A 144,179-nucleotide genomic window follows, 5' to 3' on the forward strand; every position below is an offset into this window, starting at 1 on the left:
TAAAAATTCTGTTCTTGAAGACTTTGTAACTTGTACAAATATGTATTCACAATTAGACGGTATATTAAAGCTGTAGGTGCACATTCTTATAACTATTGATCACATATAAGCAGTAGTAGCACTAGAATAGTGGCTCTTATTGATGCCTGTAAGTGTCATTCATTTTGAATTTGTTAGTGGTGAGGAGACATTGCCCTGTCCACGGTGGAGCACCTTGTTCTAAAATCACCACTACCACTAGTCAGGATGCTGTTTTTGTGCACCAGAAAGAGACCACTGAGGAGAGGAAAATGGCTCTGAGCACTATGAGACGTAACTTCTGAGGTCATCTGTCCCCTAGAACTTAGAACTACTTAAACCTAACTAACCTAAGGACATCACACACATCCATGCCCGAGGCAGGATTCAAACCTGCGACCGTAGCAGTCTAGCGGTTCCAGGCTGTAGCACCTAGAACCGCTCGGCCACTCCGGCCAGCTGAGGAGAGGAAGTGAGACGCCAATTATATTGATGTCACCAATGACGTAGTGTGCAACAGCCCTTTCTGAACGTAGGAACTGGATTTGGACATGTCTCCAGCACCTGATGTGGCACAAGATCACACTAAAAATCAACTACAAAATTATGAGTAACATTTTGGCCAAAAGAAATTGGCCCCCGAGGCAGGCTGTGACTCAGTATCTCCACTGTACAGTAAGGAGCAATCTATCCTCTTCCTAATACTGTCATTAATCTAGACTGAATTTTCCAGAATCAACTACAGCATGTTGTGGCACCTTAAATGGAAGTGTTAAAGAAACTCTCCCAGGCGCTTTTAATTTTATATCTGAAACAGTAAAATTTCTCAGTTCCTGTGATAAGGAAAGAATTTTAATTCCATCCTCCACATGCGAAAGGACTTTACATGCTTGAGTAGCTGTTGAAGTGTTACCCTCTACAGGTGCATAGGAATAATCTTGGGAACAATAATCAACTGTCACTTTGGAAAATTCAAACACTTCCTCAGTCATTTTCTGAGTGGATTCAGGTAGTATTTTTCTCAACAGTTTATATCATGAAGCTAAAGGAGTGTCAGGCTTTCCTGAACGTTGTTTTATTTTATTTGAAGTTAACATTATTTCATTATTAATACTTAGCTAATTGTTCATACAAATGTGTTATTTCAAATACCAAACATAGGAAAATATCTTCATTCCCAAATCTTATTACACTATTTTTATGCATAGTATCCTCAGACGACTCCATACACTGGATTTTCACAACTATCTTGCTTTTTTTGATTGTCCTCCTTCACCCCACACTGACTTGTTAACATTCTATCTGACTGTTTTAAACAAGAGGACTGCATCCTTAAAGTAGTGTGTCAATGTGAAACCCACTTATCATCATCATAATCATCATCAAACTCACATTATTACTATTCTTCCACACTAAGAAGCCTCAGTCAGTGCTTCTTATTTGGGGAAAATTGTTTTTCTATTTTTTGCGGCCTCCTTGCACCCACTTTCCATTTGCAGCTGACAATAAATGGACCAGAGAAATTTGCAGAGATTGTTGTTTGGTTTATGGTCCTCACTGTCAGTGATAAACTAACACAGAGATCTGAAAGTGCGAGTACTAAAAACATCGAAAATTTTGAAGGGTGTTATAGTGATGTGCACATAAGGAGGCAGGTGGAGAGGCAATGCACAGAGTCAAGAGGTAGTGCACCGCATAGCATGATGCTCCAGCCAGTAGTGCCAGTCTGCGTTGGCTGCCTGTAGGATGTGTACTGGGATGCACATAGCATATTTAGCATTGATTTTCATGTTAGCTAATGTGATGAGGTTACTTAGCCACTATAGTGTTCATTATGGATGGCATAAATGAAACATGACAAGTACTACACTAAGAAGTGACAAGCTTATCGATGTTACTAAGTGACAATACTGTGGCACAAAACCCAGACACAGTTGAAGGATGCCTATGTAATAGCTTCCACGTGCAACAAAAATTTGATTTTCAATATATCACGTAAATGTAAAAAGTTAACGTATTCTAATCATTAATAGGAATAATTTTATGTGAAATGTTCAATGCAGTATGACAAGTATTACAGTTATAAACTGAGTATATGCCTCGAGGCAACGTAACTTACTGTGCACAAATACCCTGACTATATTCATCCAGTATTTGAGAATGACAGCACTTGGTGACTTGCAAAAAACTTTACACACAATTTCAAATCATTGTGGAAATTTTTCTTGTTGACACCTCCGCCCCCCCCCCCCCCCACCCTCCTGGGCCCATAAATGACAAAAGGAAAAAGTTCATTCCTTACTACATTTTCGTTGTTCATAGCATAAAATTTCAACAGCAGGCATCATTACTAAGTTTATCTGCAACACATTTTGCATACAGTATCCACATATATCACTGAATGTACCTGCAAAATTGTGTAATTGTATGACAAATGATTACAGGTGGTATGACAAACAGTGAGATGCATGAAAAATTAGCTTTTTCTTAAAACAGAGCAGAAATGACCTAAAACATACTCATCCAGTGTCAACAAACTTTAAATATAATTTCAAATATTTTATTGCTTACATGTTTAACGTCAAACATTTAACACATTAACTCATTTGTAAAGTAATCAGAAATTTGAAGCTGTCTTATACAGGGCAGTTTGATTCATTTTACTCTCTGTGTGTGTGTGTGTGTGTGTGTGTGTGTGTGTGTGTGTGTGTGTGTGTGTGAGAGAGAGAGAGAGAGAGAGAGAGAGAGAGAGAGAGAGAGAGAGACAGGGGAAAGGAATCTCCATGCACAGAATGCATTGCGTTGCCGACTTTTCACGTGGAAACCACTATAGCCATGGGACATGGGGGGCAAACAAAACATGCCATTACCAGTTTTATAAAGCCTTTGTGTTGCTGCAGCTCTATTATGGTTGCGTGACGTGTGGGCTGTTCCATATTTTTAGTGTATATTATCCTTTGTCACTGCAATGTTGTACTCTGCATAATACTAGTCGGCAGTTGCAGCCTATGTAAATGTGCACTACAGAGATAAAAGTCACCACATACCACAAAAGCAATAGGTGTGATGTCAAAATATGCATCTGATTGTAAGTAGAAACAGACACAATGCATGAATACTATAATATTTGTTTCTGCCAGAGCAGAAAATAAGCAATTTCTTGTTAGTTAACATTGGTTGTGTGCCACTACAGCATTACCACATTGTGTGTCAACTGTCCCTTGCTCAACGCATTGATTGCTGCATGAATAGCGATGGGTGTTCTGCTGCCACGCCAGGCACAGGGTATTAGACATCAGAGTCTGCTGTGGCTGCCTGTTGCCAGAAAGCAGTCAATGCTTTGGAGCTATCTCAAAGAGGAAGCAGGACAAAACAATATTTCCTGCTACAGTCAGTGTAGTCAAACAGTCTGTGAGTAGGGCTTAAAATATCAGTTTTTACATGCTGCTTGTTCCAGGTGTCTCAGCTGCATACATCAACATGGCACAACTGCAACAGCATACAATTTCCGCACAACATCAAGAGTTTTGACTGTAGGAACTCAGTTACAAGGTGTGAATAGTCAGCTAACAAGTAATTTTATTGGACTATAAAAATCTATTTTATTTGTTTTCTGCAATACATTATGTGACTTGTTTCACTATAAGAAATTCTACACTGTTTTAAAATATGTTATTAAAAATCAAAATGTTGTGATGTAACACAGATAATCAATCATTTTAATAAACTGAAAACCATGGTGAATGATAAAGAGGAAACTAGAAGTATTTCAAGTATCAAAATCATTTAGATGTTAAAGAAATGACCAAACAATACATTACAAGTGTAATAAACTACTGGTACTTAATAATCATATTTTTTGCTGGAAGGATGTGGTAACTTACTTATGTGCTGTCATATCCACATTGCAACAGCTGTGACAAACCATCAATCTGCAGTACTATTGAGTTTCCTGTATACACTGCCTAACTGTGTGTTCTTGGACCTACAGCTTTGTGTGTAAGATAGTACTAATCACAATCCTGTGGCTTTCCTCAGAATGCTGGCAAATGAAAGTAAATATAGCAATATTTTGAAGATACTCTTCATGGTAAGGAAACCAGAACTAATGCACATACATTTAGCCATAAGAGCAGCAATGAAATTTACTACAGGACAGTACATTGTATGTGTTGTAAGAGAACACTAGTTGTGAACCACATCTTGTCTGAAGACCAACTTTTGTACACACACAACTGCAAAAACCATTCTTTGGACTGAAGTGACCACACCACCACCACCTACGAGATCTGTTCATTCCACCATCATTGTATTATTTGGATAAACAATTTTACATATCAGTTTATGCCAATAAAGGTCACTGGATGTATCCAGTCTTCGAAATTATTCCATCAAATGGTATGTCCTATATGTCTGAAATGCTGTCTTTCTGCAAATAATGGTGCAGAAAATGATTACAAAGGACTATTTTGTTAATGGAAATTGAACAATGAAGTATGAGAATGTACAAGCTTGATTTGGTGTGGAAGATGCACAATTTCTGAGCAATGGGTTGCAGTTGTACGCCCTATCATCAAGTGATACAAGGATAATGTAGCTTTTTCCACCAATGGAGAAATAGCACAGTTACTGACATCATCATCATTCAACCATATAGGGATAAGTAAACCTAAATCTTTCCAGTTGCCCTGTACAGTATGTAAATTGAAAATCTAGTTGGGAAAAATAACTTCATATTTCAGGAAAGTTCTAGCTTTCCCCCAGAGACTTAGAGAACAAGTGAATAATGGTAAATTTTCCGATCACCTGACATAGTAATAGTAGTAGCAATGGTTTATTTAATTGAACCATTTGCCCAGACAAAATTGTAACTAACATTTTTGACAAAAGTGAGTTAGAATTGGAATAACATTGTATATGACACTATATATCTGCTGATTAAACTGTTTCCACTGCAAATTATTTTTATTATTGTTTCCACTGCAGATTATTTTAATTATAATTGCTGAACTGTGAAATTCTTTGTTGCAGTGTACTTCACTATGAGTGAATGCACTGTGGGTTGAATAAGAAACAAAGTTAACATTTGTGTGTGGAAGGACAATAAACACAAGGTGCTAGGGGATAGTGGACACCCTTACACATCGAGGGGAAATGGTCCTGTTCTTGGAAAACTGCTACATAAGGGGGTGAGTGGAACACCGTAACTGCTACTTGAAATGAGAAAATGTTTTTATAATTTGTGTAGCCAAAAAGGTGTATATGTTGTATATTTGTAGAGTTTTATAACAATAATGGAAATTCTTGGATGGAGCAATATATAAAATACTCACCTATAGTAGATCAATGCATGGAGCACAAAAACACACAACAGCATTCACACTACCTTTCGAGCACTAGCTCTTTTTCCAGGAATAGTATGCACATTCACACACACACACAATCACACAGACACCCAAACACCTACTCCTCTGGCCACGACAAGACTGACTGAACTAAAAACAGATGTAACCCATCCGAGCATTTTCCCTCTACCTCTCCTCCCCCCTTTTCAACCCCTCTCCCTTCCCACTCTTTCTCCCTCTTCATCTTTCTCTCCTTTTCCTCCTCCCCTTTCTTCCCCCTTCAGTCATCCCTCACCTCTTCCTACATCTCTTTTTGCTGTACCCTCTATCCTCTCTTCATCGTGTGTGGGCAGGAAATCATCTGTCCACAGACCTGCCTCTTTCCTGCTACTCCCTCCCCACTTCCATTAGCTCAGGCAACTGCTTTCAGTAATGAAGTATCAATAAATTAGTCTTGCTGTGGCCTTGGGAGTGTGTGTGTGTGTGTGTGTGTTTTTGCATGTATGTGAACTATTGCTAGAAAAAGAGCTTGGGCTCAAAAACTGGTGTGAATGCTGTTTTCAGTTGTGTGTTTCTGTGCTCCATGTAACTTGAGATGAGGGATATTCTACCCACCTCCCCCCACCTTACAAAACATCCTTGTCCATCCCCATTCCAACCCCCAATCCTGCACCCCTTGGGTGCTATGATACAATTACTGCACAGCATTATATGTGGGTATGACAAGTAACTGACTGTCTAATTAATGGCCACTACCAAACTGTGGCAAATGCCAATTTGACCATGCAGTTGCTGACCAAGCTGCACACCACAATACAAATGGTTCCAACAGCTGCTTCACTACATGAGCCATTTGGATAACCTCTCACAGCACAAGTTTCTCTGAACTATGCAGATAGGAATTGCCTCTTCAACACATTCTGCACTCTTTCAATCCCCCTGGCCTAAACCTCCACTAACCTGTACCCACTGCCTCACCTTGCCTTTTCCATACTCTCTTCTGTCCATACTACCCCTTCTCCCTTCTCTGTCCAGACAATGCACTGCCTTGTCCCATCATTTGCTCCCCGCTCCCCCCCCCCCCCCCCCCCCACCGTGCATGCTCCCACACCATCTACTCTCCCTCCTTTTCAACCCCTCCCCCCTCTTCTCCCTATTTATCTTCACCTTTCTCTCCTCTCCCCTTTCTGCCCCTCAGTTTCTTCCACTGCCTCCTCCTCCCTACTTTTTTTTAATTGTGCCCTCTATAACAGGGCCAGCCACGGCATGCCAAACTTCATGCGGGCGAAGTGTACATGCCATGGCTCTACCTATATCAACGTTGCTTGGTCCTTCTTGGAAGTACTTGGTACAGTGTGACATTTCATTTAGCAATGCAGTGTGATATTTTTCGGTCAGCATAACTCTCTTCAGTTCAGCAGGATTGTGATATCAGCAGTGTTTACTCTTCACTATTTGTTCATTTTTCACAGGTCCAGTGGATGTTTGCACAAAAAGAGGAAATCTAGCACTCTATCATCACAAGCTTATAAAAAAACAATGGGAAAGACAAAAGAGAGGGATGAAATTCTCAATATATATTATGCAATTGCATAAGCAACAGGTATTGCAAATTTGCTAGGAAAAAATATTACAATGCAGAAAGAATATAAAAATTTAGTTGACAATAAAACAGCAAAGAATTGCAACGATTGACAGATGGGATCTAATGTTCAAGTACATCAAGAAGCACTTTGTCCTAAATTTGCAGGCATGCAGCATGTGAAGATATCAGTGATATAAATAGTTAAATTTCTGATTTGCAAGCATTATTCCACTGTCAGTTGCAACTGTTTTCGATGGAGTTAAGCGAAGAATATGAAGACTGTATATATTACTGCAAACTACATTGGTTAAGTCAAGAGTCAAACCTGGAACAATTTTTCGATATAAAACTCACTATTGTTGAATTTATGTAGGAAAGAGAAGTCAGGAACAAAAATTATAACATCTGGAATGGAGTGCAGATCTTGCATTTTAAGAGCAGACTTCACTGCACACTGCCCACAGTAAGGCACTGCAAGGTGAGGGACAATTATTTTCTGATTTGATGAGGAGGCATTCAGAAAGAAAATCACATTAAACAAATGCAGTCCACTTCCCTAAGCTCACTGCTGTTAAAGAAAATGCGAGGTTTCAAGAATTCACAGAGGCCTCGGAAGAATTAAAAAAGCAGTTTTCTAAAAGTTTTGAGGATACTGCCAATCTTACATCAATTTTCGAGACCATTCGCTGTTTCAGTTGAAAGCGCCCTTGTGATGTGCACATGTAATTGTCTGATCTGCAAGGAAATTCCTATTTTAACAACAAATTCATTTATGTCAAAACTGTTGAGGATGTCTACATTGTTTTCCTCAGGTAGAGTTTCCATGTCTCCATAATGAGGTAGCGAAAGTGCTTTGATCAACTTATTTGTGTGAAAGACCTTTTTTTGATTATGAAACTAAATAAGTCAAGGCTACATGGCAACCTGAGTGCAAAAATGTGTGAAATTGTCTGCATCTGCCAGTACGCCGACAGTTTGTACCAGACCAAAAATTATGTCTTCAGTGCACCAAATAATTAAATAGTACTGAAAATTTGTTTTGTTTGTGATCCATGCTGCTGAGAAATCTGAAATATAAAACCAAGTTGTATGCAGTGCAACTGCACTGCTATTTAAATATGGCATGTTCACAGTTTCCTTCTCCTGTTCAGACAGTATGGCATGGCAGCGGGGAAATGTGCAGCGAAGCCGAGTGCTATGGCGCTCATGCCAGGGCATGTCCCATGAGCCAGAATCTTGGCCGCCCCTGCTGTATACTTTGTTTATCTTGTTGCATGGCCTTATGTCATCTGTAACATACTGACCTCTTTCACACTACCACCTCATCCTGTTTTTCCCTACCCCTCCACACTTCCATCTAACAGCCCAGGTAACTGCTTTCAATAGTCAAGTATTAATAGTCTTGTCATGGCATGTGAGTGTGTATTTGGGTGTCTGCGAGACTGTGTGTACTATTGCTAGAAAAGTACTACAGTAGGACTCAAAAGCTAGTGTGAACGCTGTTTTCTGCTGCGTGTTTCTGTACTCCACGTGTCAGTCCGATGTAGATGACTGGTTTCCTTTCCCTTATTTTACATATTTATAGAGCACTAATATAGTAGTGTGACATGTAATTGAAACTGCAATGTTCTGAACATAATTCCTATTTTGCAGAGTTTTATCAGCAAATAGTAAGGTGCAGCTCATTTTGGAGATTTTGCGCACCTGATTTTGACAAGCAAACACATTTTTGGGCTACACAGTGCACTGAGGTAGCTGATCTGAAGAGATGTACAACAGAAGAGAAAACATTTTGTTGCCATTGTTCACTGATATACATTTGATTTACCTTTAGAAACCAGTAGACGTACACATTTGTCAAAAGACACTATGTAATGTTTTGCTCATTACATTTTGCGAAGTGCAAATTTTGATTGACAAATTAAAGAACAATTCAACCCTCGAAGACAAAAAAGAAGAGCATTCGAACAGCTTAAACACAATCACGGATCATGACAGAGGTTTTGGTGAAGAAACACACTGAATCACTTTCAAAGTAAGAGAGCCACTACTCGAAGGATAAAACTGTTAGTTGGTATTTAAATTCAGCTCTGAGCCTGCACAAAATGTATGTCCTTTTCCAGAATAAGTTTCCTAAACTAAATATCAGTGAAAACATGTAAAGAGATATTTTCAGAAATGATTTTAAATTAAAATTGTGCGCGCCAGAGTCGGACAATATTTTTATTAAAATTTTGCCAAATGATTTAAAAAGCTGAAATGGAAAGTGCAATTCACCACATAACGGCTGAAGCAGCATACAAGACGCTTGCAGCTGCTACTGGAAAAGCAAAACAACAGGAAGTAATGTGACTTTGTGTGACGATCTTCAGTAGCAATTCTTCTGCCCACAGTTGAATCAATTCTTTTGCATTTTATCAACATCAGTACTGTTTTCACAATGTGGCAATATGTAATATTGGTAATAACACTGATTTCATGTCGTTATGACAAGTAAACATTGTGAGGACATGCGCAGCACACACACCTTCATGCAACCTGAAGTATGTTCTTGCACATTTCGATCCGTTCAATGATGGTGAGTTTCAGAATATGATAATCTGGTCTGATCACTGCTTTGGGCAGAACAACTGACAGAAAATTTCCTTTTCCAAAACTGATCAGCTGTAAATATTTCACTAGACAGGAAATTCGTCATTGTGTGGCATATTTTCCTACCATGTGATAGGGATTATATCCTTACAGAGAAGAACAAAGAATCTTTTTGTGTGTATTACCAAAATGACTGATTCAAGTAACTACCAATGCCAAGGACAATGGATTTCGAGTCTGCAAGGTGTAACCAGAGGATTTCAGGGATCTTAGTGCACTAGACCAAGGGTTGCATAGAGGCTCATTCAAAATAACTGAGTATACCTGACAATAAATTTCATGACAACCCTACTACTGTAAGGGAAGAAAAAGTCATAACACCCTACAACCATGATGTGGTCAGATCAATGCAAAGAAGCCGAGAGGTACTGGGTAGGATCTTAGTGCACTAGACCAAGGGTTGCATAGAGGCTCATTCAAAATAACTGAGTATACCTGACAATAAATTTCATGACAACCCTACTACTGTAAGGGAAGAAAAAGTCATAACACCCTACAACCATGATGTGGTCAGATCAATGCAAAGAAGCCGAGAGGTACTGGGTAAAGAAATCTGCCGTCAGCTAACGTTTCATTTTTCCCTACCTTGTGTGATAAACTTTTGCCAAGCAAAAGTGACAAGGAGAAAGATTTAACTGACACATGTTAGAATTTCTATCCACAACTATCAAGTGAATGATGGATTTGTCAAGTCTGTCTGGTGAAACCCATTGATTGAGGACTGAAAATGTAATACTGACTACATGTTTAAAGTAATAGCACAGAGAATAGTGTCAAATTTTTCAGTATTTTGTACCGCTGCTTGAGCAGATCTTTATTGCAATAAACATTATGTGATTTTAACCCATGTTGTTATCTTTTCTCAAAATAAGCTTTCAATTTCTGCAACAAGCAACACAGAAAAACGAGTGCACTGCAACAGTGCAACATTGCAACTGCATGAATGCAATGTTGTTCACCCAGGAAAATTGAAATATAATTTTTTTTTTCAAAAATAACATAAGGAATTGTGTAACAACTGTTACAAAAATATGCAGAATGATGTTTTTCCTCATATACACTGCCAGCATCAATAAAGCCCAAATAGATAGGCATGAAACAGCTGCTTTTCTTTTTTAGTTACAACACTGTTTAGCCGAATGATTCAATGACTCTATATGGCCATTCTTGCTTTTACTGAACTGCAAAGCTAGCTGTTGTCTTGACAACATCTTTGATTCTGGTTCAGTGTAAAAGTCATTTTATGAGGTGCTAGTTTAGAGTTTTTTGTGATGTGCATGATCTGGTCATAAATTATGTGAAGTTATCACCATTCAGATTGATTTTTACTGAAGTAAAAATAGCAACAGCCACTGTTCATAATTCTGGAAAGTGTCCATTCTAACATATTGTTCCACACAATATGTGTCATTCCATCAGAAGACATCAGACTCCCAAAAACAACACTGGATTTTCAATAAATTTTGCTGAATACTGCTGGAAGGCTATCATCGCAGGCCACTAAAACAAACCATGCTCTCCTTATGCACAAGACAGGAGCACAAGAAGATTTTAATCTTCCCTGGCTTTGAACATCATTCACTTTTAGATACACAAGTGGTCGGGAGATGAGAAGATGCTGGCAAAAAGCATTAGTCCATTTATTCAGACTGAACTAACAAAACTATCTGTTACTGGATTTACATGATGATCACCACAATTGTGTGTGGAACATCTAACTCAGCTCTTCGTCTGTCAAACTTCTGGGTTACCTTATTCAGTGCAGATGTAAGCAAGGGTTAGATGGCCCGTTTTCACAGCTGGTGGACTAGGACTGTAAGAGTGTATCTAAGGCAAAAACACAAATTTTTCTCTCTTATCATAATTCCTGTGTTGAAGTACCACACAATGATGCATTGCCAACAATTAGATGTCAAACACCTTGTGTTTTTGTTTTCAGGGTGTGATGAGAGAATTCTCTGCAACATTAAGCACACTGCCATCATTACTGAAAATAGTAGTTCTAGAAACCAAGGGAAAAAAGTTAATGTCTGACACTTGTTCAGTTGCACCACTAGAGACAACAGTAGCCATGCTGGTCACAGCTAGGAAAAGGTACTTAAGGAAACATCCCAGCTTTTGCCTGGAGATGTTTAAGAAACGTATAGAAAAAGCAAATTGAGATATAGAATTACTAGCTATCACTTTCAATCAAGTGGCCAAAATTCAGTACTGTTGATACGCACATGTAAAAATACATGATACTACCTTGGCTTTTGGAACTAACAGCTTCTACCTTGGGAAAAGTGGGGAGCGGGATAGATTGGCAAAGGTTAAAAAGGAAGAGCAGGTCACTCAGACCCCACAATGAGAAGGACCCGCCTGTTGTGAGGATCAGAGGAGACATTTTATCTGTCAGGAATGAACTATTAATTCCACAATCTGGGGCAGTATCACATATCTAGGTGTTTCCATATGTCCCTATCAGCAGTTTCAAAATTTCACAACCTGAATGTAAGTTCTGGCTAACAATTCTGTCTCATAGTTTTATAATTTTTTCTAGTGCATTTTCCTCTCAATATACAAAAGTAAACTGGATCTGAAATGCACATTTTCTGAATATGAATTTTTATATACAGGTATTGGACAAAAATATAGAAACACCATGAAAAATATATGCTTGAATATAAATGCACTTTCTAGCCAAGCCTGGAGATTGCACTGTTGTATTTGGCCATGAACAGCACCTGTGCAATGTCCTCAACACATTGCATCAGTTGTGGTCAGAGCAGTATTCTATGTAGTTGTGAGTGCATTATCTCAGAGCTATGTAAATTTTAACGTGCATAAACTGTTGGTGCTTGTATGGTGGGTGCTTCGTAACCAAGGCAGTCTAAATATTTCATGTTTCAAGAGGCATCATATTGTTGATTTATAACACATACAGGGAAATCGGAAAAACATCATCCAATAAGTCACAATGTGGATGAGTGTGTGTTGAGTGGTCATGACAAATTGTCATTGAGGAGGATTGTGATGACAAATAAAACAACAGCTGCAAAAGTCACTACAGAACTGAAGGTCACACTCATAAACCCTGTCAACACCAAAACAAAACAAAGTGAGCTCCATAAGCAGAGAATTGCAAGGAGCACTGGAATTCCAAAACCACTCGTAAGTGATGCAAATGCCCGTAACAGGGACCTTTGGGCTGAAGCCATAAAACCTGGACCCTGGAGAAATGGAAGAAAGCCACTTTGTCAGATAAATCTTGTTTCATACAGTTTCCAACTTATGGTGGGGTTTATGACCCAAGAAAGGAACATGATGCATGGGTTGGTGATGATTTGGGCAACCATACAATGGTATTTCATGCCCTTGAGACAATATTTGTTCCCCAACAGAGATGATGTTTCAAGACGACAGGGCCACTGTTCACACAGCTCACATTGTCATGGACTGGTTTTGTTAGCACAAGGATGAATTGTTGCAATTCTTCTGTCCATCACAGTCAGCAGTACTCAACATTACTGAGCATTTGTGGTCTACTTAAAAGAGAAGGGTGAGCGATTACTATCCATCTCTATAATTATTTTCTAAACTTGCTATTATTTTGCAAGTGGAATGGTATACGATTCCCTTGAAACCCATACAGGACCTGTATTTATCCATTCTGTTGTTTTGAATGCCAATTGGTTTCCTATAACAGCATGTTAGGCACAGGAATGTGTTATGGTATTCCATATTTTTGTCCACCCCCTGTATATATCTAGTCACTTATCCATAAAGCGCAAGAACACCACCACAGTTGAACACAGTAGTGTTGCACAGGTACAACAAGAATCTGCTTACAAACTGTAGAGGTGTGGTGCTATCATCTTTTGTTTCCTGGTTAGCAGCAGCAGAAGTGCAGCTTATCTGGAACACTTACTTATAATTATCCAAAACTTCTTTCGCTATCAAACAATGCCTGTTTGATGTTTATAATTATATCTTATAGTGATCAACACAACAGTCTCTTGTCTTCAAATTCTGGCCACTATTGGTTTAATTCAATACAAGACAGTGAGAACCACAGCACAACCAAACATTATGTTATTAGGTTTGTGTATTTTACTGCTGCCATGAAAAATTTACTGACAAATAGTAACACAAGAACAGAAATGGTACATTTATCCTCCTATTACTACTAAGTTTAATGGGTAGTTCAACAGTACACTCAGTTCCATGCCTCGCTCTTCAAGATGAGATTTCAGGTGCAGATAGCTCAATGGAATGAGAACTTTATCAGTAATTTTATTTTCTGTTATAGAAATGAGCAATGTTCCAAAGTATTAGTGACAGGTGACAAACAACTACTGAGCTATTGGCATTTGTTTTTCTTTTCAGAACTGTTAACAGGCTTTGTTACTTTCCCACAGAGAAATTTTTGTAATGGGTAATATGCAAAATATTAATTGCCTCATTTGGAAAAAGTAGGGCTGGAGAAAGACAAAAAAGAAAAGCAACAAAAAAAAGTACTTAAAAAGTAAAAATTTGTATATTAGAACTACACACAAAGCAATGTAAAATATTACACAGTCATATTGGTGACCACAACAGTAACGGTCATGTTTAAACTTCATAGAAGGTATAACAAGAGTGAAAACATTTTGTAATGTCTCAGTCTACTATTGTATCTTCTGGAACAACTTTTGCTACTTTTCTCCATTCCTTTACAAAAGTTTTTGGGCACTGCATCTGCGTCCAGCTGATAGGTACCATCTCAATACCTGTTCCAAATATAGAAAACACATATTAAATTCAGTTTCTGAATATTGGAATGCTATGTGCAACCAATGCGCTGCATGAATTTATAGAACTGCATCAACATACAGCGATTGCACAGACTAAATTCCACAACAGCAGCCACAGTGACTACAATTATTTTATTTAACTGCATTAGTGAACACACCTGTATTCAAATTTATCATGAGCAATGGATTTTTGAATGCTGTTCAAAATGTAGCAATCATGTGTCCACAACATAGAATAAAATGTCTCAACTTACTGACAATATATTATAAACTTGGTTAGTTTCTTGAGATTGCCCAAAAAGCCAATAAACTGTCTCAGTTACTCTCAAACCAAATTGCACATTATGGAAAAATTTATAATCCTTCTGGCATAGACACAGATCAGGCCTGCTGAACTACAATGGGGGAGATAGGTATGTTTTGTTTAAGAAGACAACTTAAGGGCTCTCCAGACAATAACATATACTGTTACACACTTAGATAAAAAAAAAAAAAAAAAAAAAAAAAGAGAGAGAGAGAGAAGAAGAAGAAGAAGAAAAAAGATATCAAGACTTGAAAGTATGTGCTTCAAGCTTGCAGAACCTTTCCAGCTAATTCTTCAGCAAGAGAAAGAACCAGACAAAGAAGAAGCATCTAATACACAGTTTGAAGTAACTTTACTCTCCTGCTTAAACTAAAGAGCTTTCCCATAAAATTTAATATCAACTATATGCCTCTCTCTCAATAAATGAATAGCTTAAAATGTCAGAAAAGCTTAAGATTTTACAACAGATTATTCCATCAGACTCTGTGCCAGATATGTTCTAGATTTCCCAGTTTCAATAATTGATAAGCAAGGCTATAGTTTGTGTTTTAATTATCCCACAAACTTCCACACAAGAGCAGGCAGACAGAACAATTAAACTTGCAACAGCTGTAAATTTTAATGGGACAAACATTAGCAACAGAATGCCAATAATAGGCTTTTCTCTCATAAACAAAGAAAAATGGAAGGTAGGGTATGAAATGACAATGTAATTCTAGTGTAGAAGGAAGTCAGAAAAGTCATGGCAGAGGGGGAGAGGGTGAGGGTGAGGGTGAGGGTGAAGGTGAGGGGTGAGGGAATTCTCTTGGTCAGAAGCTTGCTAAATGTAACATTCAGTTTTTATCATACAGAACACTTGATATCTCAATATGGAGTTCATGGTCACTATTTGTCATTTCTGGATCTTCAGTATTGCATTTCGCACCTAACTTCTCACCGAACTCAAACCTTCATATGGATGTCTGCCCTATTCCGAATGGTTTCCGAGATAGAACACATTTAATTAACTTTTGTACGTTTTTCTTGAATAACTCAAAAACCGGACCCTCCAGTGAAAATGTGTCACAGTACAAAATTAAACTATATTAAATTTCTGACAAAAAAGGCCCTATTTATTTTTTCTCTAGCACTAATGGTTTGTGCGAAGAGAGTGCGAGAATGTTGAAAAACTCGCTTGACGTGAATGCCCTATAGCTTACGTAGTTTTTGTAGTCCAATTTGGGGTAGCCTCTTGAGGTAGCAAGTTGAAACGAACAGTTTGATATGGGACACGTGGTCTATCAAGTAGGGAAACTACCTCAAATTGGCCTACAAAAATTACGTAAGCTACAGTGCATGCGCGTCGTGCGAGTTTTTCAACATTCTCGAGCTCTCTTTGCACAAACCATTAGTTCTAGAGAAAAAAAATGAACATGACCTTTTTTGTATGAAATTTAATATAGTTTAATTTTGTACTGTGACACATTTTTGCTGGAGGGTGCGGTTTTCGAGTTATTCAAGAAAAACGTACAAAAGTGATATTAAATGTGTTCTATCTCGAAACCATTTGGAATAGGGTATACGTTCATATGACGATTTTTTTGTTCAGAATCACTAATACTATTGCCCCTCGAAGCATGTACCTTTCCTCCTGACTCACTCTGCATGTCCTTTTTTTCCAGGTGTATTGTGGGAAGTACTTACCAGCTTCACTATGAGCTATCACAACTCCAAGTTCATTTTCAGCAGTTGACAGTTGATACGAGTGAATGTCTGTCATTGGTAGCTGCAGGAGTAATTAATCAAGGAAAACTTGTGCTCAACTCTATAGAATAACAAACATGCAATGCAGGTATAAAATAGTCTTACACTAACATATCAAACATAAATAGAACACTATAATTAATTGAACAGAGGAAAACAGGCTTATTTAAGAAACAAGTTTAACAGCTAACCATTTTTACATAATCACCCTTTTCTCAGACTTCCTTAAACTATTATAGGGCACTGTTTATTTACATATTTAAAACAAAAAAGTATAACAAGTCCCAAAAACAGTGTGAGGATACAGAATTTCTGTGGGATTCAATCAAAGATTTTTTTTGCTTGAGCGTCAGAAGTGCAAGTTTTCTGTACACCCCTCATCTGCAAATCGGTAAATATGTTGTTACTTAATAGAGGTTAGAGCAATGTTCCGCAACTGGTGTGCCACGGCACACTGATGTGCCGCCACAAGGTGTGGGTGTGATGCGAGCATTTACATATTATTGTCATAAAATGAGGGATTTTGATTGCAGACAAACTGTGAATTTTATGCTGTTAAAGAAATTAAATGTAATTTATTTACTTGACTTTAAGTAATAAGGTTATTGTATATTCTTTAATAATTTAACCCATGCTACTAATTGTTATATTTTCATAGAAATTAAATGCAATTTAATTACTAAATATTGTTGTTATACTATTTTTATCTTAAGTTACAACTGCACCAGCTATGCCACTAGGGTGAGAGTACTCTGTAACACTGCATCTTTTATGTATGGCTGGCTGGCGGTAAGTGCTTTTCCCTAAAATTCCAGGGATTAGAAAAAATGTCTCTCTCTTATTATTTTTATTGCTTTTTTATATATTTGTTCCAGTTTGTAGCCACTTCTTAAGCGTCATTGCTCTTTATGTTCACTGCCAAAGGACCCACACTTTGTCAGACAACAATATAGTATTTCAGTTCAACAATATTGCTGTTAGTCAGTCCTGGACTTTCCACTGTATGAGTATTTCAGTTCAGTTTTATCACAGCTGTGCTCTGCACCAGAGTGAATATTGTGACTACAAAAGTACTTTCTGTTATAGCACTATTAAACTATTTTTTCTTCGATATGGATAACTTCAATGTATGGAGTGGTCCATCTATGAATGCAAGTAATGAAACCATCGAGCCCGAAAATAATGTGTTTTGACAAAACATGCCAAATCCCTGAATGTGTCGTGTCATACAAAATGGAATAATGCTGCTATAATTCCCAGTAAACTGAAATGACTTTGGCGAAGAGTTCTCGGGCTTCCAGCCGGGTGGCGGTGTCTTCAAACAGCGACGTTTCGACGAGTGACATACTCATCATCTTCTGGCGAAGTGCCGAGACTTTGCGGATGCCGGTCCCTTTATACCTGCGGTGTGCCCCCCACCACCTGGCCGCGGGAGGCTGGGTCCAGAGGAGCCGGCGGGCGAGGTGGAGGGGGAAGCAGGTGCGCCGTTCGTGTCTCCGTCAGAGCATTCTGATTGCGTCTCGTGAGCTGGACGGTTCTTGTTGCGTTCCTGCCATATTGCGGCTAATGCTGGATTCCAGGCTGCGCTCAGTTGATAGCCTTCGTCCCTGTTCACAAGGTTCTCGTGGACCCGTATTTCTATTGATTCTTTAATGACGCTATCCCAATAGCTCCCGGCTCGGCATAGCACCCTGGTGTTTTCGAAGTCAAAGGTGTGGTTTTCTTTGATGCTATGTTCAGCTATAGCAGATTTCTCTATCTGTCCAAGTCGAACATGCCTGATGTGTTCCTCGCACCTTTTTGAGATGCAGCGCTGCGTTTGACCAATGTACTGCACACCACATTCGCAGGCAATGTTGTATATACCAGGTGTGTTTAGTTTGAGTGGGTCTTTAGCTGAGCCCAGCAGCTCCTTCGTCTTCGGCGGTGGTCGGAAGACGGTATTTATGTTAGATTTTCTTAATAGCCTCCCGATTTTGGCTGATGTGGGCCCCAAATATGGAAGAAAGGCGAGTCTCTTGTTAACTTCCTCTTCCTCTTCCTGAACTTTGTCAGCCTGTCTCCTCTTGAAGGCCCTGCCAATCTGTGTTTCACTGTACCCGTTTTTCCGAAATACCTCTCTTAGGTGGTGTAATTCATCTGAGAGGCTTTCTTTGTCACAAATGACGTGCGCCCTATGCACCAAGGTGGTCAGTACTGACTGGCGTTGCGCCGGATGGTGGCAGCTGGTTGCATGGAGGTACAGGTCTGTGTGTGTCTTTTTTCTATATACTGAATGGCCCAGCGTGCCATCCGCTTTCTTCCTGATCAGTACGTCCACGAATGGAATACAGCCATTCTCTTCTACTTCCATCGTGAAGGTTATATTCTCATGTATGCCGTTTAGGTGGTCCATAAACTCCTCCAGTGCCTGCCTGCCATGCTGCCAAATCACGAAAGTGTCGTCCACATAGCGGAAGAAGTGCCTGGGTTTACGGTGAGCAGTTTGTAGTGCCACCTCCTCAAAGTGTTCCATATAAAGATTCGCGATCCCTGGAGCAAGGGGAGATCCCATGGCCACTCCATCCACTTGTTCATAATGCTCTCCATTGCACTTGAAGTAGGTGGTCGTAAGTGCATATTCAAAGAGCTTCACTGTTTCAGGCTCGAAGTGCCGATTAAGGAGCGCCAAGGCGTCTTGTAGCGGTACTTTTGTCTCCTTAAACTGTCAGTAGCCAAGTTGCATAAACCTTCGAGTATCCCTGCTGTTGAACAATCCTCATCACACTGCTTTTACTGAGATGGCTTCTGCGACATAAATCATCTGCAGTCACCTGGTGGTTACCATGAATTATGTTAACAACTTGCTGACTGTTGTGTAGAGACACTGCAATCACAGCCCTGCTGCTTTGTGTTTCATCAGTCAATAGTGTTTACCCTTCAGCTTCATTACAGCAACAAATCTATCATGTAACGGCTAATATCCACTACTGCATCACTGTACACATTTTCCAGTCTTTCATGAAAGTAAATTGGTGTTTCACTGTTTGAATTCAAGAACCCTAACAGCTAATATCCACTGTTGCATCACTATACACATTTTCCAATCTTTCACGAAACTGGTTTTCACCATCTGCACTCAAGAATTCTGTAACAGATCACAGTCTAATACGAACATCAAGATAGGCCAATTTGCAAGTTACTGTTTTACTGATATCTGTTGATGCAGGAAGTTATTGCTGCAGTGCATTGGAGAAGAAGTTTTACAGAATAGCACCAAATTCAAAATTTTCACTTTAAAAACTTCATTCAAGGAAGGAAAAAATGGCAGACTTTACTTTCTAAGTAATGCTTGATGTTAGTTTCAGTAATAATGATACTTCCACACTTGATCATGTAATAAATGTTCATAATCCTATAAACCAGCGAAGATCTCTTAAAAAATGTGCAAGAATAGTTAACGAGTAATATATTGAAACTAAGTCTACATTAAAACTATTTTTTTATTATTACCCCATAGAGAACCCACTTAACAGCATAGAAGATATGCACGGTGTACAAAATATGAGAACATTTAGTTGTTTGATAAATATTTAAAGAAACAACCTTCTGGCTTGTCAGTGACACCAAGACACAAGCAATCTTGAAATGTCCTGGAAACTACCTTATTACAAAAGCTGCTATGATACTGTACAATCATAAAAAAGTACCATCAACGACTTCATTCCATGACAAATGGTCTAAGGATTACCACATGACCATCATAGATTTTGATGAAATTTTGTATGAGCAATCACACATGCCCACAATAAACATGGGTGCAGTTTCACAACCATGAATTAAATACCTCCAGAGATGCAGCCATTTGTTTGATCCCACAGAACAGCTATCAACAGTGCACCTGTGAGGTTTTGTCAGCTTTGAGGCATAAAATGTCCAGTAATATTTTCTTGAAAATGATGAAAGTAAGTCATTACACTCTCTTAAGCAAAATAATAAAATAAGGTTTCCTGACTGATTTACATATGGATAATATGAAGCAAAGTCAACAGAAAAAATAGACGCTAGAAAAAAAATGCAATGTTTAGCTTTTTATATCTCCCAAAGTACCTGTGGGATACATCTGAAAATTTGAACGTAATAACTTAATACAAGGCTCAGAATATAAAATTTTATTCTCCTACTGCTTTCCAACTTTACCTATCTTCATTGGGAACATGTTTGAATGTTCACACAAAATTTCATCTAAATCTGTGATAGTTGTATGTGAACGTTTTCAGAAATAAAGCCACTTTGCATGGAAGGGCCCTATAGGCAACATCTTATGTTGACTCGGCCAATTCAGGATTGGCTGGGTCTGCATTGCCTTAACAATACAATTTAGTGTTTTAAAGGATACAACTCTGGCAAGGATAATGTCGCCAGGACGAAAACATTTATACATTTCAACGCCATCTTTTTCGGTGGCTCTTACATCTTCTTTCCGAAGGATTCCCCTGTAAGGCCTTGATAGTACAGTATCTCCGATGCATTTTATGACACATTTACAAAACCGCTGGTTGATCAGTGCAACCTACAAGCATAAAAAGATTTATGACTTATGTAAAGAATAAATGATAACCTTAGGTGAAGAATAAATGGTAACTAAGAAAGCCAAGTTTTATAACATAAATAAATACGGGGAAGATGCAAATTTCCAAACAATTTATCATATCATCTGAGAATTATAATCACTACTCAAAATGCAAGTAACAAATGTAGTTTCCTGAAATTATCACACTCAGTACTAATACAAGAGAAGCAATCAGCGCCACGCAATACATGAGACCTATCCAGGTACTGTGCACAGTGTACTGATCACAAACAACCATCCGTCCCCCATCCCCCCCAATAAAAATAGCACTTTTGACTATGGTATCACAACATGCCAAGATGAGATGTTACTTTATGATCGTGTAACAATCCACTCAGAGGAGAGAGCAGTGAGCTATTTCTAAACTGAACTTCTCATTAGATATTATCTCTAGTGAAGTACACTCCATTAATGGAGTAGGTGGTGGTGGGAAGATGTATGGGACAAGCCTTGCATCTAGGTTTATTGCAGGGGTATGATCCATGAGGCAAGGGGTGGGGCAGGGGTGGAGCAGGTATGTACATAGATACTGTGTAGGTTTGATGGATAGAGGAATACCACTATGGGAGGGGTGGGAAGGATAACGCATAGGATATACCTCATTGCAGGGCACAAAGAGCAGTAGTCAAAACCCCAGCAGAGAATGTGATTTAGTTGCTCCAGTCCTTGGTGGTACAGAGTCATGAGGGAAGTACTCCGCTGTGATAGACTGGTGGTTGTGTGGGAGATGATAGGTGACAGGAGAGACAAGGCACAGGAGGTTTCTTTCTGTCCAAGATGGGTGGGTAATCCTTAGTAAAATTGGAGAGGGGCTGCTTGTAACTGCAGATGTGGCAACCATGCAAGGCACAGCTGTATACTAGAGACTTCTCGGTATGGAATGTGTGGCAGCTCCTGAAGTGAAAGTACTGCTGGTGGTTTGTAGTTCTGATACGAAATGAGCTACTGATGTAGCCATCCTTGAGATGGGAATCAGCATAGAGGAAGGTGGCTTGTTGGGTTGAGAAGGACCAGGTGAAGCAAATGGGAGAGATGAGGTTGAGGCTGGAGAGTAATGTGGATAAGGTGTCCTCACCCTTGGTTCAGATCATAAAGTCATCAATGAATCTGAACCAGGTGAGGACTTTGGGATTCTTGGGGGTTAGGAAGGATTTGCCTAGATCAGTGGCCGTTAAGCTGTGGCCCGCATGCAGCCTGAATCAATTACTCGTGCCTCATTAGTATTTTATAACATACATCTAGTAACTAACAGCTGAATCTGAAAACATCAACTAACATTACAAGCTTTGTAAGAGAGTAGGTTTTTTACTCAGTAACAAACAGAAATAGTTGCAGAGACAATAATATTTTAAGATGTGCTTAATTTTAATTGACATTGGTGAATTCAGCCGTGAGCTAAATAAAGTTACCCACTTATCTCAGGCACAGAATGGTAAGTAGCATGGCCACTGCAGGTTAGAGGCTGAGAGAGGGGAGGTTTTATTTTTTGTCTTCCCGTACTGACAACTAACGGGCATGTGGAACTCATACTGATCAGCTGCTATGGTACAAATCTTGACACTGAAGTAATGTAGATTCATGAATGCACTTACACAGACTTTCATCTTCAAATGCTGTGCTTATTTGTAGCAAGGAACATTAAACTGTTGTAATACAGCATAGTCAGTAGAAGAAAACTTGCATTTAAATAACATAGCAAAATTTTGTGATGACGTCTTATATTCAAGAATACAATTAAATGTAAGTACAAATACTATTATTAATCAAAATCATTCAAACACAAAGTAAAAATAAGAATGCCCCACCACACAATTACACAATGTCCCAGGAGGAATGGTCAATATTCAGTGATGTGACAGGAACGATCACGCAAAGTAAAAATGTCTAGTAAACATAGGCTCTAAAATACTTACCTTAAGAGCCATGAGCATTTCTTCTTTGATACTGTGAAACAAATCTCTTCTGCTGCAAGCTTGTTGCTTTCCATGTTTTGAGAAGTGGTACTATGGGCCAAAACAAGAAAATAAATCCAGTGAACATGGGTTCTAAAGTCCTTACCTTACGTGCAATGAGCACTTGTTCATCTTTGATACTGTGAGAGACATCTCTTCTATTGAACAATAGCCTATAGCACTTAAGACATGCGTTTAAAGTCCATGATTATTAGACAATTTCTTTCTTGTTTTGGGCCATACTACATACTCACAAAAAACCATAAAGGGAGGCCAAGAGATGAATACAGTAAGTAGATTCAGAAGGATGTAGGTTGCAGTAGTCACTCGGAGCTGAAGAGGCTTACACAAGAGAGAGTAGCATGGAGAGCTATATCAAACTTACATTGTAAGGGGTACTCAGGGGTAGATATAGACTCAGATAACAATTAGGTAATGATGAAAAGTAGGGTAAGTTTAAAACCTAGGTACAAGGAAGGTAACTGTGAAGAAACCATGGGTAACAGAAAAAAATATTTCAGTTGATTGATGAGAGTAGGAAGTGCAAAAATAGTCAAGGAAATTCAGGAATACAAGTCACTTAGGAATAAAATAAATATGAAGTGCACAGGAGCTAAGATGAAATGCCGACATGAAAAACATGAAGAAATCAAAAAAATTAAATGAATGACGGAAGGACTGACTCAGCATACAGAAAGTCAAAACAAGCTCAGGTGAAATCAAAGCAAGGGCGGTAACATTAAGAGTGCAATGGGAATTATGAGCACAGAGGGGAGAGAGAGGATACTTGGAAAGAATACATCTAGGACCTCTATGAAGGGGAGGACTTATTTGATGACGTGATAGAAGAAGAAACAGGGGTTGACAGGAAAGAGATAGGGGGTCCAGTTCTAGAATCAGAATTTAGAAGAGCTTTGGAAGATTTAAAATCAAGTAAGGCAGCAGGGACAGATAACATTCTATTGGGATTTCTAAAATCATTTGGGGAAGTGGAAACAAAAAGATTAGTCACACTGGTGTGTAGATTGTATGAGACTGGCGATATACCATCAGACTTTCAGAAAAACATCATCTACAAAATTTGCACAGTTGTAAGAGCCGACAAGTGTGGAAATTATCACACAATCATCAATTCGGTTTTAGAAAAGGTAAAGGCACTAGAGAGGCAATTCTGACATTGCGGTTGACAATGGAAGCAAGACTGAAGAAAAATCAAGACATTTTCACTAGATATGTAAACCTGCAAAAAATGTTCAACAATATAAAATGGTGCAATATGTTAGAAATCCTGAGGAAAATAGTGAAAAGCTACAGGGAAAGATGGGTAATATACGATATGTAGACAAGCCAAGAGGAAACAATAAGATTGGAAAAGTTGGTAGGTCTGGGATGTAGTCCTTCGCCCCTGCTGTTCAATGTATACATCAAAGGAACAATGACGGAAATAAAAGAAGGGTTCAAGAGTAGGATTAAAAATTCAAGGTGAAAGGATATCAATGATAAGGTTCACTGAAGATATTGCTATTTTCAATGAAAGTGAACTGCAGTACCTATTGAATGGAATGAACAGGCTAATGAGTACAGCATAGGGATTGAGCGTAAATCAAAGAAAGGCGAAAGTAATGAGAAGTAGTAGAAACGACAGCAGCGACAAACTTAACATTGGAATTTGCGATCGCAAAGTTGATGAAGATAAGGAATTCAGTTCCCTAGGCAGCAAAAATAACTCGTGATAGAGGTAGCAAGGAAAACATAAAAAGCAGACAAGCACTGGCAAAAAGAGCATTCCTGGGCAAGAAACGTCTATAGGTCTTAACCTGACAAAGAAATTTCTGAGGACATATGGAGCAAAGCATTGTGTGGCAGTGAGATATACTGTGGAAAAACCAGACCAGAAGAGAATAGAAGCATTTGGGATGTGGTGCAACAGAAGAACACTGAAAATTAAGTGGACTGATAAGGTAACGAATGAGGTGGTTCTCTGCGGAACCAGCGAGGAAAGGAATACATGAAAAGCACAGCCAAGAAGAGTGGACAGGCTTACAGGACATCTGTTAAGACAATATTGGATAAATTCCATGGTACTTCAGGGAGCTGTAGAGGGTAACAACTGTAGAGGATGACAGAGATTTGGGACATCTGATACTAAAATGTAGACTTTCACGGCCGGAAATATCATGTCCATTATAATTATCCGGGCTGTTATGCCGTGGTCGGTTGATGAATTCTGTGTCGATTGCCAACGTTTCGTCTCTGACTGCAGGAGACATCTTCAAGGGGGTCCGTAGCTCAATGGAAGGTCCAACACACCCACTGGCTTGCTACTGACTGCCGCTAAATTCCGTGTCCGCGCGCTCCCACGCCGCAGCGTGATGTCACATGTTTTGAAAACGTCAGTGCAACTGGCCACTGTCCATCGCCCTCGATTGCCGTTGCCATCACCCAGTAGTGGGCGGGTGGTACACATCTTCTTTATAAACTGTGCAGCGGTGACTGGGATAAAATTGACAGACTACTGCATGATACCATGGGGAAGCGTATGTTGACAACGTCTAGTAGTCAGAAGAAGTAGTTTGATAATTTGCTACCTAACCAGACTGTTCGGCATTTAGACGTTTCCCGGACCGTTATCAATTTGTCCAAACGTTCGTTATCTGACGATGAGACATCGGTGCTTGCCAAGGGAGGAAATTTTGCTGTTAGTCCGCATTTTGTGCCCACGGAAGAAATTATAGCCAGTGTAGAAGCAGAAATTCGCAGTGTGGATTCTGTAACAGCTGAAGAAATCTGTATAGAAACAGTAAGAATATTAGCCAATGCAAAACCGCTGAAAAGTAATATAACTGTGGGTGAGAGAAGAGCTTTAAAACTCCTGAAAGACGACGATAGTATTTTGGTTCTCCCAGTTGACAAAGGAAGCGCAACGGTCGTTATGGATGTGGCCGACTATCGGAGTAAAATTACTGATCTACTGGATCCGCAAGCATATAGGAAGCTGAATAAGGACCCCACTAACAGCGTTCTCAGAACTGTGTCGCGGTTAATAAAAATGTCCTCCATTGAAGAGAGTGTACAGAAAGGTCTCTGCAATTCGGTTGCACTACCACCGAGGCTTTATGTATTGCCCAAAATTCATAAAGAAAATGTGCTGTTAAGACCGATACTAAGTGCCTTTGGTTCGCCCACCTACTCGTTAACCAAGTTTTTGACTACGCTGCTAAAACCACATGTGGGCCGTTCAGACTCTTATATAAAGAATTCGACACATTTCATCAGCAGATTGAATGGCATAGTAGTCCGGCCGGAGGACATATTGCTCAGCTTCGATGTGGTATCACTGTTTACCATGGTTCCACTTAATGATGTATTGGAACAGCTGGATCGAATTTTTCCTGCTGATATTTCAGAACTGTTTAAGTGTTGTTTGATGACCACATACTTCAAGTGGAATGAACACTTTTATGAGGAAACGGATGGCGTGGCTATGGGAAGCCCCCTAAGTCCCGTAATTGCAAACTTCTTTATGGAGAAATTCGAAGAACAGGCCTTAGGTACTGCCAGCAAAAAACCAAATGTATGGTTCCGATACGTGGATGACACGTTTGTGCTGTGGAGATATGGTAGGGAGGAACTAAGCCGGTTCCACGAACATCTGAACAGTATAAACTCGAGAATTCAGTTTACAATGGAGGAGGAGGTAGACGGCAAGTTACATTTCCTCGATGTGCTTGTTTTTAGAAACAAAAATGGTAGTTTGGGCCACTCAGTATACCGCAAACCCACACACACGGACCGTTATTTGCACCGGGATTCGAACCACCACCCACAACAGAAGTGGGGTGTTATCAAGACGTTAGCGGACAGAGCTAGAAATATTTGTGAACCTGAGTTGCTCGACGCTGAGATGGAACATCTCCACAATGCACTAATGAAGAACGGATATTCGTCCACCGAAATAAAACGTGCGTTGAGGCAGCCACGCAGAAATCATACTGACGTACGGACTACTGCAAAATCTAATGTTTTCCTGCCGTTTGTTAAAAATGTAATGGAAAGAATATGGAGGATCTTGACGAAGCGGAATACGACTGGAGCAACTGAACTGCATTCTCTGCCAGGGTTTTGATTATTGCTCATTGTACCCTGAATTGAGGAATATTCTACCCTCTACCCATCCCACTGCTACCACTGTGGTATTCTGCTGCATACAAACATATGCAATACCCTTTTCCATCCCTACTCCATTACTGCCCCCAACCCCTTGCCTCATGGCTAATATCCCTGCAATGAACGTAGATGCAAGACCTGTCACATAAATCCTCTCACCTCCTCTCACCACCTCCGCCAGTCCGGTCATGGGCATCTCCTATCCCCTCAAAGGACGGGCTACTTGTGAAAGCACACATGTGATCTGAAAAGCTAAGCTGCAACCAATGTGCTGCTTTCTATGGGGGCATGACAACTAACAAACTGTCTGCCTGCACAGAAGCCACTGAAACTGTGGCCAAGAGAAAGCTGGACCATCCTGTTGCTGAACACACTGTCCAATACAATGTGCTTCTCTTCAATGCTCAAGGGTCTATAAGTGTTTGAAAAAGAAGATTTTTATGAGAGCCTGGAGAAATTGTGTCTTCAACCAGCAAATAATAGCACAATACAATATCAACAATGAAGGCCACATCATTGTGCAGCATACGTGATAATGTCACACAGAATGCTTCACTACTGTTGCAAAGGAGGTGAATGGAAGAATTACCTCTTATTAGGTGGATGGTTAAGTAACAGATTAGGATACTTCTGTCTAGCACTGAATGGTGATATATGCCCTCTTGGAACTTAACAATAACAATTTGTTTGTAAATAACCTCAAAATACGTTTTTAACACTACTAGTGCCTCCAGACTTTTCTCAGTCTTTTTCTAGTTTTCCGAGGGCAACTTTCAGATGAGAAATGCGTAATCACGGAAAGCACTCCAAGCTGCGTAAGTCCAAACACAGACTGAGACAAAATCAAATGAGCATGAGACCAGTGCATAGTAAATGTTTGCAGTCTGGCATACAAGGTGAGAAAAAATTTACTCACACGTAAAAAAGTTATGATTATCTTAACATCAATAAGTGACTTAAACATAAACATTTACTTTACAGTTTTGCACTCCTAAGTATCTCTTGAAATGGCACAAAAATTATTATTTTCAATAACGTAAGTTGACAGTAAAATCAGGGGTATGATGCTCAGAGAGGAGTGTAAGATCATTATAAATACAGCCCATAACTGTTTAATAATAATTTAAATGGAGCAGTGGCATTGTTGAGTATGGACCCTACAGATTCTGCCATACCCTTTGGAACATCTGTTTGCACAAACTGACACATTTTACTTACTGAGTAAGCCTGTTGTGCTTGAAGGGTAATTGACTACTGCAAATGGCTTGAAAAAAGAACAAAACATGTTGTTATTTATGCTGGAAATGGATACTTGCTGATTCTCACGTGTTGTGTTGCAGTAAATAATCATATATAGGGAAACATTCCACGTGGGAAAAATTATATATAAAAACAAAGATGAGGTGACTTACCGAACGAAAGCGCTGGCAGGTCGATAGACACACAAACAAACACAAACATACACACAAAATTCAAGCTTTGACAACAAACTGTTGCCTCATCAGGAAAGAGGGAAGGAGAGGGGAAGACGAAAGGAAGTGGGTTTTAAGGGAGAGGGTAAGGAGTCATTCCAATCCCGGGAGCGGAAAGACTTACCTTTGGGGGAAAAAAGGACAGGTATACCTCGCACACACGCACATATCCATCCACACATACAGCCACAAGCAGACATATTTAAAGGCAAAGAGTTTGGGCAGAGATGTCAGTCGAGGCAGAAGTATAGAGGCAAAGAAGTTGTTGAAAGACAGGTGAGGTATGAGTGGCAGCAACTTGAAATTAGCGGAGATTGAGGCCTGGCGGATGACGAGAAGAGAGGATATACTGAAGGGCAAGTTCCCATCTCCGGAGTTCGGATAGGTTGGTGTTGGTGGGAAGTATCCAGATAACCCGGACGGTGTAACACTGTGCCAAGATGTGCTGGCTGTGCACCAAGGCATGTTTAGCCACAGGGTGATCCTCATTACCAACAAACACTGTCTGCCTGTGTCCATTCATGCGAATGGACAGTTTGTTGCTGGTCATTCCCACATAGAATGCATCACAGTGTAGGCAGGTCAGTTGGTAAATCACGTGGGTGCTTTCACACATGGCTCTGCCTTTGATCGTGTACACCTTCCGGGTTACAGGACTGGAGTAGGTGGTGGTGGGAGGGTGCATGGGACAGGTTTTGCATCGGGGGCGGTTACAAGGATAGGAGCCAGAGGGTAGAGAAGGTGGTTTGGGGATTTCATAGGGATGAACTAACAGGTTACGAAGGTAAGGTGGACGGCGGAAAGACACTCTTGGCGGAGTGGGGAGGATTTCATGAAGTATGGATCTCATTTCAGGCAGGATTTGAGGAAGTCGTATCCCTGCTGGAGAGCCACATTCAGAGTCTGGTCCAGTCCCGGAAAGTATCCTGTCACAAGTGGGGCACTTTTGTGGTTCTTCTGTGAGGGATTCTGGGTTCGAGGGGACGAGGAAGTGGCTCTGGTTATTTGCTTCTGTACCAGGTCGGGAGGGTAGTTGCGGGATGCGAAAGCTGTTTTCAGGTTGTTGGTGTAATGATTCAGGGATTCCGGACTGGAGCAGATTCGTTTGCCACGAAGACCTAGGCTGTAGGGAAGGGACCGTTTGATGTGGAATGGGTGGCAGCTGTCATAATGGAGATACTGTTGCTTGTTGGTGGGTTTGATGTGGACGGACGTGTGAAGTTGGCCATTGGACAGGTGGAGGTCAACGTCAAGGAAAGTGGCATGGGATTTGGAGTAGGACCAGGTGAATCTGATGGAACCAAAGGAGTTGAGGTTGATATATATATATATATATATATATATATATATATATATATATATATTTTAATGAGGCTCTTTCATCAAGGCAAGCCTGCAACCTCTTGTCTAGCAGTTTAACTCTTGTCAACCTTTGAGTTACATGTCATCAACATACACACAGAATCAAGTAACCTAAAATTTAAGTTGCAGATAAATCTTGAAACAGAAATGAAGTCCAATTAAAATTACTTGATTTTTGATGTCTGTCATTTGCTGCTACAGTGCTGCCACATCAGCTGATGACTACTGCTCAGTTATAGGTGACACACGAACATGGTGGGTCACATCACAAATGCTGTTAAAGCGTAACATGGACCAATGTTGGAAGCAGCTGCCATGAGGTACAACAGAAATGTGAGGTGCTGTGTTGACAGCTGATTTTAAGTGACGGGTGACTGAACTGCGGCAAACGAAGTGTTTTGTAGCCCTGAATTTAAACTCATGTTCTAACCTAACCACAACCTCGTGATGTGCATTGTAAACAAAAAATTGGCAGTGAGCAATCAGCGGCAGAACTAAAGTCATGATCACTCTGTCCACAGCAATTACAGCTAACTTCTAAGCCTATGAGCAAACTCAAGACAGAATAATTCTAGATTCAGCACTAAAAAACAATTTTTTTGCTCACATACATTGGTTACCTGAAACTATCCTCACATTGGCTACACGAACTGCCACATTACGAACTGATGAGCAGTCCTGGCTGGGACTTTGTGTAGATTGTGGAAGGTACTGGCTGAATCCAAATGAAAAAAGAATGATAGGGAGAAAAATAAGTGCAAATAGAAAAGTCAATATAATAATGAAAATAATGTGTCAAACAATTAAAAATTTAAAAAGATTATATTTAAATCATTAATTGAATAAAAATAATAATGAAAGTCTTTTAATTAGATTTAGAAATAAAAAAAATTGCTATGTTGCACGAGTTTCAAGCCTGCGGTCTTCGACATGACAGGTTAATGCACTATCCACTGTGCTACGACAGCAAAATGAGTAATGTTATTAGATTTATGACACTGATATTCTAGTTGCAATGATGAACTGTGGCCTTCAAAAATTTGACTTCACGTGATGTCAGGTGAAACTTTTCTAATGTAAGCCACTCTGTGATTATAACAATTGTCTATGTGATGCTGAATCACATCTAGTGCGGAAGAATCCAGTAGTGCTTGGTCAGTGCTGTGTATGGAACACCTGTATATTGTTAGCATCGTGTGTGTGTGTGTGTGTGTGTGTGTGTGCGCGCGCCTCCGCACACTGTTATCATAGCGCACACTGTTATCATAGCTGACGAAATGCCAAATTAAAGGCGCAGATCCAGGACTCGGGAACCAAACACAACAAGAAAGAAAACCAGATGTGGTGAACTGACCAATTGTTGTGGCATTGTGATAACAGTGAACAGTTTGGGCATGACGCTGGGCACTCTGATTGGAAGAAATTAGCATGTGAAGTGTCAACTATCAAGTAATTTCAATCAGACTATAGCAATAGTTATCAGCTACACTGAGGTTATGGTAAGATAACACCCCTCTCATCTTTCTCATCATCTCTCTAACTTACAATTGTCATATCAGAGAACAGGATGCTCTGCTCCTGTAATATGTGAAGTGCAACTGGAGTACAATGCTGCTCTGTTTTATCAGACGCACCATAATATTGAACCCTTTTAGTTGTTACATCTCCATGTCATGACAACCACTCCTGTCACTTAGCGAGATGCCATAAAAGTATCTTGTATGTATTAAAACACATTTTAAAATTAACATGATAATGGAATCCTACATGGGGAAAGAAGCGGCACAATGTAAAATGATCTGTGAGATTTAACATAATGCACAAAACAATATTTAATACTACAGTTGATTTTTTGAAGTAATGTGCATCGTAGTATGTCTGTACACACATACAAGGTCTGCACACTAATGAGCAGGTATAGAGAGTAAAGCCACTTAGCAAAGGTACAAAACTTAAAGTGATAGAGCTAGTGAATTTTACAACCAGAAAGTTAAATAAAATTTGATTATTAGTTGGTGATAGAGATGGAAAATTTTAAACATCCATGAGGAGAGGCTGATGCAGAAAGGAAATAACAAGACTATAGTTTCTAACATGCAGATATATGAGGAGCTTCAAAAAGTAATTTACACATTACTATGGCAGGTCAAGTAACTTTTATTGAATGCTGCATTAGACTTAAAATTGACACCAATACATTACACTATTTTCAAATATAGTTGCCAAATCTCTGTAAACAACAGTCAAACTTTATATCAACTGTTCAATTTCTCGCCAATAAAAGTTGGTTCTTGGTCACAGAGTCATTCAAGACCCACTGTGTGAATATTTTCGTTACAGTAAACTCTCTTCCCCCACAAATGTTCCTTCACCTTGTCAAAAACATAAAAATCATATGTGCAAGATCTGGATTTTCTGATCAGCACCATCCACATCTCTGCAGGCTTGGTCAAATTGTTAGAACCATTTCACTATGGCTGCACATAACATTGCTTTTGGTCCATATATCGCTAGAATTTCACAGTGAACCTGTGTACAATTTAGATGTTTCGCCCACGACAACTGTACAAAGCAGTTCAACTTTGGATGATATTTCCAGTTGCCATGCATTTTATTTCCATTTTGTGATGCGCCTATTATCCGTAACACAGCAGAACTATCTCTGAAGGAAATGTGGAACATGTACTCTCTCTTCTGACAATGCGCCACTCTAGTTGCCAAGGGTCTTAATGTGGGATAACGTACGTAACTTTGTTTCTGAAGTCTCTATGTAACTAGCATATGAACCGAAATGGATGACAAATCTGTAAATAAATTAATCATGTTTGCATAAGTTGGTAAGTAAAAACCTGATGGTCTAGCACAAATGTCTGTAGGAAGTCATGCACAAAGAAATGATAGAAGCACAATTAAGTCATTTACATAATTGTGAGAATAAGGAACAACTCCATCAAACCAATAGCAAACTCACGGCTGCACAAGGAGTGTGCAAGCAGGTGCCAGAGGAGTAACACCTTGTTAAAAAGCCTTGGATCACCAGGCCTGGGTGAAAGAACCTTGCAAGGGCCCCTAACCAGGGATACGGAGAAGACTCCAATGGCAGCTGCAATGGAAATGAGTCCTTTGGCATTACACAGCTAGTAAATGAGACATTCTCTCCCTTGAAGTTAATAAAGAGAGAATATGCTGCCTTGTAGGTGATGGAATTCATTCTACAAAGGTTAAGGGAAGAAAACCCTGATCAAAAATCACTTTTCTCCGGGGAGAGGTTGAACACTGCGCTGACAACGCTCTGTAAAAAAATCTGTTGCCAAACTTTAACAAAGGAAACTTGGATTGGTTAATCAATATGGGCTTGGCATGGAAAAGATTGATGGGAAGGAACAAATAAATTGTGGGAGAAACTTAAAGTGTAAGCTGGATTCATGTACAGGAATCTAAAGATGGATTGAGATATCTATGTATTGCCCGACAACCTGGACAGTGCTGATGGATCAAACAACAAAACTGCAAGAAGTAAGGCAGAGTGGAAGTGGGATCCTAGGAAAGAGAAAAGGTAATCTATTTTACAGATGCAGAGAGAGAAAGCAAGAGTTTTGCACAGGGTCCATGGTCTAGTGTCAACTAAAACATTTGGTTACTGGGTTTGCTCCTGTTGGCCCTAGATTATCAATGCTCAGGATAAAGCAGATATTCTTTATTTTCTCTATAAATTAATCTGTACATTCGGCAAGCAGTAAAGGAAACAAAAGAAAAATTTGGAGTAGGAATTAAAATCCATGGAAAAGAAATGAAAACTTTGAGATCTGCCGATGACACTGTAATTCTATCAGAGACAGCAAAGGACCTGGAAGAGCAGCTGAACGGAATTGACAGTGTCTTGAAAGGAGGATGTACGACGAACATCAACAGAAGCAAAACGAGGATAATAGAATGAAGTCGAATTACATCAGGTGATGCTGAGGGAATTAGATTAGGAAATGAGACACTTAAAGTAGTAGATGAGTTTTGCTACTTGGGGAGCAAAATAACTAATTATGGTCGGGGTAGAGAGGGTATAAAATGTAGACTGGCAATGGCAAGGAAAGCGTTTCTTGAAGAAGAGAAATTTGTTAACATTGAGTATAGGTTTAAATGTCAGGAAGTCTTTTCTGAAAGTATTTGTATGGAGTGCAGCCATGTTTGCAAGTGAAACATGGTCGACAAAAGAGTTTAGACAAGAAGAGAATAGAAGCTTTTGAAATGTGGTACTACAGAAGGATGCTCAAGATTAGACGGGTAGATCATGTAACTAATGAGGAGGTACTGAATAGAATTGGGAAGATGAGGAGCTTGTGGCACAACTTGACTAGAAGAAGGGATCAGTTGGTAGGGCATGTTCTGAGGCATCAAGAGATCACCGATTTAGTATTGGACAGCAGCGTAGAGGGTAAAAATCGTAGAGGGAGACCAAGAGATGAATACATGAAGCAGATTCAAAATGATGTAGGTTGCAGTAGGTACTTTGAGATTGCAGAGGATAGAGAGCTGCATCAAACCAGTTCCTGGACTGAAGACCACAACAACAACAACAACAACAACAACAACAACAACTAACATCCCTGCACCAACAGAAGAATGCAAGAAAGAAGAGGTTCTTTGAACCTCTGGACAGAACATGCTATGACCATCCACGACACGACATTAAAATAATAGCTGGTGGCCTAAATTCTCAATCTGGGAAAGAACAGATCTTTAGACCAACAACTGGACTTCACACAAACATATCATAAACAATGATAATGGAATGAGACATATATGCAGCATCTAGAAATACGGTGGTAGATTGAACATATACGAAAGAACATGAACAGCATCAGATGGAAATGTAGTAAATCAAACTGACCATTTGCTGAGAGATGTAAGGCAAAAATCAGATCTATTTGATGTGAGGAAACTTAAAGGTCCAAATACAGATTCAGATTATTTTCTGGCCTGGGCAAGAGTGAGGGCTAGGATGACCAATGCGGTATAAGGAACACGGCTTAGTGTGGTGCCTAAATATAATATAAAAGCCTTAGAATCAGCTGAAATTAGAGAACAGTACCAGTAGAAGTTAACAAAGATACTCAAAAATACTGATGAATGTAGTAACATTGAATACCACTGTGAAATAAAAGATGCAGTGGAGACAGCAAATGAAACACTAGAAAGCGAAATAAGGCATACAAGATCTCCATTGTTTGACGCTGAATGAAAAATAGTAATGGGAGAAACAAACGAGACATATAAAAGAGCACTACAATCGCAGTGTACAGGAAGGATGGTGGAAGATTATGAACAAAAAGGCTTGAAAAGAGGGCCTACCAAATAAGGAAGAGTGTGGAAGAAAGCAAACACTGAAGAACTGAAGCTTTAAAAAAGGCTTGATAAAAGATGAAATAAGAAAAATTTAAAGTGAGGTGAAAGAGAGATGTGAAAGATAATGCTGACACTTTCACAATCTGCTCAACCTCAGAATAATAGCATCACGAGAGATAACTAACGTACACAGAGAAAATGACTCTTGATACTACACCTCCACTACCCCTAGAAGAAACATGAAATGCCATGAAGAAACTGAAAAGAGAAACAAGGCAGCAGGAATAGACCATATCTCGGCAGAGCTGCTTAAGCAAGGAAATAGTGAATCGGAACAGATTGTTTTTAAAACTGCTACTTTAGTATGGGAAGAGGAGAAAATGATCTAGCAATGGAAAGAAGAAATAATATGCCCCGTACACATGAAGGGAGATCAGTTAGAATGTGATAAATATGGATGTACCACATTCCTTAACTTATTGTATAAAGTATTCTCTAATGTACTATTTGACCATCTTCTTCCAACAATTTACAAAGAGACGGGGGGCATATCAATGTGGATTTTTCCCAAAAAAGCAAACTGTAGATCAGATCTATACTCTACGGAAAATCTGAGGGAAGGCGATCAAATTTGGTACTGGCATGCTTCACCTCTTTACAGACTTCAAAGTAGCATATGATAGTATTGTTGCGATCCACATGCTGGTATCGCACTGTGATCAGGAAATCGAGCATAGAGAGTGTGAGTTATCCAGTGCACACCTGGGGTCATCAGCGGTAAAGCAGCATTTATAATAACAATTATTTATTTATTGTGTGGAGTGTACAAAGGTATAAGTGACTTTAGAGCTGCAGTCAGCAGCCAGGCATAAGCGCAAGTACTGAGAAGGAGTGTTGATGACTAGTGAGTCGTGACATTGCTGACAAATCAATATTAGAACTGTATGCTGTGCTTGTGGTGGTGATGGAGCTAGGAAGATGCTGCCCACCCAGAAGTTCCATGGTAACCTACTACAGCTTCCACCTCAGTGCTCTCAAAGACAGCCCGTCATGCGCCTAGGTGGAGACTACTGACTATGGTTCAAGATGTTGGATTTCATGAACACTAGATGCTGGTTAACCACCATGGATTGATCAAGGCTGCAGCAGATAATCACAAGATGGCTATGAGCCTGCACAGACAATGCTCGCATGGTTGGTGTGAAGGTGGCAGCTTGTGGATCACCCACAAGGACCCAGTAGTGGAGGAGTGCTGGCCACTCACCAGTCTTCTCATCTGCAATGGCTCAGTAGGCAGTCTGGCATACCACAGCCGTGGTATGCATCAGGTTGCCTGCCTCTCGGTGTTGAAGTCGGTTAGCAAGTATCAGGCTGGCCATCATCGATCACCTTGTCATGGTTTCACTGAAACTCAACAGACTGTCTTTCTTTCCGGTTCTAGAGACATGGACTGAATGACAGCATGACAGAATGTGTCCTTGAACTCTGGATGCCCCTCTATTTGAAGGGCCAAGTCTGCAACTATGACGCAGTGGTTCTGAGCGTATTTGCTCTTATTTATTAGATCCATCAGTACTCCTTGCCTTGCTGTAGTAATTCAATAATAATTCTGGGTTTCTAAGCACAGTTCTTTTCTGTCAATGTGTGATTTTGTAATGGTACTCAGGAGGTGTAATTAGATAGTGTTACCTCACAATGTCTTGTTAAGAAGCACAGCAGCACTTGCTGTGTCCAATGGTAGTGAGCATATAGATTATATTTAGAACTAGAACGCATGACGTGTGTGTTCTGATCCAGCAGCAGTTTCAAGTAGTTATGACTGTGGCTACAAGGTGTCAGCATCGTATACACGAAATTTCTAAACAGTCTAAATAAATATTTTGAAGCCGAAATTTTATCTTTTGTGACTATTTTTATTAATTATTTCTGATTAAATATGTTTAGTTATTGATGTGAATGAAGGTGTGAATGCAAAATAATATAATAAATGAATGTTATTAGATCTACTGAGTATATGCTAGTGTGAGAACTGTGGTTGTACAGAGAGAGTGAATCATACTCTCAGAGGAAATTTGGAAATTGAAAACAGCCTGTTTATGGGACTAGGGAAACAAATATTTTACAATAATTCTATTATTCAGAGGGTGAGTTCTTTTGGTAACTGTAGATTTTTTAAATTTGTTAATTAAAAAAATTGTTCATAAAAGCTATTAGCTTGTGATTGGTCAAACATAAAAGATGTGGGATTGTAGGATTTAATAGTAATATCGGACTGGCTATGATGCAAGTCAGTCAGTCAGAAGAAAGTAAGTTCACGCATATTTTGTGGACTGAGAGAATTCTTTTCTGAAGTGTAAGGAGTTCAGCAATCATCATGTTCAGATGCATACATTAGAAGCTCTGAATAAATGCAATAATTATGAGTAAACCTTAACCATTGAATGCCACAAAGTGAACGCGAATGTGTGACTAAGACGAATAAGCAAAATTCCATTTTTTATGCATAAACTACAATTTTTGAACTAACTAAAATCAACATGGCATTTGTGCAAGTCAAGAATATGAAACAAATGTCCAAAGGGATCAAGTTGCATAATATTTGACTGAGCATTTTGTCACAGACTGCTCATTTTGTAATCTTTTTGGTCACTGGTTCACTTAGATACCATAAGCTTGCTACTATGAGTGACCAATTGCTTTTGAGTGTCGACACTGTAACTTAAGACAAGCACTGGCTTGGCAGAGTTTCTGTATCACACGAGTAACAATATATTGAAGTTTTCACTCACAAACTATATTGCTTAACACAGGGCCGGCCAGAAATTCTGCACGCGTGTGATGCTCTTGCACATGTGCAACTTCCGGGTCACAGCGTGCACGCCGCAGCCGTCAGCGTTCATGTAGTGCATGTTTCTACGCACAGATGTGGCTCCTGTGCTACACAAAGTGTGTTATCGACACCTCGTATGTATATCACAACCTGGGCTGTATCTGTAAGATCTGTTGCTTCATCAAGCGCAACAGAGAAAGCAACAAAGTATTTAGCCTTATTTATTAGCTGCCTGTGCAGATTGCCGGCCATAGCACTGATACGTCTTGTCACTGTTTGTTTGGATAGACCGATTTCTTGAAACCTGCTAACATTCGTGGGACACACAAGTTCTGCAGCATCAATCAGACACCCTTTCACAAACTCCCCTTCGGAAAAGGGTTTCCCAGATTGTGCAATTCTTAATGCGATTTTAAAACTTGCTCGCAGTGAAGATTTAGTGTGGTTGTCATTCTGGGAAATTGAAAAAAGTACATTGTACAGCGTACAGTAAAACAGACATAAATGTAACACAAGAAACTAAGAGTTCAATAAGTATGTTACTTTGACGTACAGTAAAATCGAGTTGATGTGTCTCATCCATTTTCTTAAGGACATTTAATTTTGCTTGCCTTTCTTCACTGTTGAGTACACTACACTCGTCTTTGTGATATGTATTGTAATGTCTTTCAATTGAAAGCTTACGCTGGCCGCCTATTTTTCGGCGGCACAGCAAACACTGTGAGTTTTCACCAACGGCTACAAAAAAGAATTGCAGTTCCCAGTAATTTTTAAACGACTGAGAACACAGATCTCCCGTCCTTTGCTTTTTCACAGTACTTGCCATTTCTCAGCACTACTCTGTTAAGATTACGGTCACCAGGGGTAAACGAGACTGGATATGTTGCGCTCTTGCTTGCACCACATGGAAGTGGAGCCGCCGCCATTCATTTAGGACACATGTCTAATAACAGATGTCGCTGTTGCTCGCGGTCGCACACGTGCGCACATGTGCAGCACTTCCGCACGTCTGCACACTGTGCAGCGTTTGGCCGGCCCTGGCTTAACAGCTCTGCTAACCTTATACCAGAAAACATTTTATGCAACCTGCAGGTGTGTGTAGTGCAGCTAGTTTCCGCTATACATTTCTCTAGCCGAAGAACATTATTCATTCTCTAACAGATCAGATGTGTGGACTGAACTGCTGAAGATTGTATCACCGAAAGATGAGTGGACATTTTCTGTAGGACGAACAACAAACCACGTCATTGCATGTTGTCCACTGCATTCAGCAATTCAAAAGCTGTAGTAGCTCGAAACTGCTACTGGGAACAGTTTTGAAAGAGGACAATGCAGCACAGTGAGTGAGGGACAGAATAATACAAGTGAAAAAGGAGATCAAATGCAATGATGACTGGGTATTCAGATGGGAAATGGATAGCAAACATCAAGATGACAGATGAGGCAGGATGTAATTGGACAAGATAGTGTCAGACGCAGTTAGCAGGTGGCACAACAGAGTGGCACTGTAGGCAATGGACAAAATGGACGGGGGCCCTGGATCTGGCGTAGCTGAGAGATGAGATCTGACCCACTGGGATGACATACCACGACTACAGCAGAATACTGGAGATAAGTGTATTTTATTTATTGCTTGCTTGTACTACGAAACTTGGAAGGATGGAAGAGAATGACAGTTCCGTAAATGTGAAAGAGGGGAATGAGATTCTGTCTAATGTGAGTGCCAGTCAAATAAGCAATCCTGAACAAAGACAAACAGTGATTTATTAAATAATGAAGTTCCAGTTGATGATGTACCTCAGTTATCTACAACTGTGGGGACAGAACTGGAACAAAATGTTCAAAAAATGCATCTCTTGGTAATAGCTTAAATTTCAACACCAAGAGGTTGAATGATTTTAGTGATTTTAAGCTGCCTAATGATAGTCAATTGAACATAACTGAACACGAAACAGTGAAAACAGATATCAAATTTGGTATGTTGCCTGTAAAGCTAATAGAACAGGAAACCGTATTGGGGTAAATAATGCAGAAAGTATGCAGTATTCAAGTTTAACATGAAGAAAAATTTCACTGAAGTAAATACAGAACAGACTGATAATCTTGATAATAAAACGTACAAACAGTCTTGTGAGCATCCTAGTAGTATTACTGGTTCAGCTGGTGAGCTTAAGAAATTTAAATCTGAAATTAATGTAAAGCTGGAAAACCAGGCTGCTGAATTAAAGAAAATGTGGGAGAAAGATTTGCAGTTGCTTGACACTAAGGTGGACGAATGAATTTCTGAAGTTGAGAAAAACTGTAAGAAAATGTCAGAGAATGTTAGACGTCAGTTAAAAAAGTGGCAATTGGAAGCAAACAAAGAGTAGATCAAGTTAAAGAGGATGAATATAAAAAGGAGGAGAAAGCTGCTGCTGTAGAATTTGTTTGCAAAAATGATCACAAAACTTTGGACAGTAAAATTAATACTGGAAGTGCAAACTGTTTAAAATCTGTGAGGGCTGTGTCTGATTGTGTTGAAGTGATAGAAACTAAATTGCTTGAGCATGATAGCAAGTTGACTATAGTGGAGCATAGCATTAGAACAGGCACTAAACAGTGTCGGATATAATTTGGTGACTGAATCCTCTGAAGTGGTGCATATTACAGTTTTTACATTTTGACCCATCTGGAAGTATGCATCCAAAAGGATTTTGGACTGATCGCAAAATATTGGTTTTGTGGCGTCGATAGTTACGATGCCACAACGTAGGTGCACGCTCTCGCAAGTTGGCATTACAAGAGAAGACTAACTACGCTGACCACAGTGCTCTCTGGCTGACGTTGTGGAGCTCAGTTAGTGCTATCTTGATTTCTCCCCATTTCATCAAGAGCAGATGGCCTGGATATATTGGTTCTACTACTGAGTGGGCTAGCTTACTATTGAGACTTTGTATTAGTTACGTTCAGTTAAAGCTTGGACAGCAATGAGTATTTGTTAGCTTTGAGATTATACAGAACACTCATCCTAACTCCACAAAAATGGCTCTGAGCACTATGGGACTTAACATCTATGGTCATCAGTCCCCTACAACTTAGAACTACTTAAACCTAACTAACCTAAGGACAGCACACAACACCCAGCCATCACGAGGCAGAGAAAATCCCTGACCCCGCCGGGAATCGAACCCGGGAACCTGGGCGTGGGAAGCGAGAACGCTACCGCACGACCACGAGATGCGGGCTCCTAACTCCACAGGATTAGATATTGACTACAGCTTCACACCTACGTGCTCATCCTAGCCAAAGTTATAAATGTATTTGATATTTACTTGTGTTTTTGACTCTATTAAAAGTGTTAAAGTTACATGCAGTACCGAAGTGCTTCACCTCTCCCGCTCCTACTAACTTCCTTCACTCTCAGCCTACATTACAGAAGCAGTTCACAGGAGCAGACTCACACACCGCCTCTCCAGGTGGGATACAAAAGGTTTTATTATGACAAAATTCTTGGGTGCAGCTGGGACATGGGAGTGTTACTGCTACTGAGCAGTATGATATGTTAGAAAAATTTAAGAAAGCCTTTTTTAAAGTAGTTTTGGGGTAAACGAAAACAGAGAGAGTTGCAAAACTGTATCTGGGCAGGTGAGAAGTTTAATCCCAGAAAGGAAAGTGTAAAGAGGTTTGCATCGAAGTGGGTTACTAATTTGTCTGACAAATAAGTTTGAACCTGAAAAAATTATTATTGGTTTAGACAGGAAGTTGCCTATGAATTGGCATAACAAAATTATTGCTGCTCCCAGGTATGACATAAACAAGTTAATTAATTACTTGGAAAGGGTCAAGAAATTATTATAGGAAAAAGAGCTGGAAAATAGGAACTTAAGGCTCTAGAGAAATGTAGAAGGTCACGGAGTCTAATAATAGGACACAGATAGACCTCCCTCTTGCAGAAGTAACTGAAAGTTATACATACTAAATACATTAGCAAAAATGAAATTTTAACCAATTCTCACCTTTGCTGTGACAATGTCCCCAGGAGCAGGTACAATACTCTGATCATTAATACTTCGAACTTCTATAATGGTCGACTGTAAAGAGAAAAAGCACATAAATTTAACATTTCGCACCTGCCAACAGTCAAAATCTTTCAACAGATGTTAGAAAACATGTAAAGCGAACTCTTTTTTTAAAAATGGGCAGTGTTGGTATTATTGGACTGCAAAATAATGTACTCCGTGAGGCTAGGAAAAATTAAGATATATCCCTTAGTTAATGCAATGCACAGCGTAAGATGGCCAGGCCAGAACGTTTCTACATGGTGGGCTACTACTTCCTGATACAACAAGAACTGCACAATGATGCTGAGATGGATACTTCATGATGTCACCAAGCTGATCAACTAGAGGTGCGAAAGCAGCAACACAGCCAAAAGACAGAGCCATCACAGTTTTGGCGGCCCAGTGGCTTCACATCTGAGTCATGGACTTATCGTGGCTTATATGACCAGAACCGGTGCATTAGCAAAACAAGTACACCCCAAGCCAGTATAAAGAACCCTCATTTTTAGTCAAGTTATTGGAGCTTACAGGGCACCAGTCCTGAGAAGGGATCTACATCCATCCACGAGCCTATCAGTCTATGAATCTACTTGGATCCAGCAGTCACCCTTCTTGGAGTCTGTCGCAGCTAGCTGTGCCACTGCTGATAGTGCCAAGTCTGATGCTGTGACTTACTTCTCTCCAACCAGCAGATCATCCGGTGGATTCACTTCAGCTGCTACTGCCTCCCACCCTGGATGTCTCTAGCTCCATTGGAGGATATGCAACTGCTTGTCCACCATCACCTGCATGGGCAAGCTTCTTGCTGCCTGCCTCTGCTCAGGACAAACTCTGCTGTTGGGAGCTGCCACTTCTGCGCAAAGTCACTAGCATGATCATTCTCCCTTGGTTGTCCTCGATTGGGGCTGCTAATGGCCTCTATAGATGCAGCTGAGGCAGAGTTCCTGTTATGCTGGATCAGTGGCCTTGCACTATGGCATCTGTTGCTGCCACACACTGATTGTGGTGTCTTCCTAGACTAAGTGCATGCTGTTTACACCCCATGGGTGCTTGCCTCCCAGCGTGACACAATGGATGTACTTTCAGTAATAAATGGTTTTTAACTGCTGTTCCTGTGATATCTCATCAGCTGTTTAACAGGCACCTAGTCACCACTGCACTAGTTCCACCACACACCACAGTAACCAGTCAACCTGGTCATTACAAATGTTGTCAGAGCAGTTGCTGATTGATGTCTGCAGCTGGGTCCAGGACCGCAACTTCACACGCAGTATGCAGTTCATAAATGGGTGTTTTGGTGAGTCAGTTTTTATTTTTGTGGCCTTTTTGTACATTTTTGTTCATGGTCATGGTGAATAGACAGGACATACAAAGGATAATGAAAGTGCAATCATGTTGGACTATAATCTGATTTAAAGTTTGTTGTTGTTTTACATGTATCTTTATCTGACTGTTTGTAGTAAGTGTCCTCTTTTGGTGTTGTATTGCTAGACAGATGTTGCACAAATGCGGGCAATGATGATGCAGTGGACAGCTGAAATTCTGTCAAAAGGGTTTGCTGTGTTGTTGGAGAAGAATGAAGCATTGCAAAGGCAGCTGGGCAGACACTCTAAAGGCAAATAATAAGCACAGACAAGCTGAGATAGTGGAAACAGAAGATCTAGTCAGTGTACCTCTTCCTTTAATGGATCCTATTGCAGCTGATCTTGTGGTTCCTTCTTTGGGTAAGCCAGCAAAGGAAACATTGGTGTTTATTAGTGACTTTGGAGCTGCCACTAAGCTGCATAATTGGTCAGATGAGCTTTCATACGGTCAATTTGTAACTGGTTGGCAACAAAAAGACATATGCCATGTACCATAAAGGATGTATCTGAAGGACTGGGCTGCCACCATTATAGTTGCTACACAGCTTCAGGACGTTGACATTGCGAGCTGGGGGCAGGATAAGAGGAGTGTTATTTCCTCAGACATAAAGTGCTAGTTGTGTAAGGGCCATACTTAGAAGCAATGCTGTCAAACACAATAACATGAATGTGAAGAAGTGTGGAATCAGACACGAGGCTCTTAGAACAAGAAGTGAAATGGGCAGCAACACCAAAGCATTTGTTAAATGCCAATGACAATTCCTACAACATCAGACAGTGACACAGAATGCTGCAAAAGCATATGCAAAGGAAAAGTTCTGCTTAGTGGGCACGGTAAACAGAACAGAGCATTTTTGGTGGACACAGGGGCTTGTGTCTGGATCCCCTAGGTATGAAGGGACTGAAGTCCCCACAGTATAAGTTACACGCAGCAAGGGATAATGATGTGGCATCAATGAGATTGATATCGGTGCAATGAATTTTCAAGAATATATGGAACTACTGCTACATCTCTGTGAGGGGTACTGAATGGTCCTTGGGCATCACACAAAAGGTGATCTTTCACAGTATACCACTGGACTTTGTCAGAAATTGTTCCATCTGGGAATGACAGCTGCAAATGTTGCTTTAGGACAAAGTTCACCAGTCATGAAGGTGGTACCAAATAAACTGCAGACACATGCATTAAAGTTCACTTGCACAATAAGGTACTGAAAGGTACAAGAAAGTTACTTTGGATAAGTGTGGGTACTGTCCTTGTGAAGTGATGTGTGTTATAGAGCCATTGGAAAGAAATGGTGAACTGGATACTTCGCACTGTTTTGTGAGTACAGTCTGGCACATGTGCAGGAAACAGGTGATGATTATATGGGTCTGGTGGCTGTGAATAGTTTGGGCTCTGAGGACACGAATCTGCCAAAGGATTTACTGATAGCCAACTTGGGACATCCTAGATGAGGATGAACTGGATGGGTCAAGTAAAGACCTTCACCACAAGCAAAGGAAGGAGAAGTCAGTTACGGGAGCTTCGTTAGTATGATTTGTGGATCTGTTCAATCCTGGTGGATCATTACCAGCAACACGATTGATGCAACACTGTATACTGACGTAATAATAACCCTCCAGTCTGCAGGAAGATGTAAAGGATACCTAAGCACCTACAACCTATAATGGAAGAATTCATCAATAAGGAGTTGATTGATGGCATCACTGAAGAGCATTTTAGTCCATGTGTTGGGCACTGAAGCTGAATGAAACTCATAAACCCATCAAGAAATACAGCAATGCTGACAGCTTGAGTGGAAATATTGGGGTCGTGCAAGCGCTTGGCAGGAGCCCCGCAGAGAGGCAAGAAGTGCAGACTGCTGACATGGACTGCCTGGTGTTTAGAAGACAGTCGCACTTTGCTCGCACAAGGAGCTATTGTGTAGAATGATAAAGTGTGGACCACACATTGTGGTACCTACAGCTTTGATAGATGAGGGTTTATGGGAAGCACATAACACGTCATGGAGGGTGATGGAAACTGATCTTTGAGTAGTCAATAAACACATGTGGAGGATGAGGAGGCAGGATGTCGGGCACTATGCAAGGAATTCTACAGCATGCGCACAACGTGCGTTCAGTCATTAACGTGTTCCATTGCAAAGATTACCACAGGCATCCAAGCCATTTGAAATGACGTGGATGACATTCTGGGTCTATTCGACTTGACACTGACTGGTAACTGTCACGTGCAAGACCACCAAAGCTCATTTTTCACATTATATTTGGACTGTTGCAAACCCAAATCAACAGAAAAATATGGCAGTACAGGCATTGGTAAACAATTTGATACTGAAATTTGGCAGTCCCGATCCAATATGTACAGATCAAGGCATTAATTTTATGACTGATCTGTTTAAGCCACTATGTCGTCTACTGTGCATTCAGAAGCTGAAAAATCCGTAAACATAAAGCATCTGATGATATAAACTGTCAAATAGCTGCCACACTATTACCAAGAAAAGTTTCATCATTGCCCCAGGGTGCCATATGATCGCGAAAGCCACCTAGATGTAAGCAAAAATGTAATTTATGAAAATGACATTACAGATCATAAGTAAGGCATAAATAAGATTCACTATGCACAAAACACATAGGTGCACTTGAAAACGGCTCTGTAAGCTGAAACAGGCAAGCTTGTGGTGCAGAAATCTCTAAAGACTACAATGTAGTTATTGGAACAGACATATAAAATGTCATATTCCGACTTAGTTCATGCTGCAGGCCCTACTGACACACACACGTACGTGCGTGCGCGCGCACACGCATAAAATCATAACTTCTGTTTGTTTGTTACATTTATATGTGGTATTTACATTCAATATACTATACCTTGTCTTTCTTAACAATGTTGACAAATCCAGCCAGTGCGGAGTAAATATAACCATGTCTCTCATAAGTTCCACAGCCGGAGATATGCCCTTTATCAGCCAGACAGAGCCGCTGACCTTGAAAGTTTGGGAAAAAAATATTAAAAACTAACAGTTAAATAATTAAAAAGCAATCTCAGAGAGAAATACAGATAACAACTTTGTTGGTTGGTTTGAAAGGGAGAAAGGGACCAAACTGCTTGGTCATCGGTCCCTTGTTCCTGTTAAAACAATCATACAGGATAAGAAGAAAATAAACGAGACATAGAGCACAAAACCAGAGGAAGGAAATACTACAAGAACAACAGAAAATCAACAAACACTACAAAGAAAAAAAAAAGAGGACAAAAAAATCACACAGAGTCGGAAGAAAGAGGTAGAAGAGATTAAAACAAGAACGCAGATCACCATGGTTGGCTGACCACAAGAATAAAAAGGAGATGCCAGCCACTCTGCCACACATTAAAACCTCCACCCTAAAAGCACTATGGTGGAGGACACAGAGGGACAAAGGACATGCGCGAAAACTTAGATCAAATGATAAAACCCACCCTCACAAAAAAAAACTAAAGTTGCTGTTGAGACACTGTCGCCCAACACTGAAGGTAGGGTGCTGGGAAAGTTAAAAGTCCACCGCAGAGCGGCTAAAAAGGGGCAGTCCAGCAAGAGGTAGATGACCGTCATTTGTGAACCATAGTGACACTGAGATAGGTCCTCACAGGAGCAGTACGAAATGCAGAAGTCATCTGCATACAGAAAAGGTGAGACCGACGGTCCTACAGCTGCTGCTAGACCATTAATAGCCACTAAAAATAGACACACACTCAATAAGGAGCATGCGGAATGCCATTCTCATGAATACGGGGGGAACTATGGGAGGTGCCAACTTGGACAAGGAAAGCATGGAGCGACAGGAAGCTTTGGATAAAAATCGGGAGCAGGCCCCAGAGACCCCACTCATACAATGTGGCAAGGATATGATGACCCCAGGTCGTGTTGTATGCTTTACACAAGTCAAAAAAGACGGCAACCAGGTGTTGACGTCTGGAAAAGGCTGTTCGGATGGCAGACTCGCGGGACACAAAATTGTTCAGTGGTAAAGTGACCCTGGCCGAAGCTGCCCTGACATGGAACAAGTAGGCTATGTGATTCCAGGACCCAACCCAACCACCGACACACCATATGTTCCAGCAGCTTACAAAGAATGTTGGTGAGGCTGATGGGCCAATAGCTATCCACATCAAGCAGGTATTAATCGGGTTTGAGCACTAGAATGACAGTGCTCTCCCACCATTATGATGGAAAGACGCCATCACACCAGATCCGGTTGAAGACGACGAGGAGATGTCACTTGTAGTCGGACAAAAGATGTTTAATCATCTGACTGTGGATCCGATCCAGCCCAAGAGCTGCGTCGGGGCAATGTGCAAGGGTGCTGAGGAGCTCCCACTCTGTAAATGGGGTGTTATAGGATTCACTGTGGCGTGTAGTGAATGAGAAGACTTTCCTTTCCATCTGCTGTTTGTGGGTGCAAAAGGCCTGGGGTAGTTCTCCGACACAGAGGCTCAAGCATAGTGCTCAGCAAAGTGTTCGGCAATCGCATTTGCATCAGCATAAAACACGCCACTGATGTTAACACCAGGGACACCTGTTGGGGTCTGGTACTCAAAACAACATCTGATCTTCGTTCAGACTTGGAAAGGTGACGTATGGCACCCAATGGTCGACACGTACCTCTCCCAACACTCCTGTTTACGTCGTTTTATAAGCTGGGGAACACAGGCACAGAGCCACTTAAAGGCTATTAGGTACTCAGGGGAAGGGTGCCGCTTATGTCGCTGAAGAGCTTGCCGATGCTCTTTAATTGCCTCAATGACTTCCAGCTACCACCAAGGGACTGCCTTTTGCCGGGGGCACCATGAAGAACGAGGGATTGCATTTTCTGCTGCAGAAACGATCGATGCAGTGACCTGCTCAACCACAACATAGATGGCACCATCTGGAGGAGATTCAATGGTGACAGCAGAGGTGAAGGCTTCCCAGTCTGCCTTGTGGAAAGCCCATCTGGGTAGGCGTCCATGGGCATGACGCCGGGTTAGTGACAGGAAGATGGGGAAGTGGTCACTACCACACAGGTCATCATGCACTCTCCAATAGACAGATGGGAGAAGTTCTGGGCTGCCTCTGCAATGGCTGAGTAAGTGCCCTGAGCCATAAAGGGTTGTGTGCATTAAAATCTCCCAAAAGTAGGAAAGGTTTAGGGAGTTGATGAATCAGTGCAGCCAATGTGTTCTAGGGCACTGCACCATCTGGAGGAAGATATATGTGGCAGACAGTTTTTTCCTATGTTGTCCTTATCCTGACAGCCAGTCTCTCAAAGATGTTAATGTTAGAACCCTTAATTGGAAAAGTAGGTTACAGAATTTAAAAGAGGGAAATGGGTAGGTTAAAGACGGATATAGTTGGAATTATTGAAGTATGATGGCGCAAAGAACAGTATTTCTTGTCAGGTGCATACACGGTTATCAACACAAAATCAAACACAGTAATGCAAGAGTATCTCTAATAATAAGAAAACAGGAATGCAGGTGAACCACTATAAACGTTATGGAATGATCACACAGTCTCAGTCATAGCTAAGACAGCTGGTAGACTTTGGTTTATTGGTAGACTACTGGGGAAGTGCAATCATCAATCTACAAAGGAGATTGTCCTCAATTCAGTCATGTGATCTGTTCTGGACTATTTCTCAAGTGTGTGAGACCTGTACCAAATAGGACTAACAGGGGATATTGAATGTGTACAGACAAGGGCACCACAAATGGTCAAAGGTTTGTTTGATCTGTGGGAGAGTGTTGCAGAGATACTGAAGATAGGTGCAAACTATCCCAAGAAAGTCTACTAACAAAGTTTCAAGAACCAGCTTTAAATGATAACACTATGAATATACTACAGCCTCCTACATATTGCTCACATAGGGTCATGAGGGTACAATTAGAATAATTACAGCATACACAGAGCCAATCAAACAATCATTTAAAAGACAACACAAACTGCTAATAAGCGTACAGAAAACACAAACACACAAACACACACACACACACACACACACACACACACACACACACAAAGATAAAATGTAAACAAAATTTGAATATGGTGCCCAACTCTCTGATGAACAAATGAACACTGGCTGGGCTGGGATACACAACAAACCACAATCACACTGTATTCTGGAGAAGTGAAAAGTGTTTTACAACATAATTTGTGGAAAACACATGCTATATTTACGTGTGCACCACGACCCCTCATCATGATGCGGAGAAAAAAGGGCTTATCACATGAAAAACGTAAGTAAAAATGAATATAGGTGTGAAATATCGCGACAAACTAAATTACATTCTAGATGATAGGTTAACTCCCAGCAAAATTTATCATTAACATCGTTTGATTGCAGATGACAAGCTACTTGTAGTAAATAATATACAAGTGATCTGGAAAAATCATGCACACCAAGTGTAAAGGTATTAACAAAAAGAAACTATTGTTTGAACTAAACATCCACATAATTTTGTAATAATTTAATAAAAATGTTCACATTACAGAATAAATAAAACGGAAACCCACTGATGATGGCACAGTGGTGCTGAAACATGTTTGGGTACTGAGAAAAAAAATGGTGTTTTGCATATCTGGTAGACCTTACATCATACAATTTTAACTGCAATTATGGTCAACACAAGGAGCTGCAAATCTAAATGATGAAAATCATTCTTCCACATTCTACACATGAATGGCACAGGAAGAAATCCTAACTAATGGGGCGTATCCTATGCCATACACTGCATGGGGGTTTGCAGAGTATATATGTAGATAGATATGGTGAACACATTAATGTAACTAAGACAGACAAAATCGAAAATAAAACACTGACAGAGTGTAAAATGGCAAAGCAGGATTGGCTAGAACAGAAATGCAAAACTTTACAAGCACATATTACTACAGAAACAATGATGCCACATAAAGACAAATTAAAATCCTTGCAGTACCAAGCAAAGGAAAGGCAGAAAGGCAGAAGAGGTATACAGGACTCTACCAAGGAAACGAACTTGAAGACAATATAGTGAAAAGGCATGAGGAAGTACATGAAAATGAGGTGGTAGATATGACACTCCAAGAAGAATTGAACAGAGTACTGAAAGCCCTAAGTAAAAACAATGCCCCTACAATAGACGACATTCACCCAGAATAATTAGGATCCTTGGGAGAGAAAGCCATGACAAAACCATTCCACCTAAAAAGTGAAATGCTGTGCCAAAATGATGTACACATTCTTTTGTTGAGTTACAACATAACATATAAAACTGAATGTTAATTGCATATGGAAATTGGTTTGAGTTTGTAATATAGTTCTTAGTATTTAGTATTTCCCTTGTTTCTCTCTTTTTTTTTTTAACATATTATCTGGTGATGACTTTCTGCAAAAGTGAGTGACTCGAGGATCTAAAGTGCATTTATAATGTTCACAGCTCTTGTGTTGCATGCTAATGTTGGCACTCGTTGACATCAGTTGTAACCAACCAGCTGACAGTACATGGCCAACAATGTGAAGCATTAATGACTTGTTTTCGTGGAAGATACAAACTGATTACATTTGTTTCGAACATGGAGTATGGAAAGAAAACTAATGTTCTGACAGACCAGCCTGCAGTGATGCCCAAGAGGCCTAGGTTAGGTTGGATTGTGATAATTTGGTTGTGAGTCGTTAAAGCCAATTAATGTGAATGGAATAAAATTAGATGTGCTGATATATTGACCAACGGTGAAGCTCGAGGACTAGGTTAGGTTGGAATGTGACAATGTGACTGTGACTTAGCAATGCCAACATATCTAAACATGAAATATGGCTGCCATAATACACTGAAGCATCAAAGAAACTGGTATAGGCATGTGTATTCAAATATGGAGGTATGTAAACAGGCAGAGTATGACACTGCGGTAGGCAATGCCTACATAAGACAACAAGTGTTTGGCACAGTTGTTAAATCTGTTGCTGCTGCTATAATGGCAGGTTATCAAGATTTCAGGAAGTTTGAACATGGTGTTATAGTCAGTGCATTAGAGATGGGACAAAGCATCTCCGAGGTAGCGAAGAAGTGAGGATTTTCCTGTATGACCATGTCATAAGTGTACCGTGAATATCAGGAATCTGGTAAAACATCAAATCTCTGACATCACTGCGGTCGGAAAAAGACCCTGCAAGAACAGGACCAATGATGACTGAAGAGAATCATTCAACATGACAGAAATGCAACCCTTCCGTAAACTGCCACTGATTTCAATGCTCGATCATCAACTAGCGTTGGCGCGCATATCATTCAATGAAATATCATCGATACGGGATTCCGGAGCCGAAGGCCCACTCGTCTAACCTTGATGACTGCGTGACACAAAGCTTTATGCCTTGTCTGGGCCCATCAACACCAACATTGGACTGTTGATGACTGGAAATATGTTGCCTGGTCAGACGAGTCTTGTATCAAGCGGATGGACATGCAAAGCTATGGAGACAATCTCTTGAATCCACAGACCCTGTATGTCAGCAGGGGACTGTTCAAGCAGGCAGAGGCTCTGTAATGGTGTGAGACATGTGTAGTTGGATTAGTATGGGACTCTTGATACGTCTAGATATGACTGGCAGGTGACAATATGTACGCATCCTGTCTGATCACTTGCATCCATTCATGTCCACTGTGCATTCCGAAAAACTTGGGCAATTCCAGCAGGACTATGCGACACAACCACACATCCAGAATTGCTACAGAGTGGCTCCAGGAACACTCTTCCGAGTTTAAACACTTCCACTGCCCACCAAACTCTCCAGACATGAACAATGTTGAGCATATCTCGGATGCCTTGCAACGTGCTGTTCAGAGGAGATCTCCACCCCCTCGTACTCTTACAGATTTATGGACAGCTCTACAGGATTCACAGTGACAATTCCCTCCAGCACTGCTTCAGATATTAGTCGAGCCCATGTCATATCGTGTTGCGGCACTTCTGCGTGCTCACGGGGGCCCTACACGATATTAGGTAGGTAGCTCTAGAGTGTAGATTATGTGTAGCATAGCAGGAAGATATACACTCATCATTGCAATAACCTACCTGTATTTCTGATTTTGCACAAAGTTCAAACAATGTAGCCTAGTTATGGTAATTTTTAACTCAAAATCAAGCTAACATTATTTAAAAAATAGGAAAGTATGAAAGAGCCTTCTGATTGACTACCGACAACCAATTCACAGTTTATTGTCTTCACTTCCCACAGGGTTTAATGCGAGTTGCTACCAACATTGGTACAAAACACGAAAGCTGTGACACCAGCACTGCAATTTTACCTACTGAGGCTAGAAAAATAAAACTAAAAAATTCCAATCTGCTTTCTTTTGTTCTTTACAATTTTGCCCTAAGTTTAATTTTATTTTTAGACACACATACCATAAACTAAAATAACATCACAATGTTCTATTTTTTTATTCCACAAGCACTGGCCTTTGCCTAGCTGTGAAGATGATATCTAACGACAATAAAGTCCACCAACGCAACGCATTTCAATGAGGGCACTGATAACATCACTGTTGAGGGCCCCTAACCCACAAACCACACAGTTAAATGAGTGACATTCACACAGATCATTGACTGCTTACACAGCAATTTATTAAGAAATGTAGCATAGGTTACTTTGGATTTTTGCTGTAAATGAAGTTATCCTCTATGGAATTTACCTGAAATACTTGGTATTGGCCACTACATGCACATTATTTTTTAAAGAAATGTTTGATTACGTGTTCTATTCCTAATTTAAACTAACAGTGCAAAATTGCACAATAAGTAGTTAACAGTCTGTTTAAAACATTCTACATTTATATTTGGGCACTTGCTGTCAATTTACAAATGAGTATTTACAGAGGTGAAAAGTGCTTCAACATCGACCGTGAATATGTTATTCTTATATGCAACATTTACTATAAGGTCAGAGGTAGCCCCGAACAAATATTGTAAATTAAGAAATATTTTACACTGCTATCCAAGTGAGCAAAATCTTCTGTTGTGTCATAAGAAATCTCTTCATGTGCTCCACCTATCACATAGCATTTTCACTGCTAACTACTTGAACATTATACAAAACCATTTAATGCAGATCAATGACAGGTGACACAAGAACTGAATAGAGCTCTAGTTAAATTAATAAAAGTATGGTATCTATCTTGTTAAATAAATGTATATATCATATCTATTGAGTCAATCTGTCTGTTTAGTTACAATGAATGTACTGGATAACAAGGAAGAAAAAAAGGAAGAGTTCCTTCAGCAGCAGTTGTAGCTGTAGAAAGATGACCTGACACTCAAGTTTTTTGAAGTATCATCTAATGAGAAATTGCTTAATTATACACTGAGTACCAGTCACTGTAAAAATTAGGAGGCTGAATAGGCATTTAATGCAAGGGGAACAGATAACACACAACGTAAGTCACTGTAAGGACCATACCACTGACTTCATTAACTGAATGCTTATTGCTAAAGGACCTGGTTTGTGCATGTGGAATGTGCAAAGAATGCCTTGGATTCTGCAGTGTACAACTATTTACACAAATCCAGTTAAATGCTCCTTTAGCTAGCCTCCAATTTCATTTGTAAGACAAGAGGAGGTTAGTGACTACATACAATTCACTCTCCCACCGGTGCTGATACAACACTTCCAGGTTCCTGCAGCTTTCAATGCTAACAGTAGAGTGGAGACCTCTTGGACTGCTTTGGTGGACTCCTCTGACTATCACTGTGTGCTGCATATGTAGTAAGAATGTCAGGTTGCCCTAAGAAATCCAACCCACCAACATAATCTTCATACTCGTACAACATTTCTCTCATACTCTGCTCCTCAAAAGTACAGATCTTGCTTGTCAGGTATAGTTATCCTACAGAAAAAAAGACAACCACTAACCCCCTTTGTGTAGTTACTGCATCCTATGCCACCTGTAGTGTCATCAATGATTGCAAAGTTTGTATTAATATTGATTGTATTTAATGTAAATGTAATTATTCTGTTTTGTGCAGAGTACAAAGACAATGTGGTTACAAAATGGCACAATTTGACGGTCTCAGAGCAATTAAGCAAGCTGAGATTACCATAAGAAATATTTATTACAACAGCCAGCAACCACAATAAAATGGAAACCCCTTTATCATGGCAGCTTATTATTAACAAGAAAAATTTGTAACACTTATTCCTTGTAAAAATAGTGAAAAAATAGGTGCTATTAATCTAAACTGCCAATCAACCCAAAAGATGGTTTGGACACAATGGTACTTCACTAGGCATGGTTCTATTGGAGGTAGTACACCTTTGCATATCTCCAAACATTCAAATGGACATATGGTGGGATTCCTGCACAGCATCTGCCATTATGTGTATGTTGTTCAGTACTGCTGCAGACGATATTATATGGCACTATGTCCCACAGTGCATCAGCTACCTGCAGCTGATGCTAGGGCACTGGGCAGCTGTGGCCCATCTGATGGGAGAGCAGTATAGATGCAGCTGCCAATAAAGAACAAGTGAGCATGTCCAAGGGAAAATTACTACTTACGTTGGTGGAAGATGAGAAAATGGTGGAAATGATTTCAGTGTTTCCTTGCTTCTGTAATGTATCCCTACCGCTATACAAGGACCACACTGTGAAGCATAATGATTCCCCAACTAACCACGGACCTTGCCGTTGGTGAGGAGGCTTGCATGCCTCAGTGATACCCATACTGCAGGCGTAACCACAGTGAAGGGTATCTGTTGAGAGGCCAGACAAATGTGGTTCCTGTAGAGGGGCAGCAGCTTTTTCAGTAGTTGTAGGGGCAACAGTCTGGATGATTCACTGATCTGGCCTTGTAAAATGAACCAAAACGGCCTTGCTGTGCTGGTACTGCGAATGGCTGAAAGCAAGGGGAAACTACAGCCGTTATTTTTCTTGAGGGCATGCAGCTTTACTGTACGGTTAAATGATGATGGCGTCCTCTTGGGTAAAATATTCCGGAGGTAAAATAGTCCCCCATATGGATCTCCAGGCTGGGACTATTCAAGAGAAACAAAACTGGCATTCTATGGATCGGAATGTTAGATCCTTTAATCGGGCAGGTAGGTTAGAAAATTTAAAAAGTGAAATGGATAGGTTAAAGTTAGATATAGTGGGAATTAGAAAAGTTTGGTGGTAGGAGGTCAGGTGATACAGGATTAGAAATACAAAAACAAATAGGACTAATGCAGGAGTAGAATTTTGCACAGAGCATAATTTAATCAAAGCTAACAGTTGGCTTAAGAATTATGAAAGAAGGCTGTATATGTGGAAGAGGCCGGGAGACACTGGAAGGTTTCAGATAGATTACATAATGGTAAGACAGGGATTTAGGTATCAGGTTTTAAATTGAAAGACATTTCTAGGGGCAGATGTAGAATCTGACCACAATCTATTGGTTATGAACTGCAGATTAAAACTGAAGAAACTGCAAAAATGTGTGAATTTAAGTGGATGGGACCTGGATAAACTGAAAGAACCAGAGGTTGTAGAGTTTTGGAGAGAGCATTAGGGGACGATTGATAAGAACAGAGGAAAGAAATACAGAAGAAGAAGAATGGACAGCTTTGAGAAATAAAATATTGAAGGCAGCAGAGGATCAAGAAGGTAAAAAATTGCAGTAGATGAAGCAGGCAAAAAGGAATACAAATATCTCAAAAATGAGATCAACACAAAGTGCAAAATGGCTAAGCACAGATGGCTAGAGGGCAAATGCATGGTTGTAGAGGCATATATCACTGCGGGTTAGATAGATACTGCCTACAGGAAAATTAGAGAGACCTTCAGAGAAAAGAGATCCACTTTTATGAATATCAAGAGCTCAGATGGAAAATCGGTTCAAAGCAAAGAAAGGAAAGTGGAAAGGTGGAAGAAGTATATAAAGGGTCTGTACAAGGGCGATGTACTAGAGGGCAGTATTATGGAAATGGAAGAGGACGTAGGTGAAGATGAAATGGGAGGTATGATATTGCATGTAGAATTTGACAGAGTACTGAAAGACCTAAGTCGAAACAGGGCCCCAGGAATAGACAACACTCTATTAGAACTACTTACAGCCTTGGGAGAGCCAGTTCTGACAAAACTCTACCATCTGGTGAGCAAGATGTATGATTTTGGTAAACATTTTTGGAATACAGTGATCAATTGTTATATTTAGATTAAAGTTCAGTCTTGATCACGTTATGTCTGTTTTAATGGGTAACCGGTTTCGGTTTTTTCTATAAAACCATCATCAGACCCATTGGCTCCCTTGGGTTGGTAGGTGGAGCTCTCCTTCCTGCTGTGCAGTCAACCAGCTCTCCCTGCACTGTTACATGCAACAAAAGCAACAGTAATCCAACCATTACCAAGGCTGGAAGAGGTAGAACTTTTCATTAGAGAAAAATTAAATCTCGCGCCACAAAACAAGGTAGGCCCATTTAAAAGTACAAATTGAGCAGTTTTACCTACTCCCCTAACTACATTCTTCCCTTTACCTGTAGATGCAGCAGCACCAAGAGTGCCGTCCACATTTACAAGTGATTTGTATACGAGCAATCGTCGGCGACGACGATAACACCGTCTACGAACACAGCAGCAAGGAGAGCTCCACCTACCAACCCAAGGGAGCCAATGGGTCTGATGATGGTTTTATAGAAAAAACCGAAACCGGTTACCCATTAAAACAGACATAACGTGATCAAGACTGAACTTTAATCTAAAAATCAAGATGTATGAGTCAGGTAAAATACCCTCAGACTTCAAGAAGAATATAATAATTCCAATCCCAAAGAAAACAGGTATTGACAGGTGTGAAAACTACCAAACTATCAGTTTAAGAAGTCACAGCTGCAAAATACCGACACGAATTCTTTACAGATGAATGGAAAAACTGGTAGAAGCCAATCTTGGGGAAGATGAGTTTGGATTCCATAGAAATGTTGGAACATGTGAGGCAATACTGAGCCTACAAGTGATCTTAGAAGATAGATTATGTAAAGGCAAACCTATGTTTCTAGCATTTGTAGACTTAGAGAAAGCTTTTGACAATGCTGGCTGGAATACTCCCTTTCAAAATCACAAGGTGGCAAATACAGGGAGCAAAAGGCTATTTACAATTTGTGCAGAAGCCAGATAGCAGTTATAAGAGTTGAGGGGCATGAAAGTGAAACAATGGCTGGGAAGGAAGTGAGACAAGGTTGTAGCCTATCCCTGATGTTATTCAATCTTTATAATGAGCAAACAGTAAAGGAAACAAAAGAAAAATTTGGAGTAGGAATTAAAATCCATGGACAAGAAATGAAAACTTTGAGGTTTGCCAATGACATTGTAATTCTGTCAGAAACAGCAAAGGACTTAGAAGAACAGTTGAAAGGAATGGACAGTGTCTTCAAAGGAGGATATAAGATGAACACCAACAAAAGCAAAACGAGGATAATGGAATGTAGTCTAATTACATCAGGTGATGCTGAGGGAATTAGATTAGGAAATGAGACACTTAAAGTAGTAGATGAGTTTTGCTATTTAGGAAGTAAAATAACTGATGATGGTTGAACTAGAGAGGATATAAAATGTAGACTGACAATGGCAAAAAAAGCGTTTCTGAAGAAGAGAAACTTGTTAACATCAAGTATATGTTTAAACGTCAGGGAGTCTTTTCTGGAAGTATTTGTAAGGAGTGTAGCCATATATGGATGTGAAATGTGGACGATAAACAGTTTACACAAGAAGAGAATAGAAGCTTTCGAAATGTGGTGCTATAGAAGAATGCTCACGATTAGATTGGTAGATCACGTAACTAATGAAGAGATACTGAGTGGAACTGGGAGAAATTTGTGACACAACTTGACTAGAAGAAGGGATCATTTGGTAGGATATGTTCTGAGGCATCAAGGAATCACCAAGTTAGTATTGGAGTGCAGCATGGAGGGTAAAAAACTTAGAGGGAGATCAAGAGATGAATACACTAAACAGATTCAGAAGGATGTAGGGTGCAGGACTTACTAGGAGATAACAAAGCATGCACGGGACGAAGTACATCAAACCAGTCTTCAGACTGAAGACCACCACAACAACAATGCTTGGAGAGAAACAACAGAATTTGTGGAGAGAAAGAGTAAGAAAAGTACTACATATTTTCAGTTTATTCACATTTTTAACATATTATTTATTTATAATTATAATAATGAAGGGTACACACAGTGAATATTAAAACCTGACAGATATTATACGAGTTTAGTTCACAGAGATATGTGAACATATGCAAAAAAAATCAGTAATGCTTGATTACTCTGACAGGGTGTTGTCCCTGCACCTGCACAGCCGCTGAAGTATTCTGCAAATGAATCTCTTTCAGAAAATCCGTCACCATGTGAATAACTGCCACTGCCAAGCTTTAGAGGCGGTAGTGGTCCATTTCTTTTTAATTAAAAATGAGGCTCCTTTTTTTCCTCTAAGAATGCACCTCTAAGTAAAACATGTAAACAGCAAGTAACAGTAACCAAATTATCACTCATTTCTGGCATTAGATTGATAGATGAGTAAAATATGTGAAATATGTGAACTTAACAGAGAGAACACATTTTCAGAAACTCTACAAGCTCTTCAAAGATGTTAGTTAAAAACTGCTCCTTTCCCCCCTGTACCAGAAATTTGACGAGAGAAAGATTTCATAATGTTCGATGTAACTGAAATGTCTCATCACCTACAAGAACATGTGGCACTACTATGTCTGGATTTGATAGTTTAGTAGGCAGCAGAAATATTTTACCAGTTGCAGGTAATTTTCCAATATTACTTTTATCAAAAATTCAACTATTGCCTTCGTTACTGTATAACTGACATTAATGAAAATGAATTTGTAGTTCGCATCAACCACAGCAAGATGAAAGTTGGAGAAGAAATGTTTGTAATTGTAATACAATGAACCTGATTACATAGGTGAAATAACTCCCACACGATTTCTATTGATGCCACCAACACAGTAAGGAAATTGTGTTTTTCTTCAAATTGCTTACATTTTGATTGTAACTGGTTAGGTGAGATTGGTGGCAAAAGCATCAGCAGTAATTTCTTACGTAGAACTAACAGCACAAGTTGTATGATTTTGTCAACATAAGAAGCAGATAATTTGAATGCAAATGCCAGTGACCTGAATGTTTACCTCATTACCATAAACCAAAAAATAAAACAAAAATAAGATAAGTGTAATACTAAAATTACAACTCTTTTTGCTACCACAATAACTAAAACACCATACATAATTATTTGACTGAATCATGCATTTTAGAGGAAAAGGTGGAGGAACATCAAGGACCTACATCAAAAGAGGGAGAGAAAAATAAAAAAACACTGGAAGTAGTTGTTCTAGTAAAGGGAATAAACCTGCACTGGCTAATATCAATAACGTTTTCAAACAAAGTGTATCACAAGTGAGAGTACATTACCACCCACTCTGCTTGTTTACCTTATTTTTTTATTCTGTTAACTTTTCATTAGTTATTTTTGCAACATATTTGACAGAAGTACATCCGGCACTGAGGACGATGTGTGAAGTCCACATGACAATGGTGAAAGGAGTGATACAGCTCTGTCATACGGCGCCAATTTCATCTAATAAAGGCATTTTTTTCAAAAAATGTGGAAGACATTGTGCTATTTAGACCTAGAAGTTCAAATGACAAAATTTCGATGATAAATTCTCCATGGGCCGAGACAGAAAACATTGGCTGAAGAAGAAAACGCTATGATGATATAGATTCATTTTTTGGAAGTATCGCCAAATTGAGAACTTTACAGCTGTTTACTGATTTGGAAAATCACTCTTCATTTGACTCTTACTTTCCCATGCATCATTAATCACCAAGTAGCTACCCACAATCAACAATTCCAACGTTATCAACCTTTTAATATGATTATCAGGTCTTGTTTCTTATTTTTATATTTTTTATATTATTTACAAATAACACATTAAGGAATATTTTTATCTTTGCATGCCCCAGTGTTAAAGTTAGTTTTTCATCTGAACTTATAGAGTATGCATATCTGGAAGAGGGATCGTCCTTGATATTTTCTTTGATGAGATCGAGAACACAATTGAACTGCGCTATGTTCAGACTGAAATACTCCTGAAATTTCTGGTCATTTTTCAACCAGTGTTGACTGACAAGTTGTTCAAAATACCCTCCCTCAGTACTTTTTGGAGAATTGACTGGTTTTCAGCATTTTCCTCACATAGCTGTAGTTGAATTTCTGCACCTTCAACTTTGCCCAATGTTAGATAAAACAACACATCATAGGACTCCCACCTTTACCCAACCAGTTACAGGGGGAACTACAGTTACACATGCTCTCCAAACCACAACTCAATTCAGAATTTTTCCTCTTTAACAAGCAATGCCAGAAGTTAAGTGATAAGTGACAGATAAAACTCCTAATACTCATCTGCGTTCAAACCACAGACATCTACATATATGCTCTGCAAACCATTGGGATGTGCATGGCAGATATTATTTACCTTGGAGTATTATAAGACTGCTATGTCTTCTTCCTGTTATAAAAACATACAGAGTGCAGGAAGAATGACAGCTTAAATGCATCTGTAGGCACTGTAACTATTCCAATCTTGTCTTGGTGGTCCCTTTGAGAATGATACTTAAGGAGCTGAAGAATATCTTTTGATTCTTCACTTATACTGGTTCTTGAAACTTTGTGAGTAAACCTTCACAAAGTAATTGGCATCTATCTTCAAGTTTCCAACAATTCAGGTTTTTCAACAATTTTTTTGGGCCCTAAGATCAGTCCAATAAATCTATGACAATTTGTGCCACTCTTCTTCATACATTCAGTATCCCCTGTTAGTTCTAATTGGTATGGGCTCCACAAACTTGAGAAATAATCTAGACTGGAATGAACAAGTGATCTGCAAGAGGTCTCCTTCATAGATTGACAGCATTTTTCAAGTATCCTGCAAATGAAACTACGTCTATCATCTGCCTTACCTACTAGTGAGCACTTATCGGATCACATTTCAAATTCCTGAGAATTATTACACCCAGGCATTTATGTGATCTGACTGATTCCAATTGTGAATCATTGTTGCTGTAGTCATAGGATACTATGTTTTCCATTTTACATTCATTACATCTAAATCACACATCTTCACAGTGGTGCGAGCAGTAAACTGAAGCTGTATTTCTGTCTCTTCCTCAGTGAAACAACATTTGAAAATGGAATGTGGCACTTCTGCTCTTTCTTTACTACCCTCAGTTTCAGTTCCTGATAAAGAGTCTGCTATGGTAGTTACTGAAGGCTTCGTGCATTGTCCTTCTGACAGTCAAATGCATTTCATTGATCTTCTCTCTATCTATACCTATACACTTTATTTTACACCTATTATGCAGTAGCTGCTGTTCTTTACAGAAAGTGGATGCCGTGGGGTCCCTCCTATCAGCATGGGATGGACAGGTTTTACCTTGATACAAAAACAAAGATCTTGTGAGAGCAGAGCAGATTCAAAGTCAATGCTATTTGTTGCCATTAGATCTAATATATTTCCATCATTAGTGCTTAATGTCCCGTTGACAACAAGGTCACTACAGACGGACCACAATCCCAGATTAGGGAAGGATGGGGGAGGAAACCGGTTGTGCCCTTTCAAAGGAACCATCCCAGCATTTGTCTGAAGTCGCCTGAGTCCAGTGTGCTAACCACTGCGCCACCTTGCTCGGTCCACCATTAGTGGGCTTCCAAACTATCTATTCCCAGCAGTTTTCAAAGAAACCATCCAGCATCATTTTGAAGACCTTTTGTGATGATATGCCGTACCATCGATAGTTCTCCACTACACGATACAGGAACAGTCAGTAGCTATAAGTTTTGCAGTGTTAATAACAAGGAAGTATTTCATATATTTTGTATGAATATTTGATGCTGTAAAAAAGTTTATTATTTTTTGCAGTGGCGGAAGGAACAGCCTTTCTGTCAAGATGCAGCCACTGCCATTGTGCAACTTTTGCGTCGAATTGATGACCATTTTCCAGAGAAGACGTCCTGAAGCAATTCGCCCGATCCTGTATTAATAACGACGCCCAAAGAAAAAATTTTAACCTGAATCGAAAAATTACAAGATGTGTTCAGTTCATATTCAGCTTTGGCCATGATTAGCTGGAAGCGATTGATGGATTTCATTAATGTTTGAGAGGTGGCAATATTATTATTGTGTGTAACCTGCAGTATCACTATCCAGTCTTTCAGCAAGAGTAATAAGAAATAGTGAGAAAGTCACTGTGAAGTATAGAATTAGCAGCCACAGGCCAGTAGCCGCAGTGTGGTGACATGTGCATCACAATAACATGAATATAAGGGAATTTCGAGACGAGGCTAGCCGCGCTGAGCAGAAAACTGCACCGCATAGAGGTAATGACTGTAATAGGTAGGTTGATGTCATCATACTAGAGTAAGTCTCTTGTTATGAGCAACATGATTGGGTAACAGGTTTTAGTGCAACAAATGCATCTCGAAGTGATATAAAAATGTCTCAATTTTGAGGCAGAAGTCTTCTTTTTTCAGAAGTCCAGCAGCATCACCAAAACGGCAGAGTCACACCACACAGTAAGACCACTGGGTATTGCCAGCAGCAACCACGTGTTTGAAACTGGGCTGCATCTGCTGCTGTCAGCACTGCGTCCCTCACGGGGCTTACTGCTACAGCTCCGCCAACCTGCCATCCACAACTACATGGCTGCCAAACTGAATTCCCTCCCTGTGATCCCAGTTGCTGTCGCCAATGGAGCAGTAGCACACTGCTTAAGTCACAACCGTCGCCTACACAGGCCACTTACTGTCCACAGACCTGCCTTCAGCACTGTTGGGTGCCTATGTCACATCCTCTTACCAAGGTGAAGTTGCCACCCATACGGCAGCCCTAGGCAGGGTCAACAGAGTGAGACATGTTTTGCACACTAAGCCATGACAAAGCATGTACTGAGACTGAATAAGTGCCTTCTTTCATCACAAGTGTTTCCACTGGATGCTCCACCTTGTCACCGCCACCACTCCCCCCACCAAATGCAACTGCACTCATCGGAATAGTGTCAGGAATTAGATTTTCTAATCTGTCACCACGCCATTTGGTGACAGCAGAGAGAGCAACAACACCTACAACAGCCTCCATGGATGAAGAAGATGACTAAACTACTGAATGGGTGCAGACATGGTGGTGTGAGTGTCGTATTTTTGTTTTGTATTTGTTTGACTGTGAGGTCATGGCAAGTTGATGGGTTTTTCAAGGGGCTGAGTAGGTGAAGGTGAGAGTAATTAAGTTACAGTAAGGAGTAACATGATAATGTTATGGTAAGTATTCTCGTGATTTGATTTTGTTTCATACGGAGCAAGGAATATGGCTAAAATTTAACTACTTAAAGATAATGAAAAGTTAGGACAGTGGTACATTTGAGTGCTTTTTCCCATTTATGATTGTGGAACTGACAAGAATCAAACAATAGAAAATCCAGGCTGGAATGTAACAATATTATGAGGAGGAAAGTTGCTACACACAATAGAGCAGAGATGCTGAGTCACAGAGAGGCACAATAAAAAGATTTTCACACTTAAAGCTTCCGGCCAATGGCCTTTGTCAACAATAGACACACATACGCACACACACACTCACGCAAACACAACTCATACACATAACTGCAATCTCAGGCAATTGAAACCACACTGAGTTACAAGGGGAATGCTCCTCTGTGGCTGGATGGTGTGACTTTTGGGAGGTGGTGAGAGACTGGAAAGATAAGACTTGGGAGATTCGTTTTTGTACAAGGTTACGAGGATAATTAAAGTCAATGAAGGCTTAAATGAGACCCTCCGTATATTTTGAGAGGGACTGCTCGTCACTGCAGATGCGACGACCATGGATGGCATGGCTGTATGGAAGGGACTTCTTGGTATGGAGCGTCCTATCACCTCCCAAAGCCCCACCGTTGGGCCACAGAGGAGCATTCCCCTTGTAACTCAGTACCACCCAGGACTGAAGCAACTGAATTACATTCTCTGGCAGAGTTTCAATTACCTATTGTCATGTCCTGAAATTCGAAATGTCCTGCCTACTATCCTTCCCACCCTTCCTACAGTGGTATTCTGCCATCCACCAAACCTACACAATATACTCGTCCATCCTTACACAAACTCTGCTCCCAATCCCTTACCTCACGGCTCATACCCCTGTAATAGATGTAGATACATGACCTCTCCCATACATCCTCCCATCACCACCTACTCCAGTCCGGTCACTAACATCACCCATCCCATCAAAGGCAGGGCTACCTGTGAAACCAGTCACGTGGTCTACAAGCTAAGCTGCAACCACTGTGCTGCGTTCTATGTAGGCAGGACAACCAACAAGCTGTCTGTCCGCATGAATGGCCACAGATAAACTGTAGCCAAGAAACAAGTGGACCACCCTGTTGCTCAACATGCTGCCAAACATGACATCCCTTTATTTCAATGATTGCTTCACAGCCAGTGTCATATGGATCCTTCCCACCAACATCAGCTTTTCTGAATTGTGCAGGTGGGAATTTTCCCTGCAATACATCCTACATTCCTGTTACCCTCCTGGCCACAACCTTCATTAGTCGCTGTCCTCATCCATCCAGCCCTTTCCCTGCTACTATTCCAGCACTACACAGCTGTTATTCCAACAACACACCCAATCTTTTATTTATTTTATTTTATTAGTGTTTTATTTATTTCTCTCCATTTTTCTCCTTTCCCGCTACTCCCCCAATCCCCTTTCCTCACCTCTGCCCTGCCCGCGGCCCAACCTGCAGCACTTCACTGTCCACCATCCCCACCATACTATCCCTCCCCAACCCAGCCTCATCCTTTCCCCCACCCAGTTGCCACTCCCATCATGCACTTGTGCTGCTGCTTGAGTGTGGTTTCAGTTGCCAGAGACTGCAGTTTTTGTGTGTGTGTGTGTGTGTGTGTGTGTGTGTGTGTGTGTGTGTGTTGTTGACAAAGGCCATTGGCCAAAAGCTTTGAGTGTGAAAATCTTTTTGTTGTGCCTATCGGCGACTCAGCATCTCCGCTACATGGTGAGTAGCAACATTCCTTCTCATAATATTGTAACTGACAAGAGATAATCTGTAACTGACAAGAGATGATCATGCTGTGGTCAGCACCACACTGCAAGGGGCTACCACAGAATAGGTATTGAGAATTTTAAAGAGATGAAGTATCTAAGTTGTTAGCAAAGAAAGTAGTGCAATCTAAGATATTAGAAGTACTTGATGCTAAAGTGAAGAAAATATCTTACCAAAAAACTCTGGAGTATAGGGAGAGGATGCAGAAAGAGTACAATAAGTGGATAATGGAAACAGGCCTCAGGATGTGACAAATATGTTAATTATGGAGAGAATGACAAGAAGGAAAAGAGAGGAAGGACAGAGGGGGGGGGGGTGGAGGAAGCTAGAAGGGACAGGCTTGTGGATAGTTTACCTGCTCATGCAGAAAGGCTGTCTAACATTAATATATTGGAACCTGTCAGACCAGGAAAGATAACTTAGTTATAGATGGTGACAAAGTAAAAGTTCCTGAAAATTTACATGAAGCAGAGGATAATGACATCATTGAAGTTAGGATGAGTAACACAGGAGTACTTGCTCAGATATCCAGAGGAACTGATGAGTCTGAGGTAGCTGAAATGATTGTGGACTGTACCAAAGTGATTAAGGGTGGGGATAGCAACGTCAGTGATTTAAGTGCAGTATGTCGGCCCGATTGGGTAACCATGGGTATTGTGCTGAGGTCAGGGAGCCTGTGGCAGTTGCACAGAGAAGTGCATGTGCCAGTGATTCTTGCATCATGCAGAGTGGAACAGCAGATGATGTTGTTTCAGATACTACAAGGAATACACAAGAAGTTGTTGGTAGTTGTGTTGCAGATGTTGTGGCCACACGACACAGGCACATATATTTCTCCAAAAGCATGGTGAATGGAGGAAATGGAAGAGGAGATGAGTTCGCAGAGTGGGTGATCAAGTCGACAGGGCTGAATCTGTTGAACAATGTATGTCAGAAGTTCAGCCTGTGGCATGAACGCAAATACTGGGTCATGGCCTTGCACAGCAAGCAGCTGAATTGCGCAGTGAGCTGTTTAGAGCACAGCCAAAGTCTGATGTAACTGACAAATGTAAAGTGAGTGAAGGGTACAACGAAAGCCAGAAAGTACACATTCTGACTTAACCTCACGCCAAAGTTAACCCACAGTGACAGAAAGCTATTGTCAGCATAGAGCCATCATAAGGTTGTCATTGTACAAGACAAACCAGTTAAACCAAGTACAAATACATTAAGGATTACTTGGTGTGGTATAGTGCTTCCAAGTTGTTTTGAGTGAGCAGGAATACTGGAAAAACAAACGTTTCAAGGAGGATTCAGTTTGTAATGGGCACTACAACAACCGAGGTGCCAAGCATATGAGCTGAATGGAGCCAGACTATGTTTCGTTAGGTTTTGAGATGTTAAGGATAATTTATTGAGAAAGGAAGACTGACATTTTCAGTTTGTAAGTGTGGAAACGAGAGTTAGAAGTTTAATTTTTTGTTTATGCATAAGCATGACAAGAGGCCTAGCAGTGAAATATGTTTCATAGTGTTTGAGTTAATGAGCTTTGTAACGGATTCTTGAGATATGTTGTTAGATTAAGCAGTATGAGTAAGAGAAGAGAAATAAGTTAATAGAGTTTTTATAAATTGACATAGTAATTGTATAGTAGTTAAGAATAGCCAGTCTAATAGTATGTACTTGTTAGTCAGTCTTTTAGCAAAAGTAACATATAGTGAGAAATCCGACGTGAAATATTGCATTAGCAGCCGCAGGCTGATAGCCACAGTGTGGTGACATGTGGGTCAGAAAAACATACACATAAGGGAATTGTAAGATGAGGCTAGCTGCGCTCAGCATTAAACTACACTGAGCAGCTGTAATGACCTTAGCAGGGAGGTCAGTGTCACCCCGCCGGGACAAGTCTCTTGTTATAGGCAACATGATTAGGTGGCAGGTTTTAGTGAAAAAACTGGGCCTCTGAGCAATATAAATGTGTCTCAATTTTGAAGCAGAAGACGACTTGTCACCACAGTCCAGTAGCACCACCACAAAGCTAGGACCAGAGGCAGACAGCGAGATGACTGAACATTGACAGCAGCAGCCACAGACTTGAGACTGGGCAGTGCCTGCCACCACCAGAACAGTTTCCTCCTCAGGACTTAGTACCACAGTGCCATCTGCCATCTGATGTCTGCCAGGGAGCAACAGGTTGAATCCCACACACAAGAGTCTCCGTCACTGAAGGGCGAGTATCATGCTGATGATGTCACAACCATGGCCTACAGAGGCCACTGACTGTCCATGGGACTCCTTATGCAGCGTCCTCTCATTGGAGTGGAAGCTGCCGCCCATATGTAGCTACTAGCGAGAGTCTACAGATTGAGGTGTGTTCTGCCTCACCAAGCCACAAAGAAGTATGCACTGTGATTGAATAAAAGCCTTCTTTCATCAGTAGTGTTTCCACTGGGCCCTCTGGCCCGTCACCACCACCACTAACCACACTAAGCACAACTGCATTCATCAAATCCTACCTGAAAAACATTTTCATAAATCACTGGCACAGTAGACATTCTCTTTTTTAGATCAAGTGATGTTGTCTGAGCTGAAATGCCATTTAAAATATATATTGCAAGAACATATACTGAATAACAATATCTTTGAATTACTGAAGTTATGCTACAGAATTTGAAATGATTTTATTTTACAATAGCTGGGCAAAAGTGTTATGAAGTGTACTTTTCCAAGGCTAGACTGACCTTATTTTAGTTTTGAACTGAAGAAAAGGGAATTTAACTGTAAAAAACATTTATGTGACTGTTCTGAAATAACAATACAGAGATTACCTTTCTGAGTGAAGTTTATCTTAAACAAGCATTATAGATGCAACTGATGTGATCTTAAGGCTCAATACCATCATGCCTAGTAAGGAACTGTGGGAAAATAATGTCTTCAGGCTACAAGCACTTCTTATGATTTATTTCATAGGTTTAATTGGGTCTATATTTTGTGAGTTGATTCCAGACAATCTCAAACTGAATGTTGATGGACGAGAAAACTGCACAAGGTGGACATCTGTGAGATTCTATAACAATGATTAAACAAGACAGTGATAAGTCGATCCAAATCTTGAACATTACAATTACTATTAGTGTTCAAAAGCTTAAGCCCCCGACAATCAGCCATAAAAATAGAACCTGTAACCCAGTTAGCTTTATCTTTGGAACTATGCAGTGGGGTGCACCTGTTGTACGAGTTAAACATTATAGTAGTAACAGCTCGTAAGCAACACATCCCGATACAGCGTATGACGACCTATGGGCCACTGCACTGTGGATCCATAATTTGCACCTGAACACTGACATAATCACATGCTGTGTGTCCATGGTGGCACACAGTTTTCTTTTACCACAATAATACTGTATATGTTTCATGTATGAGAATGTTACTATGTTACTCAATGTGAAATGGGTATTTTTAGTGCTTAAAACACTAAATGTGTTATGACTTCAATTTCTGTGGTCAGAGTGTAACAACTTTACATGGTGGCTCTTCAGAAGTTACAAATTATAGTAAAAAGTAGAAATCTACACTGAATACCTATCTGAAAAATGCAAAACAGCAGATGCAATTAAAATGTCAAACATTTTAAAGGTGACACTTCATCAATAACTGTTGATAGCAATCAAACAACTGAATGTAAAGGGAGTGACCACATGGCCTGAAGAAGCGGCAATTGGTACCACAGCATTGACACAAATAAGTCGTTGCAGTGACAGGAGGGAGCACAAATTCAGTAAACAACAAAATTTATGAAAGAGAGTTGGTAATCAATGTTGAGACAATTTTCAACAAAGAAGTGTCATGAGTCTACCAAGAGCTTGAAGAGGCCCTACTAAAGCGGACAATGGTCATACATAGAGCAGCAAAATAATATAGTAACACCAGCAGCTCAGGCCAGAGTTGTCAGTGGTTTCCCACTGCTGTAACAGGCTAACCTGCAGAGAGCCTGAGGTCCACATTTGCTCCATATTTAACATACATTTCATTACAAATAGCTAAAGGTAAAGTCAGAAAATCTTGGTTAAACAATAGATAAATCTAATAGGGGAGTTTTAGTGCATATTATAAATATAAATTGTACATTAAGTACATGGGGCAGGGGGGGGGGGCAACTTAACTATTAGATCTGACTTCAACTTGGCCACCTGACAATACAATCTCATATTATGATTTTTCTTCTTTCATATTTTTCATATTACATATGAAACCGCTTGTGCAATGCCAAAAAAGTGAAAAATGGCTACCAAACTAATACAATGTTTCCCAATTACAATGTCAGTGTTGGAGGAGACAATCGTTCAACAGTCAATTGGGAAAATTACAGTTTTGTAAGCGGTGGGCATGTCAAGACATCCTGTCAAACATTATTAAACCCCCCTCTCTTAAAACTTCCCAGAACAGATAATTTGGGAGACCTATCAGCGACAAACTGATCTGACCTCTTTGAGGATGTCTGTACCGAAACTGGTATCAGCGACCATGAGTGTTGTTTTAGCAACTACAATAAGTAAAAGTACAAAGAGCAGCTAAAACAATTAGGGAGACTTACAGTTCATTGAGCTAGATAAAGAGGCAGTGGGGTCCTACCTAAAGAGGAACTCAAAATCTTTACCTTTTGGAAGAGCTTATAGACTACAGCCCAAATTTTAAAATAAACAGTTGACCAAGCACTAAATAGATAAGTACCTAAAAGAACAGTTCGTGATCCTGTATTTTACATAGTGTTGTATCACAAGCTTTAAGCAGGGCTTTGCAACCAGCCAAGGGGTACTCGGACCAGCCATCAACATAATTCTGCAGCTGAATGCTACAATAGTGCTGGCTTAGCACATTCAACGCGGCATTCTGCCTGCAGTGGTGGACTAGGTCGCTTCATGGAGTTTCGAAACAGAGCATTTCCATAACCAGCTAAGTAACAAGAACCTAGCTCCTGTCATAACACATCTGGCCAGAGTGAGTAAATGCTTTCAGCTCAGCCAGTAGCAGGATTCCTTCAGTGCTGTGCCTCTGACTGGTGCAGTCCGCATGCTAGTCATTGGCTGAATGTGAGGCTTAGCTACTACAGCCTCCTTGAGCAATGATCTACAAGCCGTTGGCTAGCTTTGATGGTTCCGGGTTTTGAACTGGATCTGCTGAATTGAGACTACCACATGGGGACCATCAGCTATCTCTCCACCCACACTCTACAGGTCCTGGATTCAACTCTGAACACTTGCCATCCGCTTTGGACTGTGTGCAATGAATGCTAGCCCAGTTGCCTTTCACAACTACTATAGCAGTATCTTATTAAAAGATCTCTCCAGAAACCCAAAGAAATTCCAGTCATATGTTAAAGCTGTCAGTTATAAGTGTCTAGACACTCAAGGACGATACAGGAGCTAAAACTGTGGGGTAGCAAAGACAAAGCAGAAGTGCTGAATTCTGTTTTCAAATGTTCCTTCACTAAGGAAGATACAGAAGCAATGCCCCAGTTTACTGTGGAAAACTGTCCTACTTTTTTTTATATATATAGTCTTAGTGATGAATCCTGGTTAGAAGTGCTTTCACAATCAGGTACTAACAATGCTTTCTCTTCTGCATTCATGACCAATTTTGAAAGTTGTTTTCCAAAGAAACTGACTATAGTCAATTCATGGCGAAACACAAAATTTAGTTCCTGGATTATGTGACAAATTAAGACTTCCTGTACGACTATAAAGAGATTCATTTCTCAGCTGAAAAGATCCACAGATCCCCAGCACATAGAATACATAAATACTTACAAGAATGCATATATCAAAAGGCAAAACTACTTAGAAAGAACATAACAAAAGACTGTTGGTCAATATATCAAAATCTATGTGGATATTGTTAAAATCGAAACAGACACTATACATAAAGAGCAGGAAATTATGCTTAAAAATGCTGATAACATTAATATTGGAAAAAAGGCAAGCCAACCTACATAAATGGTGTCTTTATAAATGCTTCCCAAACACTTAGCTTAAATTTTACAAATCATGAGGGTAAATGTAAGAACTGTACCTCTACAAACATACTTCACAAGCTCCCGTATGGTCCATGGCTGAAGGTATCTTGTACCACCACTAGTCATTTGCTTTCCTGTGCCACCCACAAATAGAGCAAGGAAAAAACAACTGTCTACATGGCTCTGTACAAACCGTAATTCCTCTTATCTTGTCTTAGTGCTCCTTATGTGAAATGTATGTTGGCAGCAGTAGAATCATTTCTACAGTCAACTTCAAACACTGATTTCTCTAAGCTTTCTCAAGAGTGTTCAGCAAAAAGAATACCATCTTCCCTCCAGGGATCCCCATTTCAAAGGAGTATTTTGCCATATCCAAACGAATTTGACCAACCATATCAAAAACTTTAAAAGAAGCTGTTAGCAAATTCTTTTAGAGATGGCAAGCAATGGTGATAAAAGGAATAGAGAACAAATGGTTTCAATGATATTGTCACACTTGATTACAGGTTGTGGAACTCACATCGGCTCTTCCTTATCATAAAATTAGTTTAGTATCTGCTGCAGAGAACTCTAAATAGGAGTACCACAGCATAGTATATAATGCCCCCTTCATGCCTCAGACACTACAGCTAAGAATGCATTGTTTGCAGAGGAGATCAATGTAACAGTGAAAGTTGTTCAACAATCTCCGTCCATAACAACTGATCTAAGTCCTAATGTCCTTGCATTCATGGCTCAATGCTAACATGCTGACCCTTAATGTGAATATAACAAATTATATTAAATTTGGAAAAATGAATCAGAACCAAGATCTCTAACTGGTACTTGACTGAAATGAGTTAGAAAGGGTACAATGCATAAAACTTTAAGGAATATTTCAAGACTTAAATTGAGAGAACATGTAACTAAACTCTTCCAGAGACTCAGTCTTGGGTCATTCCATGCAAGTGGTCTAGAAGTTCCCACATGATCATCGGGGATTTTGCTGAAATTTTGTGTGAATATCTGCACATTCCAAATAAATGTTGGTAAGTTTCACGATCATTAATTCAGTACTACTGAAGATATAGTAATTTCTTTGACACCATAGTGCAGCTGTCAACAGTACACCCAAGAGTTTTCAGCAACTTTGAGACGCAATATCTCTGGCAATTTCTTGAAAGAAATGAAACTATGCCAAATTGTACAATCTTTTGCAGTCTCTTAAGTGAAATAATAAAAAACTTGGAACTTTGCACACAACAAATTACCTATACAGGGAGACAAGAAGCTGAGAGGATGAGTTGTGAGTCGGGCTTGGGTAGCTCAGCTGGCAGAGCACTTGCCTGGGAAAGGCAAATGTCCTGAGTTTGAGTCTCAGTCCGGCATGCAGTTTTAATCTGCCAGGAAGTTTCATACCTATACAAGGTCTTAGAATATAAAATGTCTCCTCCTACTGTTTTCCAGAATTTACAAATTAAGGGAAATGATGAGGAATTTTCAAAAAATGCCAGGAGTGGTTACTTTTGGCAAAAAAAAAAAAAAAAAAAAAAAAAAAAAAACAGCATGCTCTTGTGCAAACGCTTTTAAATCATTTGCATTAGAAAGACCATGTTCTCAGCCACCTAAAAGTCAAAATTTAGTTTTGCAATGCAGGCATCTAAGGCCCTAAAAACTTACAACAACATGTAGGTACATTGAAAATGGCCCACATTCCACTGGTACTCAAATCTGACATCTTTTATGATGTTATATAATTGTTTATTACATCCTGGGGAAGGCAGTAACAAAATTCTTGAGATAAAGTATGAATAACATGAAAATATTCATAAAAGGGGTGTCTTTTATCACGAGCCATTGTGACATATTTCAATCTGTTTTTCTGCTGTCACTGCAGAATGAAACTGGTTATAAATTTCACACTTTAACTGTGCATTACCAAGGCAGCGGAGCTCATGGAGGTAAAATTGTTGCATAACAGCTGCTGCACACATCGTATACATAGCCTACAGGTTTTACACCATTGTCACATTGCATAATCATTCAAGATGGCCGCCATGTTGGTATTGTGTTAATGTCTGCTCTGGTCTTATCATGTATTTATGGTGGAAAACAGAATCCACCAACTTTCATGATCAGTTAGTGAGTGCATGTAGTGCCTCTGATGCTGCTTTGTTAATCTGCGGCCCAGAGCGTAGCACACCGTGTCGGTTTGTGAAACATCAGCACGGTTTACATCAGCAGCAGCGGCAGCTGCAGTATCAGCTGACACACTGCCGGCCACAGAGAACATTGGCTTCAGCAGTGGAGGCAGTATGTGATGCAGGCAGCTGTAGAAATAACAGATGCATCAGCAACAACAGTATCTGTATGTGAGGAGCAACAAACAAAGTAGCAAAATTGGCCACGAATACACATTTCAATTGGTGTGTGGCTTTTTTGTGCCCCATGTTTCCTGCCTCTATCCTACAGCCAAATAGACATTTGAGAAAAATAGAAGTGATTTTTGCTCCCAACACCTCACATTGTGAAGAATCTGGGACACGAATTTTGTGTCTCTCTGATTGAGCTGTCTCTATATCATGTGAAAGCATGGATACTGGAGAAAACTACTTGGTCTCTGCTGGCAGCAGCTACCAGTGGTCATTGTAGCGAGAGTAAATCGCCAAAAATAGTAGTCAGAGCTACTTCAGAAAGAAAACAGAATAACAGCACACCGAGTAGCAGAAAAACAGGTGCTTTAAAACGAAGTACATCTACTGAAATGGTATAGTTGGTGACACCTTCAGGGTGCACTGACTGCGGAAAAGATCACCATAGTCGATGATCTTCTTACGGAACTTCAAAATGAACTGAGGCATACAAGAACCTTAACAGTTATAACACCAGCAATAGTGAAAAACAAAACTTGGGCACTCACCATCACTCGAGCACAATTACAAGGGCAGAATAAGAAGTTAAGTAAATAAAATGAGCATTTATGTAAAAAAATAGCTAATACCAGTGCACCAAATGCGTGGAAAAAATTCACCATCTGGAATCAGACATAACCAACCACAAATAAGAAAATCAAAGATTAAGAACAGAAAGTAAGCCAACTCCACTGTCCTTTGCAGCAGTTGCAGCCACTGGCTCTGCTTCAAAACTGAAGAGCAAAGGAGAAGAATGCATACAGTAAGCCAAATCAAAACAGTAGTGTGTTCTCTTCTTGAGATCGGGAAACGATAAAGATGCCAAGGCCATACTTGAAACAATCACTAAACCAATCAATCCCAGACAAGAAAAGAGTAAAAATGAAAGCAATTAGACCCACAGCAAACACAGTCATCTTACAAACAAAAACACAAGCAGATAAAAGGAAAATCATAGAACAGACAGCCAAACTAAAAGGTACGAGACGTGAAGAGCTGAGGAAATTCTGACCTTTCCTTGCAGTGTACCATGTCACAATACTTTAACAGATCAGGACTTCCTGGATGAACTATATGAGATCAACTTACACGAACACATCTCTAAGGAAGAGTTCTATGAGGAAGTAAAAATAAACTTCAAAGGTAATCGAACAGTTAATAATGTCCTGGAAGTCACTCCAAGGGTTTGTTTTCTGCTGTTGCAAAGGGAAAAAGTTTATATTCAGTTCGAGTCCTTGTACATCAAAGATTTTATGGCTGTTCAGAAATACATCAAATGCTGAGGCCTAGGTCATCCACCAAAATGTTGCAATAAAGAACCAGTCTGTGGAGAATGTGCAAAGCCAGGTGACAAGAAGTAATGCTGAGAGGAGGCCACAGTTGGAGGCATACCATGCACCTATAGAAACAGGACATGAGATAAGGCAGGGGGACCTGCCTGCCCTCCCTGCAAGCAGTTGTAAGAGAGGCGGAGTGCACTGAATAGGACATTACCGATAACGTTCACTAACATGGAGTACAACTACAACAGTTGTCACTAAAGCCCTCCTTAAATAATAATATGCAAAGAAGCAATACATGCAAGCACAAACATAAGTCTCTATCAACTAAAATGAGAGACTGGCAGCGTGCAGCCACTTGGCGACAACATAAGGGTATAACACAATTAACAGATCTGGAAACGGACGATCTTACATTGCCGCAAATGTGTCACATAATACAGCAAAGATATTTTAACGTCACTAATTATGTAGACGACGTGCGTGCAGGGTGTCGTTGGCTACCATGTAGGAAGGCAGAGAAAAACACGAAATGTTCAAGTGGGAAATCTTCAGGACTGGACTTCTGCCATGAGTGGAAGAGCTGGGAGAGTACATTTTCTACCAATTAGCCAGGAATGTAACAAAATAAGCAGAAAACAAACAAAAAATTATGCCCTAGGGCACCTCAGTGAAACAAACACATATTCATCTCACAACACTGACAAACAAGGAAAAGGTAAAACATGTTGATTTCAGTACAAGAAACACAGAAAGATACAACACCTGTCAACAGTTCACTATGCTAAAGCACATCATTAAAATTACATTCTGAATATGATGCTACCAAATGCCGACCGTACATAAAGCCCTACGTTTTATATACGGTGGCAGCACATACAGCACAGGGAAATAGCCACAAAGAAAACACTCATTCGCCAAATAACCTCGAGATGGGCAAACAATATTCAAAAAACAGAGAGACTGACAGTCCAATGCTAAATACAAACAATCTACCTAATAACACAGTCAAAAATTCTTCACCCACACACAATGCCCAGTGTACACCCACACACAATGCCCAGTGTACACAAACAATGGGGGGGAGGGGGGTGGCAATGTCAGGACATTTCACAGGACACACGCAGACACCCCAAACAACACAATAAAAACATAATTGATTATGATAATCTTAAGTGTAAGTTATGCATAAGTAGGTTAGAAAATAGAGACTCTTCCAGGCTGCTCTGCATCTGGTGATAAGCCTCAGTCAGCCGAAAGGGGAAAAAATAGGTTTGCCTACAACAGAGCGAACCGACAGAATGATACTTAGGACAAAGAACCTGCCAACTGACCATCATGAGCTCAGCAGTTTCTAAGGGCAAGCATGTGCATGGAGAGGTGAAGGTTTACATGCAGATAAAGTTTATAAGGACTTCATCTGGGCACATTTATTATGACCTTAAAGAGTGTGTGTGTGTGTGTGTGTGTGTGTGTGTGTGTGTGTGTGTGTGTGTGTGTGTGTGGTTTGAGGTTTTCGGGCGCTAAACAGCGTGGTCATATCAGCGCCCAAACACACAGAAACAGGAACACATGCGGTGAAGGGACGAAGACGGACAGCAAACAAGGAGAACGGCTAAAAGACACAGGCCTGACGCAGTTCGAAATCCTCACATACAGAGGCAAAACAAGAGGAAAAGAAACACACTAAAAGAGGAAAGGAAACACAAGGAAAAGAGAACAGAAATCGAAGTGAAACAAGTAGGTAATCGTAACTGGCAGACCTCTTACCTAAAACCTGGGTGAACCAGTCACCCAGCAGCACATTAAAATCCTCTCCCTAAAATCCGAGGCAACAAATTGGACAGGACACAAAACCGTAAGACCTTAACCACAGTCGTTGCGTCGTCTTGCAAAATAGAGGGCAAATCCGGTGGCAAGGAAATCACCGCCCTCTGGTCAGAGAATAAAGGACAGTCAAGTAAAATGTGGCGTCCAGATTACTGTCTGCCACAAGCACTGCAGATGGGGTGTCCTCCCGCCGGAGTAAAAAACCATGCGTTAAGGGACTGTGCCCGATGCGGAGGCGAGTGAGGAGAACCTCATCCTGCATGACTGGTAGGACGTACGCCATGGCCGCGTGGTGGCCTTGACCAGACGCAGCTTATTTTCACCAACTGCCAGCCACTCCTCTTCCCATTGACGCATAACACAAAAACGCAAAAGGGAGGTAACAGCATGGAGGGAGACGGTACATTCAACAAAGCGAGGGAGGGAACATGCATCTTTGGCAGCCACATCCGCCAGTTCGTTTCCCCCAATACTCACGTGCCCAAGCACCCAGCAGAAAGAAACCTCCTTCAAATGCCGTTGCAGGTGGAGTAGGGCATCATGGATGTTCTGGATGACCGTATCCGCTGGGTACAAGTGTTGCATGGTCTGAAGGACACTCAGGGAGTCAGAACAGATGAGAAACTTAAGACTGGGAACACATCTCATCCGCTCCAATGCCCGCAAGATCGCAAACAATTGTCAGCTGAGGGACGGCACTTGAAGCGGCGCAGAGCTGCATGGTGGGCTCGGATGGCTGAGTGGCACTCAGTGGTCCACCAAGGGACAGGACGCCTCTTGGGATGACTTAAGGACCGTGGGATCGACAATTCAGCAACATGGGAGACCACGGCTGTAACATGGTCGACCCATTCGTGGACGCTGGCACGGTGTTCCAAAACAGCTAAATGGCTGAAAAGTGTCCAGTCAGCTCTGCAGAGGTGCCACCTGGGTGGCACTGGTAATGCCACAGCCTCATCCAGGAGGCGAATCCAAAGGGGGAAGTGGTCACTAGAATAGAGGTCAGCGGCAACCTCCCACAGAGCCGAATCCGCGAGTGCTGGAGAGCAAAAAGAAAGGTCAATAGCTGATGACGACGCAGAAGCAGTACAGAAATGAGTGGGAGCACCAGAGTTGAGGATGCACAGTTCTTCGGACGCCATGAGGCTTTCCAGAATGCGACCCCTGGGGCAAGTAGTCGTAGAGCCCCATAAGACATTATGAGCATTGAAGTCACCCAGAAGGAGAAATGGGTGGGGGAGTTGGCTAATAAGGTCTGTGAGAGCCTCAGAGTCTATTGCATCCTGAGGCGGTAAGTAAACGGAACAGATTGTGAGCCTCCGCCCCACAAGAAGGTCAACTGCAACTGCTTGCAAGTCCGTAACGAGAGGGAGCTCAGATGAGTGGTGCATGTCACAGACAAAAACCGCAACACCACCCTTTGCCCTTTCCCCCATCAGATCATCTTTTCGATACACGGTATAGCCCCGTAAAGAAGGAGCATCAGTGGCCTGAAAATGTGTCTCTTGGAGACATAAGCACAAGGGGCGCTCTCGTACAAGGCGTTGTAATTTGGCTACATGCGTCCTGAACCCATTCAGGTTCCACTGTAATATGGGAGCCAGTGATCAGGAAGGCTGAATTTTCACCATGCCTCTGTGCTTTGGAGGAGAGTCCATACTGGCTGGAGATTTATTCCTGGGGCGAGAATATCGCCCCCGGTCGACATCAATGTCCATCAGCTCCGATGGCGACCCAAAGGAGATGTCAGACAGTACGATGGCATCGTCATCAGACTGACCCTGACTAGTCTCCTCAGGTGGCAAAACCTTTTCACCTTCGGCGTCTTTGTCTTGGGGGGCTTAGAATGCAGAACCTTGTCAACAGTTGGAGCTTTACTCACCTGGGCAGAAGGCGCCATATGGGGAGGGGCAGGAAGTACCCCAATGTCAGCAACCACGGCCTTGTCCGAAGTTGCGGGGAGAGCTGCAGGTTGCAAAACAACCGCAGCAGCACAAGTGCACTGGCAAACGCAGGTATTAGTGCTGACACTAGCAACCTCCATTTGTGTAGCAACAGTGGCCAACTGTACCGGTTTCTGCTGAGTGGAAGCGAAAGATGTTGTAAACACAGGAGGCTGCATGGCCTTAAAGAGCTTCTTGCCTCACCATAGGGGATGCGCTTAGATGTTTTGATCTCCTGTATCTTCCGTTCCTCGAGATAGATGGGGCAGACCCGGCTCCAGACAGGGTGACTCCCAGAGCAATTCATGCACTTCACAGGCGATGAACAATAGGCTCCTTCATGGGCAGGCTGACCACATTTACCACAAGTGGCTATCCCATTGCACCCCAACGTAGTATGCCCAAAGCGCTGACATTTAAAACAGCGCATTGGATTGGGGAAATATGGCCGTACTGGCAAACGTAAGAAACCCGCTTTAACATGCTCTGGGAGTCTCGGGCAATTGAATGTGAGAATGAACGAGTCGGATTTGACTAGGTCCCCATCGACTCATTTCATAATATGCTGCACGTCGACAATACCTTCGTCAGCCCACTCAGATTTCAACTCGTCCTTGGGGATATCCACCAAGTCCCTACATGTCACAACATCCTTACTATAGTTCAAAGTGGAGTGGAGCTCGGTCTCGATAGAGTACTCTCCGAGACAGGTTGCTTTCCGAAGAGAAGTGACTTGACAGGAACTAGAAGTTTCAACTAACAGAGTCCCATTGCGCAGTCGCTTCACAGATTCAGTGTTCTTGCAATTCCCTCAAGACCCTTGTGGATGTAAAAGGGAGAAACCCTCTCAAAGCTATCTTCCTTCCGTTTGACAATCAAAAACACATTCTGGTTACCAGCATGTCCTCTGTTACGACAGTCTGATAAATCTCTAGTAACACCAGGCGCTGAAGGACTCGCAGCACGAAGTCGCTTTTTCGATGGGGTGTGTTTTCCTACCAGTGGCCCACCCAATCCACTGGAAGGGGGAAATGTAGAGGTCAAAGGGTCCATTGTGGTCCCACGAACAGCTAGGGAACTAAAGGTCCGCTCAGACAGAGCCCCGCGTGCCTGAGTAAGCCTTATACAACTGGGGTGCGGCAGGTGCCCCAGAGGTTGCCCGCTTGCAACTGTTCCACCCCAACAGCCATGCATCTTATAGGCGCGCAGCACACCGTAAGATTGAGGTTTTTTTTTTTATAGAGGTTTACCTTCCTCGCAATCCAGGCGGTCAAGCCAAGATTACCATTCCCCGCAGCACACAACATTCCACCGCCGCACCATACGGTGGTCGCTGAAGCATGTCCGGGGGTTATGGTGACAGGAGACTGGCGGCGCTGACCAGTCCCCAGCTCAGAACCCCGAGGTTGCTGCTAAGCCCGTACTCAGCAAATGAATGCTGAGCCCCTGGGGGGGGGGGGGGGGGGGGGGGACACCTTAAAGAGACAACACCTAAGTACTATGCCTTTACTAGATACCCCCCGCTGTGAAGATCTCACAACTAAACTACAATAGGAGCATTTTGGTTGGAGTGGAGCTGGGTAGACTTCTGAACAAAGTATGGGCAGATCGAATGTCTCCAAGAGCCATGTATGCGTGGCAGGAGACTTCCAGGCCTTCCCAAACACGTCTTAACAATTATCGGAACCCAAAACACCAAGACTGCAATTGTAATAGCGAATATAAATTATATAGCCACAAAAATAACACAACTTTGTTCTGAACTTGTAGCCATAGCTGAAATTACACCTGCACAAGAATCTTGGCTTTTCACATCCATGTTGCACAGTATTCATACAGAGCCTTTTGCTGTCCAAATAAGAGATACACACAATTTTTTCGGGTCAAAAGCTTGCTCACACTTAGTGACATCAATGCACGGTTGACTCCGTGACACGCAGACATAACAGACAACAGTGAACAATTCATAGTTGACACAATAAATAAAAACAGCCTCTTTGTTCTAAACAAAACTGGACAAACGCCTACATACTGCAACAATGCAGAAGGATCCAGCAATATTGTGATCTCAACAGCAAATGCAATGTCTATAATATATGTTAACAAGTGAGAAGTTCTAGAAAATACCACACACAAGTGACCACAATGCCGTACTCATCCACAACACAAACACAAACACATATACAAACATGAACACACAAACTCCACATCAACAAAAATGACTTCTTCTAAACAAAACTGACTGGCAAAAATTAAGGGACATGGTTGAAGAATTTTCCCTCCATACACTCAATGGTAGCATGGACTATAAAGCTCACATTCTGACGGACTTGCTTCGAAAAGCACAACTATCAGCTATCCCAAATAGTGGCTGTACACTGAAACAGAAACTCCCCTGGTCCACTGAGTAAACAAAACTGAGGAAAGAAGCCAGAGACAAAAGGAAACATTATCAGAAAGCAAAAACAGCTCAACAGTGGGTGGTAAGATTCTAACTATACCATGATGCAAAGAAAAATATAACAACAAATTATACAAGGCCAGACAGGACCAGTGGAACAATTTTGTCAAAATTCAGCTACAAACAATACATGGTGGAAACCATTCACACTACTAATAGATAAGGCAAAGACACCGACAGTACTGTCAACTTCTGACGCACAGATGACACTACTACAAGGGGCCAGAGATGTTCAGCATGGTACCTGCTGAACAAGCTTCTCCCTGATGACGAAAAGGCAAATGACCAGCAACATCACACAGACTTACGAAGACAAATGGAAGACACCTATACAAATCACCCCGTTACTGTCCCATTTGACCAAGAGGAGGTAGCGTTAGCAACAAGACAATTAAACAATAAGAAGACTCCCAGTCCAGATGGAATACACTCAGAAACACTAAAAATACTGTTGCACAGGTCACCCCAAATCTTTACACAGTTACTGAATGAAGCATTGCTGCAAGGTAGTGTTCCTGGTATGTGGAAAACAGTGAACATAATAATCATCAAAAACTCAGAGGATCAGTACCCATCAGACCCAAAAACTTACACCAAGGTAACTTTGGAAGGTTAGGACATAGCAAAAAGAATGGGAAACAACTGACAAAGGCTGTCAGGTTTTCCCCTTCTTCCTGAACGTCTGGGACCAGTTGAGGCTCAGATATGTTGACCCAAGTCGTGGTGTGGTACACTTCCTGACAGCCCATGGCCCTTACCCTACACATTGTATAACACTACAATGTGGGACACAAACACACAAATGTAAGTCTGATGTCAGAAGTCAAAGACATAGGGCAAGCTTTAAAAGACCCAGATAAGTGGAGAACTCTTAAACACTTCACTGATGAAATATCAAGAGCACTACACAAGACTTATAAGCAGCAACAACCATATACAATATCATAACCCGAAACACACCCTACACCACACCATGATGCATGGGACGAAAGAGATAAAAACACTGATATCGAAACAGATGAACATATAGACACGGACGATAACATGAATACTACAATATCACCAGATACATACACACCATAGTAGCAGATCACATGACTGCAACAAAGTAATACAAAAATGGAATTTAGAAATAAGTTAGCAGTAGATACAAAACATCAAATTTTCCTGTCTGTACAAGTAAAACAAGTATTTCTTTAGTTCTTTAGATCATTACTCTCAAACATGTAAATGCGTAACTTATGAAAAGTATAAAATGCAAACTGTAAAACATAAAAAATTGTGCATAAACTTACATATGCAGTATAATAAGACATAAATACACGAAAACAGGTGCACAGCATCGATAAAAGTGCCCTTCAGGGAGACGAGGCTCAAGGTCACCTCCTGAGGCTCCTCTCCCACTTACGGCATGGTTAAGTGGCGGAAGGAATTGTAGTGACAGATAGTACTGCCATACCTTATAAATAAATCATGTAGAGTTAATATCACAACATAAATAAATAGAGTATTTGCTATGGTAGAACAGAATATGCTAATCCACGTGAGACAGGCTCAAATTGTTTACTGAAACCCCCCCCCCCCCCCCTCCCCATTTGAAATAGCTAGGTAAATGGACCTCTCTTGATACCTAAATCTTTCCTTTCATGTATTATTTTCTTCTTAAGAATATAGCAATTTTTTCACAATTGTACTTTTCATATCTTGTAGTTTTTTTCTTTCATTTTTCTTCTTTAATGATATAAAAACAAGGAAAGTATTAAAATTCTGAAAATTGTCTAGTTTGTGGTAGCAAACAACTCACTATAATTACCATGGTGGTGGATGACTCTGTAATGTTAATAAATAAATAATTTGTGGAAATTTTGGTGAAGTTCATGCCAGCCCTCCTGACATTTTTTTAATAATTTCATGATATAGAGTATAATTAGTATGCAAAATTGTATAAATGTGTTGATATGGTTCGTGGTGGCTTAGCCACTGCTGGTTCCTTCTACAGGAAGAAAAATAGCATTGCCATTGGCATAGGGGCCACGCTCAATAGCTGAGCAATAGCAGCCGTGGGTGGGTTTCTTTACCACATGTTCCAAGCCCGATAAGGGTTTCTCTACACAGGATCCCAGTCCAGATAATATTTTTCTATAAGTGTCAGAGGCCAAGGCTAGACATCTCTTTTAGGATACTAAGCCTGTGTTTGCTTCAAGCTATTTGAATTTTTTACAAGTTTCATTCATTTTCTATGGAATGTCATGAGGAAAACTACTCTGCTTGCCAAATGATTTCACTGAGGGGATTGTTTAGGAAGAAATTTTGGTAAGACACAACTAAAAAAAATAACGCTTTTCATATGTGATTACCTCAGGTCATTAGAGCCACAAAAAAGAAGAAGAAAGTACTCTCCTTTTTCCGGGAGGGGTGGGGAGGGTGGGGGGGGGGGGGGGAGGATTGCATATTCGATTCCATTTTTAAAAAATGAATTTTGTACAGTTGAACACTGCAGAGATGCCTAAAAAACAAAAAGGACTGCTTATTTGCAGTTTTTTCTGACTCAAGGTCATTTCCTAGTCATCAGGACTTTTGATACCTTCCACAGAGAGAACTAACCCAATTGTAAAACGTAATAAATGATGCCAGATTTGAGTATCAGTGGAATATTGAAATTTTACATTTAAGACATTGTGTTGCTTAGTATATACATGTAAAGTTTCAGGTTTATCTCACAGTTACTTCAGAGATATACAAAGCTAAACTTAAACATTCTTTCAAGTGTCTATTTTTTTGGCCAATTTTGCCTCACCTTGTCATTTTTTAGGATGATAAATGCTTGCACTGCTAAACCAAATTTAGTTTTTTTAAGTAGTTTAGAACATGATCTTTCTAATGAAAATGGTTTAAGAGAGTTTGCAGAACATTCATTTTGTGAAAGTACTATTTTTGGCGTTTTTAGAAAAATCATCTCTGCCCTCTATCTGTAAGCCATCGGAAGGTAGGACAAGAATGAAATTTTATATTCTATGACCTTGTATTGGTAGGTTACTACATGCATAGTTTCAGGTTTATCAGTATTGCCAGAAATATAAACAGTCCCCCCCCCCCCAGTGTGAGTTTTTTCAGTTGACTTTGCTTCACATTATCTATACAAAAATTTCTCAGGAAATCTTTTAATTATATCACTTAAGATAGAGCAAAAAGTTGTACAGACATTCAAGTTTTATTTATTTCAAGAAAATATTGCCTGAGATATCAAGTCTTAAAGTTTCTGAAAACTGAAGGGTGCAGCGTTGATAGCTGCACTATGAGGTCAAACAAATGATTATATCTCTGGAAGTATTGAACTGATCGTGATATTTTACTAATGTTTGTTGGGAAAATATGCAAATATTCATACGAAATTTCAGCAAAATCTGTGATGACCATGTGGAAACTTTTTCCAAAATTGGACAACTTGGCATGGAATAGCCCTTTTCCATGTCTTGATCTGAGAATCATTTTCCCAGTTTGTTACTCAGGTGCTAGAATAGTTTCTTTTGGTTACTTCTAGCCCCTTATAGCTTATAGAATAGTGTTTTGTGGTAAAACCACCAGTCGATCAAAAGAAAATTTTACATTACAGAAGAGGGTTATTCAAATCTTGTTACATGGCTCTGCTACACTTCACTTCACTGCAAGCCCTAACTTAAAAAGTTGTGTGCACTTTCTGTAAACTCCCCCCCACACACACATAACACACACAAATATTTGTTGATGACAAGAGCTAAACTTGGTCACTGGCAAACCAACAGCTATTATCACAGTTGTAACACACAATTGTGGGTCCCTCTACGTAAAACAAGTAAGAACAACTTGTACTCAAATACAAGTGAGCCACTTTGGTGTCATTCTTTATAATGCACTGCCAACATAGATAAAGATGTTGGAAAAGGAAATAGGCTTTAGAGCTAAGTTACAAATCATTTCTTGTTGAGAAGTGTTTCTACAATGTGTTAGCTTGCAGGAATACTAGATCTCCACTTATTGTTGAGTACTTTGTAATCTGTATTTGTTGTACAACCTAAGCTGTCTTTGTCTTTGCAAAAGAATGCTTCTACCGTTGGTTTTCTGTTTTCTCTGTTCCGCATGAAGTGTAATACAACTCCTTAGAGGAGGGATCTGGTCCAAGAGTAGTTGTGACGGATGGATTGTCGGCAGGTGTTCGTGTAATCTACTTGTAGGCCTAGACCAGGTGTAAGTAGTTGTCCTTCCATATTGTGTACCAAATGAGCTGCCTAAGCCAGTGAATGCTCTGAGTTTGCATTTGGGAGGAGAGGGGTTTGAGACCTGTCCAGGCACCATGACTTGGGTTTTCCACAGTTTCTCCCAAGTTACTAAGGGGAATGCTGAGAACGTTCCATTGATTAGACCATTGCCACCTTCCTGCTCCATCCTTGCCTAATCCTTTCCTATTTGGTTGTTTTATGTATGTCTTTATTATTTCTGTATTGTATGTGGCACATCCAATGTCGTCGTGCTGAATGATCCAAGGATGAATACATAAATACCCCTCTCACCACTGCAAGGTAGGTTATTTTGATATTAGTGTCAGTGAAGCTGAGAAACAGTGGATTCTTGTCACGTTCTCTATTTAACTTGCAATTGACTTAGCCCCCATTTTACCCATAAAGCAGTGATTGGACACTTTAAGTAGAGGCCACACCCTTCTACAAGAAGGTTAGGTGTGAGGCACAAATTGCTGTCCTCTCTCACTAACAACCATCTTTTGTAGAATCCTAGAATATACTCTGAGTTTTAATAGAATAGAATGATCTCCTACTTGCCAACCAGTACAGATTTCGAAACACACCTTGTGCTTTTTTCATATGACATTCTGAAACCCATTATCAAAGGAATCAGGTCGATACAATATTTCTCAACTTCCAAAAAGCACCTGGCTCAGTACTATGCTCTTATTAACAGTACTATGATTATATATGGTACTAATCAAAATTTGTGATGGGATTGAGGATTTCTTGTTAGGAAGGACAGAGCCTCTTATCTTGGATGGAAAGCCTTCACAACAGAAGCAGGGGTACCTTCAGAAGTACCCCAGGGAAATATGTGGAACCTTCGTTGTTCATACTGTATATTAATAATCTGGCAGATAATATTAGTAGCAGCCTCAGACTTTTTGCATATGGTGCATTTATCTATGATGAAGTACTATCTGGGAAAAGCTGCAAAAATATTCAGTCAGCTCTGGGGCAAGATTGTAAAGTGGAGCAAAGACTGGAAACTTGCTTTACATAAATAATAATGGTTCAAATAAAGGTTCTTAGTTGAATACGATATGAAAGTAGGCCTACTATTATTGGAGCAATTGTACAGAAATGTAAAATTACGTGCCTCAAAAAACAAAAAATCATATATTCTTATGACTGCAATATCAAAGAGTCACAATTGGAATGAGTCAACTCATACAAACAACTGGGTTTAAGAATTTTGTAGGGATAGTAAATGGATAAAACAGAGGCCCAGATGTCGGTAAGGCAGGTGACAGACTTCAGCTCAGAAGCAGGATACTGGGGAAAGGCAGACTACAAAGGAAACTGCTTGCAAATGATTGGTGTGTCCTATCTTAGAATGTTGCTCAAGTAGCCTATACAGAGAACCCACATCAAATTGCAGTGATTTTGTGTCAAGTGGTCTTGTGGTTCTCACTCTACCATCTCCAATTTCGTTCAAATTTGGCGCGCAGGTTTACTAAAGGAACAAAGGAAGATTTATAAATCTCTAGTCCTCAAAACTTGTGAGTAGAAGCCTCTTTAGTGAAGAACGCACAAGTGTCACTGCAACATTTCAAAAATTTTAGCCATATTTGAAGTGATGTAGTTCTGTGGTAATTACAGTAAAGCTGCAAAACTTGGCAAGCTAATTCAACAGTTTGAATTGTGCACATTCGGTAAGTTTTATGTCTATCATCTGTCGGTGCTACACTGCCAGATGCATATGGTGCTTTTTAATTGTAAGTTTTTTATTTCTGAAAAATCTTGGAAATACTGAAGCGTCCGATCCCACCCGTCTGCTTTGACCCATGACGTCACAAATATGCCGGAAACAAAAACAAACACACACACTTTCCACAAGAAGCCTAATGACACTAACGGGTCAAGCGCGGGAAATGGGGTGTTTTGGATGGGGGGGGGGGGCAAACTAAATATAAAAAAATTTAGACGCCTTGCCTAGCTACAACGTGTAAGTGAAGACAGCCATGCATGAATACCCACCCACCTCCCCAGGGTTTTTGTTTCCGCCATATTTGTGACGTCATGGGTCAAAGCAGACGGGCGGGATCGGACGCTTCCGTATTTCCGTCGAAACCACAAACTGTCAAAAATAAAGAATAACATATACGATCTTGGCTACAGAAAGCTTTTTATCAACAGATACAACTGTCATTGTATATTGGCTGAATGGATATGCCTTTGTTGAAGACAACATGTGTAGATCTCATGGCTAATGAAGAGTTGCTGAATTGAGTCGGGGAAAGTTCTTTGTGGCGGAATTTGTCTAGAGAAGGGGCTCACTGATAGGATACATCCTGAAGCATCAAGGAATATCTGGTTTAGTAACGGAGGGTGGGGGGGAGTGGTTGTAACATTTTTGGAGAGAGACAAAAGCTAGATTATAATAATCATGTTCAAATGGATGAAGGATGCAGTAGTTACCCAGAGATGAGACTTACAGTGGGTAGACTGGCGTGGGACCCTGCATCAAACCACTCTCCGGACTAACGGCAGTAACACAACATTGTAATTAATTCATACCATTTCCACGCGTGATGACAAAAATGTAATATCAATAATGGTACACAATTGTTTCACATTAATGTGACGTATATTTTCCATTCTGTTATCAATGCCGATGAGCTTACCTGGCACACATATCAGATCACTCTCACGCGTATCCATTTCTTCACATAATTTCACTGCACAAATGTCGCAATCCTGTACTTCCTCTAATGTTGTTGGTCTTTTACCAAGCCGTTTCCATTACCACGAGCAACTTCACCAACAACAGAAGTCAGGACTAACCAAGGAGGTTAGGTAGTGACTAGCGGCAGCACTTACTTTGGCTGGACAAGCGAAGGAATAACTCTACAGCCAACTCTTTGGAGCAATGTGTTTGTGTGTCAACCGCGTGTCAAAACGTAGTCGCCTAGTCGGATTTTGGAAGTGCGGCGGTGTGCTGCAAGTGCAGCGTGTGTAGGACATAAATCAAAACGGATTGAAAATATGATCGTAATCACGAGTTTAACGTGTGTAGGGGAAGGTCTGATTGAAGGAAATGGCGTTAATGCGTTTGAAAAGAGCGAATAGATTGTTGATGTGGCAACATTACTCTTTCTATCCAGTACCGGACATACTTGGACGTGGCTTGTAACTTGTGTGGGGTGTGGACATGTACTACTTGAAATTATGTTATAATTTCTAAGCGCAGTTCCCGTTCAAGATGTCAAGTGTGTCGAATCTCAAAGTCGCATCCAATATTCAGCAGAGACGAGTGTTGATATTGAAACATTTAAGTCTTATTACGCTCACATTACAGAATGCAATTCTCGGTCTCAGTATGCGGTATGCGAGGACTAGAGTGGGTGACATGTTTTTTTCGTCAACTGCAGTATTTATGTCTGAAGTTGTGAAGCTATTTACATGTATTTTGTTGGTATGGCAAGAAGAAGGTTCCTTGCAGAGATGTGTAACAGCTTTACACAACACTATTATCAAGCAGCCGATGGACACTTTGAAAGTATGTGTACCTTCATTGGTATACATCATTCAGAACAATATGCTTTATGTATCTGCGTCTCATCTCGATGCAGCAACTTATCAAGTAACATATCAGTTGAAGATTCTCACAACTGCCATGTTCACTGTTTTGATTTTACGAAGAAGCCTCCGACCTTTACAGTGGGTGGCTCTTGTAGTATTGTTGATAGGAGTGGTTTTGGTGCAATTAGCACACACTGATCCTCCAACTCCTCCACCTGCAGGTGCTCCAAAACAGAATCGTTTTATTGGTTTTTCTGCCGCTTTGTTTGCATGTGTTCTTTCTGGCTTTGCAGGAATATATTTTGAAAAAATTCTCAAGGGATCAGACATTTCTGTATGGATGCGTAATGTGCAGCTTAGTTTTTTGTCTCTGCCATTTGGTCTCTTAACATGCCTCTTCAATGACTGGACGAAAATCAAACATGTTGGTTTCTTTTTTGGGTATGATTTCTTTGTTTGGTACTTAGTTGTTCTCCAGGCTGGGGGTGGTCTCTTGGTTGCAATGGTGGTTAAATATGCTGACAACATTCTTAAGGGTTTTGCTACGTCATTGGCCATTGTTATATCATGTATCGCATCCATTTATCTCTTCAATTTCCAACTTGAGCTTCAATTTGTAGTAGGGGCACTACTTGTCATGTGTTCAATATTTATGTACAGTTATCAGCCTAAAGCTCCCCAACCACAGAGTGGCATTACTATAAAGGTATAAAAGACACTGCAAATGGATGTGTATTTTAGTGGTGTTTTTATGCCAGTGTCTTAGATAATGTATGTTTAAGTTTTGCTATACCTTTGAAGAAAAAGTAGTTTCATGCTATGGAAGACTAGAGAAAGAGAAATCATTTGCTTAACAAGCAAAATGATAAATCAAAAGCATGCTATTCTGAGAGAATAACATACATAATACACATGCAAATATGGATTTGCAGACAGAGGTAGACAAGGAAAGAACTAGTAACTGAAGCCAGAAGCACAGTTGCCACTCAGAATGAATCAGTCTAGGTAACTGCTATTTCACTTCTTGAATGACTGATGTATCATTCCCTCAAATTAAACTGTTTCATGAAAACTTTTGTTTAAGAGGGCAATCCCATAATTAAAACTGCTCATGTTAATTAGCCTTTGAATTTATTCCTAACTGTGTATCCTATTTGGCACAAAACTAAATTAAGATTTTTAGCAGTATTACTGGTTTGTCCAGATCTTTTATTCACTATTTTCTACTTTTATTGCCTGTTATTTACTACTGAATATGCAATATTATCATTATATGTTGTATTATGATTATTTCACAAAACTTAAATCCATGTAAGATGTTAAATTCTTTGTGGTTGTCTCAGATATACTTTTTTTAATGTGACAGAAGTCTGATGACATGTATATCTTATTCCAAATAGTTAAAAGTATAACTTAATGTTAATAGATCATTGTCAGTGACTGGAGGCACATGTTGTGTTTATGGTTGTTGCTTAAAACATATTCCAAATTAACTAAATTGCTTAGGGGATTATCATTTGTGACACGATATTTTAAATGGAAACATATTTAATAACTAAGATTTTTGGAGAATTGGAATGTCAGTATCAGAAGTGTGATACATGAGGTTATTTTTATGCCTAGAGAGGTATGTGCTGTGTCAGCATCATGCTCAAGTTGTTTCTTCCATAATATTTTCATTTGACGGAAAGAGATTGTATTTACATGTAAATATCATAGACTATTTTCATCCAGAGATGTTTCTATTACTGACTGAAAGATTTTGTACAAATTGCCAGTATTGCTCATTCGTCTGATAAAATTCTATAATTACATGCACACACATTATTTTTTGGATCGATAAAACATGCAACAATGTTTTTCAGATAGTTTAATACATTAGGTAGTACAGTAAAAAATAAATGTTGGAGAACTCTGTAGAAACATTCATGATCCTATAATGTGGTACGGTGCTGAGTGGTGTTACTTTGAAACATGAAGTGCTGCACAGATATCGTCATTGGAATTGTGTAAATTGGGTTAAGATGCAGAAAGTGTTAAGAATCAGTTCAACTGACTGTAGTTAGAAAATTATGGTGGTGTTTCCTGGAATCGGTTGTTATATAGTTTTATCATTGGCAGTGAACCACAGAAATTCTGTTGCTCAATAGCACTTCTCTAACATACAGAAAATGTCTGTCTGACAGGAGCATCTTAAGCCTCTACCTTGTTGCTTGGTTAACTACGTAAGATTTAGTTTGCTTGTAATTCTGGCATTGTACAAATGTATTTAAGAGCTGATAGACATTGGAAATTATTCTTCGTAACACAGGTACACTGCTGGAGTAGTGCACAAAGATTTTGTGTTTACTGCAGCCAAATTTGCTAATGGTCTTACATTTGTAGGATGTGTTATTACTTTTCTCACAGTCATCGGCTCCTGAAGTAATCAGGTTCAATGATGGGTCACTTTGTGATCATCTCTAACTTTGAGTCTTTGATCATCTAACATTCCATTCAAAGCAACAGGTACAATTGTTACAGATAGTTAATCAGTGTTTAAATTCCATTTTCTTCTCTGGAACTTGTGTAGGCGTTATGCAGGATAATTCATATAGTCTCCCACCTTGCCCATTTTGTACACTGTGATCTAAAGATGTTGTGCTTAAGCAGAAACGGGGAGTTAAAAGGATACGTTTCAGAAAGAAATTGTTTATGTGCAAATAATCTGTCACTTGGTACAGAGACTACCAAGATCATTCGCAGAAGATGTATCAGCTTGTTACAGCAAGTATATTAAGTGAGGCCTCAAAGGGTAGCTTACAGTTAAGAGTAGAAAATATGTGGAGAATTGGAGTCAGTCACAGTATAAAACTGCATATTGCATTAAATCACCCTCTGCCTTTATTGAAGAGTGTTTTATATTGTAGGCGTACACTCTGGCTGTACAGCACCAGAGTTCAGTGTCACGAGCATGATAAATGATACTTAAATATGCTGATTTAAAACCCAAGAGACTACATTCCTGAAACAAAACTGAAGTTTGTAGCATTTCATGAAGGCTTGGTTGTTGAAGTGGGTCTTAATCCATTGTATAGTCATCATGGCTTTTCTGTGGAACACTTAAGCATCATTGCCTAATCACTATTTTTGGGCTAAACAGCTACAGTCTGTTATTGAGGACTTCACATTATGTGTAGTCATTGTTGTTTTGGCTTTTGTTTTCATTGGTCCCTTTATTATGAAAACTGAAAATCAGTAAGAAACATTATAGAGCTGTTAATTGCAAACACATGGGAGAACTGTACTACACCAAGATATATGGATGTCCTAAACAAAGGTGTATTAACTAGAATTCTTGGAGGACAGTGTTGAACTTGATGGAGACACCCAAGCATTGTCATGAAAATGAAAGTGTACTGAAACACTTCGTAAAGAACCCTTCTTGCCAATGCACATCACTACCAGGATGTGAAATTCATTTTGTGTTAATGTGGGATTGTGGAGTGTATAAGCACCATTATGTGAAATTCGAGTAAACTGTTCATTTACAATTTGGAGTTTTTATTAAGAAAATAACAAATAAGGGAAAAAATTAGAGGAAAAGGAAGATGGGGAGAACAATAGAAAGAAAAAGTGGAATTAAAAAATGGACATCTTTTCATTTAAGTATATACTACCTTTTTTTGAACGGTACAAAGGAACCAGGCAACATAGATAAGGGAAATGGACTTATTTGCACTCAGAAGGTCAGTAATTAATAGGGACAACAGTCTTCACAGCTGCCTCAGAAAAAAAATTGGCCCCACTTAAAATTGTAAATTTGGGTACACCTAAGTGCAAAACAAGAAAATTCCCATTTGCAAATATTTTATTAACATTAAATGGGGAAGGAGCACTTATCAACAGCTGCAAAAAAAAGAGAGAGATGTTGACTGACTAGAATGCTAAAAGGTATTTTTTTTCTTTGACATAATTAGCAGATAGTTTGCTAACTCTTATAAAACTGTCACAATACACTATAGCATTGTCTGCTATTCTGTTTTAGATTCTTTTCTGCCTTCCATTTACTATTTTGTTGTAGTCTCCCATGCTTTGGAATCAGTGTGTGATTTCACATTTATTATAAACTGCTTGTGTCTCCCTTCCACTATTCAGAAACATCAGTGTGTTTTCATGACATGAAAAATAATATTTGTGTATTTGACATGAATGGAGACTGTGCATCATTTGTCACCGTATGGTAACTACTATGTAGTAGATCTTATTTTAAATTTTGTTCATGTCAAGCATTCAAGATTTCATGAATGTTTACTGAAATTGTAATAACTGTTAGTATTTAACCAGGCAGACTTTCTCATACCGATTAGGTACATCAAACAATAGTCTAATTACTGTAGTCTTGGACAAAGGTTGTTTGAAATTACAACCTTTTTTTATGGTGTGTTTTGTTTCCTGTGGTGTTTTCTGTGGCTCTTTGTACTTAGTTTAAATCAAAATACCACATTTTGTAATAGCCTTTAAAGCTTTGATTTGTACTGTGTAAAATGTTTTGACATAGTTGCTCTTTATCTGAGTACTAATTCATGTAATTGGTGCTATTTGGCTGACATCAATGGATGTTGCTTATTTATTTATATGTTTAATTAGCTCGTTGTTGCACAGAGCTCTCTCTCTCTCTCTCTCTCTCTCTCTCTCTCTCTCTCCACAGTTTCTCAAAAAAATTATGTGGTGTATCTGTTTATGCTGTCTCATTCTCTGCAAACAAGTTACTTTAGTGGATTATATTATTTTTTGTGTATTAATTTACTGTTATTCTAGAGGGAAAATTGCTAGGAAGCAATTGTCCAATTAAAGCAGTGTGCATATTTTCTGGTAGCGTAAACTTAATACTGCCTGTAAACTAAAGATAACCGACATTTACTGAATCAAGTAACTGATGCCAGTATGTTGTGGAGAGAGATGTATTAAAGATTTTTTTTTATGGAAATGTGACTGGTAAATAATAAACTGAACTTATTTTTTCCAAACATATATTGAAATTAATTTGTTATTTTCATGTGGAATGTTTCCCTCATATATATATATATATATATATATATATATATATATATATGCAATCTCTGCACCACATTGAAATCTTATCAAGATCTGATTGATTCAGATAGTGCTTCATTATAGATAACTGCATCATCCACAAAAAGCCCAATTTTACTATTAATATTGTCTGCAAGTTCATTAATATACAACATGAACACTCGCCTGGGGAACACCCAAAGTTACCTCTACGTCTGACAACGAATCTGCGTCCAAAGAAACATGCTCTGTCCTCCCTATCGAAAATTCCTCAATCCAGTCACAACTTTACTTGATACCCCATACAATCATACTTTTGACACTAAGTCTATATGCGGTACTGAGTCAACTGCTTTTTGGGAATCGAGAAACACTGCATCTACCTGGTTGCTGTGATCCAAAGCTTTCAGTGTATCATGCGAGAAAAGTGCGAGTTGGGTTTCACATGATCGATGTTTTCAAAATCCGTGCTGGTTGACCTTCAAGAGATCATTGTGTTCAACATACCAAGATATGATTTTGTTCTTATTGACTTAAAAGGATGGTTTGAGCAATGAGTGTATGAAGTACTGATGACATAATTTGTTTCTTGTTGTATGGTTTATCATGTACCCTCACACAGAAATTAGGAAATGTAAATGACAGATTATGATTAACAGTACTAGGGTTACTCAGAAAGTTTCAAAAGATGACTGTAAATTACTGATTTTTCAGAAACTCACCTGAATATCACCTCAAAGTAATCACCTTTAAGGTGTATACCCCGAGGTATCTTCTCTAACTATTCAGGTAATCTTTTTGAGAAGTCGGGCAATCACGTCTGGAAAATGAATATGTTTTTATTGATGACTTACCTGCCTCTTTTGAAAGACAGATCACATTGTACCACAAGTTTCTGTAAGGACAGTGCAAAAGTATTGGGTTTGGATCTCCTCAAGAAATTCTTCAGTGGTGGATGCATTGTCTTTGCTGAACAAGATACTCCTATATTTGCTTCTGGCCACTTTGGATTAGTCTCCAAAATTTGGAATGTGCCCTGCAGCCTGCTTACTTGGATTACTTTCTTAAGTTTCTAATTTATTGTTGTGGCATTGTGTTAGTTTGCAACAAAGAAAATGCATACCATTGGTTTGTCTGTATTCCATTGTCTCTCAAATAGTCACATTTGTTATTATTTACACAGTTAAATATTGATTTTGCTTTCCAAGAATTAAATCTCTCTAGCATGAACTGACAGAAATGCAAATGCCAAACTTTCTGGGTTGGTACAGTATTCATTAATAACAAAACTAATGTATCTTGAGAAAGATCTTAAGATCTAATCTCAAGAGAACATTGGTTGTGCAGTGGCAATCCTCTGAAATCTTTCTTGGAACATGATATAAGTAGCTCACATGCGTCATGTCTGGGAGTTTAGTGTGGTATCCCTAAATCACCATGGAAGAATAACAGATTACTTTCTTCAAGAAGCTTGACATAGGCGTAGTGACAACACTTCTGGAATATGCATTCCTGATGAATAGTGGTCCACTGATCATGGTTATTGTATGGATCCTATCATACGTCAGCCAATGACTGAAAGTATGTATTTGGTTAATAGTAGGACCTGAAGATGATGCAAATGTAACATTGAAGCTAGTCATCTGAGTAACAAATATTTTGAAAATATAGCTTGTAGCTTATTCTCTTCCTTGCCCTTCACAGTTGAGCTATCACTCAAGATCTGATGACTTTGGATAGAGTTTTAAGGCTCTAACCCAGTTTGCTTTCAACAGACATTAAATACCTTACAAAGGGGCTCTATCTGGGTGCTGAACAGATTTTATGCTTAACAGAAATTAACATGTCTTTTCAAGTAATTTGCATGCATCAATGGGGTACACAATCGTAGCCAGTGATTTGCTGAAGCATAGTGTGATACAGGCAGTTTTGGAGTGTGATTTGTAGGGATGGGGCTGTAGTAGAGTTGGTGAAAGAATGTCCATGACAGCACTGCTGCAACCTTTCAGCTGTGAAGTGCAAACAGCTGCTGGTGAAAACAATAGTCATTCATAGAGCTGCAGCAACATGGAGGTACTCCCGTTGACACAACACAAAATCAGATTATGTGGTTGTCTGAGGGAGGTGCATGAAGCAGCCGTACCAAGTCCATTACAGTTGTCGGAGACCACCTCTTGCTGACGGTGTTGTAGGTACACCCTCTCTTTAAATATGTGTGCTTGTGTCTGTATATGTGTGGATGGATGTGTGTGTGTGTGTGCGAGTGTATACCCGTCCTTTTTTCCCCCTAAGGTAAGTCTTTTCGCTCCCAGGATTGGAATGCCTCCTTACCCTCTCCCTTAAAACCCACTTCCTTTCGTCTTTCCCTCTCCTTCCCTTTTTCCTGATGAGGCAACAGTTTGTTGCGAAAGCTTGAATTTTGTGTGTATGTTTGTGGTTGTTTGTGTGTCTGTCGACCTGCCAGCACTTTCATTTGGTAAGTCAAATCATCTTTTTATATATATATATATATATATATATATATATATATATATATATAGAGAGAGAGAGAGAGAGAGAGAGAGAGAGAGAGAGAGAGAGTGTGTGTGTGTGTGTGTGTGTGTGTGTGTGTGTGTGTGTTTCGACATCCGGCAAAGGACTTAATCTGCTAGTGGGGAGGCCTATTATCTATCAGTCTTTTCTCAATGTGCCTGTCTGCCACTCAGTGGTCCCTCTATCTGATAAGTAGCAATCTATCCATTTCATACTGTTGGATTTTCCACTGTTTGTTGAAGAAATGATAAGACTGTTCCTGCAAAAGGAAAGAATATCCACGTACCAAATACAGTACACTGCTGAATACACCAATTTGCACTCAAATTGTATTTGGAATCATAGAAATATTGTTATATGGTTTTGCTTCTTTTTAAATTTATAGCTGAGGTGGATAAATATATTTTGCTCAGTAATGGACACCTCATATTACTGAAACTGGAAGTAATAAGCATTTACAAAACTTTCAGTGACTCTCAGATACTAGACAGAAAAACATTACTATTAGGTTTTCTCCTCTATTTTTTTTCCTTGCTGTATCTGCTCCTGATATACAAGTAATGAGATGAAAACTGAGGCTGTTCACTAAGAAAGTCTTTCAGTTGTTGTCTTCAGTTTGAAGACTGGTTTCACACAGACCGCCACACTGTGCAAGTCTCTTCATCTCTGTACGACTACTGCAGCTTTTATCAGTTTAAAGTTGTGTACTATATTCAAGACTTTGGCTTCCTCTAAAATTTTAACCCCTCACAAATCTGTCTGTTACCATACTAACTATTCCTTTAATGCCCCAGCATGTGATTAACCATTGTATTCCTTATTTAAGTCAAATTGCACAGTTAAGATCCTTTCTCCCTGTTTAAAATAAATACATCTTCATAAGTTACCTGGTATATTTATCTAATCTATAACATTTTCCTGTAAGGCCACATTTCAAAAGCTTTTGTTCCCTTCTCTATACTTTTTACTGTCCACATTTGACTTCTAAATGTGACTACACTTCAAACACTTTCAGAAAAGACCCGAATATTAAAATTTGTATTCACTGTTAACAAATTTCTCTTTTCAGAAACATGTTTCTTGTAGTGGTAATTTGTTTTATGTACTCTGTACTTTCCCACCATCAGTTGTTTTGCTGCCCAAAAAGAAAAAGTTGTCTCATTTCCTAATCTGATTCCCCTGGTACTACATTTCATTACCTTTGAGTTACTTTTATTATGCTGTCAGTTCCATTCAACTGATTTTCCCTTTGACCATGTCTGTGCACATTACAAGTCACTGACAAATCTTTATTTCCTTACCTTTTTGAGATTGCTTGTTTTACTTGGACATGGATTGGCACTTACGGTAGACTGCAACCATATCTCGATCCCCTTTCAGTTATTGCCTCTCTCTATGGGATTTGGCTCATAATTGCAGATTGGTTTCAGTGAAAGTTGTAGATAATCTTGCAACCTCTGTATTTTATCCCTGCTGATTGCATTTCAGACAAACCAGCATCTGTATTTTACTTTTGAATGAGAGAATGAAAAATGATGTGAAAATAATTCAGTATTACCTTGAATCAGTTTTATTGCAACTGTTCTCAGTTAAATTTATTTCATGTAAAATAACAACATATAAGTTTCAAACCAGTTTTCATTCCACTGTCAAAGGTATTGCAAGTGTGATTCAGAATGAAAGGCACAGGATCCTTCCAGTTCTCAGAAAGTGATTGCACACCACAGAACTGCTGAAGTGTCTAAACAAATCTCTATTTGCAGTGTGAATTCTGTCAGACATAGGGGATACAAAAATGTAAAAGGTGGCATACTATGCTTACTTTCACTCCATAATGTCATATGAGATTATTTTTGGGGTAATTCATCAAGCTAAGTTTTCTGGGCACTAAAACATGCAATAAGAGTTATGTGGTATGAACTCAAGAACATCATGCAGAGGCCTGTTCAGGGAACTAGGGATACTAAATATTGCTTCCCAAAATATTTATTCGTTAATGAAATTTGTCATCAAAAATATATCGCTTTTTCAAACTAACATCTCAGTTCATGGAATCAATACTAGAAATAAGAATAATCTTTACAAGGATGTAAAGTCACTTACTCTTGTACAAAAAGGTGTGCATTATTCAGGAACACGTATTTTCAACAACTTGCCAGCAGCCATAAAAAGCTTAACAACCAACGAAATTCAGTTTAAGAGAAGCCTAAAGGATTTATTGGTGGCCAACTCCTTCTACTCCATTGACGAATTTCTCAGTAGAACCAACAGATTTTAGTTTGTTTGTTTATTTGTTTGTTTGTGTGTGTGGGGGGGGGGGGGGGGTGAAAGTACAATCTAACTTCTGCACCAGTTCATACAGTAATGTGCATTGTAAATAAGTATTGTAGTAGTTCTATTATATGTTTGTTACCTTATAAATAAATAAAATTTTTTTTTAATTTTAAAATCAGTGCATTCAAGCAATCTTAGTAAATGAGTGTTGTAAAATAATTCTTGCATGTAGTGTTCATTAAAAAAGATTATCATTCCGCTTGGGACCAGTGGAAGGTACATTAGCTTATTTGTTTTAGTTGTAAATATTTGTCATGTATTATTATTTTTCTGACATGTTCTACATCCTGGAGGACCACCTCACTATGGATCAATCGGAATGAAAGTAATCTAATCTAATCTAATCGAGCTTCAAAACCAATAAATTTCATGTTGTTATTAACATATGATTTTTTTTAAATTTTGTTTAAATCACAGTTTTTGCCATTTGCCTTGGGCTTCTGGAAACTACAAAGATTCTTATTTATAACAGGGAAAATGTTACTATATTCCAGTTTCACCACATGCAGTGTCATGAAGGTTTACTTGTATTTGACCCAATGAATTATTTGAAAAGCAGAGTAGAAAATAATATTGGAACTTAAGCACGATGACCTTGGGAATGTGTATTATTAAACATTTCTTATTCATTTGTCAAGCAGGGTTCCTAGCATCAGTGATTTCATGGTGAATATACTAAAACGGCAGGCTGCACATTACACACACACACTGCCAATGAGGTGCCTGGTGTTTGCCCAATCAGAAGGTCGCGAAAGAGAGGTGCAAAATTTTGAGTTGAGGTCAGTGGATAGTTACCTCAACTTCACATTTTTCATTTGCTTGACCAATCACAAATTGTTAAAGGAGAGGTGATGGGACATTGTCCTCGGCCACATCAGGCTACAAGTCACGATTGAACAAGATTCAACTAAAGTTCTTAAGATTCTATAAAGAGAAGTCAGAATACCTACCCTGATAACTAATGGTATGTGAGCACATCCAGTTACATGTACATCCACACAGTGCAGAGCTTATTCATAGCAGCAGTTATGGAAAGGTAAAACAGGTTGCTGGTGTGGAACACAAAAATAATAATTAATAAAAATAGCTCCTTATGCAAGCTTTCTCCCAGCGTAGCAACATAATAACAAAAATAGAGAAAGTTATTAATTACAAATGACAGGCCTTTTCATCACACTAACTCGTTGGGGAAGACATGTTAAGCCAGAACTGTCATAATATGACATCAGGGACAAGTGACACACTTATTATTATTATTATTATTCAGCATAATATAGTACAATGACACTTGGGGAACCATAACCTCATGTTCTTATAGGTTATTTCAAGTACACACTAGTGGATAAACATAACTTAAACTTTTCAGAACAAAATGATTTACAAAGATTTTGCAAAAATTATACATAAGTCATTCCCATTAAAAGAAGATAGTAAATCATTCTCTCCATCACAAATCATTCTCTCCATCACTTGGCCCTATATGATATATAGAGGGAAATATTCCACGTGGGAAAAATATATCTAAAAACGAAGATGATGTGACTTACCAAACAAAAGTGCTGGCAGGTCGATAGAGACACAAACAAACATACACACAAAATTCAAGCTTTTGCAGGTTGCTTCGTCAGGAAAGAGGGAAGGAGAGGGAAAGGCGAAAGGATGTGGGTTTTAAGGGAGAGGGTAAGGAGTCATTCCAATCCCGGGAGTGGAAAGACACCTTAGGGGGAAAAAAGGACAGGTATACACTCGCACACACACACACACACACACACACACACACACACACACACACACATATATATCCATCCGCACATACACAGATACAAGCAGACATTTGTAAAGGCAAAGAGCTTGGGCAGAGATGTCAGTCGAGGCGGAAGTACAGAGGCAAAGATGTTGTTGAAAGACAGGTGAGGTATGAGCGGCGGCAAATTGAAATTAGAAATTAGTGAAGGATTAGGTGGGTGAGGGCTCCTATCCTTATCCTTAATAAAAGTCCTCAGTCTTTCCTCTCCCACATCCACACCGGCCGTTCAGAGCATCCTCCTACAAGCCAACCGCAAATTAGAACAGCATGCCACCCTCCACCTCAAAAAACTATCCAATCTCCTGGTTTCCCACCTCCGGAAAGGCAACTCACTCACCCTTCACAACCTTTCCAGCAAACCTCAACCTCCTCTCATTGCACACAGACCCAGTCTCTCCCATCTATTCAATCTCCCACTTCCAGCTCCACTCCCCCCAAAACATCAAAATTCCAATCAACACAATCTGGAACCACAACACCCTAATTCAGTAGTTAACCTTTCCTCCAAACCTCTCTCCCAATCCGAAACCTCTGTCCTATCCAAAGGCCTCACCTTCAGCCCCACTCCCAGATTCAACCAAACAGCCCTTGTCAAAGATTTACTGTCCTACACCCGTACTCTCTGCTGGAAATCTCACTTTCCCACGAAGAAAAATGATCCTAATCCTACTCCTAATGATCCAACTCCCCAAGACACTATCCAAATTGAACCCTGCCTGGAACAGTTCCGTCCTCCGTCACAGCGGGACCCACCTCCTCTTTCTCAAAATCACCCTCTCCAAACTTCCCAGGAATTTCTGACTTCCAGCCTTGCCTCTCAATCCTTCTTAAAAAAACCTTAATCCTACTCCCAACATCACCACTGCTGAAGCCCATGCTATCCGTGATCTGAAGGCTGACCTATCCATCGTCATTCTTCCGGTGGACAAGGGTTCCACGAACGTGGTACTTGATTGTCGGGAGTATGTGGCTGAGGGACTGCGTCAGCTTTCAGACACCACTACTTACAAAGTTTGCCAAGGTAATCCCATTCCTGATGTCCAGGTGGAGCTTCAAGGAATCCTCAGAACCTTAGGCCTCCTACAAAACCTTTCACCTGACTCCATCAACCTCCTGACCCCACCAACACCCCGCACCCCTACCTTCTACCTTTTTCCTAAAAAGCTGGTTACCAAGCCCCTACAGAACGTATCTCTGCCTACGTAGATCAACACCTTCAACCCATTACATGCAGTCTCCCATCCTTCATCAAAGACACCAACCACTTTCTCGAACGCCTGGAATCCTTACCCAGTCTGTCACCCCCGGAAACCATCCTTGTAACCATTGATGCCACTTCCTTATACACAAATATTCCGCACGTCCAGGGCCTCGCTGTGATGGAGCACTTCCTTTCACGTCGATCACGTGCCACCCTACCTAAAACCTCTTTCCTCATTACCTTAGCCAGCTTCATCGTGACCCACAACTTCTTCACTTTCGAGGGCCAGGCATACCAACAATTAAAGGGAACAGCCATGGGTACCAGGATGGCCCACTCGTACGCCAACCTATTCATGGGTCGCTTAGAGGAAGCCTTCTTGGTTACCCAGGCCTGCCAATCCAAAGTTTGGTACAGATTTATTGATGACATTTTCATGATCTGGACTCACAGTGAAGAAGAACTCCAGAATTTCCTCTCCAACCTCAACCTCAACTCCTTTGGTTCCATCAGATTCACCTGGTCCTACTCCAAGTCCCATGCCACTTTCCTTGACGTTGACCTCCACCTGTCCAATGGCCAGCTTCACACGTCCGTCCACATCAAACCCACCAACAAGCAACAGTACCTCCATTATGACAGCTGCCACCCATTCCACATCAAACGGTCCCTTCCCTATAGCCTGGGTCTTCGTAGCAAACAAATCTGCTCCAGTCCGGAATCCCTGAACCGTTACACCAACAACCTTTCGCATCCCGCAACTACCCTCCCGACCTGGTACAGAAGCAAATAACCAGAGCCACTTCCTCATCTCCTCAAACCTAGAACCTCCCACAGATGAACCCCAAAAGTGCCCCACTTGTGACAGGATACTTTCCGGCACTGGATCAGACTCTGAATGTGGCTCTCCAGCAGGGATACGACTTCCTCAAATCCTGCCCTGAAATGAGATCCATCCTTCATGAAATCCTCCCCACTCCACCAAGAGTGTCTATCCGCCGTCTACCTAACCTTCGTAACCTCTTAGTTCATCCCTATGAAATCCCCAAACCACCTTCCCTACCCTCTGGCTCCTACCCTTGTAACTGCCTCCGGTGTAAAACCTGTCCCATGCACCTTCCCACCACCACCTACTCCAGTCCTGTAACCCGGAAGGTGTACACGATCAAAGGCAGAGCCACGTATGAAAGCACCCACGTGATTTACCAATTGACCTGCCTACACTGTGAAGCTTTCTATGTGGGAATGACCAGCAACAAACTGTCCATTCGTATGAATGGACACAGGTAGACAGTGTTTGTTGGTAATGAGGATCATCCTGTGGCTAAACATGCCTTGGTGCACGGCCAGCACATCTTGGCACAGTGTTACACCGTCCGGGTTATCTGGATACTTCCCACTAACACCAACCTGTCAGAACTCCGGAGATGGGAACTTGCCCTTCAGTATATCCTCTCTTCTCGCTATCCGCCAGGCCTCAATCTCCGATAATATCAATTTGCCACTGCTCATACCTCACCTGTCTTTCAACAACATCTTTGCCTCTGTACTTCCACCTCGACTGACATCTCTGCCCAAACTCTTTGCCTTTACAAATGTCTGCTTGTGTGTGTGTGTGTGTGTGTGTGTGTGTGTGTGTGTGTGTGTGTGTGTGGGCGCGCGCGCGTGTATACCTGTCAAGGTAAGTCTTTCTGCTCATGGGGTTGGAATGACTCCTTACCCTCTCCCTTAAAACCCACATCCTTTCGTCTTTCCCTCTCCTTCCCTCTTTCCTGATGAGGCAACAGTTTGTTGCGAAAGCTTCAATTTTGTGTGTATGTTTGTGTTTGTTTGTGTGTCTGTCAACCTGCCAGCACTTTCATTTGGTAAGTCACATCATCTTTGTTTTTAGATATATATTTCCTATGTGGAATGTTTCCCTCTATATATATATATATATATATATATATATATATATATATATATATATATATATATATGCTGACTTAGGCCTTAATGGCCAAAAGTTATAATTGTGTGAATCTTTTTTGTTGTGCCTATCGCAACTCGGCATCTCCACTATATGGTAGCAACTTTCCTTCTCAAATATTGTTACATTCCATCCTGGATTTTACATTGTTTTATTTGTCATAAAGATTACTTACTTAGATAAACCTCTTAATGATGATCTTGGGCCGCTGTTTGTAAATGAACGTTGTCTTGATGTTTAGGTTGGTGATGCCCATACCTAGGACAAGGAAGGGTCAACAAAACTTATAAAAACCATCACCACAACACAACTTTTATGCAACCCATCAACAAAAATGCAACAATAACAAAAACTACAAAGAATTTTATCATCCCATTAGGCCATCACAGTAGCGGTTTGTCATTTCCTCCTAACTACTACACTGAGGTTCTATCATATACCAGAAGTACAATGTTCTACTTGTTAGCTACCATACCTTCTTTCAATTCTACTGGATGTACATGTACATAACTGAGGTACACTATTTCACAGATAAAAAATTGTAATAGAAAAAGCCACACAAACGATACTCAATATAAACAAAACAACACTTTACTGAAGAACATTGTATCCAGACCATAAATTTATTCTCTTCTATTGACTTATTGTATCTGTGTACACACTCACTAATTACATATGTGACCATACACAACATAAAAATGATAATGCAGTAAGAATTTCACATCCTAAATCATATGGAGAAAGCAGGGTACAAAGCATTGCTGACATTAGGCAACACACATATAACTGGAGGCATTTATATGCCATACTCATCTGAAGTATATTCATTTAGTAGCATACACTCTCTCTTTTGATTTTGGTATCCTCTATTACGATCTGGGTAGGTTTATGTCCTACAATCTCTCTCAACCATTCAGTGAACAAGAACTTCTCATCTCCAAACCACACAGTAGTTAGGACATTCACATATGACATTCTCACTTGTGATCACTTAATCTAAGCATCTCTGGAAATAGCAGTAATATCAGTAACAAATTTTCAATCTGTCCCTGTCCTACTGCTGAACCTACTGACAGGCTTCACATCTACTATAATGTATCAGGCCCTTATCTCTACTTCTACCCTGACAGGCACTTACCTCTGCTCCTCAAATAGCACAGCACTTCCTTCATGACTGGGACTACAAAGTTGACAAAAAAGTCTTACTTCTCATCTATAACTTAAATTTTCTTTCTTGTGACTTCTGCAAAACTTCCTCTTCACAGCTCAATGTGTCTCATAGAATGAAAAACGTAGAATTTACCACTCTCCGCACCACATTTCTAACATCAAGGCAAAGAAATATTCATATCATGTTATATTATTCTCAAGGACAAACTAACTTACCAGCTACTCAGTGATAAACAATGGACTAAAAATAATGCTGTAGATCCTATAGCTATTCCAGGCATTTACCTTCCCGACTTTCGTTCATCAGCTTGCTTTCAAAACTCCATAAGATTAGACACATTATATATTTCATGAGGTCTTTCTGTGCAAAGTGCCTCCACCTCAACCACATTTAGGAGAATAACTCTATGGACCTGTAATGACCCATTATGTAAGTTAAAAAAGTTTTTATTTTCTACATGAGCTATGTGCCTTAACCAAGCCCTTGTCTCCCTCTGTTAGGTGTATGACACAAAGTACACCTTTTTAATCATTTTCTGCCTCTGCACTGCTCATTTTATTTGCTCAATCATCACAACAATTCTGACATGCCTCTCTCTCTCTCCCTGTAGGTGGAAAATGATCTTGACACCTGGCCACTGACTGTTTAAGTCCAGGATGGGTGCCATCCCCGTGGCTTCATGTGACGATTCATTTATTATGTCTTTCCCATGATTGCACCTTCAACTTTTGCCTTTTGCATCGGTAATTCAGGCCATGCTTTCTCCTGCAGGCAGGTCTGAAAAACACTGTTATTCATCAGTGTGGCCTGGCTTCCTGTGTCGAGGATGCAGTGTATTTCCTTGTTACTAAACATAATCCTAAGTCCTGGGTAACCAGCAACCTCAGCCCCATCTTGTTCATCATCAGCACCTTCCTTACCTGTCAAAGATTGTAAATAATGACACAAGATCATTTTTGCTGTTTACATTGTTACCCGGCCTATGTACCTCCAGTCTGTCTCATGAGTTACTAACTTTATCTGCACTCGGGACATTATTTTGCAGGTTGGTGGTATGCACCTTTATGATTTCTAGTGCTGAATCATGACTTGGAACTTTTTCATTCCTACCAAAGTCGTGCCTGCTGTTGTAATGATTTCTCGGGGACTAGCGGTCTCTCCTGGAATCATGATTCCACCATTCATCGTTCCAATGCAATTGGCATTGATGTTGCCACCCTCTCCTTTCTTCTAATTGGTGATCCAATGGGGCATTAGTCCTCGCTTGTTACATCAGTACGAGTACTTCACTATCACAGTCATGGCCCAATTCTTGTAAAAGATGTTAAAGGCTCTTACATCACTCATGTTTTTTCCTGACATGACAATTTCTCACTGTAGTTGGTTACACATATCCTCTATAGCTCTGCCGTGTCATACGGTACTGATTTCTTTTTATCATTTCTGTAAATAACAGATCTGGATCCCTATAACTTTTGTCTTTATAAGTTTCCATCATCAAAATACTCAATTTTAACTGGTTCTGTGTAACCGTGGACCAGAACTCAGTCAGAAATACCCATTTGAACTTTGGAAATGTTTTACAATGTGTATTAGCAATTGCCTCCATGACATTGCCTCTTCTTTCAAATCTCTGCACATGAAATTTATCTTTAATAGTGTATTACATGACTTGGGCAGTGCCCCTCAAATTTATCTATCCACATATGTGGATTCTGATCATTTGCAGGATCAGAGAAAAGCATACATTTTTGCTTGCTCTCATATTCATCTAGATCAGTTACCATTCAAGTGTGTTTAGTTTAGCATACAAAGGTGTGCCACAGACTCCACAAATCTTTCTTTTAATTCACGCAGTTCCTCCAACTCGGTGTGTGTGCATTTGTTCACATTGCTAAGTTCATCATTCGCATCACTGCTCAACGCAGTTCTCTTATGGCTCATGAGCTGTTGAAGCTCAGATAACACTTCTCAGTTCTTCCATTTTATTTTCGCCTGATTCTGTTTGTACGGCAGCAAGGACTGAACTTCAACACTGTTACTCATGGTGATGGGACAGGAGCGATCAGAGTTCTTATCGTTATGGAATGAAAGTTGCTCAACCATGTCACCAAGCATCTCTGACTTCTCTGCAGCTTTTCCTACTTCTTCACTTCATCATACCCTAACATTTGTTGGTACACCTTCTGTACAATTTCTCTTCGTTCTTTGTTAACTTTGTCATTTACATCCTATGACACTTTGCAATGCTATTACAGGGCCTCATCTGGTTTTCAATGCACCCTACAGATTTGGACTGCTGTTCTGTCACCTCAGAAACCTTCTTGCTAACTTCTTAGTGACATTGGTGTACCATTTCCAGATCACTCCTAACTTCAGCCATTTCTCTTCAGATTTCCTCTGTGGTAATCACTCTCTGCAATGTATGAGTCTGCTCTCTTCTCAAGTTCATCTTCTGCACTTTTTTTTTTTTTTTTGCATAGATATTGGTGTATGCTGTTTGGGCTTGGAAATATTGGTTTTGAAAAGTGCTAATATTGAATGCAGGTACAGCAACCATCCCCTAGCCTAGAAATGTTCTTAAGGATTTAGGATCATAAACCTTTACATGCTCTATCTGCATGGCTAGCACCATGATTGTTCTTTTGGTTTGCAGGTCCAGATGTGGCAAGAAGTGGCCCGTCTCTCGACCGATGGTCATCTCACCATCTGAAATGCTTCAGAAAGTCCTTGACCTGTATTGTATTGCCCGAGAAAGCTTCTACATTGTCAGAAAATATCCCACCTTTGCACTCAGTGGCATCCCATTCCATGCTTACCCCTCAAAAGTGGTTCATACTGATTAGACTTCTTGCTTGCAAATGAACAGACCTTTGCATATAAGACACAAAGTGAAAAACTCACTTGAAATCCCTAAATACGAGGGACATTACATAAATAAAATAAAGCACACTAATTTTTTTACTTACATTTTCCTTTTTTCCAGTCCTTCAGTATAGTCTCCCTGCTTCTGTATTGTTGAATCCCAGTGTCTTGGAAGCTCTTATTATTCCACCCAGGATGCCATTTCTGTTCATCTGGCAAATGGTTCAGGTAGCAGTGGCAGAGAGCTCTTCCAGAGAAAGATGACAGCTTCAGGAACAAATCAAAGTCTGGTGGACTCATGTCGTCCTATAGGGAGGATGCAGCAACACTTCCCATCCATATTCACACAGTTTTTGGACTACAACAGTGCTGATATGTGGGCAAGCAATGTCACAGAGAATGAGTGGCTCAGCCCAGAGCAACTGTGGTTGAGTTCTGTGCATTTTTCTGCACAGGTTTCACATGAAGTTATGATAAAACACTGTTGAGATACTTGTTCCACATAGGACTCTATCTGTCATGATGATTCCTTGGTGACCATAAGCAAAAATCATCATTTGCTTGGGCTCTGATTGAGCGCATCAAAATTTTTTGAACATGGAGAATCTGCAGCTGTCCATTCATTGGACTGTGATTTCAACTGTGGTTCTAATTCACATTTTATAAATAGCAACAATTCAACATAAGAATCCTAGACCATCATAGTCGAATCATTTTTTGAGCAAGGCTGCAATGTACAGGCATTTTTAGAATAGATTAGATTAGATTTACATTCATTCCAATCGATCCATAGTGAGGTCCTCACTTCTCTTCAGCAGTCAAACAGTGTTGGAACCATCTTGCAGAAATTTTTCTCTTCAAATCTTTTCTCAGAATACCTCCATGTAAATGATTAATACAATGTGAAACTGTACTTTGGTCCACTGTAAACTCACCACAAACTTCATTTAATGCACTGTAGATTTCTGTTGGGTTTTTGCCATTTAAAGTTTTGATCTTGATGTACAGCCTCTGGTGTTCAACAGTCACAGTACCTGAGAACCCTACAGGGTCCATTTCTACCTCTCGCCATCATTATGCGAGCCAGAACTGTGTGATATGTACAACAGAAATTATAAATTAAACACTCCATTCACTCTAACAGCTAACCAGAAGTTCCGCGATATCTAATATCCTGGCAGGCATCACAATATAAACAGTGTCCATGTGTCATTTAAAATCCTTCTGTCTATTCATGATTCTTATTCATCCTTATTCCATGGACTTCTGAAAACTACTATTCTTATTAATACTAGGGAAAACATTACTATACAATGTGCCCCAGTTCTGTTAGGACTGCTTGTGTGAAATACCAAACTGCAATGTCGTCTCGAGATGAGTTGTGGTGTTGAAGTTTCAATAACAGCCACATGGAAGATAAAAACTTGAACATCGCTGCAGAAGGCACCCTAGTCACACATGTAACATTACATGTCTGACACTCATCAGAAAATGGTGGTGAAACAGCGAGGCAACATCAAGTTTTGTGCTTGGTGGGGGAGAATTCATTGAATTTAACCCAAATACCGAGAGGCAGGTTCGTGGTTGCCCTCCGTGACACCACCCAAGCCCAAAGTGTGAATTTTTGGCCAGCAAACAGCTCACAGTCCTGGGTCATCTACAATATTCATTGGATATGGTCCCAGCTGCTTCTGCTTGCTCTCCACATTGAAACTGCCAAAGAAAGGACATCATTACAATGCAATTAAGAATGTCCAAGAAAATTGTACTACAGTAGTAAATGCAGTTCCAAAAAAGGGCTACAAAGACTCATATTTTTCATAGCCACAGTCCTAACTGAGCTGGGACACATTATGCGTACCCCAGTTCTACCATGTGCAATGTCATGTGAAATCTGTATGAAAGTTTACTTATATTTGAAGCACTGAATTATTTCAAAGATGCAATGGAAACTAATACTGAGACTGCAAAGTGATGATCCAGGGAATGGGTTTTATTAAATATTTGTTATTCATTTTGCCTCACATATCATGTGCCAAGAACAATCTTATTAATATGTTTCCTTAAAGGGGCGAGGTTCCCTTAACAGGCTGACACCTGCACACTTAGCGTAGGGTCTTTGACTGCCAGGCCATGACAGGCTGTAGTGTCAGGTGTGAGGTTTGGCTGTGGCCACTGGCAATCACCCGACAGTCAGTGTTGCAATACATGACACTTGTTCACGTTAAAAACTACGGGAGTTACCCAAGATTTTCATACCAGCATTCACTATAATTACAGGTGGATCTCAAAGGAAACAAGAAGCTAAGTCCAACATACTGACTAAAAGTCTAATACTTCCAATAAATCCCAACCTGTTAACTTCTTCTCTGGTTTCTGAATATCCATTCTTCACAGGAAATTGAGTAGGATACAATTATATGGTCCTATTGCGGGTAGATGCTAACTTCAAAGTCAACCTGTCAAAAATAAACAAGACTTCTAGGATTTGGCACACACAAATTTGGATTTATGCCGGTGTACTGTTGCATTTAGCAACAAAAGTAGTTATTGATTATTGGTATGACAATTTGATGCAGATCTCATACGATTCACAAAAAGAAATCAGTGAATCTAAGTAAATATTCACATAACATGACACCGAAGAGCATTAATTCTCATGGCTGATAATTTAAGTAAATGTGAGGATTACCTGCATCAAAAAGTGAAACGTTTAATGGATTCCAAACAAAACTGAGACATATACTAGGCTATCTGCAGAGAGCACGAGGCAATCACTGTGCCTTCATCAGAAACAATGTCTCCTCTAAGACCAACGATTCCCTTGCTATCTGCCACTGTCTGGCACATCCTTTCAGAGTCGGAGGTAGTAGACCAAATGCAAAAACCGACAACTAGGTGCCAGATGTTGTCTAATTGGAAGGATGCCAAAGAATGGTGGGAATTCGTTACTATGGACCCATACAAGTTTACCAGACGAAATTCTGAACAAAGTTCAGTGGACAGTGTCCTTGACTTTGTGCGTTAATTTGCTTGACCAATCGCAAATGTTAAAATAAGACAGGACATCTCTCAGCTACATCAGGCCACACGCCACAGTTGAATAAGATTAAACAAAAGTCCCAAAGATTCTAAAAAGAGAACTCAGAAAAACTACCCTGATCACTATTGGTACATATACGCGTAAAATTAACCACACATTACAGAGCTTATTTGTGATGGAGATTACAGAAAAGAGTAAAAGTGGTTGCTGATATGATACACAAAAATAACATGTAAATTGAGGGGGAGGGAAAGAAAGGAAAGGGAGGGGATCTCTGCTGTCAGGTGCACGGGGACATAATGGGGAATCAGCGGTGATGAGTCAAAATGTGTGCCTGACCAGGATTCGAATCCAAGATCTGCTTACTAGACAAGTGCATTAATCACTGCACTATTCAGAACACAGTGTTATTGCATCTGCGTGGACTATCTCGGCATGCCTCACAGTGCCATCAAGCGCCACCTATCCGCAGTCCCTGTCCATTTCCTCCGTGTTTGCTGCTCTGAGATTCGCACAGGAGGTTGGATGTATTTGAGTATCTGCACTGAAGAAGGTGGATCCATTGCCCAGCTAGGCTAATTAATTATATGAATGTGTGGTGTTTGTTTTCGGACATGTCTGAAAGAACAAACATTGCACAGAATCCGCAGCTGTGATACATTATATGTAAATTGATGGGGACGGGGGTGGAAAGGAAAGGAATGGAAAGGAAAGGGAGGCGATCACTGCTGTCAGCTACATTGGAACATTATGCGGAATCAGTGGTGACAAGTGAAAATGTGTACCTCATCGGGATTTGAACCCTTGATCTCCTACTTACTGGGCAGGTGCATTAATCAAAAGAACCGACCCAACACATTCATATAATTAATTAGCCTAGCTGGGCAATGGATCCATGTTCTTCACTGTGGATGCACAAATACGTCTGACCTCGTGAGGGAATCTCAGAGTAGAGAATGTGGAGGAAATGGACAGAGACTGCGAAAGGTGACACTCGATGGGAGTGTGGATCGGCCATGAGGTGTGCCAAGGTAGTCCACACAGTTCCAGTAACTTTGTGCCCCAGATAGCACAGTGGTTAATGCACCAGCCTAGTAAGCAAAAGATAGTGGGTTCATATCCCGGTCAGGTACGCACTTTCATTCATCACTGCTGACTCCATGTAATGTCCTGATGCAGCTGACAGCAGTGATAACCGTCCCTTTCCTTTCCTTTCTTCTCCTCCCCCTCCTGCGGATTTCTCTTTTTTTGCACATGTCCGAAATAAAATAATAATCAATAAAACTTTGTGCCTTCACCGGCCTTCCAGCATAAAAATATTACAAAAAATGCAGAATACTAATTCACTGTTAGCTACGAATTACAAATGACAGTTACATGAAAGGAAGCTTAAACAGATGCCTTTCACTGATCCTGTGTTGCGAGCTTTGACTACAGTTTTTTTCAAAACCGTCAGCAGACACCAGGTGACAGCATTAGCAGTGCAGGGGGTTTATATAAAGTCTGTTGGGGATGTGGAAAATGGTGCAGTTGTCATTATAATGGAGAAATGGTGCAATTTACCTGACACACAAAAAAGAATGATCATTGGGTTTTGGACCAAGGATGGAAGCACTTTCGAAATGGCTATGTCTGTAAACTGTTTGCATGCTGCCTTGGTTTAAAGTATACTGTGCATGGCAAAATGGCGCTACCAAAAACTGGTGCCAAGGCAACTGTAGTGCACCATGGGCAATAGATGGCAGGGATAAACAACAGCCCTGGAAATATGTATGAGTGAACAGACATGCAATTGTCAAGCAACTGACCACACAGATGAATCAAGGGGATATCAACAGTGTCTCCCCAGCACCCACGCAGAAAATGTTGCCGCTTATGTGGTTCCGCAGCAGGCACCTCGTTCATGCACCCATGTTGACAGCTATTCTCCAATAATGAAGGCTGGAATTTGCACACCAGTACTGCACTGAACCTGAACGGCCATTGAGTAGCGACAAGTGGCCTCGTCAGGTGAATTATGTATTATGCTCCATTGGACGGATGGCACAAAACATTTGGAGGCACACACCCTGTAACAGTCATTGGAGTGCTATGGTCTGGGGAATATTTTTGTGACATTCTCTAGCTGATCTTGTCGTTCTGGAAGCCACATTAGATAAACAAAAATAAGCATCTATCTTTTGGGATGAATTCCAGCCCTACACGTAGTTTGCTATTCTTCAGCACGATGCCATCTACCAGCAGAAGAATGCAACACATCACACAGCTCACAGTGTACATGAGTGGTTCAAAGACCACCATGATGAGTTGGTGCTGCAATTTTTTTCAATTTTGACCGAGATAAACTCACACTGCAGTGTTTTTCTCTGGCATGCCAATGTAGAAGTGTGCACAGAAACAGCTAAGTAAAAAATCTGTGCAGTATGCACATTTATTTATAACGGATGGAGAAAAATTGTGTCATGAAATTTTAACCCCGAATAGCTGATGCCAGTAGGAACCAAACTTACTAATGTTGTATAGGTCGAAAACGCACAATGATTAAACTACAGAAAATTGGCACCCGCGCTCCAATTAGCCATGAGATTGCCCTGTTGCTGGATGCTCTGGAGAACGCATGACCACGAATACTTTGCCTGCCAGAGATCACGATGTATCCAACGCAGCCCACATGCTTGGTGGTAGTGTACCAGCCTTCCACTCTGGGGACGAATCTGCAAGGGACCCAAGACATCCATTGTAGTTTCATGATAAGACGTACAGGGAACAAATCCGTCAAGAGCTGTTAGTTTGCATACAGAAAGTCTTTTACAAATTGTGTCGGCTCTGGAAAGGGCTTTTTTTGTAGCGAGGACGTTGTTAAAACAGGTGCTCGAACTGGTGACCCTCTGACACGACACAAGCTTGGTAACGTCAAACGGTGGGTGAAGAATACCCACAGTAAAAAGTCTGATGGCATGAGGTCTGGTGATTGCGGGGGCCATGTTCTACGAGCACCTCTGACAATTACCCGGCCATCGAAGAGTTCATTTAAATATCCTTGCACAGAACGGCTATTATGTGCGGGTGCCCCATCATGTTGCAACCACATGCGTAGCTGTATGTCCAGAGGAACATCTTCCAGCAGACTGGGTAGAGTTTCTTGCAAAAAGTGAAGGTAATTTTCCCCGGTAAGTTGAGGAGGTATATGGACCGGCCCTGTCTGATGGTCACCCAAAGTGCTTACCCAAATGCTGAGCGAATATCATTCCTGGTGTCTGTAGACATATGTGACGTGAGGATTTCCCCTTGGCCAGTAATGAACCTTTTTAAGTGTTGTAAAGGCCATCCCGATGGAAGGTGCACTCTTCAGTAAACAACACAATGGTGGGGAAGTCCGAATCTTGTGCAACATATCACAGAAACCAGCGCAAAACCCTAGCTTGTGTTCACAGTCTGCCACAGGATTTAGGTCTTGGACGGGGTGGAAACTAAATGGATTCTGGCTGTCATCCTTCAAAACCTCCGAGACTAAATTGATGAGTGACCCCCATGTCATATCCAACTGTTCGAGTATTTGTCATAGGTGCTTCCTTGAAACGCTCGAGAACATTCTCTTCAAACGCAGTATCCTATCGTGTTTGAGGTCTTCCAGCATCACTATGATATCCAGCCAACGATGCTTTTTCGCCAAGTCGCCGATGAATTGCTGTGAACATTTGTGGATGTGGGTGGCGTCTTGCTGGGTACCGTTCCTCATACAACCGTCGAGCTTCATGGCGCATTACCGTCGTCTACTCCATAAACAAAAGCCATGTCTCATTGCTCTTCAAAAGAATACTGTGTCGCCATGCATAGTGTATGACTAAATCGCAGGTGACGTGTGTGCGCTCCGAAGCGAAGCTTACATGTGAATGCCTCCGACGTGAGGTGGAGACAAACAGCAAAACCTATTCCACACGTGTGCGTATCACGTTGGGGCAGTGGCGGGGCTGTCTGTCAACCAACGAACAGCAACAGGGCAATTCCACGACCGATCGGAGCGCATGGCGCCAAGTTTCCGTAGTTTAAAAATGGTGGGTTGTCGACCTACACAACATTAGTAATTTTGGTTCCTATTGGCATCAGCTATCCAGGGTTAAAATTTGATGCTATCCAGGGTCAAAATTTCGTGACACAATTTTTCTCTGCCCTGTATATAAAAGCCAACTTCGAAATTTTCCTTTGTGTGAGACTGTGGGTACAAGATTTGTGTATCAATTTTATTCTAGATTCGCATATTTTACTGTTCGCGTCACTTCTGCTCAATGTTTCACTGATTGTATCACTATCCGTTTGTATCGTAATATATTGTGAAATTGTTCGCGTCACTTCTGCTCAATGTTTCACTGATTGTATCACTATCCGTTTATATCGTAATATATTGTGAAATTTTGAACATTCGCGAGTGCCACGATAAACTCGTACCGTTATCATCAATTATAGGCTTAAACATTATTGTGCTCTTCTAAAACTTTTGAGAACAGTAGGTCCATCCTCGTTCAAAACAATCATTCTTTAATTTCATTCTATAATTACGTGAAAAATAGGTTATTTTTGAGATTTTCGGATGCTTACAAAACTATATTTTCCTAAGTTACCGGTACGAGTATTTGGGATGCGTAATTTATTTTGGTAGCAAATCAGCGTTTGTGGTTCGAAGTTCTGCTAAAGGATACATCAGTCCTGAATCTCATTTTATATCAGTGCAAATAAACGTGCGTTTTGGAGAATTTTCGGAAGCTGCCATTACCCATTGCATAATCTACGAGCAGTTTGTAGCAAATCGGCGTGTGTGATTTAGTTACTGTAGTTGATATTCTAACTAACATATTGTTTTACATCCGGTTTTCCCTTAAAGAGGAGTAGCCCCATATATTATCTGCATTTACCGTAAATTAATTCTGGTTTCGAGTTTGCTAACAATTGTAATTAACCTCAAAACATTTTAGGAAACTAGTAATTTTTACCATAGGTTTTTGTGCTGTCTTAAAATAAATCTCTCTTTGCGTATTTGCTTCAGTTCTTACAAGGAATTAGCAACTTTTTAGCCCAACAGATTACAATATAATCATTGGGCTTAATTTAAAGTTATTTGTTCACTGCCTTGTAATGGACTGCACCAGCCAAAATGCAGCCCCACTGTGAAAGCTGATCCTGAACACGGGATAAGTTGGTGGCGTTCGCAACCAGCTGGATATCGCCCTGACTTCCGTCAGATGATTGGCGGCAGCTGCGAATCGGTGTGTTGGAAGAGCCCCCGATAGACGTGTACCTGTGATGCTGGTACCAGAGGTACCTCAAATACTGTTCTCTCCTGTGGATCCTGTCTCCTCTCCAGAAAGTACAGGATCTGTCATTACCCATCCACTGGACTGTGAGAGGAGTGGCAATGGTAGATCTAGGCATCCTGTAGAGGGTGGACAGGGACCAGGGAGGACTCGGGATATTGCGGCGAATCCCGTAATCAACAAGTTTGAGGTGCTCTCTGTCGCTGAAACTGAGCCAGCAGGACCATAACGTACCCCTTAGGGAAATGGCAGCAGGGACAGGAAAGGACAAGTGCACTCAGTGTTTATGGCCGGGGGCCTCATTCAGCTTGCGGAAGAGGCTATTACAGCAGCTATTGAGGTGCAGACTGAGGTATACAAATGATGCCTGTCGTCTAGGCTCTGAGGTCATACTAGGGTCATTCCAGCAACTGGCAGAGAAGAGGAGTTTTAACGAAGCTCACAGTTTGTAACATCGTCCCGAGAACTGATCGTCGCTCTTTGCTTCTGAGTGAAGTGGGAGGACTGAACCTTCAAAGAATTCTGTGATAATCTAGGCTGCGACTTCCTGGACTTGCGCCATACGGTTCAGAGCTGTAGAGTCCCCCTAAATGGGTAATGTGTATGCTACACATCAGAGGCTGCTACTCAGGTAGGTGACTGTGTGTGGGGTGTATGGTGTACCAATGTATGCAAAACTCTAATTTGGGTGCGACGAATTGATATTGCGCTGAACGGCATACACCGACTGCAAGAATCGGAATGCATGTCTGTGTCTTACCGAACCAAAGATTTTGTTTTAAGGACTCTTTGTGAAGAAAATGGAGAGATCGGGCGTGTGAGAGAAGGAGAGAGATTGTATTGTTGTGAGAAGCCGTTGCGGTATATAGTAAATGTTCAAATAGTTTTTTTGCACAAAGTAAAATACAATAGCTAACATCAAGTAGGAAACCTAGAAGTATCGGTGTAAGATCGAAAGAAATGCCTGCCACCGGTGAGAGTATTAGGCCCGTTTCACACTGGGACACTGGTTATGGTCGCCAGTAATGGTCACCTGTAACTGTGGTGAACACTCTCGGATCACTTGTGTCCGACACCGCAGGTATTGCCAACTGATTAGTTAGTGAAATGGACTCGTACAGGGGTAGCAACTAATTTCGCTAGCCTTTTATGGCCCGAAAAATAAGGTATTAAATTTGAAAAAAAAAAAAAAAAAAAAACATATAACTTACCAATTTTGTTTTTCGTATCTGTTGAAATCATACACAAGCTTCGTTATAATTTCTTCCTGTGCATTCGTATTCATAACTTTGTTGCTACAGTCATCACTTTTCACATCCCAAAAAGATTATAAAATCTTCCGTGTTAATTAAATCTAAACTCATGGTTACAGTGTGTACAGTATAATGTACAATGAATATTTCTGTCACAGTCTCAGAAATGACTGCCTGTCGGTTGGTAAATCTGCAGTGCTGTGTCTGTTATCTGTGTCCCAGTGTGAACACTCCAGTTCAAACTAATGCATGTGTGGCGGTGAATGCTGTAAACACAGTGACCTTGTCCGTCACATGTGGCGAGGGTGAGTCACTGCTGGGTCACAGTGGCTTGGTGAGGCAGTGTAGTGTTCCAGTGTGAACGCTCCAGTTCAAACGAATGTATCTCTGTCGGTGACCGTCAGCAGTGTCCTCGTGTGAAACGGGTCTTAAAATCCTAATGGTAAACGGGCGAAGCATTCGCAACAAAGTGCCAGAGTTAGAAGCGCTCATGGAAAGCAGTGAAACTCACACAATACTAGGTACAGAAATATAGTAGAAACCTGAAATTGAAAGCTATGAGATTTTTGGGGAGAATTTAATTGTACATCGAAAAGATAGGCAGATGGGAAATGGAGGTGATGTATTTGTTGCAGTAGACAAGAAACTCAAATCCACAGAGAAAGAAGTTGAAGCTGTATGTGAGACTGTCTGGGCAGACTCAGTATCAGTGATGGGCATAAAATGATAACTGGATCTTCCTATTGCCCTCCAGACTCATTCCCTGATGTGACTGAAAACTTTAGGAAAAATTTCAGTTCACTTGTACGTAAGTTCCATAATCATACTGTAACAATCGGTGGACACTTCAATCATACAACAATTAACTCTGAAAATTTCGTCAGTAAACTCATTACTGATACTCGGCCGTGTATTGGGTCAAGGAAAGTAGGTTGAAAATTGTAAGCAGTTTTGGTATTAAGAGTAGCACGCTTCTATGTGTGTTTGGCTATTTAAAGGCAGTTTATTTCAATATAGATTAAATACATGCTTGGCTACCACAGCATTATTTCCTTTCCATGCTGCAACCTTATTTTTCCACTATCCCTTCCTCCTTTGCCTCTCCATGAGGTGGTTTTCTTGGTGCAGGCCCTGATTGGAATGGTTTATCATTGGTACTCGAGTTTTCATTATTTAAAACTTTTGGGCTAATATATATCAACCATTGCCTATTATCCCGGAAGTTATAACTGATGTCAGTACCAGCCGTGAAAGCTTACATTGTATCATCGAGTTTGCGTTTCCAGCATTTATTACAACTTCTCATTACATAAACACATGGTCGCCATTGATGGGTTTGACCTGTCACCAATTTCAAAATTCTCCATAAGCGCGTATCGTGCAGGGAAGGTCGCCCAATGAGCTATATGCGCCACTTTCGTGGCTTTCCATCTTTGCACCCTTCCCTTTAATAAGGTAATATACCCAAAACCCAGCATGTAGCCATCCCGTTGGGGGTGGGGGAGGGGGAGGGGAGGGGGGTGTTCATCAAGTACCCGTACAGTGGTAGCCTCCTGACCACGCAGGGATTGTACTGTTGTTACTTGATCTGAAAACTCCCCATGTATGGTAAGGAGTATGTGCCCATCCTGAATGTGGTATGGGAGCTCCAGGCAATGGAAAGGTAGCCATTGCTGAGGCTGGTTGCGTTCATGGTAAGACCCCCATTCGAAATGGGTGGCACCAAGGCATATGAGCTGCACATGAAATGGATGAAGTTCTCTCCTGCTGGCGGTCAGGCAGCCCCACCAGTCTCTATGAAAGGACAGTTCTCTTTTAGTGCAGTGAGATATGACCCTGAAATGTTCCCCTCCATGGCTACGCCATGGGAGGAATGAGAGATAAGTGGCAAGCAGAGAAACACTCCCCCCCCCCAAATACGTAGTTTGCAGATTGACTGATGGGGATTCCTTCTAGGCCACAAACCCTTCATTCTTTGTAGAAACTATACAGGACAAGTTTTTGTAAGTTGCAACCATCTCCAGAATGAAGAGTGGTTCAATTTTGATCAAAACATCATCCCCTGCCCAATCCTGGACACTGCTTGTAACAAGCTGGGTGACATACCAGTGACTCACTCCACATAAAACTTTTCTTATGGTTCAGGGCATCATTTTCCACAGAGACTTGCTCCTATAATCTGATGACGAGTTCCACACCAACTTTTGCCTGCATGTACATCGGAGACCAAAGGACAATAGGGTCGCTACCAGTGCCTTCATCTTGGTCCTTGAGGTTGATTCATAGCCTGAAAAAGTCAAAGTGATGGTATACTGATGCAATGTGAAATCGTATGCTCCCATCCCCTAAGAGGTGCTTAAAGTGCTTGGAATGTGGGCACATGTCTTGATATTGGAACGTTAGCCCCATATGTAGAGATTGTGGATGAGTGTTGCATGCAAACACTCGCTGTGCACCTCTCGCCATCTGTGTCAGCTGTGGAAAGCACCATTCACCCTGCTCACCAAACTGTGCGGTTTTCAAGAGAGACAAGAAGATACAAAAATACAAGACTCTGGACAAATTAACTAACCAGGAGGGCAAGAAGAAGTATGAGTGGCTGCACCCAGCATGTACAACAATGTCATACACTACAGCTATGACGACGTCGCCCACTTAAGTGACGGTACTCCCATTTGTTACCCCTTCTACAGTGGGCCCTAAGGGCCACTCAACCATGTCTGCCCTCCTGATGGGGGGACTCCCCTCTTGCTGCTTCCCACCCACCAGAAACAGTGGTCTCCATCTCGCAGCCAGATACGGACCACCCTCCTTTGCCTCCTCTTGCCACGAATCCATACCTCAGGACACTTTCATCCAAGGTTTCCTCCAGTCTACAAACAGGCACTTGCCAGTGGCTGCAGGGCTTTGCGGTCATCATATTTACCTAAAACTGATTCAGAGAAGTCCTCACAATCATTGATGTCCTCTAAGGAGAGGAAAGACAACAGAAGATACTCTAAGAAGGACATTCCAGTGTCCCCCATGTCACCAGATCACGCCTGTTCCACTCCTGTGGCCGAGGCGGAGATTCTAGCAGCCTCTGAGGCCTATTTCGCACCACACAAGAGCCTATATATTGATGCCAAACCCTAAACCAGTGGCAGCGGATGACCCTACAGCATAACCTGCCTCCTTGTTCCCTTCGCGGCTTCGCAGTACATCGACAACATTATTCTCCAGTGAAATTGTAGTGTTTTTTCCATAGCCTGGCTGAGCTACGACATCTTTTAAGCACTTCACCTGCCTTCTGAATTGTCCTTCAGGAGACTTGGTTTCCAGCAACACAGACTCCAGGCCTTCACTGACACTAGGGATATTATAAGAATCGTGCTGTCTATGACAGAGTATAGGGCGGAGTTTGTGCATATGTTCTAGATGCTCCATGTAGCGGAGCTGTGCCACTTAATACATCTTTGGCATCTGTGGCTGTTCGGATAAGTGCATTTCAGGATGTTACTATCTGCAATCTTTACCTACTTCTCGATGGTGACGTGTCTCAAAACATAGTGTTTGCATTTGTTTCTCAGCTCCCCCGCCCCCCCCCCCCCCCCCCCCCCACCTTTCAGAATCTTGAGTGATCTCAATGCCAATAACCCTTTGTGGGGTGGAACCACAATCACTGGCTGCAGTACAGCCTCGAAAGCTTCCTGGCGCAACTTGACCGTGCCTCTTGAATACTTGTACCCCTACACATACCAGTGTGAGGTAGAGAACATTCTCGGCCATTGACCTTTCCATTTGCAGCCCTTGTCTTCTCCCATCCATCCACTGGAGAGACCACGATGACCTATGTGGTAATGACCACTTCCCGATCTTCTTGTCTCTCCCTCAGCATCACTCACCTGCTCTCAACACTGTTGACTGGGGTGCTTTCGCGTCTACTGTGGGCAGTGGCTCCCCACTGCCTGGAGATATCGATGAAGCACTCAAGAATAAAACTACAGTCATTCTTTTGGCGGCTGATTTAGCGATCTCTTGTTACTTGGGCCCAGTCCAACAGAAGACAGTACCTTGGTGATCAGCAGAAGTCGCAGAGACCATTAGGCAGGCTCTCCAACACCATTAGTAGCGCCCAGTGATGGAGCACCTTATTGCCTTTAAGCAGCTCTTTACCTGGGCCCACCAATTAATACAACTATGGAAGCCAGAATGCTAGAAACAGTGCGTTTAAACCATGGGACCATGTTCCTCTTCTTTGCAAGTTTGGGCTAAGATCCCAGGTGTACCTTGTGTTACACTGAATGGTACTGTCTACACTGACTCAGACACTGTCACCGAACATTTTTCTCTGCATTATGCTCAAGTCTCGGTGTCTGAAAGTTATCAACCTGCTTTTCATATTCTAAAACAGTGGTCAGAGCCTAAACAGTTATCTTTTCCTACATGCCACCTGGAGCCATATAATAATCCATTCAGCGACTGGGAATTCTTCAGTGTCCTAGCCCAAAGGGCTGGACTACTTCCACAGCCAAATGATCAAGCAGCTGCCGGTGGATTGTCAATTCATATCCTTGCCATCTTTTGCTGCAACTGGAGAGAGGGCAACTTCTCATGACAATGGCGAGAAACCATCATCATTGCAATACTGAAACTAGTTAAGTACCCTCTAGAGATGGACAGTTATTGCCCCATTAGTCTCACCAATGTTCTCTGGAAGTTGATTGAACAGGTGGTGAGCTGGCGACTGTGTTATCTCCTGCAGTCTTGGGGTCTTCTGGCTGCGTCCGAGGGTAGTTTTCACCAAGGCCGTTCCACTACTGATAATCTATTTTACCTGGAGTCTGCCATCAGAACAAGTTATACCAGATGTCAACACCTTGTAGGCACCTCCGTCAACCTACAAAAGGCTTATGACACCACATGGCGACACCACATCCTCGCTATCTTACATAAGTGCAGTCTCCAGGATCTGCTCCTGATTTTTATCCACAACTTCCTAGTGCACCATAAGTTGTGGGTTCGAATTGGTGCTTCACGCAATATCCCTCATATCCAAATGAGAGGGTCCTCCGGGGCCTGTACTTTCTAGTCGCCGTAGATGGTCTAGCAGCAGCTGTGGAGTCCTCAGTGTGAACTGTAGGCGGTGGGCGCGAGGACTTCTGACACCAAATCTGTAGGCCCCCACCGTCGTCGGCTCACCCGGTTGCAACGGCGGATGCACAGGGCCTAGGCCCCGCACGATCTCGACGACGGCTCACTGATGTGGTCAGCATTGGTGGCGAGTGAGTCTGCCGCCATGTCTGCTAATCCTGGGTTGATGATTGACAGCGGCAGCAGAGAGGACCAGAGCTGGTACTGTCCCCTCACGTCTGTTGCTGGATGGGCCGCCCTTACTGCAACATCTCCTTAATAAAGATTAACATGTCGATCACCGAGCTGAGCGCTACGCAGCGACCCAGTACACATCTAACTGCAAGTCTAACTGCGAGTGCGAGTGCCTTGTTGCTATCAAAGCTGGCGTATGTAAAGGAAGCACGAGCGGCGTCCTGACGTCATGCTCGTTTGTAATGACAGAATTTGTTCCACTTACACTGCTGTTTCATCTGTCGCACTCGCCCCTTAGGTGTTCTTGCGACAGAGTTACGTGTTGTTACAGCAGACTTACGCGAAGTAGTGAAATGCAGTGCAGCTGACGCTATACTTCTACCTTGCACTCTACGGAAGTCTCCGTCTAACACAAACCCGCATGCTAAGCAATTCTCTCTCGCCTGTTGTGTGTAACCCGGCCATTGCCCCTGCGTGACGACACATTCCGATATATGTCAAATCTTCTTACCTCTTGGCTAACCTACTGCCTCTGGCTCTCGGCATAGGCAACAAAACTTTGACAATATTCCACGTTTCCAACTCTTTACTATTCCGCAATACTACAGAACCTCCTTGTATGCTGACGACTTTTGTCTTTACTATTGCTCCTGTAGTGTGGATGTCATTGAACATCGACTGCAAGGCTTCATACGAAAGGCACAGGCATGGTCCCTCACCCTTTCAACTGCAAGACTCTCATCGTGCACCCCTGTCGATAATGTCCCATTCATCCACAACCAGAACTGAACCTTGACGACCAACTACTTAATGTGGTGAAGACTTAGGACTGGTCTTTGATTTTTGGTTGATGTAGATTCCCCATCTTCGCCAGCATAATCCAAAGTATTGGCTGCACCTTAATACACTTCGCTGCCTGAATAAGACCAGCTGGGGTGCACATAGCACTGACCTTCTGCAGCTTTATAAAACCCTGATACAATCCTGTCTTCATTATGGGAGTCTGGAATATGGTTCAGCATCACCTTCAGCATTGTGGATACTGGATCCAATACACCACTATGGGGTTCGAATTGCAACATGAGCCTTTCGAACTGGCCCTATGAACAGTTTACTTGTGGGGTGGGGTCCTTCAATTGCAGATCAGGCACCAACAACAATAGCTTATCAGTTATGCTTCCCCATGTCTGCAGTTCCCCTAAGCATCCAAACTACCATCTTCTCTTTGCAAACATGCAAATCCATCTCCATTATCAGTGGATGAGATCAGGGATTATCATCATAACTGCTTCCGGTCTGTCCTCTCTGACCTCCAGTTGTTTCCTCTTCCACCTCTCCTCTGGGCCCATTCACGTACACTTCCATGGCACATCCCTTGGCCAGGACTTCATCTTGGCCTGTCACAAGGCTGAAAGGCCTGGTCCTCCCATAGGCCCTCACTGCCAATTTTTCTCCATCCTTGGCTCATTCCAGTATCCAGAAGTAGTCTATACCGATGGCTTAATGGCTGCCAGTCACATGAGCTTTGCTTATACTCACACGGGACATACTGAACTGCATTCCTTGCCAGATGGCTGTAATGTTTACACTGCAAAGATGGTAGCCAACTGTCGTGCTCTTGATTATATCCGTTCCTGCATCGGTGCGGTCCTTCCTCCTGCAGCGATTCCTTGACAGTTTTCAAGTTATTGACTAGTGTTACCTTCTCCATTACCAGGATTCCTCGTATACCCTAGAACAATGTGGATGTTCATTAACCTTCTTCTGGACCCCAGGCCACGTCTGGAGCTTAGGGATGAATTCATTGATAGCCTGGAAAAACTGGCTACGAGTAAACCGACTCTGAAGTTTGGTATTATGGAAACAGATCTTTGATCGCTATTGTGCTGTCAGGTTTTAGGAATCTAGAATGGCTCACTCTGAATTCACTAAACTACCAGTGATAAAAGAGACTATATATCTGTGGAGATCCTAACAAGGACTCTACCGTCGTTTACTGGTTCCTCATCGGCCAAAGCTGACTGACTCATGGTTCAAAAATGGTTCAGATGGCTCTGAGAACTATGGGACTTAACATCTGAGGTCATCAGTCCCCTAGATCTTAGGACTACTTAAACCTAACTAACCTAAGGACATCACACACATCCATGCCCTAGGCAGGGTTCGAACTTGCGACCTTAGCGGTCGTGCGGTTCCAGACTGAAGAGCCTAGAACCGCTCGGCCACTCCGGCCGGTGACTCATGATCATCTCCTCTGTTGCGAGGACCCGCCCCATGGTTGTTGTGGTTCCTATTTGACAGTGGCCCACATTTTTCTGCACTGTTCCAGCCTAGCTGCCCTGCAGTGGACTGTTAATCTCCCTGACTCGCAATCGCTGGTGTTAGCAGACGATACCCCAGCAGCTGATTTAGTTTTATGTTCTATTTCTGAAGTGGGCTTTTCCAGCTCTCTTTAAGGTTGGGCTATTTAACGTTATTGGCCCCTTGAAGGGAAGGCAGAATACACTGTTGCTTCCTCTGCCCAGACTGGGATGCAGCTTTCTGGGCTTGGTGGTCCAGCCCAGTCCTAACGCTACCAGCTCTTTTACTCTTCTTGCTCTCTCTTGTGTGGTCTGTTACACTTGTTGATATTTTGTCTCTATGTACTTCTCTTGCCTTGGCCGTGTTGCTGGTCTTCCCTAGGCAGTTTCTGAGTGAAGTACCTCTGGTGACTCGCAGGAGCTGGGCATGTATGTCCTCTCATTGCACTACGTTTTCGAGGGCTTCCGGTTGTTCCCTAGATAGGGCACTTTGGCTGCCTTTCTTCCTTTGTCTCCATTTCTTCTTTGTATTCCTTAGCTTCGTTGACATTTGATAGAGTTTGGTGTTTTCTTCCTCTGGGATTATCGCAGTAGGCTATCTCTGATCTGCAGTCATATAGACCTGCCTGTTTGAGGAAAATGGACTGATGACCTAATACGTAGATTAGCCCCTTTGATCATCCAACCAACAAACCAGTTTCGATGTTTGAGCTTCACTGAAATCTAATGATAGTTCGTAGCGCTAATATTATTAAAAGTGTTTGAGCTCCTACCTTTTGATTACAAATCTCTCACAGAGTGCATAATTATCTATTACATGAAGTCGCTCTCATTGGTTTATTGTGTTGCTAATACAACAAAAAGTGGAGTAGTGTTATAGTGTACATATCATTAATAACTGATTCAAGGTGCAGTTTATCCTTAGGCCAATTGTAATTGATACACTTTCTTAATTCGGCCATAAAGGTTAATGAACTATTGTGACAGTAATGATGCAAGTTAAGGCTTAAATTTTGAAGCTACTTTATTTCCGTTATTTATAGCTTGCTTTAATTTGACTGCCTTGAAACCTATTCTGTATCGAGTCTGATACTGAATAATTATTGTATGTTTATCTGTAGTCTTTTGTCTGTACTACACGTGCGTCTGGGCATCCATTTGTTATTTAGAGGCTTGATGAAGGTTACTCTGTTGCCGTATTTTGACCTATCTGAGCATTGGATTTTATTTTGCAATCACGGGCGGCGTTTAGTGCTACCGGCCAGTTTAGACCAGCACCTTGGTGTTTGGGCACAGGCAGCAGATGTATTAGAAGACTCAGCCATCATTTCAGGCTACTTCGATGGAATTTTAGTAATTTTTGGCTTCCCCGTTGTCCTGACCAAAAAGGAGTTCCCGTTTTCAAAACTCTTGTGATTTTACGACTGTGTGTGTGGTTCTTTCATTTGTTTGAATCTTGAAGGCTGCTTTTCTCGATGTCATATTTTGATTGTTTAATACTCTTATTTTATTTTATTGCGGTTTTACCTTATCTTAGAAGCTAGATTAAGGAAATGCAAACCTACGTTTCTAGCATTTGTAGACTTATAGAAAGCTTTTGACAATGTTGACTGGAATATTCTCTTTCAAATTCTGAAGGTGGGAGGGGTAAAATACAGGGAGCGAAAGGCTATTTACAATTTGTACAGAAACCAGATGGCAGTTATAAGAGTCGAGGGACATGAAAGGGAAGCAGTGGTTGGGAAGGGAGTGAGACAGGGTTGTACCCTCTCCCCGATGCTATTCAATCTATATATTGAGCCAGCAGTACAGGAAACAAAAGAAAAGTTCGGAGTAGGTATTAAAATCCATGAAGAAGAAATAAAAACTTTGAGGTTCGCCGATGACATTGTAATTCTGTCAGAGACAGCAAAGGACTTGGAAGAGCAGTTGAACGGAAGGATAGTGTCTTGAAAGGAGGATATAAGATGAACATCAACAAAAGCAAAACGAGGATAATGGAATGTAGTCGAATTAAGTCGGGTGATGCTGAGGGTATTAGATTAGGAAATGAGACACTTAAAGTAGTAAAGGAGTTTTGCTATTTGGGGAGCAAAATAACTGATGATGGTCGAAGTAGAGAGGATATAAAATGTAGACTGGCAATGGCAACGAAAGAGTTTCTGAAGAAGAGAAATTTGTTAACATCGAGTATAGATTTAAGTGTCAGGAAGTCGTTTCTGAAAGTATTTGTATGGAGTGTAGCCATGTATGGAAGTGAAACATGGACGATAAATAGTTTGGACAAGAAGAGAATAGAAACTTTCGAAATGTGGTGCTACAGAAGAATGCTGAAGATTAGATGGGTAGATCACATTTCTAATGAGGTGGTGTTGAATAGGATTGGGGAGAAGAGAAGTTTGTGGCACAACTTGACTAGAAGAAGGGATCGGTTGGTAGGACATGTTCTGAGGCATCAAGGGATCACCAATTTAGTATTGGAGGGCAGCGTGGAGGGTAAAAATTGTAGAGGGAGACCAAGAGATGGGTACACCAAGCAGATTCAGAAGGATGTAGCTTGCAGTAGGTACTGTGAGATGAAGAAGCTTGCACAGGATAGAGTAGCATGGAGAGCTGCATCAAACCAGTCTCAGGACTGAGGACCACAACAACAACAACACCTTGGGCGCCGTTATTGTTTTATGTAATTTCGAGCTGTTATAAATTTCAGACCATTTAATGTTCTCTTGGACAGTTAAAAGGTTACTCATGTAATTTCAAGCTGCTAAAATTTGAGTCCAGTCACAGTTTTCTTGGACAATAAAATAAGAAGAAATTTTTTTAACTTTGTTAAAGCTATAAGTGGTTAGTTATTGTCAATCCTTTTAAATTCTGAGTGTGAAATAAGTGTTTTTTTCTTTTAATGGTGAATACTGTTTTAAATTACCCGAGGTTCAGTACTTCCACTCAACACCATTTGCTGGCGCCCACTTAGATTCAGATATCAGGCTCAGACAGAGTGCCACATGTCCTCGCAGAAACTTATTTGTATTAATTATTTATTACCTTTATATTCAGTACAATGTTTTCAGTCGTTCTACTGGATAGTTTTGAATCTCCCCGAAAAGTAACTGGAAGCATTTCCCACGAACGTCGAGCAGCTGTTACACCAGGTGCTGGGCTTAAATCGTAGGCAGACCCTGTGAGCAAATCTGTTCTGGAGCAGGTTCGGGAGTCACCCAACCCTCGGCGTACGAATCATGTCCAACAGTGGTCCTGAGTGTATTACGTGTTCCTACTTCTCACCATATGAGGGTCCGTCCAGCTGGAATAAGACTAAGAAATTCATTTCTGTTATAGATTATTCTCGATGTAGTACTTCTTTTAAAAGATGACTAGATTTAGATTTAGTCTACAGAACTCTCCGGCAACGTAAGGTGAAAGCCAACCAAAGTCTGCGGAAGACGGAGATAGAGAAGCCGTAGGAAGGGGGGCGGGGGGGGGGGGGGGGGGGAGGTTGAAATCATATGTCGCTTGTGTCGAAAAATCTTCTCGCATACGCTGAATCTAACTGTGGTGTATCTTGCTTAATTTTGTTCTATCTAGAGCTCATAATGCTACGCATTTTACTTTTTAACATGAACTATAATATTTATAATCAATTTCGAGACAATCTGCACAAGTCAGCGCCCAGAACGGTGGGCAATTGTCAATTTCTGCTTGCGGGTAATTCGTGCTATGGTAAAAATGTGTTACAGTGATTAGCTTACACTGTCCGCTTAATTAAAGTAAGAGTAAGAGCACCCTGGCTACTTGGTTGTTTTAGTGTATGCACGGCCTAAGGAAGTTGTGATCTAAAAATTGTATTTCATTTTAATGATTTTTCTGTGCTTTATAAAGTGGGATCATCACTGTGACCTAAGAGTAATTTCTTTGTCTTGTTATCAGAACGTACTACTGGGACCTCGCCTGTGTTCGATTCCAAGCACAGCTCAAATTTTGGTTAAAATCGTCAATGGCGGCAAAATACTTCCGGTATAAGGAGTCATCCTAGTTCTGCCAATGGCCCTGTCAAACAGAGGTTGGCGGTGTGCTTTTAGAAGGCGGCAGAATCAGCAATGATCAATGGCATGAGGCTGCAAAACACGGTGGAAACGACTGCATTAAAGAAACATAAAGCTTATTCACAGCACATGCGGCCTGTAACTCTAAAGTGTCGTGATGACCAGCCGGCCGAAGTGGCCGTGCGGTTAAAGGCGCTGCAGTCTGGAATCGCAAGACCGCTACGGTCGCAGGTTCGAATCCTGCCTCGGGCATGGATGTTTGTGATGTCCTTAGGTTAGTTGGGTTTAACTCGTTCTAAGTTCTAGGGGACTAATGACCTCAGCAGTTGAGTCCCATAGCGCTCAGAGCCATTTTTTTGTCGTGATGACCTCTGCATTGGCAAAAGAATCCAGATTACTGCCCCATCCGGATCTCCTGGACGGGACTGCCAAGGTGAAGCGATCACAGAAAAAGAGTGACTAATCAACGAAAGTAGGAATATAGTGTCAAGTCTCAACTTGGCAGAAAGACAAGAAAATTTGATAAGGGATATGCAGAGGCTCAATGTAGATGCAGTGGTGGTCAGTGAAATGAAACAGAAAAAAGATATGGACTTTTGGTCGGCGAAATAGGACACGGAAAATGCAATAACAGGAGGATACATCTTGAACAGGCACGTAGAGCAGAGGGCGAGTTACTGTGAACATCTCTGTGAGAGGATTATCCCAGTAAGAGTCGACAGCAAACCATCGCCAACAACAGTTTAGGTTTACATGCTGATGGAGATGGAGGGATAGAAGATGTATACAAAGACGATGAACGAGGAATTGAGGTGTAAAGTGATATGAAAATCTCATAATCATGGTTGACTGGATCGCTGTGATAGGGGAAGGAATAGAAGACAGAGTTATGGCACAGTAGGGGCTCGGTAACAGGAAAGAGAGAACAGAAAGACAAACTGTACTCTGCGGTAAATTTCGCCTTGTAGTAGCGCCTGAGTTCTGAAATAAATTCCAGCTTGTAGTAGCGAAAACACTGTTCAATAATGACGAGAGGAGAAAGAATTCAAGGAAAAGGCATGAAGACATGGGAAGATTCCAGCTGGATTGGATCAGACAGAGATTACATTATGAGAAGTTGGGTTGTTACGAATACCGAGGAACAGTTATAGACTCTGATCACAATTTAGCAATTAGGACCCTCTCGCAAGGTTTAGAAAGGGAAAAGTAGTTTAGGAACGGGTCAAGCTAGAACACAACGGTTCTGGTGTGATAAGCGGCTGAGCACAATAGCAGAACATTTATTGCCTTTCTGAGTTTACACAGGCATACGTGGATGTACAGAAAATTCGTACTCTCTTCTTCTCAAACATTAAAACAAATAATCCTTAAAACATTAAAATCATGCAAATTTTTTAGAATGTTGACTGAAGTTCTGAACTACACAAATTTTTCTTTTTTAAAAAAATCGGAAACATTAACCTTTAAAAAAAAAGCTTAAGATCATTCAAAATATTCAAAGGTAATTATTGAAATTCTAAATTACCCAAAATTTCATTTTCCTTAACCGTTAGAACCAGTAACCTTAAATAATTAAAATCATCCAAGGTATTTAGAATAATCAATGAAGCTTTAGACCGCCCAAGCTTCCTTTTCTTTAAACATTAAAACTAATAACTTTGAAAAAAATAAAAATCATCAAGGAATTTGGAATAGTCACTGAAGCTCTAGACTGCCTAATTTTCCTTTTCTTTAAACGTTAAAACCAATAACTTTGAAAAAATTACAATCATCCAAGGTAATTTTTTTAACAATTAAGCTTAAGTTCAGAATCACTTTTACATTAATGCACAGTAACTGGTGATAGGGATACCGACATGTGAATGACTTAACGCCAATTCAATGAATCCGGTTGTCAAAAAACCAACGTTAGGATAGTTACCAGAAAAACCTATAACAAAATTTAATTACACTTAACAGAAGCATAACATGAGCCAATGCAGCTGCACAGAAATCAACCTTTCATCAGCATGAGATACATTGGTACATGGTTTACTTTACTGCAGTCCAAGTAAAGAACAAACACTGCAAACGACAAATTATCACTATCAGTCTTCGCCAACTTTACGTGCACCCTGCCTCTTGAACATGAGGCGATTTAGAATAATACAGTTAAACGTAGCTTTGTAATCACAGAAATTAATTAACACCCCTTACGCCGGCCAGGGTGGCCGAGCGGTTCTAGGCGCTACAGTCTGGAACCGCGCAACCGATACGGTCGCAGGTTCGAATCCTGCCTCGGACATGGATGTGTGTGATTTCCTTAGGTTATTTAGGTTTAAGTAGTTCTAAGTTCTAGGGGACTGATCACCTAAGAAGTTAGGTCCCACAGTGCTCAGAGCCATTTGAACCATAACACCCCTTACATGCAAATTTCGGCCAGTGGAATCTGAGAACATGTATCCATAATTACGAAGTGCCCTGAAGCTAACATCACTTCTCTAGAATGCCATGTACATAGTTCAAAATGATTTGCACAGTCCGGAAAGTCTAAAACAGAAAGGCATCCGATCAGCCACACATAACATGGAAATTTGCAGGACACTGCCAGGATACTGTTTCGTGACACTACAGGCAATGAGAAGCGCAACCCGCTCTTCGGCGCTACATCCAATGTGATGTGTCCCAGAAGAAATGGAGAAAATGCTCTCGAGACTTGCTAACCGAAAACAGTTTAGTTTACTGGCGACTGAAGTAGATCACAGACGGACAAATAACTATTCCAGACAAGGCTAATGACTCAGTTCAAATTCCACACTGAATGCTGACTCCCGCCACCCACCGACTGGACAGCAAGCTCGGAGACTTGGCCCATCATTCAGACGATGCCGTAGCACTTGTCGCGCTTCCAGTACGCAACTAGCATACGCCTGGCTCACGCTATGCGGTTTACTCCGACCTGCCTCATCCAGACCACCAGTCCCTAAGGCTCGCCCGGTGCGCGCTTAAAACCACTATCCACGCCTGACATCTCCAGCCACAGAACAATTTTTATCTCTAAGGGTGTAGATATCACGATAATGAATGCCATAAAAGAAAGTTCACTTTAAGAGGAATGGACTCTAAAACTGGCAATCGTAATGTAAAGAAACCTCAGGTAACAGAAGAAATACTTCACCTGATTGACGAAAGAAGAAAGTAAAAAAAAATGTCCAGAAAAGCACAAGAATACACCAATATCGGTCACTTAGGCATAGGCGCAGGGAAGTAGAGGCGAAATGACTACAGACAAAGTGCGAAGGAATTGAAAGTACACAGAGAAGTAAAAAGTCTTCGGTGAATTCAAAGCAAAGCTGTTAAATTTAAGAGAGTAGGTTTAATTCCCCTGTTAAACTCAGAGGAGAGAGACAATAGGACGAAAGAGTACACTGAACGCCTATACTAGGAGGTGAAAGTGTGTGTTGATATTCTAGAAGAGGAAATGGGAGTCGATATAGAAACTAGTGGAGTCACAGTTTAACAGAGTTTCGGAGGACCTGCGATCAAACATAGCGAAAAGCTTAAAAACATAACTTTTTCGCAGCTCAATTTGACACATGCCTTATTTATTTTTCAACGCTTACCGACATTACAAAAACAATCCAAGAAATTTTCTACTCGTCCTTTTGATAGTGGGTAGCATTATAAGAACGAAAACTTTGACGAAGTTGTTGGCAAAAGAACTACATATATTCTGCAAGCCATTTTCTGGTTGTGTGGCGGCAGGTACTTTATGTACTAGCGTCTACTCCCCCGTTTCCTGTTCCAGTCGCGAAGATGCGCGGGGAAAATAATTTCTGGCAAGCCTCTGTGCGTGCCAATCTCTCTATAATTTTACTTGCGTGGTCTTTCAGCGAGATATACGTAGGAGGACAAATACAGGGTTTGCCAAAACTTTTTGGGTCATAGTAGTTTCACAATCCACTAAACTGAGATAGAGAATCAATGCTCGGAAATGTGTAATAACTGTGTTACGGGCATACACAGCATGCAACGCATAACGACGGAGCTCATAGTAACTGTTCAAAGCGACGATCGGCAGTCTCAGTGCATGAACTGCTACGTTGCATGCAATTCTGCCACACTCTCAGAAAGATCCAGGGTGTCTATTGTGCACTGGAACAGGTAGCGGCCTGCCGTTCTGGCCGAGCGGTTCTAGGCGCTTCAGTCAGGAACCGCGCTGCTGCTACGGTCGCAGGTTCGAATCCTGCCTCGGGCATGGATGTGTGTGAAGGCCTTAGGTTACTTAGGTTTGTAGTTCTAAGTCTAGGTGACTGTGACCTCTGATGTGAAGTCCCATAGTGCTCAGAGCCCTTTGAACCATTTTTGAACAGGCAGTGGGTGATAAACAGCGTACACCCCTGACCACCAAACAGACTTACTCTATAACTTACCTCATAGCTTGTGTGTCATGTGACCAACGCATGCATCGCACCGGTGGATTAACCTGAGCCACAAGCACACCATTCCCTGGTGTCAGTTGTGCATTGCATCAGAGAGGCTGTGGAGTGTCTGTGGTGACATGTGTTACTGTGTACAGTGCATGATGCGTAGTCATATATGGGACGTTATTCGTGACGAGAGGTTAATGTACGACGCAGTAGCAGTTAGTGCCTGTAAATCAGCACGAATGCACAGAGAACTCTTTCCCATCAGACGCCATCCTACCTGGATGTTTGTCTCCCTGGATACCAGCTTACGAGAGACAGGATCGTTCACACCACAGAGGAACGGTCAAGGTTTCCGCCAAAGACGTGTCCGAACACGGGACTTTGAGATGGTGCTGGATCGTGTAGCCGACCACCCAGCAATAAACACTCGTCAATTTGCCGACGACACGTACAGTTCGAGAGATACAGCGTAGAGAATAAAGGTGCACAAATTATTACACGCCTGTCATAAAGAACGTGTACAAGCACTGGGATCAACGGATTTTGGGTCCCGCGTTCACTTCTGTCAATGGATTATACATCATAGTGTTGTAGTGCTGAACTTCATACAGTTCGTACTGTTCACGGATGAGGCCTCATTCACCCGTGATGGTGTTTTCAACAGCCGCAACAGCCATGTCTGGAGTGAGGACAATCCCGATGCCACCCACATTACTAGCTACCAGCAACGATTTTCTGTCAACGTATAAGCGGGCATTGTTCAGGATCATCTAATAGACCCTTATTTACTACCTCTCCGTTTGTCTGGTCCACGTTATCTATTGTTCCTGCGACATATGCTGCCACAGTTCTTGTAGACTGTTCCCCTCGTTGTCCGCGAAAGCGAGTGGTTTCAACATGACAGTGCACCAGCCCACTTCGCTGTTAATGACTGCCAGCACCTGAACAACACGTACCCTCATTTCTGGATTGGAAGAGGAAGTCCTGTCTCATGGCCAGCGCTATCGTCGGGTCCCACACCTCTGGACTTTTTCCTTTGGGCTAAGTCAAGACGTTGGTCTATTAAAACTCAGTAGAAACGGATGAAGATTTGCTTGCAAAGGTACAACAGACACCAGGGACCTTTGAGGAAGTGCTGCAGCACTTCATGCGCCGTTTCCATGCATGCATTGCGACTGGCGGTCGTCACTTTGTACAACACTATGGGATACGTTAGTGTTCTGCGGTGTACGCCGTGTGTATCCAAACACAATATACAGGGTGTTACAAAAAGGTACGGCCAAACTTTCAGCAAACATTCCTCACACACAAATAAAGAAAAGATGTTATGTGACAAGTGTCCGGAAACGCTTAATTTCCATGTTAGAGTTCATTTTAGTTTCGTCAGTATGTACTGTACTTCCTCATTCCAACGTGATCAAATTGTAAATTTTCACAATCAACATGTGTGGGCTGACGAGAATCCGCACGCAATTATGCAATCACGTCATCAACACAGATTTTCTGTGAACTTTTGGGCAGGCATTGTTGGTGATGTCTTGATTGGGCCCCATGTTCTTCCACCTACGCTCAATGGAGCACGTTATCATGATTTCATACGGGATACTCTACCTGTGCTGCTAGAACATGTGCCTTTACAAGTACGACACAACATGTGGTTCATGCACGATGGAGCTCCTGCACATTTCAGTCGAAGTGTTCGTACGCTTCTCAACAACAGATTCGGTGACCGATGGATTTGTAGAGGCGGACCAATTCCATGGCCTACACGCTCTCCTGACCTCAACCCTCCTGACTTTCATTTATGGGGGCATTTGAAAGCTCTTGTCTACGCAACCCCGGTACCAAATGTAGAGACTCTTCGTGCTCGTATTGTGGACGGCTGTGATACAATACGCCATTCTCCAGGGCTGCATCAGCGCATCAGGGATTCCATGCGACGGAGGGTGGATGCATGTATCCTCGCTAACGGAGGACATTTTGAACATTTCCTGTAACAAAGTGTTTAAGTCACGCTGGTACGTTCTGTTGCTGTGTGTTTCCATTCCATGATTAATGTGAATTGAAGAGAAGTAATAAAATGAGCTCTAAGATGGAAAGTAAGCGTTTCCGGACACATGTCCACATATTTTCTTTCTTTGTGTGCGAGGAATGTTTCCTGAAAGTTTGGCCGTACCTTTTTGTAACACCCTGTATATGCTTTTCCTATCTTAATGTAATCGGTTGTGGACCCTCTATCACCTGTTTCAATTTGATCCAAAATGTTTGAGACACTCTGCATATCCGTTGACACTTCTAGGGATGTCCGCCCCCAGTAGCTGAGTGGTCAGCGCGACAGAATGTCAATCCTAAGGGTCCGGCTGGGTCGGAGATTTTCTACGCTCAGGGACTCTGTGCTGTGTTGTCCTAATCATCATTTCACCCCTATCCATGTGCAAGTCGCCGAAGTGGCCGACATCGAAAGACTTGCACCCGGCGAACGGTCTACCGGACGGGAGGCCCTAGCCGCACAACATTTACATTTACTTCTAGGAATGTGTGTTCTCGGAATTTTAACAGTTACCCACATCGCGAAGCACAATTTCTCGTTTGTCGCGTCTATCACTGGATTGTAAGAGCATTTTAGCGACGCTTTCGTGTGTGTCAAGCGAACCTGTGACTAAATGCACTGTTGTCCTTCGAATCTTCTCCATTTCCACTTTTTGCTATAGGCCGCAGACTGACGAGCAGTATTCAATCCATAGCGAGCGGTTATGTCGCTGCCTTCGGTACGGAAGGGCCCAGGTTCGATTCCTTGTACCTCCTCGGATTTTTCTGGGGTAGGGGGATCTGGAATAGGGTCCGCTCAGTCTCGCGGGTCATATGAGGAGCTGCTTGAGTAAAGGAGCACCGTCATCAACAAGATCTATCTACTGACAATAACGGCAGAGAGGATTGCCAACATGCTGGTCATATCTCCCACTATCAAAGACTGTTCCTCATTCTCGCTTGTAGACAGCAACTGGCCTTTCAAAACAGGCCTAAGACCTATCCGTGAGTGGTGATGGTGTTATATGTGTCTATGTAGAAATCAGCTGCAAGGGCTCAACTCCCTGCACGAAGCGTCGATCTCCTATACATCGCTTCAATTTTCCTGGCATTCTGATTCCTACGCATACGACAGTGTTATCCCAAACAGTCTTATGGAATTTACTATGTTACTCTCTAGGTTATTTACGTACGATGACGTGGTACTTTTAATGCCTGTTTTTTTATGTGAATACTCTTAAAACACTTGAAAAAAAACATTCATTATTAACATTGTACAACTTTATTCTTCACGTCTACATATTTATTTCTCAACAGTTACCCTGTCGAACATCAACAGAAGCTAAGCAAGGATAATGGAATGTAATGGAATTAAATCACGTGATACTGAGGGAATTAGATAGGAAACGAGGCACTGAAAGTAGTAGATGAGATTTGCTATTTGGGCAGCAAAATAACTGATGGTGGCTGAAATAGAGAAGACATAAAATGTAGACTGGCAATGGCAAGAAAAGTTTTCTGTAGAAGAGAAATTTGTTAACATCGAATATAGATTTAAGCGTTAGGAAATATTTTGTGAAGGATTGTAGTAGCTATGTATGGAAGTGAAACAAGGACGATAAACAGTTTAGGCAAGAAGAGAATAGAAGCTTTTGAAATGTGGTGCTACATTGGAGTGCTGAAGATGTGGTGCTACCTTAGAGTGCTGAAGACCAGATGGGTAGATCGCGCAACTAATGAGAAGGTACTGAAAAGAACTGATTAGACAAGAAATTTGTGGTTCAACGTGATTAAAAGAAAGGATAGGTTGATATGACACATTCTGAAATATCTAGGGATCACCACTTCACTATTTGAGGGAAATGTGGGTAGTGGAGGGGGAGGGCTAATAATTGTAGAGGGAGCGCAAGAGGTGAACGCATTAATCAAATTCAGAAGGATGTAGGTTGTAGTAGTTATTCGGAAACGAAGAGGCTTGCACAGTGTAGAGTAAAAAATCAGTCTTCGGACTGAGGTCCACAACAAACAACCTTGGCGACCAACGCGTTTCTCCCAACGAAAAACCAGTTTGTCGATACGTAACTGTAGAATGTTTGACTTTGTTCACGGAGCCGAAACCTCACCTTTGCTTGCACCGCTTCATCGCTATCAAAGTCAATGCTTCGGAGGGGTTCTTCATGTTTGCAAAACATGTGAAAATCGAATGGAGCCAAATTGGGACTGTATGACAGTGAACACAAGGCATAAGATTGTTGCAGATGTCGCGGCACTAGCGTGTGGTCCGGCATTGTCATGCTGAAGGAAGGAGTGTTCAGTGTGTAGACAAACTCTTCGAACCGGAAACTCGATTACAGCACGCTGTTTCTCACGCACCGACGTAGTTACGTTACACACCGCCATGTTAAACGCTACAATTCGGAGTCCTCTAGAGGCAGAGGGCTGCAAATATGTAGGCATGAAGATCAGAGATGTAGAATGATAAATAAGTTCATTTTGTTTAAAAATACTTAAGAGTTTTCACATAAAAAATACAGAGGCATTACTTTTCAGCACGCCCTCGTGATCAGTAATGGTTTATATCACTCCCTTGGAGGACGCCTGAACTTAATTCTAGGTCTAAAGATTTCTTTCCATGAAGATTGACATGCTGTGTTTGCTAAGAACTCTTCACTCCAATCAAAAGTTGTTCTCAGATTTTGTACGCTCGTATTCTGTTAAGCCAGAGAGTGAGCAGGATGTAAGGACGACTTACACGACGCTGGATCGCATCTCTGTCCTGAGAGCAACTGTGCTAGAGGTGGAGGCGCGTGACGCAGGTCTTTGTTCGCGCACCAGACCTCATGTCTGCGCTTGAAAGGTAACTAGAACGTTGCGTGACTTGAGGCCGCAGTCTGTCGCCCACGTCACCCATTCGTAAACGCATCATTGTCTGGAAAGGAGCAAATGTCTGGCACACTGACGGCAACGCGCAGCACGTTCCCCATCCGTGACGAACGCGTGTTTTTTCGCACGCTCTTTTCTTCTAGGAAAGTTGCCTGTTAAGACAGCCATTTCAGTTTCTCCTTCTTTTTCTCCTTCTTCTCTTCAAGTATTAGGCGAAATTGCCTGTTACGGTGCCCATCATTGCCGATGACTTCCTCAATCTCTTCTCCCTTGGCACCTATAATTTGTAGCCATTAAAAGGATTCTGTCACACTCCATTCTTTTCTAGGTGTTCGTTTCATTTTCTTCTGCTGTCTAGGATTATATCGTTTGCACTAAAACTTTTTAGTTCTTCTCTAATATCTTGATCCTTTGTCTGTCTTCTGTTGTGCAACCTTTAAATTGTCCCAGGAATTTCATTTCTTGTGCCTGAATACGGCTTTCTTTCTTTTTGCTAGTTATCCAGGTCTCGCTTCCACAGAGCAGTGCGGGGACTGCAACTATTTTGTAGAATTGAGTACCTTTCTTAATTTTATTTTTATTAATTGTACCACGTACTCGGCTGATTTTACTAAGCTTAATTCCTATATATTTGCTGTTGCCACATGTCACTTCACATCCTACGTAGCTGAAGTGCTGTAACGGCTCTAAAAACTTTTTATCGAACACTATTTTGGCTTTAAAGTGTTCTTTCTCCATGAAAACCATTGTCTTAGTTTTCTTCTGTTGAGATCTCTATGTCAAATTCCGCACTTACTTGTTTCATTACGTAAATTCTTTTCTGAAAGTCCTCTTCTTTATTTGCTACTATCACTGCATCGTCAGCACATAGTAAGTTATTTACAAAGAGGTGTATATCTTTTGAGCTGTATATCTTTTCGAAATTCTGTTTTGCATATATTTATTATTACATGTACACAAATGCGAAACAAATTAAAGGAGATACAGTAGCCTTGTCATACTCCTTTGTTAGTTGATCTCTCATTCGTCATTTTTCCGTTGGAATCTAGATTGATAGTCATGTCCTTATACAAAATTTTTATCGCATTTATCAGATGTTTTGGACATCCGCGAGCCGTTATTATCTTCTAAAGTTTCTATCCATTGACATTGGCGAAAGCTTTTTTAAAATCGATAAAAGCAATGTGTGTTTCTTTATTATATTCTTTGCATTTTTGTATTATCTGTTGCACGATAAAACCTCCATCTGTCGTAGAGCATCCTTCTCTACAATCTATTTGTTCCTCATGCAGTACTACTTCAGTCATGTTTCTAAGTCTTGTGTTTAAATCTTAGCATATATCTTGTATGATGAGTCCAGTAAGCTTTATTCCTCTGTTGTTACTGTATAGCCTTTTCTCTCCTTTTTTAAAAATTGATAGCACTCTAGCAATCTTCCAGTGTTTACGGGTACTCTTTCAACAATCGTTTGAGATGTAGCATCATTCCTCCATATTTTAGCAGTTCAGCATTAATACCATCTATTCCCGTCACTTTTCTGTTCTTAAGTAATTTTAAGTCAGATATTATTTCGTCAGACTGTATTTCATCTAACAACAAGAGAAATGTGCAGGTTTTACTCAAAATCCGCCACTCATGATGCTTTCCTGAAATTTACAAATGGTTAACAAGCCAAGCGAAAATACGAGGCGTGTTTTTTTAAGTAAGGTCCATTTTTAGAATGAAATTTTCACTCTACAGCGGAGTGTGCGATGATATGAAACTTTCTGGCAGATTAAAACTGTTTGGCGGTCCGAGACTCGAACTCAGGACCTTTGCCTTTCGCGGGCAAGTGCCCTACCAACTGAGCTACCCAAGCACAACTCACGCCGCGTCCTCGCAGGTAGGAGACGAGGTACTGGCGGAGTTAAAGCTGTGAGGACGGGGCGTGAGTCGTGCTTGGGTAGCTCAGTTGGTAGAGCACTTGCCCGCAAAAGCCAAAGGTCCCGACTTCGAGTCTCGGACCGGCACACAGTTTTAATCTGCCAGGAAGTTTCAAGGTCCGTTTTGTTGCAGACCCTAGTTGCTCGCGCGCATACCGCAATGTGCGCGTGCGTCTTGTACAGGGCTCAACTTTCACTGTTTTTTTTTTCCTTTTTTTTGCAACGAATTTCTATAAACTTTTTGCGCTTATTTAAGAGTCGTTGAACATATTTTTTTTCTCATTTTTGGGTTTGTGCTTGTGAGAAATACTCCACTTCCGTCAACAATCGGCAATTAGCCCATTAGCCCATTAGCGTGGCGTGAAATGTCTGAAAGCAAACATCCTGCAACAAAAAGGGAGTGGTATGGTCTGGAAAATATTTTCGTGACACACCTTGGGTGATTTCGTCATTCTGGAAGCTCCTCGGGGACTGTGTACTCTCTTACATGCAGTTTGTTTTCCATCAGTATGGTAATGCAACATGTCACAAATTTTGCAGTTTGAACAGCACCAGGATTAGTATTTCATACCCCCCGTGGCCAACAAACTCCCTGGATTAAACATAATCGAGCATCTGTGGGACCAACTTGATGGGGCTACTCGCAGCATATCTCTGCCGAGATACTTAGTGCAGCTGGTCACAGCACTGGAGTCGGCATGCTCCACATCCCTACTGTACATCTCGGTACACTCCACACTGCTCGCCGACCGGGGTGGCCGAGCGGTTCTAGGCCCTACAGTCTGGAACCGCGCGACCGCTACGGTCGCAGGTTCGAATCCTGCCTCGGGCATGGATGTGTGTGATGTCCTTAGGTTAGTTAGGTTTAAGTAGTTCTAAGTTCTAGAGGACTGATTACCTCAGCAGTTAAGTCCCATAGTGCTCAGAGCCATTTGAACCAACACTCCACACTGCAAAAGGTTGTTATTCTGACTTTAGGCAGGGGGTCAGATTAATGTGACTGGACAGTGTATTGGGGTTTCTTTCCTATTGATGGTAGTCATGAATAATTTATAAATGGGAGTTCACAGAATGTACAGAGCAGTAGTAGGGAAATGGTGGTATCAGCAAAGTTTGTTAGCACAGGCTGCATACATTCAGGGATACACTGGATTGATTTATGATCTCCTCCCTTTAACCTATAGTTCTGCTAAGCTGGGTATAATCCAGCTGTCCGAGAATGCCATCCCCACACTGCCCCCTCCCCCTCCCTCTGACCAATCTTACACTTTCAGGGCTTACTCAAGTAGCCCCCTCCCTCTCTATCAATTTGATTGACTAATTAATTAAACTGATCAACTGATTAACCCCTCCCCCTCTGGTAAATCCCCCCAGCTCCCCCTGCCCTACCCATCTGGAAATTGGTGGGTCTGTGCTGGAGAGGAAAGATCTCATGATACAAAATTCAATTTGCAGGGGTTGGCCTGCTCTTGCTCATCACTCTCTGCTGTATTGGAAGATGCAGGCCTTGTAAAATACATCGAAAAGAAGTAATTAAATTGATAGCTCTTTTTATTCTGATCACCCAAGTAATATGATCAACATATTCATCACACATAATTACACTGTTAGAAATCATTCACCCTGACCTCAGGGCAATGCGGTCCCATGCCCCGACCACTTTGCCAGCCTGCACCACATGCCAGCCATCTCATGTTTTCCCAGGTGCACAGGCCCTGTGACCACTGTCAGCTGCCATGCTAATCCCCCCAAAAAAGCTTCAGGCGGCAGCAACCCTTTGATATCGATACATGAGAAATTCCTGTCGAAATACGTGCTCTCCCTCTCTCTCACTCTCTCTGTCTCTCTGTCAAGTGGGTGCTTCCTGTTTATGTGAACCAACACATCCAAAAACACACATAGACAAAAGATGTGTCTCCGCCCCACCCCTCCCTTCTTCCATCCTCCTCCCCTTCCCCCACACCAGTCTTGCAGACCTGGCACTGGTAGTCGGTACATCCCTTTGTTCCCACACTTCCACTGCTATGGAAATGTGTAGCGGATGGAACAAAGTCATTCGAGAAGACTAAACTCACCTCTGTGCTGAACAAAGTAATGGATAACTGGTGAACCCCACAATTGTGGATGTCTTGGGATTATTCCCTTACTCTATCACACTGATTGACTAATTAATCAAATCAATATCTTTTGTGTGCAGCTAGGTTTTTCCTTGCAGCCTATTGGTGTATATTAGGACTGGTATATTTGGTGGGATTTGATCCTGCACTGCCCAGTTTCCAAACCATACTCTTCCCCCTTCCACAATTTTTTTCTTTGCCTCCTACTGGTGGATACTGACACAGATAAGTCATTTAGTAGGAAGTCCATTACATTGGAGGTACATGAAAATTTCAAATTTCAGTTCACCTGCATTCTATGTCCTTAAACATTTTGCAGGAGAGGCTGGGCAGATGCATGTTCACACTATCACTACCAGAAACAATAAATTGATCAATTGGGAATATGATGTTGTGACTGGGTTTTTAAAGCACAGTAGAATTCCTAACTTGGTTCTCTCCACCACATTCAGAAGGTAGGGAAAGGTTCAACTGCGTGACAGGATAGAGACAGCAACAACAAATACCACTGCAATGGAGTGAGAAGCACTAAACGTGGCACACTTAACCCATTATCTAATCCATAGTAGTGGTAATTGTCATGGCAAGATGTTGCAGATCGCTATCAATCGGGAATTTGCCTTCGCAATTGGTTTTTGATACACTATAAAATTCCTAAATTTGTATCTCTGTGCTACATTTGGGAGGAGACGGAAGGATCTACTGTGTGATAGGATAGAGATAACGGCAAAAACCATTGCAAGACAGATTTCACTGCGATATATTGAGAAGCTTTGAACACAACACACTTCAAACACGATCCAGTCCATAGCAATAGTTGTCATGGCTAGATGTCGCAGATCACTGAAACTTGTGCACATGCTACACCATCATGTCTCGAGGTCTATATGCAGCACGTCAGTCCCCTCATACACCACCAGTACCAACGTTCAGAGGTCAGTGAAAACTGCCACCGCAACTGCAGCTGCAGTTGTGATCGTGCATGTATGCCAGAGCACCACCCCTGACAATGGAGGGCATTTGTGGATGATTAGAGTAGTAGGAATTCGGATGATGTCAATACGTCCAGCACCTGCACCTAGCTGTGATCGATATTGAATCGCTAAAATTTCCATGAAGTATACACACTACACACGTGATCACAGAGACAGCCCAATGCATACTGAGCGTTAGTTCGCTATTCAGCTACCCAGATGGTGCCG

General features: G+C 41.0%; 2 protein-coding genes and 1 long non-coding RNA gene across 4 annotated transcripts; 2 read left to right on the top strand and 1 right to left on the bottom strand.

Annotated features, from left to right (window-relative positions):
- Window positions 1-3,203: 3,203 nt before the first annotated feature.
- On the top strand, window positions 3,204-16,465 carry LOC126475083 (uncharacterized). The gene is made up of 3 exons (XR_007586653.1): window positions 3,204-3,570; window positions 5,050-5,207; window positions 16,341-16,465. It is a non-coding gene; the product is annotated as an uncharacterized LOC126475083 (long non-coding RNA).
- LOC126475082 (exosome complex component CSL4) lies at window positions 14,104-88,703 on the bottom strand. Of its 2 annotated transcripts, XM_050102648.1 has the most exons (7): window positions 88,532-88,703; window positions 46,439-46,554; window positions 42,153-42,227; window positions 22,948-23,037; window positions 20,801-20,974; window positions 16,363-16,444; window positions 14,104-14,351 (listed from the first exon to the last, which is right to left on the bottom strand). In XM_050102648.1, exons 1-7 carry the CDS (start codon window positions 88,566-88,568, stop codon window positions 14,242-14,244), a joined length of 684 nt encoding a protein of 227 aa, XP_049958605.1. In that variant the 5' UTR covers window positions 88,569-88,703; the 3' UTR covers window positions 14,104-14,241. The 2 variants fall into 2 exon arrangements, with proteins under 2 accessions (XP_049958605.1, XP_049958606.1); XM_050102649.1 differs by lacking the exon at window positions 22,948-23,037.
- Window positions 88,704-88,800: 97 nt separating this feature from the next.
- LOC126475081 (UDP-galactose translocator) lies at window positions 88,801-94,442 on the top strand. Its single transcript, XM_050102647.1, has one exon. The coding sequence runs from the start codon at window positions 89,110-89,112 to the stop codon at window positions 90,139-90,141; it is 1,032 nt and encodes a 343-aa protein (XP_049958604.1). The 5' UTR covers window positions 88,801-89,109; the 3' UTR covers window positions 90,142-94,442.
- The last annotated feature ends 49,737 nt before the right edge of the window (window positions 94,443-144,179 follow it).

This window comes from Schistocerca serialis, chromosome 4 (assembly GCF_023864345.2).
Source record: "Schistocerca serialis cubense isolate TAMUIC-IGC-003099 chromosome 4, iqSchSeri2.2, whole genome shotgun sequence".
Classification (NCBI taxonomy): domain Eukaryota; kingdom Metazoa; phylum Arthropoda; class Insecta; order Orthoptera; family Acrididae; genus Schistocerca; species Schistocerca serialis.

Excerpts from the sequence above, each read along its gene's own strand:
- LOC126475081 (XM_050102647.1), top strand. The coding sequence starts at position 89,110 with ATGTCAAGTGTGTCGAATCTCAAAGTCGCATCCAATATTCAGCAGAGA.
- LOC126475082 (XM_050102648.1), bottom strand. The coding sequence starts at position 88,568 with ATGGATACGCGTGAGAGTGATCTGATATGTGTGCCAG. Across the intron at positions 20,975-22,947 it reads AAATGCTCATGGCTCTTAAG|GTTGCACTGATCAACCAGCG; the intron begins GTAAGTATTTTA and ends TTATGCTTGTAG. Across the intron at positions 14,352-16,362 it reads GATAGCTCATAGTGAAGCTG|GTATTGAGATGGTACCTATC; the intron begins GTAAGTACTTCC and ends TATTTGGAACAG.